Source organism: Conger conger, chromosome 15, assembly GCF_963514075.1.
Source record: "Conger conger chromosome 15, fConCon1.1, whole genome shotgun sequence".
NCBI classification, from domain to species: domain Eukaryota; kingdom Metazoa; phylum Chordata; class Actinopteri; order Anguilliformes; family Congridae; genus Conger; species Conger conger.
Window position 1 is genome coordinate 21,681,494 of NC_083774.1, and position 144,179 is coordinate 21,825,672.

The 144,179-nt window shown below is 42.4% G+C and overlaps 6 protein-coding genes across 16 annotated transcripts in view; 4 read left to right on the forward strand and 2 right to left on the reverse strand.

Moving 5' to 3' along the window:
• Positions 1-10,923: 10,923 nt before the first annotated feature.
• Positions 10,924-18,527, reverse strand: leo1 (LEO1 homolog, Paf1/RNA polymerase II complex component). Its single transcript, XM_061222108.1, has 12 exons — positions 18,407-18,527; positions 17,296-17,964; positions 16,543-16,647; positions 16,296-16,390; positions 15,896-16,044; positions 15,579-15,663; positions 15,372-15,466; positions 14,843-14,977; positions 14,109-14,244; positions 12,853-13,045; positions 12,314-12,411; positions 10,924-11,144 (listed from the first exon to the last, which is right to left on the reverse strand). The coding sequence occupies exons 1-12, from the start codon at positions 18,462-18,464 to the stop codon at positions 11,034-11,036; spliced, it is 1,929 nt and encodes a 642-aa protein (XP_061078092.1). The 5' UTR covers positions 18,465-18,527; the 3' UTR covers positions 10,924-11,033.
• A 752-nt stretch (positions 18,528-19,279) lies between these two features.
• ireb2 (iron-responsive element binding protein 2) lies at positions 19,280-33,853 on the forward strand. Its single transcript, XM_061221673.1, has 22 exons — positions 19,280-19,412; positions 22,731-22,826; positions 23,154-23,328; positions 24,786-24,923; positions 25,109-25,342; positions 25,836-25,905; positions 26,077-26,260; positions 26,813-26,952; positions 27,039-27,210; positions 27,432-27,532; positions 27,788-27,904; positions 28,533-28,692; positions 28,871-29,006; positions 29,180-29,264; positions 29,462-29,618; positions 29,736-29,860; positions 29,943-30,047; positions 30,287-30,429; positions 30,703-30,850; positions 30,952-31,074; positions 31,281-31,466; positions 31,582-33,853. Exons 1-22 carry the CDS (start codon positions 19,388-19,390, stop codon positions 31,699-31,701), a joined length of 2,940 nt encoding a protein of 979 aa, XP_061077657.1. The 5' UTR covers positions 19,280-19,387; the 3' UTR covers positions 31,702-33,853.
• Positions 33,854-39,016: 5,163 nt separating this feature from the next.
• On the forward strand, positions 39,017-46,384 carry psma4 (proteasome 20S subunit alpha 4). The gene is made up of 9 exons (XM_061222645.1): positions 39,017-39,101; positions 39,685-39,716; positions 39,900-39,942; positions 40,370-40,532; positions 40,718-40,795; positions 43,156-43,244; positions 44,576-44,706; positions 45,546-45,669; positions 46,121-46,384. The coding sequence occupies exons 2-9, from the start codon at positions 39,714-39,716 to the stop codon at positions 46,273-46,275; spliced, it is 786 nt and encodes a 261-aa protein (XP_061078629.1). The 5' UTR covers positions 39,017-39,101; positions 39,685-39,713; the 3' UTR covers positions 46,276-46,384.
• Positions 46,385-48,247: 1,863 nt separating this feature from the next.
• oaz2a (ornithine decarboxylase antizyme 2a) lies at positions 48,248-57,365 on the reverse strand. Its single transcript, XM_061222581.1, is given in 6 exon segments — positions 48,248-49,518; positions 49,808-49,893; positions 50,243-50,415; positions 51,869-51,949; positions 51,951-52,017; positions 57,090-57,365. Coding segments are annotated over 6 exon segments (651 nt in total). The 5' UTR covers positions 57,203-57,365; the 3' UTR covers positions 48,248-49,387.
• A 48,210-nt stretch (positions 57,366-105,575) lies between these two features.
• rbpms2a (RNA binding protein, mRNA processing factor 2a) lies at positions 105,576-122,190 on the forward strand. Of its 2 annotated transcripts, none has more exons than XM_061222598.1 (8): positions 105,576-106,016; positions 112,937-113,014; positions 114,945-114,983; positions 115,910-115,972; positions 116,737-116,887; positions 117,696-117,859; positions 120,867-120,940; positions 121,114-122,190. In XM_061222598.1, the coding sequence occupies exons 1-7, from the start codon at positions 105,963-105,965 to the stop codon at positions 120,930-120,932; spliced, it is 615 nt and encodes a 204-aa protein (XP_061078582.1). In that variant the 5' UTR covers positions 105,576-105,962; the 3' UTR covers positions 120,933-120,940; positions 121,114-122,190. The 2 variants fall into 2 exon arrangements, with proteins under 2 accessions (XP_061078582.1, XP_061078583.1); XM_061222599.1 differs by having other exon boundaries at positions 105,579-106,016; positions 117,696-117,844.
• Positions 122,191-132,952: 10,762 nt separating this feature from the next.
• The window catches only part of LOC133112023 (AP-3 complex subunit beta-2), a 49,597-nt gene continuing 38,370 nt past the window's right edge, over positions 132,953-144,179 (forward strand). For 5 of the 10 annotated variants that reach the window (XM_061222696.1, XM_061222698.1, XM_061222699.1 and 2 more), the window contains exon 1: positions 132,953-133,088. In XM_061222696.1, coding sequence (XP_061078680.1) covers positions 132,979-133,088 — 110 coding nt within the window. In that variant the 5' untranslated portion in view covers positions 132,953-132,978. Of the gene's footprint in view, positions 133,089-142,119; positions 142,353-144,179 lie in introns of those variants that run through there. The other 5 variants (XM_061222690.1, XM_061222693.1, XM_061222692.1 and 2 more) reach the window with 1 other exon arrangement.

Genomic DNA, 144,179 nt, shown 5'->3' on the forward strand with positions numbered 1-144,179 from the left:
GGGCCCTGGTGTCTCTCTCTCAGGAACCAGCATTGGGGCCCTGCTGTCTCTCTCTCAGGAACCAGCATTGGGGCCCTGCTGTCTCTCTCTCAGGAACCAGCATTGGGGCCCTGCTGTCTCTCTCAGGCACCAGTGTAGGGGCCCAGTTTATCGCTCGTCTCCGTTCCTGCAGCAGGGCACCCTCAGTTCACTGGCTGTGCCACAGCACAAGCACAATGTCACCTGATTTGCTGTTAGGCCTGTGTGTGTTGAGTCTGTGTGTACAGCAAAGTGCTCAATGAGTGCATTTCACACACACTCATATAAACTGTCCATTTAACATTTTGCTCTGCAGCGTTCTGTAAAAAAACTGACTGCTGCTTTTCAAATATGTCCATAATATGTTTGATTGAGGTTTTGTTTTCATCCTCAGAAACAAATTATTATGAAAACAATATTCAGTAGAAGGGATACCACCACATTATTTATTACAATTGAATAGCAGATTTCGATTTCACATATTTACGTTCAGATATTCCAGATATATCGCAAGACGCAATAAGCATCGACAGAGAGGTCATAATGTGGTGAGGCTGTAAACGTAAGTCATCCCATCTCTTACCTGAACTTCCTGCCATTAGCTCACTTGATAAGGACCACAGCTGCTCTTGCAAAACTAAATAAAGGGTCATTGACTTCAATTGAGAAGTAGATCATTGTTTTTTTACCCTTTACTCTTTGCTCATTCTGATTTGTAAATTCTCCCCAGAACAAATTATACAGCTCATATACTGGACATGTTATCCTCCTACATGCTGTCTACTTCCTGAAGCTGTTCAGGTTTAGTATCTTATTTGTTTAGTATCTTGCTCAAGCCCTGCAGTGCCCAGCTGGGGATTTGAACCTGCAGCTTCTCCGTGGATATACAGATTCATGTGTCTCTTGGATCAATGCTTATCCTAACCACAGATAAGTTGGCATGCTCTCTACAGGGGTTGACAGAATGTCATCATGAGACTATGGATCGTATAACTCTTACATGCCAGGTGCTTAACTCCCTGCACTCAAAAGCCATAAAAGCACAGAGTGCATTTTAAAGGGAAACCATTTGAAGGTTTTATTTTGAGGTTGTTCAAGGGGTCTAACTAAATAACAACAAAGCTCGAGGGGAGCACTATATAAAAAGGCTAGGATGCTTTTATTTTGTTAGATATTTGTATTTTTGCCCAATGTTTCAGGGATATGTAGGGCGGCCTGTAACATAGTGGTCGGTGGTTCTAATCCCGGTGTAGCCACAATAAGATCCGCACAGCCGTTGGGCCCTTGAGCAAGGCCCTTAATCCTGCATTGCTCCAGGGGAGGATTGTCTCCTGCTCAGTCTAATCAACTGTCCATTGCTCTGGAAAAGAGCGTCTGCCAAATACCATTAATGTTATCTAATCTAATGTAATATGTGTTGTGGATTTCAAGTTGCAAGATACAATATAATTGTACTTAAGCTAAATAAACATACTGTATATGAATAGATATTAATGGGCAATGACACTTGTGTAATAGTAGTTGCAGTGTCTCAGGTTTGTATTTTGTGTAAAAAATGTATTGGGCATGACCGTTTGGGAAAGGAGGCTTTTTTTGTAGAAATGATAAACCTCCTCATAGACCCCCCCCCCCCCCGAATCACATGTAAGGGGGCTTATGTTTTGGGGAGGTTGCCGTGGTGACAGGAGGAAGGACACGGGGGACAGGGGGTGAGTGAGTCTGAGTCCGGCTCCTCACCTGGAAGAGAGGGAGGGAGAGCGCTCCGGGGAGAGAGCAGAGCTGAGCCTGTTTACTGCAGGGAGTGTTTCTGCAGCTAGATCCGGAGAGATTTCCATCGCCCGCAAAAACAAACATCCGACTCCCAGGGACGTGCTTTGCATGAGCCTGGCTGTCAGTGATTAACTGGAGTTTGAGGTGCTGGGAAACAGGCAGGGATTAATAAGGCTGCCATAGTGAAAGACATCAGGAGGTGGGTACAAATGTTGAATGGTATCCGTGAACTACTTCATGCACTCAGGATTCAATTAAAATGTGTTCTCTTATTTCAATAAACATGTAAATGCTTCATAAAATTCCAAAGCAATTTGTGACTGAGCTCCCAAATGAGGAAAGCCTTATTTTTGTATTCTTGGACGGGATTGAGTATGAGGATTTATGAGTCCAGGCTCCCACATGACCGGGCCTGTAAGCTGCCCACCCAGATCAGGGCAGGTCACACAGCCACTCCACGTGGTGCAGAGTGTTCAGGGAGGGGTTTCAGGTACTGTGTTCGTCTCCCATATTCCCAGGAACCCTGAGAGAGCCATCTCTTCTCTCCACTTCCACTCCTGCTGACATCCCTCTGAACCTGGCTCTGTGCAGCTCTTCACGTGATGCTCAGAGAGGATTAGAGGAAGTCACATGGACTTCAGATGACCTGACAATAGCCTCCTCAGCTGTTACTGTACTGTTTTAATGTGTGGGTGTGTGCGTTTGTGTGGTGCGGGTGTGGTGGGGGTTTGAGTGTGCGTGTATGTGTGTGACGGGTGTGGTGTGGTGTGGTTGTGCTGTGTGGGTGTGGTGGGGGTTTGGGTGTGCATGCTTGTGTGTTTTCGTCATGGATTTTGCCTTTTTGTTTGAAATTTTGTTTGATTACCAAGTGCAATTTTATGAGTTGCTTTGGCTAAAAGTGCCTGCCAAACGAATACATTTTAATTGTAAATTCTGTGAGCACTCAGGAGTGTGCCTGGGACCAGTGTGATCCTAACATTGATGAAAACCACAAACCTCACAATTACACAACTCCTGACTGAATTAAGACCAAATTAAGCACACTACAAAAAGATGGAATCAAGCTGTAATATTTTGTCCAAGGAATGCTGTCTCTCTCCATAGCCGACTCTCGCATACATTGAACTCAACATCATACATGCATGTGTAAATGTACATACATGATTTATAATCACAGATTCCTTTATGGTTTAATTTAGCCTATTCTAGCTGAAGAGTTAGCCGGTGCATATTAGCATTATTCCTGGAAAAGTTATGCAGCTATGGATGCAGATATTGAAGTCTGTATAATATTGCAATGGACTCTTGCAATGAATATTGCCATTGCTATGATTGATGAACAAAATAAAATCTCATAGGAGCTACATACTATATTCATCTTATTCATCTGACTGTATGAAGATGAACAGTCACTCAGAATTTACATTGGCTTTATTTTCTGCACAGACCAGTTAGAGGTTGTTTGAAACTAAGCTAAACTGGAACACTCCTGTTATCTAGACTAAGTATAGTGTGTATGGTGAACCTTTACCCAGTGTGTATGGCAGTTATTTCTGAACAGCATTTCAGTATTTAAATAAGGGGAGCATTGAAGTGTGAGGGTTGTGTTAATTTGTGCAGTTTTTGCTTGGCACCAGATAAATCAATTGATTACAACAATCACCAATAAATGACAGTACAGCTGAGTCAACACGTTCACAGCTAATCATATAATTGAACATAAAATACACACACAAACCCACACAGTCACATCAGTATGCTTGGCCACACTGCAGGTCCACTGAGCTGATGTTTCTTTGACTGATTGCCCCATACTTCAGTGCCCTAACCTTTAATGAGGTGGAATACAGTGACCATCTCACCTAAATATTGTGTAAAACAAGCAGCAGGTGTTAAACAGCTGACAAGGATTTGAAAAGGGCAGCAAAGGTGTTCAGGCATTAACACACTACTGATGTATTTTGTTTCCCTCTAATAGACCCCATATGAATGCACTGAAAAATTCTTGCATTCCGCAAACAGTTAACAAACCAAAAAAAAATGGATGAAGCAACCTGCTCAGCAGTGCGTCATAGTTTAGAACAAATAACTGAGCTGTTAAGAAGTGTAAGACAGGATAAGTTCTGTGCCTGCAAAGACACACACACACACACACACAAAGTTCAAGAACGTGCGTCATAAATCATACTGCCAGTACACTGGGACAAAAGCCCTACAACACTGTTACAATGAGAAATCACAGTTGATACTTTAATCTTCACTTACAAGCCAATCAATATTTGAGCAAGAGTGCCGTTTCAGTAACTTCATTTCTAAGAACCAAAGTGAAGCGGGCTGCCATGCTGTTGTATTTATATCCACATGGCTTCATTTCAGCCTGCCCCTGTATGGTGGTAAAGTCGGGGGGGTGGGGGGGGGGGGGGGGTGGCTCAAATGAGATACCGCTGAGGGCAGCTGCAGTAACTGAATTGTCATTTAAGGGTGTAGGGAGCAAACCGGAATCCTTGGGGTATCTCCAGCTTCTCTCTGGAGCACTGAGTTTTGCCACCATGTGTGGACCCGCTGTACTCCGTCTGCTTAGAGACTGATTTACTGTATGAGCCCATTCACTTTTAATGAGGATTCACATACTTCTGTCCCAGAGAAAATGATCCTTGGTTGTAACATTATTTAGTGATGTACGGGCAACTGTCTGTGTGGAGAAACTATTTAATTTATTTTCATCAATATATAATGTAAACTAACTAGAACAGGAATGTTTGTTTTTTTTTAAATAAAGAAAGAAAAAAGAATGAACATTAAGATGTCACATTGGGTTCTAGCTGCAGCAATTTCACTGTGAAATATCCCACCTCTGTGTTTTCTGATTTATAATTCAACATAAATTAACTTAATCTCCATAAAACATTCACATTTTTTAAAAAGTAATATAATGCATAATTATTTGGTTAGTTATTTACAGTGCAGTCTGTAATTAGTTGGAAAGTGACATGCTTTTTTTTTTGTCAAACAGTTGAAATAAAATTTGAGTGCAGACTTTCAGCTTTAGCTCCTGCTATTTCTGTATACTTCGGCATTCATCCTGCTGCTGCTGCTGTCAGTAGTGACATCATCAATGAACCTTAGTGAGTCAGCACCTGTTGGGCTTGGGCAGTACCTTTTGGCCTCCACACATTCCTCTTTCCATCACTCTGGTGCAGGTTCATATTCGTCTCATCTGTCCATAACACTTTGTTCCAGAACTCTGCAGGTTTCTTAATGCATATTTTTACAAACTAACCTAGCCACTTTATTCTTGAGGCTTGCCAGGTGTATCGTGTGGTGAACCCTCTGAGGTTGTGCTGGCATAGTCTTCTCTTGATGGGCAAAATAATTCAAATAATTCTTATGTCATCCCTACACTGGTCTACCAGGTTGTTTGCCATTGCTGAGCTCACCAGTGTGTTCCTGTTATTAACAATGTACCAAACAGTTCATTTTGACACCTCATTTTTTGGCTTTGTCTCTGATTAGCTGTACTAGCATTAACACTTCTTTGGTCCTCATGTTGAGAGACAACAGACTCCAAACGGCACTCTTAGAATCACCACACCTGTCCAAGAAACATTTCAACAGCCAATTACTTTTTGTCCCCGAAAATTGGGGGGGGGGGGGGGGGGTCTATGTCTAACGATGGATACCAGAAAGCCCCATGGCTTTGTTAGTGTGCACCACCTTGTCCTGCCAGAAGCAGGAGACAACCATGCAGACAGGGGGAGCTGCAGATAAACACAGGCTTGGCAGATACAGGGGCTGTATGGCTATCCCAACCCTGCTCTTTATTTATTTATATTTCTTTTATTTATCCCAACCCTGCTCTGAATCCTGGGCGTAGAGTGAACGGTGAAGGTTTCTAGGACTGGTGAGGGTCATCTGTGAGGCGAGTCATCACAGTTGCTGACACATGACATCCACACTCCACGGACACATCTCCTCAAGATGTACATTCCCAGTGTGCTTTAGATCAGTTTGTCCCTACTTTTCTTTGGCGTAATAACAATAAGCCAAAGCCCCATATTTGTAGGAAGATTGCTGAAGACTCACCTATTATTATAAAACATCCATCCATCCATTATCTTAACCCTCTTATCCTGAACAGGGTCGCAGGGGGACTGGAGCCCATCCCAGCATACATTGGGCGAAAGGCAGGAATACACCCTGGACAGGTCGCCAGTCCATCGCAGGGCACACACACCATTCACTCACACACTCATACCTACGGGCCATTTTATACTCTCCAATCAGCCTAACCTGCATGTCTTTGGACTGTGGGAGGAAACCGGAGTACCCTGAGGAAACCCACGCGAACACGGGTAGAACATGCAAAGTCTGCACAGAGAGGCCCCGGCCGACAGGGATTCAAACCCAGGACCTCCTTGCTGTGAGGCGGCAGTACTATGCACTGCACCATCCGTGCTGCCACTATTATAAAACATTTCCCCATAATTATTCAAGTCAGATGGAAAGAGGGGTGTCTCGGTGGCGCAGCCTGTAGAGCACTGACCGCATGCCCATTGTGAGCCGGGACGTCGGTGGTTCATGTCTTCCCCTCACTCTCGCTCCCGTTCTTCCTGTCTCTCTATACTATATACTGTCCAATAAAGCTGAAAAAGGCCTAAAAAATATCTAAAAAAAAAAAAAAGTCAGATGGAAAGAGAGATGTTGCAATATTAGCATAGTGCATTTCAGTTTACCAGTAAGGCATGAAAGTAATTCATATTAGCCTTCTGTTTAAGCAGGAAGGCCTAGAAAGGAATGCAACAGGCTGATTATAAGATTGTCTTATTTAGGATTGTAGAGGAGTTGTAAAAGACCCTGGGATGATATTTGGGATGATATCTCCTGTAAAATGAGGCTCATTTCTCCTTGTAGTTTTTCCGTCTGAAGCAAGTTCCTCCGGAATGCAGTTATTTTTAACAATGATGTGGAGGTGTTCATGTTCCATCATTGCAGAGTCATGTACTGACTGCTGCAAATAACGCCTCTTCCAGTGAGTCAAACTGAGTGATTAGAGCCGATCATTTATCACTCTCACTGTGATCGAGAAGCTAGTGGACTTACATAAAAATATGTAATTTTTATATGTAAAATTTTGGTTTTCCAGTTTTTAGGCTGGCTCCCTTTAGAATGCATGGGATACATGCGCAATCTACACACTGCAAATGAGATGAGAAATGCTACAGCATTCCCAAGTGAGTCATAAGAAAGCTGGGGATGAACAGGGAACCGCAAACCGTTCTTTTTGGGCAGTGCTGCTGTCTCGATTAGCAATTGGTGTAAACACACTATTTTGGGTAAACACATTATTTTGGGAAATGTCAAGCTACTTCGACTGTACACATTGAAAAAGGAAACGTTTAGCTATTCAAGTTGCTATTAATGTCAGACAATAATCTTATTGCAGTTGTTTTTGAGCAGAAATTAATGACAGTCAAGAGCAGACGGAAAAGGTAAATGCCCACCCTTTCTCTGCAACCTCTATAACAAGCATTGAAAGCTTAATATCAGTGCAAAGTGTATCAAATGGGGCACTGGAATGCTTATCATTTATTTTGTACTAAACTTATCAAAGCTTTTATTCAGCAGAAGCTGCTGCTTATCTTCCGTGCTGCTATAACTGCAGTTTGAAACAGGAATGCCTGGGGGACCACTCCCACTGCTTTGTATGAGATATTAAAAACAGCAAACATACCATTGTGCATATTTCCCCTTGGATAACCCTGTGGAAGCTACTATGCCTAACCTAAACGATGTCAGCTGATGGGGGGGGGGGGAATCGCACACTGTGTGTTGTGCCACCTGGTGGTGGGCAGAGGGGATGCGCTGGTTTAGTTGTAGCTTTTTGGATCCGTTTGATAAGCTGTCTTTCCTCATTTGTTTTTTCACATATTGCACATGTACGAGTGCATGCACACATGTATAACTGCAGTATGTTATTTCTCCTTATTTATAAATATTTAAATTAGATAGACCATTATGGAGAGAAGTTGCCCCCTCCATCTTTATTGAACACATTTGAGTCCTAGTGAATGGTTTACACTGTACTATCAGATTAAATTGATTTGTTTTTGTGTTCTCCCTTGTCTGGGTTTAAGGACAATCTGAAGCTTTGAACTTGAGCCTCACAAGTTGTGCTCTGTTGGAGGACAATTTGAGGAAGAGTGTTTCCTGGAACTGAGCGACTGTGTGTAATTGGGAGTGGAGCACATGAACCGGGCCTGGACTGAAAAAACTTGGCAAGATGTCTCTGCCGTTTCCTTTGTGTTTTAAAAAAATAAATAAAATAAAATACATTTTTTACTTGTTTTGAGAAGCTCAAATCTCATGTTGAAAGCTAATCCTTAAAAAAAAAAATTGTTGAAGGTACCTCCTTTGTTTTGTACATCAAATATGTTCTGTTCAAGGAACAGTCTGACCTAATTTGAAGTACTTGATGAAACCAGAATGTATTATTTTTTTTAACCTGAGAGGTATTGTGGAGAGGACCGGTGCCTGTGAGGAGGGGGTTAGCACCCACGCCACAGAGCTGGAGCTGGAGTGCGAGTCTTCTGAGCGTTATTCACGGCCTCTTATGTAACCCGCCAAGCCGTCAGCAAAGGGCTCACCGAGCTTACGCAATGTTTCCACAAAACAGTACACTGCAAGCGCTCCGTCGTGTTCGGGACTCTGGGGACTGACGTGGATTGGAGACGGGGATTACACCAGGAAACCAGGAGAAAACATCCATTGTGCACTGCTGCTTTGTCTGTCAGGCATCAGCATGGATGCGCAGAGATTCTGGCTTGTGTATTTTTAGGCTCTGCCCCCAGTGTTTGGCCAAACTGTAGGGTTCCAGTATTAATTGGGCTGGCAGTTAAGCAGCATCCCTTACATCTCTCTTTATCCCCCACTTCTCTCATCCCTCACTTCTCATCCCTACTTCTCATCCCTCACTTCTCTCTTCATCCCCCACTTCTCTCTTCATCCCTCACTTCTCTTAATCCCCCACTTCTCTTCACTCACTTCTCTCTTCATCCCCCACTTCCCTCTTCATTTAGCTGCATATTTCATTTTTCACATTTTCTGTCACTGAGAAATGATGCACTGGTGGTAACATTCAATGCCTGCTTGAGATGGGCCCTGACCTCTGTGTTTTATAATAAAACTGGAGAGAATGTGCTTTGAGACCTCACCGAATGGACCTCGTATATTTAAAGAGTGGAGTTGTGAAGATGAGGGCACTGTGCTCACAGACAGATTCCCTCTGAGGCTCCATAGTGTCTGAAAGGCTTCAGAGTCAGAGAGGCTCTTAACCCCACCCGCCACCATTCAGGAGAGCCATCTAGATTGGACCCAAATGCGTAACAGCTGCCCTTCTGGACAGGAGCTACGTGACAGAAGAATATGAGTGAGGCTTATGAAACACAGAAGGCAGCTTACTCTACCAAGGCAGCTCCTACCGTTGTGGGGCTCATGAAACTTTACTCTCCCATTATACCCATGCACCCCTGCTCTTTGGGTGTACGGGATACAGCGGGTATCCATGAGGTGTCATTACAGAGGTGATCTCAGTAATATGAGTAGGTCAACAATGGAGGTCACACCAGTACAAAGCTCCACACATATCCCCACCCTATCTTCAATCAGTCCCTGATCGAGACTCTCGCTGACAGCTCGCAGCCATGTGAGATCTGGCCTCTGCTCCCCTGGTAACCAGTGACACGTTGCGTCAGTGTTGTAACAGACCAGCAGCCAGCACCAATCCCAACATCTGTTACCATGGAATCCCTGTCGCCCTCTCTTTCTCAGGTGGGAGCACTACAAAAGTCCCCTGGACACAACCTTGCAGTAGAGCCTACAGTAAGCGCACACAATTAGTGTATGCGCTTATTAAGAGTAGTAGTTTTATTCTCCTAAAATGGCAGACTGCTGGTGAGGAGAGGAGCAGGAGCGGTGATGGACGCGGTGATGAAGCCCCTGTTCCGCCCCTCTGCCAGCTGTCTGCTCGCTCTGGAGCACGGCACTCTTACATAACCACACCGCAGAGCCCGCAGCCTGTCCGAGATGCCCGAGAGCAGGCACCCCCAGCCCTCCTCCAGCCCGTGAGGGAACATGGCAACCCGATCAGAACCAGTGGCCTCCTTGGTGAGGACACCGTTTAATGGTGCAGTCTATTTTTACCCTTTTATGTGAATTTCCTTAAGTGGATGAGCAACATAAACAGGTTGGGGGGGGCTTGACATTTCACTGTCAGGTCCAATTCAACTCCCGCTGGAACAGGTACATGTATCTTTTTCTCTGGAAATAGCTGACTGTCACATTGCAAAGGGCTGTTTCATAGTCCAGCACAGGTCACCAAATGGCAGGTGTTGCCAGAGGGAGGGAACTGGCCTGCATCATGCTGCGTGTTCTACAAGGCCCTTAATTATTCCTTTATGACTCTGGACACACACGTCCATATAAACCAGTGAATGCAATGGCAGCCTCCCAGGTAGAGCTCTTGGCTTGTGTAACACGGTGTCCTCGGCCCCCCTGAGAGTGTGGGAGCCATAATCAGCGTCTCCAAAGCAGACCTTTCACTTGGGGCTCAGCAGAACGAGGCTGGAGTTCTGCAAAAGGCACCCTGTGTGGCCTAACGGAGGCTCTTGCCAAGAGCCGAGCAGTTCATGCAACGCACTTTAATTGCAAGGTTACCTTTGTTCATTTTTCTGTTTTGTTTACCACTCGTGCCTGCTTGGATGGATTTGGTTTGCTCTGGCTGTGACAGGCCTAGAAATTATGTAACCTGTAGTTCATGTCTCTGCTAAGAAAGAAAAATAAGCAAGAAGTAATTACATCTGACCAAGTGCAATGGTGTGTGAGGAAATTAAACTGTAACCAGGATCCTATTGAATGGGGTGAACTTTCAGTCATGTAGTACAAGACAGAAGCAGGTTGCTGGCCGTTATTCGTCAGCTCTGTATTTACACGCCTAGCCTAGTTAGTCTTTTTAGTGCTATTTATGGGCAGTATTCAACTAGCAAGAGCAGTTAAAACCTTTTTTTTCTAAACTAGCTTCTGTCTAGGTCCAGTATATACTATATATTTCCAAGCACTTTCAACATGAGGACAACCAGATTTGTTTACCATTTTATTTACCTGAGCTGTACAAAAAAATAATCATGAAACTACAAAATAAACAGACATTTTACCAAGCAATTTCCTGGTAACTTATCTTGAAAGGATTATCACTCATCATCATCTTCCTCTTCTTCATCACTGATCACATATTTCTTGGCCTTCTTCGTTGAGGTTTCCTCATCATCCTCTGCCTTCCTCTTTCCAGAGCCCTCTCCTTCCTGAAAGGGTCAAAAGGTCAATGAAGGTCACCAATTTCTCATGTGCTGACCCTTCCTCACCTCTGGTGTGACACGTGAAAGGCAGACTGCTGAGTCAGAGGTGCTTCTTAGTTTTGAAACGGTTTAAATCAAGTTTCAAATAGTTGAGCTACTGTCTGGGTGGGAACTCGGAGCCCCGTTTGACCCTTTGTATCAGACAGAATCTGGCACCATCTGTTGCTTGACTATATAAATACACCAGGTAAAACAAGGTAACCTCTGTACTTGAAGCTGGCTCTAGCATGACTGTAAATGTAAATATGATCCAGAGAGCTGAGATGTCATCTACAGACCCAGACTGGGTGTGAGACTGAATACGAACATTAGTATATTAATATTAAACAAGCATGATGATGAATAGCAGGCAGCCTACATGGCACGTTTTGGAACCAAGTATACTTAGCAATGCCACAGACCTTAGGCCATGAGCAGCCTATTTTCTTAAACAGAAGCCAACCTCATTAAATATATATCATTTCAGTAAATGTGCTTTTTCATTCATGCCACAATAAATGAAATTAAATGAGTCATTTGCTCATTGCTCTTTCTATTACAATATTCCACTTTCTGTCATTCATTTCCTCATTTATATTTTTTCTTAATGTACCAATAGTCATATACCCAACCTTTAGGGTTGCCAACAGTCTCTTATAGTACAGAATGTGTTCCTTAATGAATCAATATGGGACACTTGACATTTGTTCAACGTTTTCCAACAGGTTTTTCTTGTTTGGAGGTTGTTCTTGGCCATGTGCCTTGCTTCTGAATTTTCCTCAGAACAAAGTAGCTAGCCTGCCAACACTAATTTACAATGTCACATAAACGCTAGGTGGTGCTGCGGTCACCATTGTGTCATCAGAATGCAATCACACCATATGATGGTCTGCTCATATGACGACGCTGCAGATACAGTATGTATTATGGGGTGTCTCTACCATTGAGTAACCTTGACTGCTGACATAATTTTTCATATGTAATCTACATGCAGCCACTTTTTGCAGACTCAAAATGAGCATACTATGCACATGAAGCATACTACATTCTCAGTTTCTCACGGTTATAAGTCTGGATGGCATGTGGTTTTGAACACAGCCTCAAACTGAGGAACAGGTGTGACATGGCTCTCTTACCTCATCACTGTCCAGCTTCTTGGCCTTCATCAGCCTCTGCGCCCGGTCATCGTCTGATCCCTCGTCGCTGTCTGAGGAGTAAATTCGGGCCCGCTCCTCTGCAGAGGGACACGGTGCAGCCATTTTCAGTCAGTGACCACACCCTTTCACACTACAATGTCTTTTTCACATCACCTCCCTTCCAGCACTGACTCAAATGTCTGTGCTCACTCCTACAGGACTCCTGCCCGCACAAGTGGAAGAGAAAAGCAAGGCTGTTGCCTTCATTTAAATGAGTAGGCACTGCAGTAATCCTTGAGGTAGTGTTATTCTTGCACTCCAAGTCCACCCACTGCTGATGTAATCTGCAGAAAAACACGTGTGTGTGTGTGTGTGTGTGAGTGTGTGTGTGAGTGTGTGTGCCTGTACGTGTGTGTGCCTGTGTACCTGTACATGTGTGAGTGTGAGTGTGAGAGTGTGCGTGCCTGTACGTGTGTGTGCGTGTGTACCTGTACATGTGTGTGTGTGTGTGTGTGTGTGTGTGTGTGCGCAGAGCTCACCTCGCAGCCCCCCGCCGCCCTTGTACTTGCTCTTGATGGCGGCGAGGCTGATGGACTCTTCGCCCTCCTCCTCCTCGTCGTAGCGGTCGGGCTCCAGGTAGCCGGCGCTCAGGCCGCGCTGGTGCTGCTTCTCCCGCATGCGCCGCTGCTGGGACTCGCGCCGAATGGAGGCGCGAAGCCGCTCCTCCTCTTTCTGCAGGGAGCAGGGTCAGTCACGTTAGGTGCCGTTACATTATGTTACATGACATGACATTAGTCATTAGGCAGACGCTCTTATCCAGAGCGACATACAACAGAGTGCATACCTATAAACAGGGACAAATGCGCTGAAGACCCTGGAGGGAAGTATGGTACAGTGCCAAGACAAGGAGAATTTCCACTAGCCAGCCACTTCCAAATCATCACAACTCTGGCTTAAAGCACACCTCTTTCGTGGGGCTTCCCACCAATGACAGAGTAACTTTCAGAATGATGGACGCTAACTCTTTCCAAACATCAAGAGCATGAGCAAAATTTAAATCATTATCAGTAACATTCATTTCTCACTCATATTCTATGCTGCTGTAAAAGACTGCATGGATATCACTGCACAAAATGGCAGCAACTAGATTAAAGTGCAGCCAAGAGTGTAAATTATTTTAAAGCAAAGAAATTACAGTATTACAAATGCATATTTTTGCCTTATGAAGGGTTTCTCCTTGACAACGCTTAAAATCAGACAATAACAGTTGTGTGTAATTGTATTGCTTTTTAACTTATTTACCAAAATAATGGAGCAAGTCATAAGGTTACAGAGATCATGCATTTCAGACAACCTTCTAGTTTGAGAAACACCACCAACACAGATGGAACTTCAATATGAAATTCCATGAGAAGATAAATAGTCTTATAATCTGTTATATAATGTGCTTACATATTTATATAACTAATTTCTACTGGGTCTGTACTGCTGACATGGCTTTTCACTCTGACTTTAGTATGAAGACTGCACAAGTTCAGTGTTTTTACTGAGAGATACATTGTCAGGCACTGTGGGGGGGGGGGTTCTGCATTCAGAAAGCAATAGCTGCAGTATTAAATATATGTAATGTGCAACTTTCTGCCAAATGCCAATAATGTAATGTAATGTAACTTGAAGCATCTGCACTGCAACTAGGACTTGCATTACATGTGAGGCACAAAGCAAATTACTGTACAACAAGCCTTTTTCTAATCTGGCACAAGACTGGGCTGTGCCCGGGATCACGTGACCGTACCTTGATCATTTCGTTACGCTGAGACTCGGGGTCGCGCCCGGCCATGGGCAGGATGCGGATCTTCTGGGTCTTGGAGCAGCGATCGGCCAGAGAGAGCGTCATCTTCCTGTGGGTGGCGCTGTCTGTGGAGTGAGGCCTAGGAGAACAAAAACCACACTCCATTACCACAGCAATAAAAAAACCACCCCAACCAGGCCAGGGGGAATCAATACAGCACTTCATAGCCACTTCACACTTCCCGGTAAAGCACTTTAGAGATTAAAGGGGCTTTATAAATATGTGTCTGTTACCACTTATCATAATTGCATCACACATTGCTACTTGGCGGTTTGAACAGCTGAATGCAGTCTGAACAGATGAGCAGACTAAAATCTGAATTCCGTTGTCCGGACAGCTCCTTTTCACGCTGACTCACTCTCGAATATCCTGAGCTGAAATGTGTCAAGTCTACAAAGCAGCGTTTCACCATGCCAACCTTTCACATAAAAGCAATATGGAATAAACACATTGTGCTTTGTATGCTGGATCAACATTCCTGCTTGAACTGTGAGCCTTTTCTTCAATCACATTTCAGCCTGTGCCCTGAGAATAACAAACTGTCCGAAAGACAAAAAGTACCAGCGTGACGGCGCCGGGCTTAATCCCTTAATCACTGGAAACATGCCAAACAAGTGCTGTGGGGAGGGGCTTTATGCTTTAATTGCGATGGAGGTGACGTTATGAGTCGGACTAACCTGAAGGTAAGCTTGGTCTTGAACACGGCCTGCCCCTGTAGCCCAGTTCCCTGTCGGATGAACAGATGGTTGTGATCTCCCTGGAGGGGGGCCTTGTACACGTCAAACACCTCATTCCCCAGGTGCAGGGACATGCTGTGGAGAGGGAACAGGAGGCTGTTAGTGCTGTTCTCATGTCCCAACCGTTTCCAGGACATGGGAACAGTAAGCCGTGAGCGCTGTTCTCATCTCCTGACCATTTCCAGGACATGGGACCAGTTAGCACTGTTCTCATGTCCTGACCGTTTCCAGGACATGGGAACAGTAGGCCGTTAGCGCCGTTCTCATGTCCTGACCGTTTCCAGGACATGGGAACAGTAGGCCGTTACCGCCGTTCTCATGTCCTGACCGTTTCCAGGACATGGGAACAGCAGGCCGTTAGCGCCGTTCTCATGTCCTGACCGTTTCCAGGACATGGGAACAGTAGGCCGTTAGTGCTGTTCTCATGTCCTGACCGTTTCCAGGAAGCTGGAACTGGATGTGCGCTGACCTGCCGTCGGACCACTTGACGATGCGCGCGTTGCTCTCCCGTGTCTCGTTGCCCTCTTCATCCCGCCGTGCTTTCCATCGAATCGTGTTTTCAACCTGCGTGGCACAACCAATGCCTGTTGGATTTCACTGTGTGCATAATACAAAAATACCTAAAACCTACACCCTCAACCTTTGATTTTAACAGGCTTTTGATACCCAAAAATACCTTTAGCTTGAGCCTGGTCCGACCCTCTTCATCCAACATCTCTTCATCTTCAAATTCATCTTCATAGTACTGTGGATCAAATGGCCTGCAAAGCAAAGGAAAAGGTACCATCACAATGTTATTTTTATTTAAAGAAAATCAGATTGTGACCCCTACCCAGTCCACCTGGCTGGCTGAAATGGACAGCAATTAACCTAAGTAAAGAAACTACTGAGTTTACTAAGTACTAAGTTTCTCCTTCAGCTCTTATGCTTAAAATATAAAAAATAACCACAAATAACATTTTTGTAGAATATCACCAAATTACAGCAATTTACCTGGGCTCCACACTGAGAAAGTTTGGCAGCTTCACAAAATACAGGTCACTCCCAAGATCCGTACTGACTTTGGGAATTTCCACCTCTATCCTGGTCTCTGGAACTGGCTCCTCCTCCTGATGTTCTGTCTCCATCCCATCTTCATTGTCCTGTGGTCCACGGAACAACGCCATGTTACAGAAAGTATATCAAAAGGACAGATGTACTGCCAGGTTGCATATTCAAATGTAGCATGAAATATTATCAGCATGACATATTATCTCAATATTATCATCACAGCACTTGGGTGTGGATGTAGATGGCACTGGCACTAGCACTGGCACTGGCACTGGCACTGGCACAGGACTTCACATCAGGCCAGTGCACACGTGAACCACGTCTGTGACGTCATGACGCTCACCAGGGGCTGGCCTGGCGTGGGGGGCTTCTCCGCATCGCTGTCAGAGGAGATGTCGTCTGCCTCGCCAAACAGGTCATCAGCAGCTGGCTTCATCTCTAAAGAGAGGTAGGGTTTCAGATCAGGCCACACACGAATGTCACCTTTCTGTTCCATATGGCATCCAAGCAGAGCCATTCAGCCATATACGTTTTATTCACACACACACACCACAGGCAGCCATTCATATCACATCCGGATGAAAAGTCACCTTTCCGAGTTCCACTGTCGCTGTCCGAGTCTGAATCTGATCCAATTTTCTTCTTACGCTTCCGTTGAATAAAATCATCTTCACTGTCACTGGCTTTAGGAGACTCTAAAGAAAGAGGAGAAAATAAATTCAGTCATGCTATTGTGCATGTGAACTTTTTTTGAAAGTTAGAATACAAGCATCAATACTAGGTTTACAAATATAGCCTAATTAATGGTACAATAATAATAATAATGGTATGTAACAATGACTGAATTAAAGATAGATCTGCACATTATCTAATCTAAAAATAAAAAATATATGAAATCGTTATGTCTGGTGCATAAAAATTAATACGTACATTTGGGCTTACACAGCACTGACAAATAACCATGGTATGAGCTTAAATTTACATATGAAGTTACCATTGCATTTCAATTAATACAAATACATTGTCCACAGCTACATTACTTTGGCAAGTAATAATTGCCCTTCAGGGTGGTAAACAGCCCTCCGTGTAGCACCACACTTTCTGGCAATTATGACCCATCAATAGGGTGTTATCCCTTACATATAAAACACATAGATATGGACTGAGAAGACAAAATGGTCAAATCTCCGACAAATATCAGATTTGACCTGTAAGGAGTGACACCACTGATAATACACTTTCCACGAATTGTCATACTTCCCTCATGGCAGATCACTATAATCCAAGTTACTTTGAGATAAGACCATAAAACCATTACTTTAAGACTATAAACGCTGCCCAACCTGATTTTCGTCTTTCCTCGCCCTCGTCTTCTGAGCGCCCGCGCTCTTCATCCGAATGTCTTGGCTTTTCGTCGTCGTCTGATTGGTCGCTTTTGGCTCCTCCACCCCACTTCTCGTCGTCGGAGTGCGCTTCTTTCACCGACCCTTCTCCGTCCGTGTGTGGCGTGCCTGGCCCAGATCGCGGCGTACCAGGGTCTGAATGGGCGCTTCCAGCGTCAGAGCGGGGACTGGCTGCCTCTGAATGGGCACTGCCCGCCTCTGAATGGGCACTGCCCACATCTGATCTAGGACTGGGAGCGTCAGAGCGCGGACTGCATGGCTCAGACGGAAGGCTACGTGGCCCTTCGTGGTCCTCTTCCTCCCGGTGTCCTTCTGAGCCGCTGTGCTGCTCAGCGTCAGAATGTTCGTTGTCCTCTTGCTCAGAGTGCATGCTCGCCTCTGACGGGTTATCAGACCTCTCCGATCGGTTATCGCTTCCACTGTGCTGGCTACCACGGTCATCCTCGCTGTCATCACCGAACAGCTCCTTGTTGCTTGGGTTCCCGGCATCCCGACCATCCTCATCGTCGTCATCATCATGGTCCCGATCACTCTCGCTCCCTGAAGCATTACTTACTGACCTGGGTCTCTCCTGCTCAGAATCCGAACCGGACCCCGAAACCGACTCAACTGTTCAGAAAAGCCACAAGTAATGCATTACATTAGTTTTCTTAAGAGTATTCACGATATCTTAACTTATCACTTTGAGAGAACAACTGACAACAGTCACCGTTCCAGCTCCAAAGCTAGTGCTACACCGATTCCCATACTATTCACTGATTAACTAGGTACATTTCACTCATATTTTGCTCCTAAGATTTAACTACAGAATGCATGAGTTAGCTATATATTGACCAAGAAAACATCATTCTCTTTAGTATTGGTATTTGTAGCCCAGTTATGAATGCAAGTTACTGGCTTATCGCCCATGCATCGGTTGACAAAGTATGCTTGTTTCAACACGTACAGACTCGTGCATGAATATAAGTAATCCGGATACACAGCTTGCTGACTAATTGTGTGCTACATTATAAACTGTTTCTGTCAACAAGAAACTCTTATTTATTTTTACCTCGCCTTTCATTTTCACTGTCGCCATCACTCCCGAACAACTCATCCATATCCGCCATTTCTTCTTCTTCTCAGTGGTTCCTTAAAATCACAGGAAGTAAAAAAAAATCTCCGAGGTTTTGCTTCCTGTGCGTGCTTGAGCGTTCAGTGGCAATGCATTTATAAATCCACAGGGTGGCAATACAGAGCGCCATACTATTGAGTGGGTTGATGACTACCCTGGGCCACTTTAGGAGCATTTGCTCTTAAATATTGGTGTGTGCTTACTGGAAGAATAGTCCAGGAGCTGACGTGGCCTACTAATTTGGAGTACATTAGCCTGCTCCTTATTTTTTAATTGAGGAGTATACATATTTAGCGCCGATCTTTGCAGTTTCAACAAAGTTGACCTCCGACTAGGTGGCAGAATCCACGTTGAAACTTAGGACTTAAGGTTTAGACGAGAAAGAGAATACACGTGGAATTACTAATGCTCTCGTATTTACATTTTAGGGGTTTAACGGACGTACACGTACGCATTCTTGCTCACGTGTATATATGCCCGTCCGCTTCCATTAGTTATAGAAGTTCCATGATCAGAACTTATTTTAATGCCAAGACAACGGTTTTGACGAAGTACTGCAATTGTACCCATGACGAGTTTATACATATGGGTAGGCTACATGTAATAATTGCTCCAGATACTAAGCTAATACGGATAAGCAAACAAATCGCGCTCTCATAAAAACTAAAACTGTTAGATTTTTTCTCGCGAATTTGCATTTTATTTATTTATACTTATTTTTTGTGTGGCGTGTATTTAACATTAATTTGCCTATATGAGAAATATTAGAATCCGGGGACATGAAATAGCTAGCCAATGAGGGGTTAATATCTTTGGTGGGCGGGTGATGTTGTTCCAATCTAGTTCAAGGATTGGGCCACAAATGGGGAGGTGTTCCCTTGGTTGAGAGTGGCGATCGTGTCAATTTCAGAACCCATCATGGCGCTCGTTGCCGCATCAGAAGGTAAGAGTTGTCCAGATAAATTAAATAGTAGCGATAGCTAAATAAAATGGAACAGTTAGCTGACAGCAATTTAGAATACTATTGTGCATGCCATATGAATGTTACAGTATTTTATGATTCTTCTGAAGTATTGTTTTCTTTTATTTTATGGGAATACATCGGACTATTTTAGCTAACGTAGCTAGCTACCTCGCTACAATGACATTTGTGCCACTTTCATCTTCACAACATTGCTCTTTGCCGTATGCTAGTAGCTAGCCAGTTAACCAACCGGAAATAGCGCCTACGATTTTCACCCCCTGAACTCAGTGCTTGGTTGTCATTAAAATCAATTAAAGTTAACCGTAATATTGAATAACTTGAAGCAAGACCGTTGTGTTTCAGGCACTTCGAATCTCATCACTTGGGATGTTTCGTTCTTTTGCTTGCATTAAGAGTTAGCTAATATGGTTAGCAAACTAGGTGGCTACGGAGCTTGCAGAGATGAAAGGGATTTTAGAGGCCGGTGGTGTAACAAGCTAAATCTAGATGGTTCCGTGTGTCTGTCATTGACTACATACAAGTCTGGGCGCTTTAGCCTAGCTAAAAGTAATCTGACATAAGCAACACTAAGCTCTCTGTGTATAGTGCTACGTTAATCTATTCTGTGAAAACATTAATTTAGCTTTCCAACGCGTTAGCCAGCTAGTCTAGTTAGAACCTCAAATATACATTTTTTTTTAAAAAATCAATTGTGATGTGTGTACGTTGTTTTGAAACGACATTGCACCAGTCCGTGTCATACCCGTGGTGAATTATGTTCACGCACATAACTTAAAGATTAGGTGGCTAGTTAAATTCCAAAGTTATCTACCCGTGTCGACTGAGCTGCAGCATAGTGGTTAGGAATGATAAGGACGAGTTCCCTCCCAAAACACTCGCATACAACCTCACATATTACGAGCAGGAAATGCTCTTAATTATTTTACGACCAGTGATGCATTGCCGGTATCAAAATATTGATTAATATGACTGAATACTGACGAACTGAGCTCTTAGAAGTGGATAGTCGCTGAATCAGATGTTAGCCAGATATCTGTGAAAGCCAGCTTATTTAAGTGGCCCCAAAACTGAGAGGAGTAAATGTTTAAGCGAATAGCTTGAATTCCCCCAGATCTGTACAATACACAGAATATGGGTTGCATGCTGGTTTTCTTTCCAACTTTAATTTCTGTTCCTGCAGTATTCATTTTTTTGTGAATTTGAATGTCTTATGTGTGATGGATTAGATACAGCCATCTCTTATATCTTTAAACTTGCTTCATGTGTTGTAGCAAGTGGGTTCTTTGAAATGTATTCCTTTTCATAATGCTTACTTGACGGATCTGAATTCAGTGAACTCCTAATTGCTGAAAATGCTAACCCATTTGTGGAAAAAGAAGAACGAGAATGGAAAAAACAGTTGCTTACAAGCCAATCCTGCATTGCTAAAATCTGTTCTAATGGATTAAGAGATTGGTTGGAATGAAAGCATACACAGGGGTTTTTTCTCTCAAACTGGCTGCGAGTACCTGCGAGTGTAGACAATTTTACAAGGACGTTTTAACATTACAGCTTTGGTACTGGAACTAGCCTATACTTTCAGTCTATTGATGGTAATCTTTCCAGTCAACAAACCAGTTTCAGTTTCAGCCATTTTCTTTCTCTTCTTCCCCATGTCATGCAAAAGTGAAAAACTAAGGTTGGTAGTGGAGACAAATATTGTATTCAGGAAGCAATGTAGATGATAATTTGGCACTTTCAACTGTCAGCCTCCACTACAATATACACAGCACTTTCAGTTGAATTTTATGTTTTTAAGGTGCTATAGAAGTAAAGCTATTGTTACTATTATTATTATTTAGTAGTTTGAATATATCCATTGGAAACTCACTTATTAATGAGAACCTGGTTTACAAATCTAACCTTTGTTTTTCATGTTGGTTCTTGGGTGTTTCCAGCCACCAAGTTCACAAAATCTGTTTGATTTACTTACGCATATGTTTACACTAAACACAAACTCATGCTTGTAGCCCACGGGCCAAAAATTATAGTGAACATTACTGGCTTTGTTCCTGCTCTCCTGTTTGATACTGTGTGCTACATGTTCAAAGTAGTCTGGAGAAAATAAATATCTGTGTCAGAGGTAGCAGCTTGTAGGCCTAATTAGTTTTATTTAAAGTGCAGCCTCTGATTGAAATGCATTTCAAGCATTTCTTTATACCTTTGTACTACCCCATTTAATTTGCAACACACAACAATAATGCAATCACTCTACATCATTATGCTAATTATCATAAACTTCATTGCATAATGTTATATATGTATTCATAATGGCAGATTATCTGCTGGTTCACCATTGTTTTAGATTAGCTGCAGGGATGTTTTCTCGTTAGATTTAGGAGATTTAGCCAAGCTATTTGTTAAGGTGCCTGACTGGGACCCACAAGGTTGGTGGTTCGATCGCCAGTGTAGCCACGATAAGAGCCTGAGCAAGGCCCTTAACCCCACATTGTTCCAGGGGGATTGTCTCCTGCTTAGTCTAATCAACTGTAAATCGCTTTGTATAAAAGCGTCAGCTAAATAACATGTAGGCTAATGTAACGTTCTCTTCAAGGCTGTAAGCCATCTCAGAAGAATACATTCCTGGGATTCTTTTATTAAGTGGAATAATAGACGCCTGCAGTGTGCTGATTAAAAAGAGCTGACAGGAGTAATCTGTGGAAATATGCCCCTGCTCTCACTGAGCTCTGTGGATACATCTGAACATTGTGGCTGCAGTTCTCTCTTCACCTGGCCCTTTCAGTTTTTCAAAGAATGGAACTGCTATGTGGGGTCAGCACAGAGAAAATAGTTCAGAGGTGGAAATATAGTGCGTCACAGAGCCTGTCAACTGTACTTGTGTAAGGGATCAAGCATTTTGGACAGCCTTGACCCTGGTCACCGTTACACAACGTGAACGCTTTCTGGTGACACAGTTTTTTCGCCTGCTGTAAAAGTTGAGAAGGTGGAGCATGCTACTTTGCTCCCAGTGAGTCGCATGATACGTTCATAAAAAAAAAAAAGGAATGCGGAATAGTTACTGATTTTGAAGGTTTCCTTTATCAATAAAGCTGTAAAGGCATTCCAGAACATATTAGAGCACGGAAATAACTATGTTTTAAGGTCAAATTCTGGCATGGGAGATAAACTCCAGTTTTACACGTGCGTTGTACCAAACCTAGACCTTGGAATGTGAAAAATAAAATAAAATAATGAGATGAAGTGTTAATGCAAGGATATGTGTCCTTCTTTTCCCAGGGCACCCTTTCAGCGATTTGATTGACACTTTGAAGAGTGAAAAATATGGAGATAAAAAGTATTTTAGTCCACAGAAGCTTAACGACCAACGATATGGTGAGTAAAGTTGCCCGGATGCATGCTGACATGTAGCTGCTGTTACCATGCATCCTGCATTGTTCAATGAGAACTGGACAATACAGGGTCTCCATGGAGAGTGAAATATGCCCAACTAACTGGCTGTCCCCCGTTAGGCTGGTGCTTTTGCACTTCTAAGTCAGTGTGCCTTGACTTCATTTTCTCTTACCCCACTTCTTATTAGGAAAGTCATAAATTCTACTCCAGCACCATTTAGAACTGCCTGGGTGTCGTGCTTGGGAAGGCGATGTGAGGGTGGCCTGGGCGGGTAGGAGGATAGTTTCCCATCATGTTCCCTGTGAACAGATGCGCTGCCTCTGTCCATCCGCGTCCTGCTGGAGGCTGCCATCAGAAAGTGCGATGGCTTTTACGTGCGGAAGGAGGACGTGTACAGCATCCTGGACTGGCAGCAGCAGCAGCAGGAGCAGAGCCCCACAGAAATCCCCTTCTCCCCCGCTCGGGTTCTGCTGCAAGACTTCACGTGAGTCCCCTCCTGTCACCCCAGAGCAGCCAACCGCTGCAGATTTGATTGGCAGGCTTTCGGCAGCAATGCACGGCTACTCGTATTTCATGGGATAATTGGAACTGCTCACTGGTGTTCTGTGCCATCGGATTGTTCCCGGTGTGGTGTCAATTTTGTGCTGCAGAGAAGAGGTCAGTGAGCACAGTGAATTATGCTGGTCTCTATGTGTGTTCCTCTGACTGTGGATCTTGACTCGGTTGGTTGTTGGCCAGCCCGGTTGAACAGTACACAAGTCATCAAAAGCCAGTCTCAGTCAAGTCTCAAGTCTCAAGTCTCTGGGCTAGAGTCAGTCAAGTCTCAAGTCTCCAGAACGGTGCTGCCTAAACAACAGTATGACTATAGAAATTCATCACAATTGCTTTGCTAGTTGAACATATAGAAACCAGAAGTGGAGATGACATTTGGCATATGACATCACGTGTGTGACAACTGAAGAAACATTATTATCAGGGGCACACAAAAAAACAGCTTATTTCATTAATTTATTAATATATCAATGAACTACCACTACAGTGCTACAGTAAATGCCAACAACTTGGGTTGTACAGCTTTTAATGCTAACATTTATTAAAAACAAGCTAAAGTACATACAGTTCATATGGAATAACAATCAACCCAACTACTACATAACGCCACCTAACAGGACCTTCAAAATTACTCTCTGTCCTGCTTGCATATCAAGCTTAAACATCATAAGCAAGGGTTTTTAGAGTAGTGCAACCCCATGCTCCAGATCAAGATCCAGATAATGGTTCTCGAGCTAACTTGTCAATGCTATTTATACACCAATTGAAATGCAAGCCAACATCGCAACAACTTGACAGTCAACAAAATAAGAAATTGTGCACTTCTGTGATGCTGACAAAATGGTGCCACAAACATTATACTGAGTCTGAACCTCGTCAACACAACAGTTCAGATAACTAACGTTAGGCAACAGCGAAAAGCGGTGGCATAAGCTCCTGTGGTAGTAAACTGACTGGCCTTTCCGTATGAGTTTTCAAATGTCGGATCAAAATTGACGTGATTGCTCCCGCATCTTTTATTTTAATGCTGCATATTTAGCAGGTTGCAATCATTTTGTTTGGCTCAATGAGCCTGAATTCTTTAAAGGTCACAACATGTTTTCAACTGAAAAGCTCACGTTGTGGTGCGTAAAACCACGTTGGGTGCGTTTTAACCAAGGATCAGTTTTCATATAAATCATTGAAAAATAATGACTGGTTGTGACATTGTTCAAGATTGCATTTGGCAGACGCTTATTGTTCACAAGTCATTATTGATGAGTCAGAGTCGAGTCTCAGTCATTTGTATGTGGATGTGGATGTGGATGTGGATGAGGTCGAGTCTGGAGTCTATATGCGACTGCAGTTTGAGTCGCTGACTTGAGTCCCCCATCTCTGTTGTTGACACAGGGGCATCCCTGCCATGGTGGACCTGGCTGCCATGAGAGACGCTGTGGCTTCCCAAGGAGTCGACCCTAACCTGGTCAACCCTTCCTGTCCCACCGATCTTGTCGTGGACCACTCGCTACAGATCGACTTTAGTAAATGGTAACCTGCTCTTCCTGCAAAACATTTTTACTGTTATGCTAATGCTAATGCTAATACTAGGTACAGTATTTGGAGGACACATCTCAATGTCTCCATTAAAAATATCCCAGGGAAAGTGTGTGATAAAGGCCTTCAGCTTAGTGCCTGCTGAGTGTGAAGCATTGCGTTTGGTTGTCTTGTGGTAGTGCCATTCAGAATGCTCCAAACCCTGGAGGAGGGGAAGGCCACAGCACCCCCATTAAATCCCCCCCTGGCAGAGGAGCTCCGCACCGAGGCTCCCAGTGCGCTGGGGCAGGCCAGAGGGGCTGCAGCAAGGGCGCCTGCAACGAAGCCCCCGCTACCTCAGGGAGACCCACCGCCCCTGTCCAGATCGAGAACACGCCTCTCCTCTGCCCCTTCCACTTCAAGCCCGTCTCCGAGTACGCAAGACCGCCACTCACAGCCTCCCGTTCTCTCTCTGTACCACACAGTCCCACTCTCTCACTCTGTACCACACAGTCTCACTCTGTACCACACAGACCCACTCTCTCACTCTGTACCACAGTCCCACTCTCTCACTCTGTACCACACAGACCCACTCTCTCACTCTGTACCACACAGTCTCACTCTCTCACTCTGTACCACACAGACCCACTCTCTCAGTCTGTACCACACAGACCCACTCTGTACCACACAGTCCCACTCTCTCACTCTGTACCACACAGTCTCACTCTGTACCACACAGTCTCACTCTCTTACTCTGTACCACACAGACCCACTCTCTTACTCTGTACCACACAGTCTCACTCTGTACCACACTGTACCACACAGTCTCACTCTCTTACTCTGTACCACATAGTCCCACCCTCATAGTATTACCTTCCCCCTCGACATACTGTATTTAACTTTAAATTTGTTTTTTTTGGACAACAGGCCAGAAACAGCTCTCAAGAATCAAGAAATGGAAATGATAAGAAACAAAGAGAGGCTTCAGTTTTTCAAGGTGAGACTTCTGCTAGCACATGTTGTTGAATCCTCACACAAGTGGAAAATTTAGAATTTGCTGCTTGCCAGTAGTTTATTGTGCTAATCTTTAGCAATGTTAAGTTCACTGGTTTGGCATTTAGATTATTTTGCTGCAGTGCCTCATGCCGTGCCTCTCCTTCCCTCACAGTGGTGCTCTAAAGCCTTTAAGAATGTGAACGTGGTTCCCCCGGACTTTGGTGCCATACACCAGGTGAACCTGGAGTACCTGTCTCAGGTGGTGCAGGAGCGTGATGGCTTCGTCTGCCCTGACAGTGTGGTCGGCACAGACTCCCACACCACCATGATCAACGGCCTGGGAATCCTGGGCTGGGGTGAGCCCTTCCACATATCACCCAATACTCAATACTCAATACTTTGCTGAAAGGACCATTTTAGATGTTAACGACTGTTTATTACACATTTCTTGTGTTTCATATTGCTGCAATTTTCTTTTTTTTGTTTGTTTTTTTGTTTTACTAACAAAATTTGAACTCACTTCTTAACCCCAGCATGATTGTTACTGTAGCAGACAATGTGTAGTAAATTGGCTTTAACATCCAACATACCGGTATGGTCCTTTAAGAGTGCACATTAGGGATTTGAGCTCACACCCTCGAGTTATAATCACTGCTCCTTAACTACAATACTGGCTCAATGGTTGCAATATTGTGAAAACATATTGCCCTAGTTTTTCATTGCCACCAACTTGCCATAAACGTGCACCACATTACCTTCTGCAGTGTTCAAATGCAGTTTCTCAAAGAAACAATGATGCATTTACCAAGAGTTTGTTCTTCAACAGAACCTATTCTGTCCTCTTTATAGCTGAAGTAACTCTGTTAGTAATCCCAGTAAATGCATAATGAGAGCATGTGTCTTCTCAGGGGTTGGAGGTATCGAATCCGAGGCGGTGATGCTGGGCCAGCCCGTCTCTCTGACGCTGCCCCAGGTGGTGGGCTGCAAGCTGGTGGGCTCCATCAGCACACTGGCCACATCCATAGACATCGTCCTGGGGATCACCAAGGTACTGGAGCTGTGAGGGGCCAGGGTCTCTGTCTGTGGCACAGCCGCACGGCCTTATGGGTAACCTGCCTGTCTGCTCTGCCTCAGCACCTTCGACAGGCCGGGATCGCCGGGAAGTTTGTGGAGTTCTTTGGACCCGGCGTTCCCCAGCTGTCAGCCCCGGACAGAACCACCATCGCCAACATGTGCCCCGAATACAACGCCACCGTCAGCTTCTTCCCTGTAGATGATGTCACACTGAAGCACTTTAAGCAAACTAGTAAGGAAGGCATGCATATCTTTACAGTGTTGGTGTTGTGAGTCAAGAAATGGCTGATGAGAGAAACTTTCACTTTGATAAGGTAGAACTTGTGTGACATTTACAGTACTGATGAGTCATCCTCAGCATATTAATTACCATAACATGTCTTAGACAAATGGTAGTAGAGTCATTATTATCTCAAGAAAAATAGCATTTTGCTGTTTTGTTTCCCCCCCTAGACTTTAGTGAGGAGAAACTTGAATTATTGGAGAGGTATCTCAAGGCTGTGAAACTGTTTAGAACATATGAGGACCCATCGGAAGATCCACAGTATTCAGAGGTAAAGCTTGCTTTTTCATCTCACTGCTTCCGTCTGTTTTCATGATAACTATACAATGGTTATTGGTGCTCTGAAATTTTATTGAACTTATAATGTACTGTGTTGTTGCTGTTGTTGCTGTTTTTGTGCATTGCTGTTGGTCCGAATTGACAGTTGATCAGAATGCCATGTGTATTGTAAGGGTAAATGAGTAGTCCATAAAGTGGTTGAGAATGAAGAATTGAAGCTGGAATATGGTGTCTGGTTTGACTCCAGGTAATAGAAATCAACCTGGGCTCCATCGTTCCCCACGTCAGTGGCCCTAAGAGGCCCCAGGACCGGGTGGCTGTCTGCAGCATGAAGACGGACTTCCTGTCCTGCCTGAATGAGAAGGTACACTCGTACTTGCTGTACGTAGACAGGGAAAAGCGGGAGAGCTTCATTGTAAAGTCCTGATGCACATCATTTCAGTGAGTTTGGTGGAAGTGTGCTAGCATGGTAGCCGCTCACAGGTCCTACACTGAACAATTTAGCAGCCACCACAAATTTCTGTTTAGCAGGTCCTTTGTTATTTGTGTCCAACAGTTCCAGGGAAGATTAGACAATAGTAGGCATCGTACATTAATGCAGCGCTACTCAACTCCACGACCTGCGGGCCGCAGGGTCTGCAGGCATTTGCTTCGCCCGTTTTCACTAATGAGCTTTTTACCTGAACCAAACAGCTGAAATAATTTGTGAAATCAGGTGGTGTAGCGCACGTTAGGACCCTGGGGCCTGCAGGACGTGGAGTTCAGTAGCGCTACATTCATGTAAAGATTTAAATAATTTGAAATATTTGTACACCGTGTATTCATGTTGAGCTGTAAAGGGCAACCAGAAGGCAGATGTGGTTTTCGGGAAGCTGCACATCCTGTGTCACTGCATTTTTGTAGATGGCAGGTTGGTTCAGAGCCATTAAAGCTTTCCAAACCATAAAGCTGTCTTCAGTTCAGGGGTTTTATTTCTCGCTTTTGCTTCTCAGGTCGGCTTCAAAGGGTTCCATGTCCCTGCGGCGAAGCAGGCTACGCTGATGCCTTTCGTCCACGAGGGGCAGGAGTACAGGCTGGCACACGGCTCCGTAGTCATCGCGGCCGTCATCAGCTGCACAAACAACTGCAACCCCTCCGTCATGCTGGCTGCAGGTGAGACACGCAGAGCTAGTAATAACTGTTGACATGAACAGTTTCCAACACTAACAGTTACTGTATAACATGCGTATTACAGTAGTAACCGTAGTAAATGTCCCTGAACTGGTTTCAGTAAGGTTGTGAAAGAGGAGGCAGGTTTTGACTGGCTGCCTGTGCGGTTTGCATTGACAAGGTCTACTGGCGAAGAAGGCGGTAGCGGCTGGCTTGGCGGTACAGCCCTACATCAGAACCAGCCTGGCTCCAGGGAGCGGCATGGTGACGCATTACCTCAGTGCCAGCGGTGTGCTGCCTTCCCTCAGTCAGCTCGGGTGTGTACTGCACCTGCCTCCGTTTAACACCTCACCCACACACCAGACCCGTTCCTTCTGCCACAGGCTCCAAGCTGTCACTCTTCACTGTGTGTGGTACTGTGTGTGAGTCTCTTGCAGCCTGCAGTGCTCAGTCTTATTCTGATGTGCTTTTTGTTTGACTGATGATTCAGGTTTGAGGTGATTGGCTACGGATGTGCCACCTGTGTAGGGAACACTGCTCCCTTACCGGACCCTGTTGTTGATGCCATTAAACAGGTATTTCAAATATGATAATGTAATTTACATTATGTATTTGAATTTCTGAAACCAAGTTTTCATTTTTTTCTGTGTTCTTTCAGCTCATTTGAATGTATAGACACGTTACATTCATTAGGTTTCGTTAGTTTTTGTTTGGTTTCATGGTTTCAGTCACTGTGACGGGCTCTCACCCCTGTGCTCTGTTGTCTTGGCAGGGAGACTTGGTTGTGTGTGGAGTTTTGTCTGGGAACAGGCACTTTGAGGGGCGCTTGTGCGACTGTGTGCGTGCCAACTACCTGGCCTCCCCGCCCTTGGTGGTGGCCTACGCCATCGCCGGCACCGTAGACATCGACTTTGAGACAGAGCCCTTGGGTACGTGTCAGACGTCCTCTGGTTTTGGGATACTGACCCTGCTGTTGAAAGAGTGTATGGTTCAGTGTTGGAAGGACCCTCCACTCGTCTAATCTCAGAGTGTGTACATTGACCCAGGTGTGAATTCGGAGGGTAAGGAGGTGTACCTGCGAGAGGTGTGGCCCAGCAGAGAGGAGGTCCAGCACACAGAGCGCCACTGCGTCATCACCTCCATGTTCAAAGACCTCAGGCACAAAATGGAGGTGCGTTGCATGGCCTTGTCTGGAAACCCCCGAGGAGGTTAGTGTTGCACTAGTGTTCTGACTGTTTTCTTCCTGTTTTCAGAATGGGAACAAGTTGTGGAACAATCTGGAAGCCCCAGAGTCAGAGCTGTTCCCTTGGGACCCCAAATCCACATACATCCGGTGTCCTTCTTTCTTTAATAAACTTGTGAGTAAAGCTTCTCCTTTTCTCCTGAACTGTCAGTGCCTCCTGTTGGATTAATGCCATTTGAGCTGAAGTTTCATTAATGCCAATAGTATGAACACTTCAACATGCAGGTGACTTAAAAGGGTTTGTGTTGAGTTTCATTAAGGGATCCCTTCCATCCTGAATCCTTTTCAGCAGGGAGAAATCAACACTTGTAATTGAATTGTCGAGCTGATCAAAGGCTCTTCTCATGCTTACAGACAAAAGAGCCATCTGCCTCCCAGTCAATAGATAATGCCCACGCCTTGCTATTCCTGGGAGACGCGGTGACGACTGATCACATCTCCCCTGCTGGGAGTATAGCCCGTGTTAGCCCTGCTGCCAAGTACCTCCAGAGCAAGCGGTAAGAACTCCCGAACCTCACCCGCACCTGCTCCAGCTGCATTCTGAACTTTCACAGATGGTAAATTGTGGGATATGAAGTACAAATGTAGAGCCAGCACACAATGTATTTGTCAGCCACCCTTCAAAACAGTTTGAACCCATTCCAATTCTTGCATTAGATTTTAAGGTCGTAGCCTTAGCCGTTTTTGTCATGGGGCCAGGCACACGTTATCGTACCGCATGCACACACCGCATGCAGTTCTTTCAGCTGAATGCTTAACCGCTCTTTCAGCCTCACGCCTCGTGAGTTCAACTCCTATGGAGCCCGGAGGGGAAACGACGCAGTGATGACACGAGGGACGTTCGCCAGCATCAAGCTCCAGAACCGCTTTATTAGCAAGACCGGGCCCAAGACCGTACACATCCCATCGGGCCAGACCGTGAGTGACCATGCAGATGGGACTGCAGAATGAATGCAAGATTACCTTATGCTACCTTCCTGCTAGACATCGTAGATGAATGAGTATTTACTGTGTTATAGCTGGATGTGTTCGAGGCAGCCGAGCGATACCAGAGGGAGGGCATCCCCCTGGTCATCCTGGCAGGGAAGAAGTATGGCTCTGGAAACTCGCGTGACTGGGCTGCTAAAGGACCTTACCTGCTGGTAATGTTCCTCACCTCTCTGTTCTTTATACCCATCACTGGCTCAGTCTGTTTGCACCTGGTCTCGCTCTGTGGGACTTGACAGTTGGACTTGACAGTTGGACTTGACAGTTGGACTTGACAGTTGGACTTGACAGTTGGACTTGACAGTTGGGTGGGCTTGGTTCTGCAGGGCAGTCACTCTGCCTCCTGTCCTGTGTCCTGCAGGGTGTGAGGGCTGTGATTGCTGAGAGCTTTGAGAAGATTCACAGAAACCACCTGGTGGGCATGGGCATCGCACCCCTGCAGTTCCTGCCGGGGGAGAGCGCCGACTCACTGGAGCTCAGTGGGAAGGAGAAGTTCTCTGTGAGCTTCCCAGAAGATCTGTCCCCACGACAAGAGCTGACCGTCAGGGTAGGTCATCCAAATCAGTCTCACCACAGATTCAGCCAAAGAGCTGTCCACATGCAACCAGAGCTCTCCAAGTAAGTTTAATGATCAACTTTCTCATTTCTCCTTTTTGTTATAGGCTAGTTCTGGAAAGGCCTTCAAAGTGATTACCCTGTTTGAAAGCGAGATGGACATTGTGTTCTTTCGGCACGGCGGGATTCTGAGATTCGTCGCGCGAACATTGACTCGACGGTCTTGAGGTGTCCAAGGCCTTCCCTCCCCGACTCCTGACTGAGCGCGCTGGAGTCCCATAACACCCTCTCTTCTCCTCGCCATGGCAACAAGTCCAGCCCGTGTGATCAGAGGGAGTATGCCGCGGTGGCAGTTGGCTGTTCGTCGTCACGGCTGAATGTGCTCTGGCAGTTCTGTGCACACCATCTATAGCCCTTAATATGGAGAGAGAACATTTATACAATGCATTGCGCCTATGCACTGACAAACCAGTAGATGGATCAGTTACATGCGTGTGAGTTACTGGAGTCATTTGTCTACAATGGTACAGGGTTTCTGCTGTTAAAGGTCCAGCTTTGAGTTTGTTCTGCTAGTGATTAGGATGACCAGCTAATGTTAGTCCTTCACTGACCTCTACTCCAAATCCCTAGTCGAACATTCCTCAGGCTTCAATAAGCTCTATAGACCGTGTCCTGCAGAGTGTGGTCTGACCTGACTGCCGGGTGCCAGTGCCACCATACTATACAGGCAGGTGACGGTATTTGGGTGTCGTGTTGCACACAAACGCCACAGTCCACGTGTCATCCTCATTGTCCTCCTTATCCTCGGCCTCACCCAGCTTTGCCCTGTCTATGCTGAATTTCCCCATTTATGTTCAGATGGCTTGTTTCCACAGATGCCTCTTTTCTTGCACTTAATGAAAAAAAAAAAAAACGTCTGGTGTCCTTTTTACAGTATGTTGGCTAATGTGAAAACAATATGTTCTGTTTTTGTTGCTGTCTGTACAGTACACGTTGACCTTAATTTAATTTCTTTCCATGAGAGATTTACTGTCTCTTAACTTAGCTGCTGAGGTGAGCTGTTGTTGGCACGCTGTCTTGCCCCGCCACCCCAACCCCGGTGCTTCTACAGACCGTTTGTAAGCTCCATGTTTTTATTACAAACCTAAGACAAACTTGGACGCATGGTGCTTAATTGTTCACTCCATGTCTGAACAGCTCTCTAATACATACCTAGTAATTCTGTTAAATATAATATTAACAATAACCACTCTTGTTTTCCGTTTAGTATTTAGCTGAATGTGGTTTGAGATTTAATATGTTCACTGTCAGAAGTCATATGTGCCGTTTAATGTGATGTGAAAAAGGCCACACATAATGGGTAAATAAAGAACAAGTTGGTTATTGTTAATGTAATATTATTACTTTGGTGCTCTGTAGTGGTAAAACAATTTAAGGTGTTAATTTCCTTGATGAAGCAGTTTACGGATACGGAGTATGTCAAACCGCAGCTATGTACAGGAACTGGGGTAAAGACTGACTTTCACAAATAATACTGACTATATAACTGCAATCTGTACCTCAGGCTTTGCCATATAACCCCCCCCCCCATCATCAACCTCTTTTCAACTCGACTGATTAAGTCTTTGTCGCATTCAACTGCCAAAGCAAGACCTCCATAACCATAATCATTTAATGATATGAAGTAACACGTGCTGCAGGTATGCATCGGGAGTGTGAACATCTTTTGTCCTGAACTCATGAGATGAAAATTGGTGATTTCTGTTTACTTTGAGGCGGTATGTTTTGATACATTTTCTTCTGCACATCGTCTCAAGGCACCTGTTGCAAAGTGCTTCACGTGTGATTTTGTTTTTACCCTTTCCATTTATGTTTTTGGTCAGTGTGGCACAGGATGGAAGTGCGAATTGTCACCATCGCAGCTGTGTTTGTGTGTTTGGCAGGCTGTGGTTGGTTGAATGTCAGCAGCTCAAGACTACATGAAATGACGCTCCCGGTTTTTCAGTGATCGACTGCCTAGCATGTTTGTTCTACTGCTGTATGTCAGCACAGCACTGCCTTTAAAGTGTAGCGGATGGCTGCTCTTTGCAACTGTGCATTTAAACACAGTTCCCAAGTGGACTGAGGGTCGACAAACGGATATCAGTCTAGAACCTGTAGGTTGTACGGTGGTGCTTTATGTATTGCGCAGTGCTTTGTTTTGGCATAAAATGTTTTTACAATTTGGAATCTGAGGATATGCAATGTGAGAGCATATATAGCACAAGCCAACCGTCCATTCATCACAAAGGAAAAAATGTATTATGAGAAGTGTGGAATTCTGTAACAATTATTGCTCATATTGTAAATACTTTTTTCATAAAGAATTAAAAGATACAACTGTGTTTTCTTTAAATAGCAGTGGAATCAAGGCAATGCATTTTTAATGGTTATGAAATGAATTGAGGACATGCAAGTGGCTTGTACAGTGACCAATTATTCATTTTGTAGTATTTATTCACAATTATGAGCATAAATATATGTTTATGTTGTCAGTATAATGTATTTCCTTTAGCCCAGCGGTCTCAGTTTGCATACACCAGAGGAAATGGTTCCAAATTAACATGCAGCCAAACATTCTTTTGAAGACTAACTGGATAATCTACACACGTACGACCTCTGGAGGCATACTGTCACAGTACGCGCTACATTGGAGTTACTTACTGTGTATTATTCTCTTGCTTTAGACCACAAACCACCAAATGCTTTATACCTTCCAGGTAAAGCTGGCAGGTCATCAAAAACCTATTCATCTAAACAAACCTTCATCAAACATGAAAACTATCTGGGCCATTCAAAAATAAAATAATTGAAATGTAAAAATTTCAACAAGACATTTTGAGTGGTACTCCTTGGAAAGGGGGAGAGGACCTTTGTCACAATGACTGGAGCAGACGGAACAAAAGCAGCAGGAGCCAAGTACCTCACTCGGTCAAGCACCTTTTCACCTTTTTGTGTGCAATAAATTGATCATCTCTATACTCTACTCTCTATAATCTATAATCTGGAATTTCTGCTGATACCAAACAATGTTTTATAAACAAATTGAATAGCCAATCGTTTTTCCAGATACTGTAGGGAAAATTCACAGAACAAGAGATCTCCCTCCTAATCATGATAATCAATCGCCAGTCAAAATCAGACTCAAACTGTAATCAATATATCACATGTACGCTGCTCGTTATCAAATCAAATGAACCTAGAACATTAATTACAGCTGAGCTTATGAAAACGCAAGAAACCACAGTGTCAACTGTCGAAATGAGAGCAAATAATGCACCAGGCTAAAGAACTACATTTACTCACTAAGAGGATAATTTTAATCAAATGTTTAGTATGTCTGTATATTTTCAATGATTCACTGCTGATAAGTTTGTGTTAGAAGTGCATAAGTGACCCGTGTGTAACTTGAGTTGAATAAAATGATTTATATACTGTGGAAAGTACCAAAAAGCACCATGTATTGGAAAGTACAAAATTGCACCGTGTTTTGCATAATTCCTATTTTAATGGTTCCTTTTTTAAAAAAAACGGCTTACAAAGCAAGATGTCTTGTATGCCTGTTCAATGTAACAAAAGCATTTTTATTTTTTTTAAGTAAATGGGGTGATTTTCCACCATGGTGTTGGTACCGAGGAGTACAAAATCATTGTAGAGCAGCCAAGTCAGTTGATGTTTTTAGGAGTTGAAAAAGTGCATAAAATGGGTGTAAAACTGATATTCGAGGTTCGATTCTACAGAATTGAACCAGCTTTGTGCACTTGTACCAATAAAGTCAGATTTTTCTGAAGAGCTTACTGCCGTGGTATCTTTTCCCTCATGAAGTTATTTTTCTTCAAACTGGAGACTGGACTTTGAATTCTGTCGTTTCCTAGCCATGACATTTTGGGGGCTCGTCCGGGATACGAAAAAGGGATTGCTGAAGCTCCCGGCGCCTGGAGACGGAGGCAGAGGGTACTAGCCCCTTAAAAACTGCGCAGCTAAACAAAAGATGAGAGCATTTAAATACTTGTTTCGGATTGGGGCACTGTCCCCTCTGACCTCCTCTCCCTGACGCCGGAAGCGAAATCCTCTCGTATAACTAACCCGGCAACTAACACCGAAAATTGAAGAAGGCGGCAAGCTGTCCAGAAAACGTGCGCAGTGAACCGTGAGTGAATTGAGTGTGGTGTGACGTCATAAATTGTGTTGAAAAGTATTTGTTGAAGCAGAACTAATATTGAAAAATTAAGTCTGAAGGTACATTGTTACTGTTGACTGAAGGTATATTGTTGCTGCTGATGGTTTAAGCTGTTGATGTTGTAGAGGTGCCAGAGACTTGGGAGGAGAGAAACCCAAGAAGGGCAGCCTGCAAGAGCTCTGGAAAAAGCATGTTGGGTAAACACTGTCCTCTAAGGTGTGATTTAAGAGAAAAATTGTTGGTAAGAAAAATACTGTTAAGCTGTGCTGATGCTTAGATGCTTGTGCTTGAGCGGATATAACGTTGTATTGAGGCAACAGAGGTAAAAATTAATTATTAATTATTAATGTATGTGTACAACCATAAAAGAGAAGGGTGAAAAACAATAAACTAAATTAAGTTAAGAAACGCGAAATGTGTATAATGAATAAACGGGAGAAAATACAGGCCCCGGCAGAAAATAAAGGTTAAAAATATAATAATATAGATAATAAAAGTATTGAGATAATCGCGGGAGTATATCCTAAATGTAAACAGGAGATAGTTTCTATCTCAGATGAATGGACAAAAAGGACTAAGAGAATGGTGACAAAATGGCCTAAAGGTGGTACATTTGATAGAGAAATATGCGACCAGATGGGAGGAGCAATAGAAATTATAGATCAGAAGACAAAACACAAATAAGAAAACAAAAACGGGAACAGGAAAAGCGATCCTAGGGTGGTTCAGGTCCTTTTCCCTAGGAAAGGGTATAGGGGTGGGTAGAGATCACATCGAAATGATGACTCCTCCTCCGTATGCCCCGCAGTCGCCGGGACATGCAGAGGTAAAGGAGAGGGGCTTGTATCCAATATGCCCAGTAATATCTGAAGCGCCACTTGCAATGACGGTATGTCCAGTAGTGAAAGGGCAGGTTGAAATAAGCGGGTGGGTAGAACATGAGGGAGAGGAAGAACGTCTCGAGGAGAAAAAGGAGGAGATGGAACGGAGGATAACAGGCCTAAGGGAAGAATACGAAGAGGTGGAGGGGTTAGGAACCGTTGGAGAGGGCAGAGCCAAAAAGTACCAAGGAAACAGAGACCCGGGACGAGTATAAATCGAGTTCAGTAAAAAGCACTGCAAATAAAAGACAAATCCCTCGATCAGAATGTAACGAGGAAGAGGAGGAGTTCCTCCGAGTAGAAAAAAGTGAGGGAAGTGGCAGGGAGGCAAGTAGTAGCGACCAAGAAACAGAAGAGCATGGAGGAGGAGGACCACGGGAGGAGGCCAAGTCAGCATGGGTACTGGGAGACATAGGTGGGCGAGATAAAGAATAAGAAATAAACCCAAATGGTATGGCAGTAATGATGAAACCTCCAAAGTTGTAGCACCATTATTAATTAGGGAAGGTGCACCCCGATACATTCCCTGGTCCACCCAGGATATGCAAAATGTAATAACAAATCTCCCTGAGTTACAGAATGGAGCGAGCCACTGGATCAGGGTGCTGGAGGAGGAGACGACGGGCCGGATCTTGGCTGTAGGGGACCTGAAGGCTCTCCTGGGAAAGGTTGTGGGGATGGAAACAATGCTGGATATATTTGAGCGGGCTGGCTTTGTCAGAAACCAGGCACAAACTCCAGCAGTAGACGGTGGGCCATTTGATAATGTGCATGGGGCCATTTGGACTGCTCTGCGAGCCCTGTATCCCGCACGACCAGACATCACGACCTTAACGGGACCGCCTTTAAAAGACGATGAACCACCGGCAACATACATCCACACGCAGTTGCGCAGGTGGAGGCTGGAGACGTACAGACAGATCCTATAATGACTACCCTCTTCCGCAAAGCCATACGGGAGGGGATGTCACCAGAAGTTGGGTGCCGCCTCGATGAGGTGGTGGGAGTGAACACCATGACTCACACGTATGTGGATCATGTGCCCATCTAGTTGGGGGCTTGTCCAAAATGTCGTGGCTAGGAAACGACAAACTTCAAAGTCGACAGAATCGAACCTTGAATGTCAGTTTTACACTCATTTTATGCACTGTTCTTATCTCAACTCCTCCTAAAACATTCCAAAAAACATCAGCTGACTACAATGATTTAGTACTTCTCGGTACCAACACCATGGTGGAAAATCACCCCATTTACTTCTTTAAAAATAAATGCTTTTATTACATACATCTTGCTTTGTAAGCTGTTTTTTAACAACACTTGTCTGCTAAGTAACCTTAAACTCACATGAAATATGAAATAAAAGTTTTAAAATATTTCTACATTTTCACTGATTTTTTGAAGTTGCATGCACTGGCATTGTATTTTACTAATGTAAAGAACACCGTTCCATTCATTTCACAGATGTGCATATCCACGGCTATTTCAAAGAAAGAATAAAGGGAATCGATTGACTTGTGAAGAAGAGTGCCAAACCAATTTAAAATTCTCAGATGTGAGTGCACCATCAATAAAGCATGACATAAATTTAACTCAATACAAATCCTGCTTCTACAGCTAACATTCATATAAAATTATGAATTGCGCTCTAACAATCCTACATAAGAAAGGAGTGTTGGGAATAAGGGTGTGAATAAGAAAAGCCTAATGTTTACTTCTGCATCGGAAGATTTACAGTCTGCATTGGAAGATGGCCAGTGATTCTGCATCCTAACCTCCATGGGAAATTGATTCCAGTGGGGGAACAACCAGAGGCCCTGAGGCTCCAGTGGAGAGGCCTGGCTGGAATGTAAAGTTTATTCCAGGCTTAGAAATGTACATATTTATTTGTTTACCATGTGTTTACCAGATGTTTTTTCCCCCCACAATGTCATTTGTCCCTTCCTCTGAAATTAAACAGTAAATGCAAACAAAAAATGTTTGCATTTATATGTTGACATAGTTTCGAAACCATATTGCAGCAGGCAGTTATATAGCCTGACAGAATAGTTTCATTGCTTTATTATAGTTAATATTTGGACAGCACTTCTGTCTGGATTTATCTTTGGTTAGACACTTTTACATTTTTCAGAAAATAGTCACATCATTGGCTCATGTGGAATAAGCTGCCAGAAATCTGAACTGAATGCCAGGGTTTCTGGCCATTCAGTTCTATCTTTTATTTCTTTTTACTTGAGGCCACCCGATATGGTATTGATGGTCATAGAAGCACATACCAACGAATAGAGCCTCTGTATAAATTACATTTATCGCTAATTAGAGTAAACTCAGTGGTATGTTTCGCTTCAGTATTTAGCTTTCGATTTGCAATGTTTTTGTAATTTATCATCCTTGCCCCTAGTGGGCGGCATTCAAGATTTAGTACAGTATTTTGTAGGGAGCTCTCTTTCTCGGTTGGGTTTGACGTTAGTTCATTTACGCTCTGACAAGACGGGAATCGAAAGGGGGGTAACGTTAGCTAATTTTCTAGGTAAGATAAAACAATTATTTAGCTATAATTCACACAGAAATAGCATTTCATTAATGGATAAAAATAGCGTGTAATCTGGTGTTGCGTATGTCAATGGGAAATAATGTATTTCTGCCTAAATTGACATTATGGAAGCGTCTGGCCTACATGAATTGTACAGCTTGCTCGCAAAAGTTGCTGCTTCATGCTTGCCCATACAATGAGGTTAGCTAGCCAGATCATGAATTAACTAGCTAGCTACACAGTTGATACTGACCAAGTGTATTGTTTTAATTTTAGGCTACCCATATCTCACTTTAATTTTATTATTATAGTGAATAATTGTGTGTAACGACGTAAATGTTATTCTTAAAAGTACCTGGGTAAATGTTCTCGTAAGTGTACTTTCGGTTTTGATCGACGTTTCAGCTAAACTAGCCATTTTAACTAGCCTAGAATATTTTCCAGTTTTAGGTTTTAGTCTGTTTTCCGGTTGCGGTTGTTACATCTAACTGTGTAGATGTTTTTTTATATATGTATAAATCCCCACATTTGATTGCTTGCTGGGTGAACGATGTAACCTTTTGTTTATTTTTCTTTCCAGATTTGCTGTTTTGAGAGGTCGTTTTAATCATGGTTAGTATGCCTTTGATTTTCAACAAAATGTTGTTTGCCAGTCATCTTGGGCAGTAAATAATCTCCGCAAAGGTTATACCGTGAAGCATTATTGCGAGAAAGTTGAGGCAGTTGCTATGTACAGCACCTTATAATACAGTGTTGCAGAAGTGTTTAATTACTAATACCTTTTATCCATTCCAGTCTCGCAGATATGATTCCCGAACGACCATCTTCTCACCAGAAGGCAAGTAGTTGCTTTCCCTTGTAGCTATGTTATATTAAACGTCTAGTCTATAATATGTATACGGTCAGCCTCAGAACAACCAGGCACGTGGCCAGTAAATTCACTGACCGTAACAGTCGTTATCAGGATCTTTTCTGGAACTCGCCAGCAGCATCGAGGGCACACATCTTACACGGTGCTAAATTGGACTATTATTATTATTATTATTATTAATAATGACAGCCTGAAATGATAGCAGGTAGTCAAATGCACACAAAGTAATATTGGAGGGAAAATAATGTTTAAGACGTTATACTGTGTTAACAAATATAGTATTGTTAGCGCATTATAATTGGTCATTTACACAGACGAGTGGAAAGATGTTTCTATTTGAAGGTATGGGGGACATTCTCATTTACCTGGGGAACTTGTTCTTTACAATCAACAGGTCGTCTGTATCAGGTGGAATATGCCATGGAGGCCATTGGTCACGCTGGGACGTGCTTAGGGATTCTGGCCAATGACGGGGTGTTGCTGGCAGCGGAAAGGCGGAACATTCACAAGCTGCTTGATGAAGTCTTCTTCTCCGAGAAGATCTACAAGCTGAACGAGTGAGCACCAATTTCTGTCTGCTGTTCAGTTGAGACCAGCAGCATAACCCACTTACAAACCCCCCCCCCCCCCCCCCCCACTGTACTTATACCTCAACACTACATTGCCCCGTTGGGCTGACATAATCTTCAGACAGCCCTGTGGCAGAACTGTTTAATCCAGTGTTGGGGTTGTTGTGTTGCAGGGACATGGCCTGCAGTGTGGCAGGAATAACGTCAGACGCCAACGTGTTGACCAATGAGCTCAGGCTAATCGCACAGAGGTAAGCTAGCACACTGCTCAGACACTACAGAGAATGCACAAATTTACCACGGTCATCTAGATTGCTCTGCTTACATCATCATTTATTTGGCTTTCATAGTTTTCTTGATTGTTTTGATGATTCGGACTCATCATGACATGACTCTTATAAATCGTATTAGTTCTAATATGAAATAAGTCTATCACTGTATTATGTTTTGAGTTTTCTCCACTGATTATTATCTGATGTTGATTCATGATAGTTGTCAGAGAAATCTTGTCCCTGATGGCGATATATTTTACTTGAGTTATTTAATATACCAAGGGTAATCCTGAGTAATACTGATGGTGATGCTGCACAAACTAGCTCTTTCAGAAACTGAACTCTGTGAGACGTAATGTCCTACCCTAGTCATGCCCTAATCCGGTGTGTGTGTGTGGGGGGGTGGTATTCTAAATAAAGTACTAAGTAATACAGTCGATTTGATCACATAATGTCCTTTGTGTACAGTTTTACCTTTATGCTCGATCGCATGAACTTGACAATGAAAGAATACACCTTGGCCTGTGACTGCATTTGACCACACCCTTTTAAATGTCATAATAAGACGACACTGATGAGAAAATATCAGAACTCAGAACATGCCAACAAATTCTCTATATGTGCACTGGGATAAGGTTCTGCTTGATGAAGGGCTTATCACTGAGGTTCTAGTGTTGGTAGTGGAACCGGTGCAATTCGACAAAAGATCAGAGAGGTGTTGGGTGGCGTATCCTGCTATGGCATTGGTGCACAGTTAATGGCTCGCTCCATCATCTGTATTGATTTGTTACCATGCCTGTGCCAACTGTGGCCAGCAGTCCTGTAGGCACATACAGGTAGATGCATAAGTATTGGGAAAATCATGGCAAATTGGTTGTTTTTCTTCTTATTTTCATGTTTGCATTTCAGATCACACAATGGCAGACCAAAATTCTGAATTTACATTACATTACAAGGCATTTAGCAGATGCTCTTCTCCAGAGCAACAGTGCAGATCCAACACAGAATGACATTTGTTTGACTATTGAACTATATTACAACCATGCCATATTACCAAGTTCCCTATTTCAAGTCAATTTCAATTTAATGGTCAATTTTCTGCTGCAGATATTTGATGACGGCAAGTCTGCAAATTACGGACATCATTTGGCTCTTTTGCTATCTTGCTGCCAGTTTGTTTTAAGCTGTCATTACTGGTTACATAATCAATAAAGAGCATTGAAGCAGTGCCAGATTCTGCCATATAGGCCCTGTCTGTTTGACTGATGCAGAATGAGTCCAGAGTAGTGCCTCTTCCTCCACTTTCATCTTTCTGTCACTCTGGAAAAGGTTTATCTTTGTCCTGAAGACTTGTTTCCAGAACTCATCAGGCCTCATCCTTCTATTTATTTATTTATTTATTTATTTATTTATTCATTTATTTAAATTGCAGATCCTAATTTTGACTTTATATTCTTGGTGCTGATAAGACGAAGTGTAATTTTGTGTATTGTAAGTGTAACTGTAATTTTCCTGTCTTCTGTGTAGTGTCCTGAGATATCTTCACCACAATATATGGAGGTCATTAGCAATTACTCAAGCTGACAATTGAGGGTTTTTTTTTTCTCAGCTCTTACAGTCACCATGTCATCACTTTCTCATGACTTCTGCAGACAGCCTGAGTGCTGGTGATTGCTGAGTCCTCCAGTTAGTCTCTTAAGGACATTCCATACAGCTGACTTTGGAATATACAAACATTCTGCTCCCAATTGATTTTGTCTTTTATTTCCTCTACAATTGCTTGCTTGCATGTCGTTCTCTGGCCCTTGTCTGCAGTTTTCTGGCTTATACAGTAGATTCTACAAACATTTCCAAAGTATATGACCCATGCCCTGATATTCACTGCTTTCCATTTAGAAATTAGTAGTATTGTAATCCTCTGAAGTTTGAAGCCGCTGACGGTGATTTGTCCCAAAACTAATGCTGACTTGAAAGCGGGGGACCTGACTCAAAATGGATTAGTGCAGAGGAAAAAACAAGCAAATTAGACAGAACTGTCCCAATACTTTTGCATTTGACTGAACGTAACTCAAGTTGGTGAACTGCAAAGTGAAAAGAAAAGAGAGCTGAACTCCTGCAGCCGTGTTTGTCTGAGCTTTCCTGCATTGAACACAGGGTTTTGCATTGTTAAGACAGGCCTGTTGTCATCCTGCCTTCCAGATTGGGAGAAAATACAAGCTAAGAGGGAAGAAGCTGAAATGGCTTGCTCAGGGGACTGTTGATGGTTCTGATTTGTGTGAGTTTAAGATTTAAAATGCACTATAAGACTTAATGAAACTGCATGTTATTGTCTCACACAGGTACTTGCTCCAGTACCAGGAGCCAATCCCGTGCGAGCAGCTGGTGACTGCACTGTGTGACATCAAGCAGGCCTACACACAGTTTGGAGGTACAGCAAAGAAATAATTTGACTTAATATTTAAAATAATCATAATGATTTGTCATTTAAAGAGAGCTTCAACAGACAAACATTTTCAATGACTCTGTTATTGTTGGTACAACAATAGAACAATAGAACAGTTTTCAGTTGGGTCATTTTGATTTGCATTATGTACCATCAAGCAACTCATTGTAACTGCGTGTCAAAATATTCCTATTCCATCATGTCATAAAATGCAAAGCAAGGTGCTTGTTCGGCAAATTTGAATTACTGCATTGAGTACTGCATATCCTGCATGACTTTACCCTTGTGGTTAAAAACAACATTTGGCCTACACATTGCTCGCTGTATGGAAACATCTTTTATATTACTGAGACTCATTAATGTCTCAGCTGGAGAGGGACAGAGATTAAGGATGCTTATATACAGTATTAACCGTTTGACCGAGGCTGTGGAACCGCTTGCCACTAAACATCAAGTCTGCCCCTCCATCTCCATCCATTTTAAACCAGTTTTTCTTGTTTGCACATATGTATATATTTCACGAGCATATATTTTGTACAGCACTTTGGTGCAGCTATGGTTTTTAGATGGATGATTAGATTTATATAGCGCTTTTCTACATTAGACTCTCAAAATGCTTTACAGTGATGCCAGGTTTAGGAATTTGCCCAGGACACTGGCTCTTTGTGAAGAGTGTCATGGGATCTTTAATGACCACAGTGAGTCAGAGCTTCAGTTTAACATCTCACCTGAAAGATGGCGCCTCCTACAGCAGTGTCCCCATCATTGCATTGGGGCATTGGGGATATTGACCAGAGGGAAGATCGCCCCCCTACTGGCCCACCAACGCTACATCCAGCAGCAACTTAGTTTTCCCAGGAGGTCTCCCATACAAGTGCTAACCAAGTCCACACCTGCTTAGCTTCAGCCATGTGGCAGGAGCTGGGTGCATGATGATATGGCTGCTGGATACATTTTAAAACTGCTTTAAATACAATGCATGTACTTACTTACTTCCCTAGGCCTAGACTGTTGAAACTGTTTTTGTATATGTAGCACCCCATCTCAGTTTGAACATCTCATGCATCCAGGTATTTCCTTCACTGAGTTCACAGGGGTGTGAAGCAGTACCTAATGATCCTCAATTAGCCAGGGGTCAGGACTAGTCTAGTGTTACTGTTATTTTCCAGGGATAGCATTACTAAGAAGCTGAGCTGATCACCCCTTCTTTTATGCACTTGTCCACCGGGCCGCTATTGTTCGAGACGGTACTTCTGCATATTTATGAAATGGATTCTGTTTGCGGTCCCCCTTAATGTGAATGACTGTGTGTGCAGGGAAGAGGCCTTTCGGAGTGTCTCTGCTCTACATGGGCTGGGACAAGCACTACGGCTTTCAGCTGTACCAGAGTGACCCCAGTGGGAACTATGGCGGCTGGAAGGCCACCTGCATTGGCAACAACAGTGCTGTGAGTCTGAAGTGCCTTTCAAGTGTCCTTTCCTCTTTTCCTTCAGAGACATTGTTTTGAGTTCAGCCATCGGTAAAGCTATTTAGTTTGAATACAGGTCTTGGTCATTGATCCTGCAGTTTGTGATTGTGCATAATCGATTGTGGAAACTCACAAAATATTTTTTATATTATATATAAAAATATTTTGTGAGTTTCCACAATCGATTACGCCACAAACTGCAGGATCAATGACCAAGACCTGTATTCAAACTAAATTTTATTTTGTTCCCTCTCCACTAGTAAAGTGATTTTATTTATTGTGGCTGCAAATGTTCATCTTTAGAAATGTACTATTGTAAGAAATGTATCGCTCCAGTTATGAAGCATGTATCAATTCCTAATTAAGGCTGGTAAATAAAGAAACAGGAATTCGCAACTTGGATAGCAAGGACTCATCAAAGATGGAAGTCTTGCATAATATCTGGTGTTGCAATTGGAAAATAAAAGTAATACCAGGCTTGAGCACCAGAGGACACTGTTGTGCTATTAATAACCTCACTGTCTATGGATGACTGTTTTAAGTACAATTTTAGGAAAACGGTGTCTGAGCCCAAGAGAGCTGCACAATATGGAGTATTGATATCTCGTGATTTACATGTGGCTATTTTTGCCAGCCTGAAAGTTCGGCCTGTCTATATACTGTAGAGAGCCTGTTTTATCAAAGGACAGTTGCATGATGCAGATGCACAAGATCAAAGGCTTTGTGTGCATAAATTAGTGTAACATTTTCATATGAATTGAGTGGGTGAAGCAGTGTGTGCACGCTGGCTATAAGATGCTGTGTGTCTCTGCCCTCAGGCAGCTGTGTCCATGCTGAAGCAGGACTTCAAAGAGGGGGAGATGACGCTGTCATCCGCCCTGGCCCTGGCCGTCAAAGTGCTGAACAAGACCATGGATGTGAGCAAGCTGTCTGCTGAGAAAGGTGAGGTCCGAGGCGCGGAAGTGTCTTTGTGCTGCGGCAGGCCCTTAGTTAGTTATGAACAGATGGTCGGGTTTCTTGTGAAAATGTGCCTTACTGGACACATGAATGACCGTATGCCACTGAACGCATGGCTTAGCACATTTATACAATTCTAAAGATGTTCTTTGCCTTGACATCAGTGGAGCTGAGAAGGCAGCGGGTATTCCTAAAAGGGCAATTTCAAATACGAGCACCTGGGCTTTCCGACATTGTACACAACAAGCCCAGATCAATAATAATTGTAGTAATAATTATCAAAGCCCATGTGAACGACACTGTAGCACTGAAGCCCAGGCAGCTTCAGTGCGATGATGTCCTTCGTGGTGGAGACAAAGCCCGTTCTCAGACCCTGTACCCTGCCGTGAGCCGTGTGCTGTGACTGACGGCTTGCGTGTTGTTTTGGCTGACCCAGTGGAAATCGCCACGCTGACCAGAGAGAACGGAAAGACCCGGATTAAGGTGCTGAAACAGAAGGAGGTGGAGGAGCTGATTAAGAAGCACGAAGCCGAGGAGGCCAAAGCGGAGAAGGACAAGAAAGAGAAGGAGCAGAAAGACAAGGATAAATGAGCCTCCCTTCCGTGTCCCTCCGTCCCGCTGACATCCCTAGCATTTTCAGCACACCGCATCATCTGTATGTCTTTATTTCTTTCTTATTAAAAGTTTAACATATGTTGTCTCCCTGTGTGTCTCTACAATTTTTACTTTAATTTTTTGCTTTTACTATTTTTCATCCGCATTAAATAATTTTGAAGATGAATCGAGTGCAGTGATGGCAAACAGTTCCGACTGCCTTTCAGAGCTTACTAAAGAACCTGTCAGGACCTGTAATAATGCCCGTGTCATTAAAAATGATGCACTCTCAAAAATATGAGCTCCCTCCCACTGCAAGTCTTTCTCTATAAAATCTCCAGTCCAAGGGAGTGTCTGCTCTTCCAGAGCAGATAAGCAGTGAGATTAACAAAATAAATCAGGTTTTTGCACATTTTGGGATTAGTCAATAATCCCTGCTCTTTACCCAAACTGCCAATTTGGTGGAAACCAAACCAGTTAAGACTTCCCAGAAGTGCAGTGGGATTTCACTTGGTCATGGCCTCAGTTGAAAGTCTGTTACATAAGATTAAGTTAAAGATTAAGGGGCAAAGTAACTTGTCCTTTTACATTAGGTGTTTCAGGACAGCAAGGTATCCTGAAAGTTGCCTTTACTAGCCACAAAGTAAATGTATGTGTATCTGTAGATTGTGTGTGCAGATTTAAAAAAAAAACCCCAGTGTAGAACAGGTGTGACTGTGAACATGGAAATCACACCCATCACAGATCCTGTATGCATGTAAAATGGAAAGGTCTGCGTCACTGCCCTAAATGAACTGCAAATGCAGCCTGCTATTTTAAAGCGGGGGAAGGCTAAGTAGATGGGCTGTAAGGCATTTAGCACTCCGTGACACGGTCTCGCAGCACGACTCCTAACATAGAATGAGGAATCGTGCTGCTCCGTTGCCTTGGCAGGGGCCCAGAACAGCTGCTGTGCAATCATTGGCTGATCTGCCATGAGGGTCTGCCTGGAGATTAGAGCACTGTGACCGTTTGCCTCTGAGTTCAAGCCAAAGAGCGCAATTTTATCATTTCTGTCTAGTCGAACCACACCGTGTTCTCCCCTCAGCTGAGGAGATTTCTGCCGAGATTTATTTTAGCAGTAAAAACGTGGCATGTGGGTGGGTTTGGTATGATTCATACACCTTCCAACTGGCAAGCTACAATCGTCCAAAGCAGATCAGCTGGTTCCGTATAATGGAATTTTGTAACCATGGCTGAACTGCAAGTCATCATTATGTTGAGTTGTTTGCGGTTTTGGAATTTAAAAACAGGATTTGATTTAGTTAATGTATATACCACTTTTATTTTACCTCAAGCAATACAAAGACAAGATAAAGTAAAACATCACTTATTTTTCTAACATACAGAAAATCCCAAAGGACACAAGGATTGTCAAATTATGATTAATATCCGCACTTCCCTGTAAACAAAATCTAACGTGGAACAATGGAAAAGAACAAAAAAGGATGAATAAAAACAAAAAAATGATCACAGCTCTTTTCAAAGCTACGGAAACTGAAAGCAGGCCCTTAATGGCTGCCTGCGGTTGTACTGTGAATATGCAGAACAGGATTGCAAGTACTTTGCAGAACTTTTTATTGTCTCACTCTGCTGTGCTCGTCTGAGTTAAGGTTTCAAATAAGCAAGGAATGTATGTGCATTTAGTTTCCCTGACCTGGCCAGCCAGTCCTGAAGCTGGCCTCTACCAACAGGAGACACAGAAGAACCTGGGATTTCTCAAAGCTCTCCGCTCCTGTTCAGGTCATCCTGAAATCAGGCCTTAACTGCTATGGGGGAGATGGGCACAGGGGCGGGACCATTTCTTTGGCAATTCTGTCAATCAAACACTGCAAAAATAAAAGGGAGACCTGGACACGTTCTGAGTCCCTCTGTTCGGTTGTTGCACTCCTAAAGTGCTTGTCGCTTTCCCTGCTTTACCTCATCGTAAGTGCGTCTCTCAGCTTGTCGGAACCGGTCTTGGGATGTCAGGATCCTTTCACCATTTCCAGTGTGGTTTTCCCTTATGACTGAGGGGCAGGGCTACATACTTTGGTAGGCACAAAAGGCCCTTGTAATATTCACACCTCTAATGTTAAATCGAACGGGTGCACTGTGTTACCGAAGGGCTTTGGTTGCGAGCCACATGAACATGGGGAGACCATCGCTAAAGTGGGTCTTGATAAGATTACGTCAGTCACACTGTGCTAGTTATCTTTCTATTGTAGTGCCAGCTGGATTTTCCAAGTGCTCGTCAGCTCGTAAATCACCGCCGATTCGCTTTCCCAGCTGCCCCTTTCCCTGAAACTCTGGTGAACTACGCCCGATGCCTGCTTCTGGCAAGTTCAGAGTGTTTCCATCAAACACCTTCCTCCACATCCCCTCCACACCCCTGAGGAATGAAGTGGACTTTACACTAGGCAGTAGTGAGCTGCGACACCTGGAATGAAGGGATTGAGACGAGTTTCTGTGACAAACTGGAGGAGAAACTGCTAGCTTTGCCCCTGGCATAGGCCCCTTCCTCAGGAGATGATAAATGAAAACCAACCTGAGCTGAAAGACCACAGTGTCATTACAGAATGACTTGTGTAGAAAACATAACTCTTAATAAAACAAAGAGTATACTCTTGCATTACTATATACTACCTTAGAAGAAACATTGGGGAGATATTACATGGATTACAATCATTAACCAAAATGCACCCGATACAGGCAAATCCCAATACCCACCCCCTATGCATGCTTCCCGCTAGTGCCCCTGCCCTCTTCAGACGGGGCCTGCACATCGTAAGTATGATCTACAAAGAAAGTCAGACCTCTTGATATTAGTTGCAGGGGGTTTCAAAAGATATGAAGTACTTAAGCACCAAGTGACCTAGTAACAAGAGTCGAGGACTCCCAAGACGCATGGTAGGATGGAGAACAACCAGTGGGATTATCAGTCCAAGTCCCCAGTCCCCTCCAGTCATCCAGGAGGGTAGAGTTTAAATGTCCCGCAGAGATTAGCCTTGAGCTACTTCTATTAGCACAGTGGCAGGCTAGGCGAAGGCAGCAGCGAAAGAAGGGACTAGGGTGGACCAAGAGGGGCTCGTCATTCTTCATCGGAGCTTGTGTGATCCAGAGAGTAGACCATGAACAGGTGGTCTGCCCGGGCAGGTACCAGGGGATGGCCTGGCTTCACAATCTCAAAGCCCATGTAGTGGAAAGTTTTTGTAATGGACACTGCAAGACAGAGAACAGAAATTAGAACACTCAATGATCCTCAATCACTGCAAAAACCATTACATGTTGTGTGACGCATACCAAATATCTGTGGTCTCATTTTAAGAGAATGTGCCTTTAGGGTTGGCATCTATGTGCCATGCTTCAAACTTATTCTCACATCTGCCCAAAGCCAAAGGTACCAGGACACCGCCCCCTTGGTATTTATTTCTGATTCCTAGAAGTACCCAGGCACTGTACAAGGAGTAAAGGACAAATAAATCCCAACGGGAGGAGGGTGCTCTCTTACATCGATCGTCTCTGCTTTTCTTGAACCACAAGAAGATGTAGCTGGCTTTCAGCTTCTCTTCAGCAAACTCCAGCAGACTGGTGAGGCTGCAGCAGAGGGAGGAGGGAGGGAGAGATGACGCAATGACACCCAGCCAGCTTTACATAAATGTTATATAACAATGCAGAGGTGAACTGCAGCCTTCTCCTGAATTAGCCCCAAGCTTTGCACCTCTGAGGGGTGTTATTGGAACGCTGTGTGCAGTTTCAGTGCAATAACAAGGCAAATAATCCCATATCTATGCTGCTTTACTGACATTCTGTGGTATTCACCTGGTACACCTTATGCGAGGGAAGTCCAGAACTATGGTAATTCTTGTCTTTGTAGAAAATTGATGACATACGCTCCCTTTGTGCACTTTGTAAATGTTAGGCTCAGAGGCTGCTGTGCACCTACCTCTCTTTGCTGCCCTCTGGGAGTGAGCCCTCTGGGATCTCCAAGAAGAGGCTGTTGGAGGAGAACACCGTCTCCCAGCAGGCCGTGCGGCGCTCACTCAGCTGGTACTGGAAGTGCAGGACAGGGGGCGTGCCGTTCACAGGTGCGCTCTGTGTCACCGTCAGCCTGTTGTCCTGGGAGAGAGAGGATTAGCAGAGGATTTATGACTTGCAGCTTTCACAGTGACAGTGACCTTCACGTTGTCTGTTCTCTCACAGAGAACACAGATCTGCGCAGTGCCATTTCCTCCATCTTGCCCTGAAGCACAAAGCCTGTGAAAAACTAGATGGTATAGTGGGTCTACTGATTGTAAATTCTGTCCGGCCAACAAATTTACAATTAGTAGACCCACTATACAATTAGTAGGCCTACTGGGGTTCTTCCCCTTCTGAGGGAGCTGGTACACAATCAAGACCCGCATAACAGCATTCAACACATTCAAGACCCCAGGCAGGTTGTCCCTCAGACCTCTGGATGTCTACATCACTGAACGGCAGGTTCCTCTTGGCCACAGGTCACATGTCTGGGCCCATTCACTTGTAGGTATGAGGACTGTTTACCCTCAACCTCATGACCAGGTGCACTCAGAATGCAAAAAGCAAATGAGTCCAGACATCTTATATTCTGAGAGGGGCTGCTGAATGGATTCAGTGGCCAGTGAACTCTGGCTGGGCAAATGTTTGCTAAAAATAATAAGGCAATATTTGCACACTAGGCAATGACCTACATTTCTCTGTGTGATTGAAAACAGATAGTGCATTTGTTCCTCTGTAAAACAGTAATGAGCAGACTGCTTAACATGCACCAATTTCTGTGATGTTAATGATTTTATACGATCACAAATGTTCCATGATGCATTTTTTTACTACTGGTCCAGAAGAAATCGCCTCTTTTGCAGTATAGCAGTCAGGATTGTTGCCATTTAACTCATACCACTGTGTTCTGTGCCAGTTAAAAACTGTGCACTATTTAGAACAGATGAGAAATTGCAATGTATACAAATGCATTTGTACCATAAACAAGCTGTGTGAGCAAAGCAAGGTTATTTAGCAGAATTATTTACTTTTGCTCAAAGAGATTTCCAGTCTTTCTAAAACCACAACATGACGATCTGAAATTTACAACTGCAGTAACCGTTCCGGTCAGTAACTTACACTGTACAAGGTTCTCCTTCAGGTGGTCGTCCACTGACCCTTACATGTAGTGTAGTTTGTCAAGTCAGGTTATGGTTTATTAATGCATTTGTTTCACAGGGACAGTGCTCAATAAATATATTGTGCCAGATATATCTATAAGCTAATTTACATCTGTAGTCCCTTGGCAGGAGGCCACAGGTTAATATTAGGCATGTGGAGAGTTGGGGTTACGGTTAGACATGTGGAGGGTTAGGGGTAGTGTTAGACATGTGGAGGGTTAGGGGTAGTGTTAGACATGTGGAGGGTTAGGGGTAGTGTTAGACATGTGGAGGGTTAGGGGTAGTGTTAGACATGTGGAGGGTTAGGGGTTACTGTTAGGCATGTGGAGGGTTAGGGTTAGTGTTAGGCATGTGGAGGGTTAGGGGTATATATTTGGAGACAGCAGGCTCACCTTGTGTAGCAGTACGTTGAGAGAGTGATCCCTGCCAATCCCTCGCCCACCCGGGATCTTCAGTTGTGGGTGAGGGACATCAGGAGCACCACAGAGGCCCTGGGGCGCTGTGTCTGGAGCACTGGAGCTTGGAGCCCATTAACGAGGTACTGCAGGGGAGAGCACAGGGACAGCGTGAGAGAGCGCACTGGGACTTCCACACCAATGATGCAAACACACAGCCCACAACTGCGCCTTGTGCTTAAGTAAACGCCTACAGGAGCCTACAGGCTGGCTGCTGATGTCACTTGTGCTCGTCTCCAGTGGATACATTTTAGTTATGCCAAATTAATCAGGATTCATATAGCCACATTTTTCCTGTCCTGCTGTAAAGCAATGCGTCACGACAGCCACTTCCACGAACAGTAGCATAAGATATTGAAACCCAATCAACCAATACAATGATACTGTTGGATATGTATTGGGATTTTTACAATTGATTTCAGCCAACGGAAATGCACTAAAAGCACTGGCTGCAGTGAGGAGAATATTATTATGCAATCAGCTGCATGAAGCCCCAGCACAGGGAAGGTGAAGTTAAGGGTAAGACCTGAACTCTTCTGCTGCGTGTGACAGCATGATGACACTTCAGCCCTTAATCCCAGCTCCACAAATAGCCTCCTCCACTCTCCGCCTCTCCAGCAGCACCTCCGCTTCCAGAGGCCTGGCTCAGGCACACCTTTCAGCACAGAGCCCAGATCTGTTCAGCTCTTTAAACGGATAATGGTGCTGGGATTAGGGTCGGGAGGCTGACCCACCTAACCTTTTCATTCTTCCTGAAGAGTCCAGTGTCCATGAATGGCTGGGGCGTGTGGCTGGCAGAACTCATGATGCAGCACTCCACACTGAAGCTGCTCACTAATCAGCCTTTTTTAAATCATTTTTTATTCTACATCTGTCACAAGGTGACCGTTAGTCAACAGTCACCAAACTGGGTCTGAATGAACCCCCAATCACCTGTTAAGAGGCCAGCATGTGGCCCACTGCTGTCACTGAGTGGCACCTCATTCATCTCACCCAGACAGGGCACTGTGCCCTACAGCTCCACAGCCAGCTAAAGCCAGACCACATTAACCTTGGCATGCCGAGAACGCAAGACCAGACGAAAGCTAATAACTTGCGAAACTCTTAACATTAGAGGAGCACTTCGGAGGAATGGAACCATGTAACCAGTAGCAGAACACCTTAAAATGTTCTGCCGACTGCATTTCATTTTAAGTGCCAATTCTGATTAGTAATTGTGGTAGATGGTCCCTGAAATAAATACAAAATTAAAATGGGAAGGACTGAGAATCTGAAAGCTGGCTGGTGTTGGTATGAACCACAAACAAGCACATGATTCTCCCCTTTCTGTAAACACGTCTGCAAATAGCCTGGAGGCTGGGAACGTGTTCGCCTGGGTTTTCAGTTACAGTGCAATGTTTCAGACCAGTAATAACCGCCCCTCGAATTGGGTGTGCAAACACATTTGTTGTGTCTATTCAGAAGAATTCAAACTGCTGTTTGGCTCAGGCCAGTCTGCCAAGCTGCTTTGTATTTTTGACATTCTTGCATCAGGTTCAGCCACCTGCAATTAATGCAGGACTGCCAGCCATATGAGAATAGCTGCTGCATTTAGTGATGTACCTTGGACAGACAAAGGGTTTGGTTTTAACAATCATTTTAATAATTCCAGCTAGAATAGAAGGCCACAGTAACCAAATACCTAGCCATGCTAATCTCAGCTGCTTGGCAACAAATGCCAAAACCATGGAGATGTGTGAATGGCTGCAACAAACAATTACTGCTGTGCCTTGCCATAATTTGGCATGTTCCAACTTGCCGTCTCCCTGTCTGGTGCCATTCAATCTAGTAAATATGGGAGTATCCTTTTCACAATCGGCAGTGGTTTTGCATTCAGAAGCAAACTGCTTCAGGTGCACTTTTCCATTTGCATAGCATCCAAAAACAATCGCACAGTTCCTAGCCGGAGCATATTGAGGACATGGCGTGGACAAATTTAATCTAGAAGACTGAATCTAAATCTGTTACTCTTTAAACCAAGACAGAATCGCTGCCAGTCCTTTTACGTTTTCCCTGAGGTGGAAAGTAGGTCTGTTCATGACTGAAATGCTAGCTTGTTTTGAAAGGCAACACCATTGCCCTCTGACATTCAGCCATCCCCTGGTGTGCCTCATCTTGGAGGGAGATGCACAGCGCGTCTGTTTCATAGGTCATGGTCACACCAAGGTTCAAGCCCCAAAAAAAAAAGGAACAGGGTCCGGAATCTAGAGAGTAGCGGCGCCCGCATATGTCCATGAGGGTGATAGCTCGCTCAGGGCACATGCTTAAGCCATAGTAGGAAAAAACAAAAAAAACAAAAACAATTTGTTGACCCACTATACCATCTACTGTTTCAAGCTGCAATTCCACAGACCTATCAATAATGCCTAGATGCATCTGCTAACTAGAGAAAGAATGTATGCAATGCAATACTGGCCTTGCACTGCTCAAACTGCAGGTCCCACCTTTGACTTAACTAGGCCATTGCATGCAGTGGCTTTGTCTCGACAGGTCGGTTACATAACACGCAAGGGTCAGGAGGTGATCGTTTTATCTGATGGGGGAAGTATACATTGCCATGCCTGGGAGTCATAGACCACGGCAGACCTATGCATGCCAAGTGAATTAGGGTCAGGAACATTTATTAACTGTCGAATCAAATCAATATGTGCATTCAACCCGATTTTACTACAAGAGCATTAATGAGATGGATACTCCACTCAGTGCAGCAGTTAATAATGCAGTCAAGGTGACCTTGTGAACCTGATATCCCATACTTCACATATGGCAGACTCATGCATTCACTCGCGTCATCTTTCAGTGTTTTTTAAACTTTTATGACCCTATTAAACTGAGCAAAAGGTAATCAGGGCTGTACACACTTCACCAGTAACTGCATCCCATAGTCAACGTACGTAGACCAGACAATTTGGGCAAGACTAAGCAGAAATCCACTGGCATTAAAAAAAAAAAAATCTATTATTTCCGTCTCACTCAGCATCATTTGATGAAGCAGCTTTGCTCCAAAACATGTTGGCAGTTAGCTTCTGTGTAGCCTTTTTTTTCCCTTTTTGTAAAATAAACCAACGGACTTCTGTTCTGTGTGCTGGTACCTTTTATTCAATCTTGAGAAAGGATTACTTTCACATGCACGAAGACAGCAGCGTGTGGACCACTTTTTAAACCACTTTTTAGGTTCGTCAATATAGAACCTGGATAATCCTTTTGTACTATAATGAATGGAAAATATTTAGCCATTGAAGTGCATATTCAGCCGATATTTTCCATGTATTCGAAATATTTAGTCTTATTTTAAGGAGCACGTGCTCCGATATTGAAGATTAACAAGTAAATAAATCCTTATGCAAGCCTTAGGAAAATTCGACTTGTACTAATCGTGTGAGTCTTATCTAATGGTTGTTTGTTGGGAACAGCTGGCAGTACCTGCAAACACCCGGGACATGCAGGCGATGGGAACACAACCTGCATTGTGCGTGGAAAAGGTCTGACAGACCCAGAAGACCAATTCCTCTGTTTGAACAATCTTGTTCTTGTTCATGTTTTGGAAATACACTGGTATTTATGCGGTATTATTTGATGAGGCTATTGTCACAGAGGTTTACATGCATTTAGAACGAAGACAAATGTAAAAGCTCATCCATCTAAGGTATAAAGTTGTATTAACATTGGCTTGCAATATCAAAGCATCAATCATAATTTTACAGGGCGAGAGCTAGTTTGACAGCATTCTGACATTGTAAATTACAGTGAAGGTGTGATACGGAAGCATATTTGTGCTTTGTAAGTAAGCATAAACATGTTATCAGAGCGCATATTATTCAGGATATAGCTACAAATGGAGAATTACGCAACGATTGCATCAAGAGAATTCTCTCCTTCGTACCCTGTTGTGACAACAGAGCTTCCCCTTGAGAGCAACTTGTTGCAAAGCCGATTTTAAATTAATGCTAACGTTAGTTATTTAGTCTAGTCTGGCCAACTTGTCGATAATCACACTGTTATGCCATCATAACTAGCCATTTTAATGTATTGTTATGCGCTCGATCTGCTAAGCTGGTGTATATTTGCGGGAAGCTGGCGAGCTAGCTAGCAACTAGAACTATAGTAGCATAAGAATCGGAAATGTTTTCACACATTTGACACCCGCCGTGCGATTATCGTTAGCTAGCCAGCTAGATTAGCTGTGTCGATAGTATTACTAGTAAGTGTTAGTCCAAGGTAAATTAGCTAGTTTCCAATGAAGTTGAAGCTAAACACATAGCGAAAATACGAGTGACTGTTAACGGTCAAATTACTGGAGAATATCTAATGTAGACTGGTTGTATTGCCAATCAGAAAAATTACTTAAGACATATAAACTTGCTTTGTGGAAGTTTGTAACGTAGACTCAGTGTTCGGAAAACACCAAGTTACCTAACGATGTTCCGAACAGTGAAACGTTCATGAGGAATAAATAAGGAATCACTTCCAGATCGTGTGTTTGTAACGTTAGTTTCGTTTATGCATGTTAACGTTAACTGACTAACAGTTAGCCAACTTTTAATTCGCTAGCCTTTACCGTAGCTAAACACCGTAAAATCAGTTAGTTAGACAGGCAAATTTAGCCAGCTATCCAAAACTAAGAACAACAACCATCTCAAAAACTCAGCGTGTAAAACATGTCAACATTAGCTCGCGGATGTTGTGCCTTGTTGACACTGAGCTAGGCTAGCGCTAGTTAGCCAAGTTTACGTCTAAGTTGCTAGCTATAAATTACTCACTGTGTTGCCAAGTAGCTACGTTAAGGTTAGTGGACATGTGTGGCATCTTTTCGGTAAGCCAGGCAGCTAGTTTAAGAGTGACAATTTGTCCAATACTGCACACTACTAACGACGAGTAGCTAACGTTAGTTTCAGCTAGTTGCAAATTAGCGAACATAGTTGGTTAACGGGTTCGGGAACTCAAAGTTAAAGCAAAACCGGTTACGAGGCTGGAAGTAAGATTTTCAACGGAGTTGCCTTCAAACTCTAACTGATATGAAATTAAAGTAAAGAATCAGACTAACACATTAGACTAAATAGCAACTGAATGTCTTATTAGCTTCTGGTGAAGGTCTGCAAAAGAGAATGGCCATGCCTACCTTTCTTCGGTATTTAGCATGTTCAATTCTGGCAAATCAAAAAATGTATTGTATCCTCTCTGACAACCAAAGCAATGACTATTTAATAATAGCTCCACAGAACAGTTCACCATCCGTGGATGTCCAAAGTGGGAGAAAAAAATCACCGGGCTCTAGCTAGCTATATGTAGGTGCCAACTTGGAGAAGAAAAAAATCTTAGCTCTTGGTTTCGTTTCCACAGCCAGGCAAGGGTTCCAGTTTGCTGAAAAGCAAAGGTTATTTAAATACCTTGTCCAAAGACTCATGGGTAATATCTAAACAGGAAATCGCGTAACTGTGACGCATGTCAGGTATCAAAATAGTTTCTTATTATATATCTCATTTTTTCAGGAATTACGATCGCATTTCAAAGGCTAAAACAGGTATTTAATTTCTGAATTGTAATATTTGGACCTATTCATTTTATCTTTGGTGAAAGACTGAGTACACTCCCCTCCTTTCTGTACAAAACAAAAAACACGCCCATATATGCCTCTGGGAAATGTATTTTTTAGAGCGGGAGTTATGTCATGTGCCTTTTTGTTAATATGCATGTGGAATTGGTATAAAAATATCGATACATCCTGTGCCACAACATTAATTGAAACATGCTTTTCTGTCAATGTAGACGCAAGTAGTACGATTTTAGGATCATTTATATGGAACTGTATGTAATATATGCTTCGTAAATTATATGATTTACTCATTGAATCTGGTAAAATTATGTATTCTGAAAGTATTTTTCTTTGGATCATTTTGGAAACCTACAAAAGACTACAAGTGAATAATAATAAAAACTTATTGTGCACCTCCGAACCACATGTCATTTCTGGTCTTTAATACAGAGCAGATTATTTAAGAGGCTTGCCTTGGTTCCTTATTATGGTACCTAGCTTAAAAATGTCTTGGTGCTGGTCATTTTTAGTGTATGGTCCAGTTTAGAGCACGTTTATGTAAGCAAATGGATGGAAAACTGACTGCCAAGTGGATTAATAGATTCGTAATAAGACACCATGTTTTCCATTGATTCTGGTATCAAAGTGAGTGGAAATAATTTACCTGAGAACGGAAGCAGATCTAAACATTTCTTAATGCCTATCCTTTATCCAGTCCAGATGCACAACTGCTCTCCTTATATACATGCGTGACAACTTTTATGACAAACTATTCTAATCAAAATAAATGCAAATTCATCTTTGTTTGGTTTGCCAAATTTACCAGAGCCATTTCACTGCAAATTTGTTGAAAAGAGGCATGAAGAGTTATTATGGTCATATGGATACCTACAGTAAACGCATATGCTGTTTACTTGCTGAAATCAATTAAGCAAAATCAAATTTCTTATATCACTCATTAATGATTTAAAATACAGTAAGTGTTTTTACCATCACAAATGAAATGTATGAATGTATACAGTATGTGAAATAGAAAGTAATGAGAGAACGTTCTCTTTTACCGATAATCTTAACCATTTTTTTGTAAACATTTTTTCCAATAGACTTCCATATACGCAGCCTGTCAAAAGATTACCAGCAACAATGCAGTTCACATACAAGGGCATGATTCTGGTCATGGACTTGTGACTACAGCTTGCATGTGCCAGTTGCATAATTATCCCTGGCATGCAGTGTTCAGCTGGATGTTTGCAAAGTGAAAAGAAATGTAAGTTGGCTGCATACAAAGAGTATTTGTGCTAATGTCACACCCTCCGCTCCTTTGACCTTCTAGTGATGGGATAGGCCCACAATTATGGTGGTGAAAAGAACATTAGTATTACATAAAGTAAGGCCTATTGTTGGACTATTTTTATTCAGTGTTTTATGCTTTCAGGTTCTCACTTGGAAAAAAAATGATCTATGCACACATATATGAACACATTCTGTCTATTGATCAGAGCTTGAACCCCTGGATTAATTCTTAAAAAAACAAAACATCTCACTCACTACTAATCCTTTCTCTCTTCCATGATCTGAGACGGGTCTTTGCAGGCTCTATACTATTCAGTAGACATTTGTTGATGTGGAAACACATGCAAAGACCAACTTTATTTGGCAAGTTTTGACCATAACAGTCACTTGTGCTGTTGAACTCTGTGTCACCTTGTTCGATATGAACAGTGGAACGGTGTCTGTTCCATTGCTCAAGAAGTAAGGAGATAGCAAAAACAATGCAGGAGGTTTGGCCGTCTCCATGGGGATAAAATATTCAAGAGCACTGGGCAGAGAACAAAGCATGGAAAATTAGACTAAAGGAGGCTGCCTCCGATTACCAGACGGTGAGTGTAGATAAGAGAAAAACGCTAATCAGAGTTGCAGCATCCCGATGAAAGCTCTTCTCTCCCATGGGGGAGTGGAACTTGGGATAATTGATGGGAAACTCATACGATCTCTGCGTACAGTGCCCCCCCCCCCCCCCCCCCCGTGTATGTTTTCATGCTGTTAGCTGATACTGAGAGTGATTTGAAGCCAGGTTGTCTGAATTGGCCTCTTGGTGAGAGGCTTCACCTCTGGTTTATATTCTCTGGACCGGCTCCTTGATCTAATTAAAGGGTCCATTGTATCTGTTCCTTTCTGGCACCCTCTCTCATTCAGGAAGTGTGTATTTACTGTCAGGTAATTATAATAAACACACATGAGGATGGGCTTGTTGAAAATGTTCTGATTGTCTTGATTGTGTAGCCAGATGGCAAACAGTGGAGTGCAGAAGCGCAGCATAATGATTAGGGAACTGGGCTTGCAAGTCCATTTATCGGTTTAACTCCCGAGTGGGGCAGTCTTTTACCCTTTGGTGTGGTACTTAAACTGAACGGCTTCAGCGTATATCCAGCTGTATAAACGGATTATACTGTATGTAAGTATTTAATCTGTATAAGTCACTTTGGATAATGACTTAATGTAATGAAACCCAGTAGTGTGTGTGTTTAAGCCATGTTTTGCTATGTTAAGAGCTGGACTCAACCACCTGCTAATGTGTATGATGGTGAGGCCCAAACCTGTTAGAGTAACACAATTTATCAGCTGAAGAGTCTCAGAGATTTTAGCTTTGATTAGCCCTTTCCCTTTATGCATAATCTCACTTAATTCATTTTCCATCATATATATATATGTATATATATGTATATATATATATATATATATATATATATAGTTTGATTGATAGATAGATAGATGGATAGATACGTTATTCATCCTGAGGGAAATTTTAGGCATTCAGTAGCTTATACATACACATATATACACACATATCTCAGTTTGTATACACTAAGAAGGAATATAGAAGGCTGGTATAGAACAGCTTGCAATTGTTTTAGATTTTACTCCAAACACTGACCATCAAATATGAATGAATGTACTGGATCTCATATTCCTGTCTACTGCATGATGACATTGCCATTTCAGGAAAAAAAGTTTTTGTTTCTTTGAATCAATTTTCTTGCTAACTGCACCCCTGGCAAATAAAACAGACAACCAATATTATTCATCGGGAGGAGATGGCTTTGTGCTAAAGAGCATAATATACAATACAATCAGTCAAAGGGTCAAAGTTTCATTTTCTTTTGGAGTCTCGAAAAACGTTCCTTTTTTATGGCCGTCTAGTAGTACTGCGCTGGATGTGCTACTGCAGTGCAGCTCTGGTGCTACTCAACAAGCTTTGACGTCAGAGGGTGGTGTGAGGTGTAGGGTACTGTCATGAGACACGGCAGGGTTGAGAGCTGCAGGCTGGTGGCTCGCATGCCATTTCATCAATGGCATTTTGTGACGGAAGTGGCTCCTGAACTGTCCTGTCCTCACCGGAGCAAAATGTTCTGAATAAGCCGATTGTCTCAGTGTAATACCACAGCAGTCCTGTCCTGGAACATTAATGTAATGTATTAACATCAAGAATGAGTTAATAAATATACAATCTTCCTGGCCTCATTTTTGGGCAGGACAATTGACCTGAATTGCTGTGGCATCTATTACCAATGCCATATAAAAATGAGCTGTGAAAGATTGTCTGGAAATGTTTATCTGCTAAGGAATGAAAGCAATAAACTATTTAACCTGTGACTGCCAATATGACTGGGCATCTTCATTATTTATTTTTTTATATATTGAGCCTAATGATGAAGCTATCAAAAGCCCTGGTTTCTCATGAGAAAATATAATTTACTGTGTACCATAAAGGAAAACTCTGAGTCAATTTTATGAATATTAATACATTTTATTCATGATTGGACAGAAACTTTGCCCCTATTCGCCTTGTAAACCGTCCTTTTCTGGGTGTTGCTGGTGCTAAATGCATCTAAATCACATGGAAGGTGGAATGATGACTGTCCCAGTGCCTTTGCATATAGTTGGCCATAGCATCACCCAGGAAGGGAGAGCTTGAGTGTGATTTCTGCCTGGCTTATACAAAGCTGCATACAAAGCATAGTCCTACCATGCAGCCACTGCACATTTTTGAATCTCCTGCAATGACATTTTTCCCTTTTGAAATATGGTGATTTGGTGGCACAAGTTCTGTCATTGCTGAGCTGTGCTTACACAGTGACATGGCTCAGCGACATGGCTCAGGCAGTAAGAGCAGTCGTCTGGCAGTCGGAGGGTTGCCGGTTCGATCCCCCGCCCGGGCTGTGTCGAAGTGTCCCTGAGCATGACACCTAACCCCGAAATGCTCCTGACGAGCTGGTTGATGCCTTGTATGGCAGCCAATTGCCGTCGGTGTGTGAGTGTGTGTATGAATGGGTGAATGAGAACCATCAATTGTACAGCGCTTTGGATAAAGGCGCTAAATAAATGCCAACCATTTACACACATTCCCTGTGTCTTTGTTCAGGAAAGGCCCTTATTCGTAACACCAATACCACTCCATGGCTCTATGTTTCATAGCTTCACCCCCTGCCAACCACTGACTCCCCCACCCCTACTATTCCTCGATCAAAGACAGAAGTTTCAGTAAAAAGACTCTACACCTGATGGTATCAGGCATGAGGCCAAGCAAATTGCACCCTCTGTAATCTGTGCTATTGTCTTGGTGCTTCTATTGCACTTCAGGCAGTGCACTCTGGGAGATTTGAGGAATGCCTCATCAGTCACTGGTACCTGTTTGCAGTATCGTCTTACACTGGAGTTCACTGACACCCGGATCACTCTCAGCTACCCCACACCGCCTGCATATTGCTGATAGGGCCACCGCAGGTGTCACTGGACGCGTGGATCATTTGTGCAGGTAATTGCAGGATTAGTTCAGTGAACTGATACCTGGGACAAAGTGTTCTGTCTTGACAGGTGCAGTAAGCTTTGGCAGCAAGCACACCAAAAGAGATTATGCACCTCAGCTATGAGAGACCATAAAGAGTTGAAGAGCTCATGACCCTTTCCTTATCAGGTACCTGAAAGTGTACTCGGAATGATGACATGGGGAATACTCAGATGGAACATGTTTCACCCCAAGTGTGATCATGAAATTACAAATGGCTGATTTTAACTCTGCCTGGCAGAGTCCCAGGAGAGCTTTCCTACATGTTGTTTTCACTACAAAACTGAAGTAAATATATAAACACTATAATAATTTTTTAAAACCAGTGCAGTAATCTTAATGCCAATAGTAGTTACAGCTATAGATTTACTCATTGTAATACAAAGAAGTCATTCTCATCGATGCTGAAGCTCTAATATTTTTCTTATTTTTTCAGTAATGCAGTAATCAGTGAGTGTCTCCCAACGGTATCTTTTGAATGTGTTTGTGAGTCCTAAAGATAATGTTTTTTGTTCTTTGCGTTCTGACAAACATCATGCTCTGCGGTGGGGGGATAAATTACATTTCCTTCCTCCAATCACTCTGGCTCACCATCTGGAACTATCATGGACTCTTTTATTAACTCAAACTTCTGCCCGCCTTTGTCATCTAAACCTCTTGGAACCTGAGGCAAAAGAAACCAAGGTCACTTACTGCATTTTTTTATTCCAGACCATGTGAACTGAAGAATGACTGCCCTGAGACCTCAGAGTTCAACATTTCCCAGCGCAATCTGCAGATATTTACGTAGAGTTTATGGGGGAAAATACCAACACAATGACCATCTATCAAATAAGTCTCTAAAAATACAGAGGGACAACTTGAAAGCCGCTTGTTGCGATGTAGACTGTTTGTTTGTCCAGAATTAGCCCTCTGTGAATGGACTTTGGCAACATCCTGCTTTTGGTGAAGGCCACGTCCTCCTTGCTCTGCTGAGGTGGGGGAAGTGTAAGGGGTCATGGGAAGCAGTGCACTGTGGATGCAGCCCTGAGTGCTGGAGCAAGCCTAAAAAAAAAAAAACACACATCCCATGCTCAGCGGAAAGAGTGCGCGGAAGCAGCAGAACAATGTTGGGCTGAAAATGTCACACAGTCACAAACCGGCGCAGAGCGAGCTGCTGGTGGGACCCTGGCCCGTGCTTCTGCCAGGTCTGTGGTGCGTCGAATTCCATTGAAAAAGCCCCAGTTCCCAGTGGAGTGTAGCAGTATTTCCCACGATGCACGTCTGTCTATTTACATTTTGCCAAGCTTATTCATTTCCTCTGACTGGACAAAAGATAATGAAAATGCCATGTGGAATTATTTAGCATTTCTTCATGAATATACAATATCTTTTTCTAGGTCAGATTTTTATTGATCGGACCTGCCTCATCCATTTGAAGCCCTCTTTCATATCGATGTAATGGTTTTGGCATTGTTTTAATTGTGATATGATTCATAGCCATGCATTCAGTATTACCACGGCTCTTTGGCCAGTGATACAAAAGCTGTCTGAAATGGGAAATGGATGTCATATTATTGCCTTTCAAATACTGGCAAGGTGACTGACTGAGCTTTGAATTAAATTACAAAGTAGTACAATAACAAAATAAACCCCAGGGAAAGAATTTCTGTCGACATACCAGGGATTTATGGGTCAGTCATACAAAGGTCATTGACATGGGATGTGCTTGGCCTGTCCAAACAAACACTTTACCTTGTTTATTTCAAATATTGTCTTGAATGCTTTTCCATAACCCTCCATTTATATACAATGTTTTATATTATTTGTCAGGAAACTGATATTTCCCATGGTTCTTTAAATATGTATCAGTTTGTTGTTACTGGTTTCAGGGATTTGGAGAATATTTTTATCCACATACTGTGTCACTGATAGAATCTGTTTGAGCACTCATCCTTCAGCTGATCCCTGCTGAGACACCTTGAAACTGGGAAATAAACACTGCCACGTGTCCCAGAATCCTCAGCATCTATTCAGCAAAGTGCTTTGTTTATTTATTTATTTATTTTTTTGTTTGCCCTTTAATGAATTTATATCATACTTTGTGATGAAGATCATTTTGAGTAAAATAGTGAAATTTACATGGTATGTATGGTTACCATGAAACACATTTACTGCTCATTGCTTGCTTTCAGTGATGGTAATCATAGGTAGTGTGTGTAGGTAATAATGTTTCCCAAATGTAATAGATAATGGGAAATTAATTCATTTAATAGCAGTATGTTTGGCCAAAGGATACTAATATAACCAAGGCTTGTTCAGTCCTAGTTGGATTGGCTTGCTTAGCAAATTCTTGCTGTGTGAGAGAATGGAAATATTTGACTCTGCCAGAGAAACCTGCTTCTGCCTGGGAATAATATTCTCTCATAAGGGGGTCATTCTAGATGTTTTTGATCTCCCTAACTGCCCTCTATTTATCCTCTCTATTTTGAGTTTTGACATTTCACATCTTTAATACATAGTGCAATTGCTTTTGGAATGCTGTAGGATATAGCCAAAGTAATTAGATTCTGAATGGCCTTCCGTTCCTTTACATATTCTCTTTGTTTTCAGAGTTTCCCGTAATTCAACATGGTAAGCTTGTGACTGGTTGAACATTTTAGCAGTGTGTTGTTATTCCTCCTGTTGCCTTAATCTCTGTGGTTTTCTGACAATGCCCCCTCTGGAAGCTATGCCAGATATGTCCGGCATGGTGTGATCTTCCCAACAATGCCATGAGTTGTAGAATAACACTGTACTAGGGAATGAGGTGGGCGTAATCCAAATTGCCGTGGACTAAGTCAGAGTGCACAACAGGGGGTTTAGCCCAGTCCAGGCTTATGTCTACTCAGGGGAATTCTTTCCATGCTTGTACCAATTACTGCTGCACGCGTGAGTGCGCTCGTGCAAAACAGGGCCCAACTCCCGAGCTCCGCTCCCAACCAGCGTCCTGCCAGTCACCCCACAGAGCCCCATTCAAAATTTCAGGCACATTTAGGGCTTCCTGATTTTTACAAAACACATTTCTGTCCACCTGACTCCCTTTGGTGCTCCAATTTGATTTATCAAATCATTCTCTAAAGACTGGTCTGTGTCATTTATTATGTTTATTGCAGTAATGTATGCTAAATGTTAAATGTCAAAATATTTTGATTAATTTTCAATGGCTTTAAATTGAACATTTTATTGTTGGCTTGGCAAAACTGATTATATGACTCGTATTATAATTCCCACCATTAGTTTTAACAACAGTAAAAATACATCTTATTTTCATGTGAATTTTTCCTTTCAGGGCATTGAGTCAGGATTAATATGATTTCTTAAGATGAGGACTGGCCTTTAATTTGACTAAGGTCACTGCTGGTGTCATTCGTATGTGTGATTTCAGGTCAAATTTGAGTGGTTAAATTTAATTAGGTTAGTTATTGTGGCACCAGGAAGGGTATGTTGAGGTGCTGTCCAACAGGGGGCAGCACTGGCCCTACATACAAGTATGGCCACAGCAGTGATTGATTGTAATCACCATAGCTGTGGCCCGTTGTCTAATCATTGGACTGCATAAACGAGGCCTGGTTTTCAGGCTTAAAAAAAAGAAAAGAATGGCTTTTGGACTAACTGGATGGAGGTAGGGGTGTTCTATGCTGCTGCTGCTGCTGCTGCTACTACTACTACTACTACTACTGCTGCTGCTGCTGCTGCTGCTGCTACTACTGCTACTACTACTGCTGCTACTACTACTACTTGGTTTTTCAAACTTTTTCCTGCCTAAATGACAGTAAGCTAATCCTTATTTTGACTTCTTGTGTCTGTTCACCATGTGATGCCGAGCCCTTCTCCAGCCTGTTCAGTGGCTGGTCAGTGACACCTTATACAGTACATGTGCACTTGCTTAAAATACTCTGTCACAAGCTTAACATATGGCAAGGATACAAGTAATATAGATTTAGATTCTATTTATCAAGAATAGAGAAACAGCTCCACGCATATAAACAATGGCTACTGACAGTATATGCTCTCAGTGTACATTAAATGAATGGCAAGTAGTTTGGCACTATTTGCTTGTTTGCTTGTCTATCTGTTTGAGTATCAGTGGCACCTGCAGTGCTAAATCTAATGTCCTTCAACAATAACTGATTAATAATGAAATAATAAATTCGTAAATTGATGAGAATCCCTGTTCTCTATCCAAGGACTGTTCACATATGTCTTGCCTTTGATTGAGCACCCCACACCTCTGTACTATTCTTACAGCTGTGTGAATGTTATTGTGCGAACACCAACCTTCTGGGTCCCAGTCATGCGCCAATGCTACGGGCTGCTCTATTTTAGCAGTGCACTGTTACAAAAATGGAATGGGGAAAAAAGCACATAAAAGGAGTTGCATAACACTTGACCATTTCTAATAGGAGATGCAGGATGCGGAGGAGAGCAGCAATGCAGGGTGCATAAAAGGTTTATGAGAGTCAGGGCCACTCTGCTGTAGCTGGTATGGTGGACATTAGTGTTTCAGAAAGGGAGAAAAAAGTACAGGCAGATGGTGAGTGAGTATGTGTGCAAGTGAGTGCTGAACAGCATGTGCACCGGATGCCTCCTTCTGAAGGAAGCCTTTACAGTCACAGAACAGGGAGAGGTGAGAGAGGAGTACGTGACTTCCAGCCTCTTGCTGTAGTCATCTATTTCCTCCATTTCCCAAAGGCCCAGAGGTTATTTTTTTCAGTACGCCCTGTACACATGCAAATCATCTCACTCTGCCTTACTGACTAGCACACTTGCACTATGCACACTTTTACATAACTTAACTCCTGGTGTAAAACCCTATCAGCTCCCTTTGCTGAATGAAAGCAATGTTTGTGTTTATGGACATGTTATTGGTTCTGTTTCTGCTGCATGTCAAGGACATGCTGAAGTGAAATTGATAAGAATTGATTTTAAAAAAGAGCCAAGTTTCTGTTTCTTTCTGAACTCAAAAGAGGATGAGGAAGAGGTAAACCGAAAATAGACACACGGCTGCCACACCTCAAATAGAAACCAAGCTATTTAAATACTGCCTTGAGAATCCCCATCACCCACGCTTAAAATACTGCGTTGAATTCCTAAGGCCCTTCTAATTTTTATTTCAAAAGTTAGCCAGCCAATTTGGAGAGAAATGATTTTTGACTAGCATTCAGTCTCTCCCGGAGCAGTAGATGGGACCAGGGCTGAGCTGGTGATATTATTAGATTAGAGAGCACGTGTTATTTTAAATAAAATGGGCAACAGTGAAGTCATTGGGGATGTTTACAAGACCACAAATAATGTTCCACCGTAAGCTTTTGTGAGTCTTTTAATCAGCTGTTATGTAATTATTTAGAAAGACCAGTGGCAGCAGAATGTTCTGGCGGTAGCATCTGGTTGGTGTGTGACAGGTAACTCATTAAGCGTTCGTGTAATAAAGGAGCAAGTGCCCCAAAGCACGCTGACCAGAACACAGCAGGTTAGAGAGAGTATACTGAATGCACTGTACTGTGGGGCTGCCCATTTGTAAAGTCATAAATGGTGATTGACCCCTATTTGCGCACTAGCCACTAATGGGGTATGATGTAATGGTGTTTCAAGTATCCCTTCTTGCAGTAATTGCATAAGCTGTGACACTGATGTGCACAGAGGGCTGATAATGTAATTGACACAGATGCTCAGGCTGACGTTTGGCTCGATTTGAAGGAGAAAATATTTGCCTTTGGTTTGGTAAGAGATATGGAATCAGTTGGAGCTCAAAGCAATTTGCAAGTGATTTGTTTATGATAAGTAAACTTTATTTGATAAAAAGTAATGAGAAGTTGAACAAAGAAATAATGCTCTGTTCATAACATTGAAAGGATGTGCAGGGCTTACTGGTTGTTGCCATAGGGATTTGACCAGTTTCTCAGCAGCCCCTAGACATCAACTAAGACACATTACCCAATATCCAGTGCCACGGAGCTGATCATGTGCTTCCAGTGGCATATGAAAAATGTTACTTGTCACTTTCATGTAAAAGGCTAGGCTAAGTACATACTGTACCATGCTCACTATATATTGGTGTTACTTGGCACTTCGAATCAAAATGATCATTTTGAACTTCAATATCTCATTTCTAAATCAAAAAGCCAGTTCGCAGGTCTACTACAATGGCAATGGGCTCGCCAAAGACTGATTTTTGTATTTCTATGTTGTGCCATTTCTGTGTAATGGATACCCTTAAAAATGTGCATAAAACATTAAGACTTTTTTTGTTAAAAAATAACTCAATTTAAATCCAACGGATCCCAACACAAGACCACTCGTTCTGTGGCTAATTCTAAAATATACGTGCTTTTTCTCATTTCATGACTACATTTTATACATTTGAATTGGACCTAAAAATTCAAAATTTCTATGATGAATTGGCCATAGACTTAACATGGCGAGACGCAATGCTAAGATGAATGAGGCTAATCGAAAGTTGTGAACGAACATGACTGATGCCGTTATGTTAAGCAATGTTAGCATGCAGGTAGTATCTAGCTAGATGACAATACATAGCACACAGACAGCCAAAGCGGCAAGTTGTGAAAACGTGTCCATACAGTAAAGCGAGTGCAGGCAAATAGAGACCAGCTAGGTCCGCGTACATAAACAGAAAATGTGCAGCTAAATCGCCAGCTATGTTAGTTTATTAGGCTAGTCTTAAACGAAGTAAGTTCACTAGGCTAGCCAGCTAGCTCTAGCTGCATGGAAAAAGTGTCTATGCCAACTAATTGGCAAACTAGATATCCTACAGTTGCATACAACATTATGAAATGTATTCTATATGACTATATAGGACTATATGAATAAGATCATAGCAATATACACTTTATACAATACAGAACCTATCAATTAATCACACTAGTTTAAAAATTGTTTGCTATGCGCCGAAACAGTTTGTGGGCAAGCTATATTGAAAGAGCGATACAAGATATGTGGTTCCAAATGGGAGACATTGGAAGTAAAGCATGTTTTGGAAAAGTGCAAAATAAGTATATTGCCTCTAACTTTAATATGAAAAATTGCCAATACACTTTACAGTGCACTACTATAAGATTATGAATTCTTTGAGTGGTTTGAATCAATCATTTCCTGTCTTTTGAGGCTCTCAGAAAATGCCAACATTTCACTTAAAACATATTTGTTTGTGATTAATATAGTATTAGGGTTATCCAACGGTTATCAAACTGAGAATAAATGTGCAGGGTTTGCTTTGAACAATCATGATCACAATTTCTTAACTTAATTCAAATTTTAATGAGTTATTTTTGTGATACTTTTATCCAAAGTGACTTACAGTTGATTAGACTAAGCAGAGGACAATGCCCCCTGGAGCAATGCAGGGTTAAGGGCCTTGCTCGAGGGCCAACAGCTGTGTGGATGGTAAATGGTAAATCACCCATTCATACACACACTCACACACCAACGGCAATTGGCTGCCATGCAAGACACCAACCAGCTCGTCAGGAGCATTTGGGGGTTAGGTGTCTTGCTCAGAGACACTTCGACACAGCCCAGGCAGGGGATCGAACCAGCAACCCTCCGACTGCCGGACGACTGCTCTTACTGCCTGAGCCATGTCGCCCCAGGATCTTATCGTGATTACACTGGGGCTTGAACCACCAACCTTCCGAGTCCCAGTCATTTTATAGATAAATACAGAGACGATATAATTCAAAGGAAATTATTTTTTAAGAGCGTCTGTTTAATTAAAAGCTAATATCAAGAGCAATGCCAGATGTAAGGTCTACTTCATGAAATTGTCTTTGATAACATATTCAACACATAGTATTGTGTTGTATATCAGGTTTGGAAACAAACCACAAATTGGTTCAAAGGCAATTGCGGATTCTTTGCCACCATCACCAAGTGTTTGAAGGGTTACCTCACTATTAAAATGAATAATTTGCATTCAAAATGTGCATGCTTTATGGAAACTGGGATTACTGTATTAAGTATTATTTTGTAAATTGCACTCTTTTGTAAAGTGACCACTAACACACACGCATATACTCACACACGACTCTAATAGCTGTACTGATTAACATATTCATAATTCTAATTAAACAACACAATGCTCTATGCATACTGTAGAACATATGTATATTCATCTTTACCAGTGCTGGTGTTATATTGTTTGAAAATAATTCTGAAAATATGAGAACATAATCGGTTTATGGTGACTCGGCATGGTCTCATTTTTACGGGAACAATAGCACCACCTGCTGTATAATTTTGCTTTTGTCTTTTTTTCTTTTCGCAAAAACTAAAGGAAAGCAAATGTAAAACAATGATCATGCATTTACTAAAAGCAAGCCAAAAAATACAGACTAAGTCTGAGTTCCTCAGACAGGTCATTATAGCATCTAGGGGCCCTGATGGAAAAGGCCCTTAATTTTCCGCCTTTAGTCTTAAGACAAATGGTAAATGGCAGGCATTTATATAGCGCCTTTATCCAAAGCGCTGTACAATTGATGCTTCTCCATTCACCCATTCATACACACACTCGCACACCGACGGCGATTTGCTGCCATGCAAGGCCCCGACCAGCTCGTCAGGAGCATTTGGGGGTTAGGTGTCTTGCTCAGGGACACTTCGACACAGCCCGGGTGGGGGATCGAACCAGCAACCCTCCGACTGCCAGACGACTGCTCTTACTGCCTGAACCACGTCACCCCCAAGATGGCTACATCTCAGTATTGTTGCCTTTTGTGACAATATTTGTATGTTCAAACTCTGTCTCAAGGCAGTGTCATTCGATAAGGTCAGATGCCCACACAGTATGAAAGTTCCATAGGCTATTGCGGTAAAACATTGAATCAAGATGTTACGTAATAAGATCTAAAAACAGACATTCTGGGTTTAGTTACATTCATAATATTACTGCCATGAATTACAGCTGAAAAAGACAACTACTAATCCAGTATTTCAGTTGTGGTGAGAACCAACTCTGGTGGTTCTGTCCTAAATGATTTGGGATTGAAACTGCCGTGTATCGCACACATTGATATTTAAATAAAGCAAATAGAGCAGATGGGAGCATTACAGCATAGACCCTCTCACATATCATGTTCCGTGGATAGCCTCCCATCACGTATTCAATATGGCCAAAGGATTAGAGTTCATCTGGTCTGATTCCTCCCTCACATCTGCATGGAAGCAAACTGGGATTATTTTTCTGTGCTTTTCTGTGTCACCTGCTTGCGTGCAAAAAACTGCATTAGCGTGGGCTAAAATGGTCTTAATGAAGAGGATTTTATTACTGGTCCTGGGTCCAGCAATATCAGCTGAAGTGTATGCTTACCCTCCCCAGTCAGGTGGTCTCATTGTATGAAGGCACATTACTCATTCTCTACTTGCCACCTGGACAAGGCCATTGGCTGCTTCATGCTCCAGCACCACAGGGAAGGACTCCCCAACCGTCGTCCAGTAGAGATACAGGGTGTTATTCCTTTTCACTGTTAATCATCATTTAATTGATCGACTAAAGCGGTTTATCAAACCATTATCTCAGCTTGCCTGGTTTCTTAGGTTCGGACTGGTTGGGGATTAAAAGGTGAAAATGAAAACCAGATGACCATGTGACCCTCCAGGAACAGGGTTGGGGAGCCCTGCTATAGGGCATCTTCCTCTCACACCCACAGACGCATTTATTGTCCATGCAAACACATGCAAAACATTTTTTAAAGGGGAATAGACCAAATGAATAGTCCATGCCCCCTTTCCCCCACTAGATGTCACTGTTGCCCTCAAAGTTTGAGCACAGTCTCAGAAGCTCTGAATGCCTTGGTTTTTGTTCAGGTGCAAAAGCCCATTTTCAGTGCCAAATTTGGTAGAATTTACTGTTTCTGTTCTCTTACTGAGAACACTGAACACACTTTGCTATCTTTATCTTATGAATGATTTCCTACAGGTTCCTATGAGGGGGTTGGACTATAGGCAAAACAAATCACACTCTTATCTTTGTGATGTAATCATACAGCAATAATTTAAGCAGGTGTGGGCTTGCTTAGTGCTTGGATGGAAGACCTCCTGAGAAAACTATGTTGCTGCTTGAAGTGGTGTTGTTGAGCCAGGAGGGGGCAATCTTCCCTTTAGCCAAATTAACCCCAATGCCCCAGAGCAGTGATGGTGACACTGTGCTGTAAGAGCAACTGCCTTTTAGATGAGACGTTAAACTGAGGTCCTGTCTCACAGGATCCCAGGGCACTTATCACAAAGATTAGGGGTTCCCTGTTAAAATTCCCAAGCTAGCTCTGAACCTGCCACATAATCATCCCCCTGTTTAATTGGTTAAAATAGTTATCTCCCTCTCCACCTCAGCTGATGTGGTATGAGTGTCCTGGTGCTTTGAGTGTGAGAAAATCACTATATATGTAAATGAAAATCCATTGTTATTATTATTGAAATACTGGATCATAACTAAGCTTAACTATGCTAAAGGGTTAAATGTTTTTACCCTGTGGGGTGGAGGTGTGTCTTTGTAATTTTCAAAACCATGCTCTCCACTATAATTGTTTACTACAGATCTGCCAAGGGTCAATCCAGTGCTGGAAAAAAAAGAAAAAAAAGAAAGTTAAACTTCCAGCTGTATTATAGTCGACACTGAATCTTAAGTTGCAAGGTCTTAAGTCGTAAACTGTCAGATCAGACTGAATCAGCCTCTCCCTACGTGAACACCGGGGGCTATTAATCTTCCTACAGTGAGTGAGAGGGGGAGTTTTTTCTTGACACTGGAGACGGTGGAGTCGCCCTCCCTGCCCGTGGTGCCAGATGATCGCGCGGATTGGTGCTGTTTGCGTTAGCGGTGATGCATCTGAGGGGGGAGCGCAGTTTAATCTTCTGCAGTGTAAACACCGCTCTGGAAGGCACTGGAACGTCTCCACCGTCGGAGCTGTGTGGGGTCAGTGAGAGGCCGCGGCAGGTGGTGTATATCAGCGTGGAGTTGACGTGTTTCCACTAACTTATCCAAACAGGAGACGAGCCGTGCGCTGGAGAGGCTGGCGCGGCCGCAAGAGGAGGAGGATCCCTCTCTCCCTTTTGCTGTTCTTTCTCCTTTATCCCTAGTGAATAACAGCCTCCTGACAGTGAATCCCACGTCAGAAGTTACTGTTGCGTTTCCAGGCCCCTTGATCCCAACTCTTCGGCAGGGCAGCAAAGCCCTCTTCTCAAATCACTGGAGCGAGAGCGGTGAGGGTTCACATCTCCACGGATCCGACCAGACACGTGAGAATTAAATACGCATGCCAAACTAAGCATGCGCGCTCTCACTCATAGCGCCTCCAAGTGTGTGGCAACATAGAAAAGATCCCAACCTGTTGATCAGAACGGCCGCCTTTGTTCACGTCACCAAGGTAATGCGACAACAGATAAAATAAGTTGTCTGAATGCCAATATCTTCTCAAACTGAATGTACTGTCATGTAGTGAAGGTCAGAATGCCTCGAATGAAACCACATTTGTGACGAATACAGCGGTGGGTCCGCGTAAAGGGAGGATTCTGCTGTGCTTTGTATACAGAGTATCTTCAGAAAGAAAACGTATACATTATGAGTATGTAATATAGTCACAAAAAATCATAACATTTGTGACTTAAAGGGCTTTATAGCAATTTTAAGATGAATTGCCCTCTACAGCAATATAACAGTTATTTACTGTGCCATTTCCAATATTTAAAAACAATATGTGAGGAAGGCACATTTTTAATAATATCAATCCTTCAAATCCCTCAATTCAAGCTGTGTTACTTATTGCTTTGTAAGATTTCAAGTCGTAATGTAAACATTCCTCTTGCAAGCTTAAAGGGAAACATGGTTAAAAAGTCACTTAAATGTAATGACATAGCAACAATAGAGCAAATGACCATCTTGTTTCCAAGCACATTAAAAGTGAAATCACTTGGCTGGCTAAAGGTCTGTAGCTATAATATTAGTATAATAAGTACATCAATCATTTGGGAAAAAATGTGTTTCATTGTAACCAGATATAACCATCTGGCTACCTACCAATATGTGCACAGCTCCGTAGCAAACCGAATGCTGTTCCTTGACTTATAAGGAAACTGATCTGGACAAAAATCAGACAGAAAAAAATGAAAAGTTATGTGAACCACGTGTTATAAATAAACAGGCAACTCCCCCTGCACCTCCCACCAGTTTGTGCATGTCAATGTGGGAAAGTATCTGGAGGAAAACAGGACATTTAACATCCAGTTATAAACCAAAACCCAGGTGTGTCTGAGCCGTTTTCAAGGAAGATCTATCTCTGTCTCCATAGTCTTAACTGTGCTTGCTGACCACTTTAACCTTTTATACAGAGATTCACATTTATATTTGAAACTGTTGTTGATACTTTTTCTTCATTGGTTCCACTGTCCTTACTGCTTTTATGTATTTGCTTTGTGGGTATACTGTACTGAAGTTCATACTTTTTCAACTCCCTGCACTTGGTCAGCTGGGTGTTTACTGAAGCAGCCCAAGGTAATGGCCTTGCCCAGGAGTGCAAGCGTAGTGCATTGTGTTGGATACAATATCTCAGCTCTTACTCACAGTGCTCACAGTGTCATGAGCTAACATGGACACTCCTGTAACTCTCCACATCTATGATTGTGATTGTTTTTGAACAGAATTCAGACAAACATTAATGCTTCATATATGTGAAAAACAAACACATATGCAATTGCTGGCATGCAAATATCTTCACTCCTGGTTAGCCTTTTTCTTGTAACATCACAGACACACCCATGAATAATTTGGTGCACTTTCGGGATTTTAGAGACATTTCCCAAAATATCTCATGCTTATAATACTCATGAGTATATAAACAAAGAGCAGTCAGTAATTTACAAATGCAAATATTGGCTAATCCATGAAAAATTATTCATGATGTCTAACTCATAACCCTCCCACAGGCAAGGTCAGTGATCTTGTGTAACTTTTGAAAACATAAATCCATGATGTTTTCTTTATGTTATTAACCTGCGGTGAAGAATTGTTTTGAGTCATCATGCCAGTATTGGCTTGTATTCAGTTCCAGCAGGCATATTGCTATAATTTGTCTGTAGTGTTTTCAGGATTCTGTCTTTGGACATTAAGGGGCCTTGTCTTGAAAATTGAATAACATTGAACTGTTGCTTTCAAAAATGATAGAAATAGGATCTTCTGTTTTTCAATGATTTAAGAGCACATTCAAAACTACTGTATATGGAGTCATTGAAAAATATGAATTTCCTGAATCCAATCCATTTCTATGTGTGAAGTGGTAATATTAAACTAATCTGTAACCTGGCAAATGGCATATCTTTCATCCCAAACTCCCTGAAGTGAAAAGGTTTGTAGCATGAAATACATTTTCGTTCATACACTATATAAGTATATGCATAGAGTATATAGGGCTGAAAGAACACTTAATGTACTACTAGCCTAAATAGTTACAAAGAGCAGTAGGAACATTAGTTTATCAAGTTGAAAAGCTCATTTGGAAACATTGTTTAAACCTATTCTGTTAACAATGTGAGTTTAAATTGTTGACATTTTTGATATCATGGTGTGCAAGCAGTAGTCATCTTGCTGTAGTTGTCGACTGGTGTGTAAGCACTTGGACAGGAGCAGGTTGTAGGGCATGACTCCCTCTTTCACCCTCTATTCTCAGTGAGGGGAAGTGAGTGAGTTGGATGTACACAACCAAACCCAAAAGCACAAGCTAACAACTCTGTATCAACGGTATAAATATAAATAATACTCTGATTAAGAGTATTATGAAAGTTTCAGCATAAAACCCAGAGCACCCTTCAAAATAGAAATACAACATCTAAAGGACCCACCATTTTAAGGTACTACGAGCACGTATGTACTTCCATTCTGTGGAAGTCAAATTGAGACGATAGCTGCAACTGTTTGTTATTACATTGGTTAAAATGAAACTCAACATAGTTGTGCCAGTGGTCTTACTCAATAGATCACATGACCAGGCCCTTATGAAGTCTTTCCCCCATCCACAAAAACAGAAAACAAAGATGTTTCCAGTCAGGAAGGAGAGTTTGTTGACTTATGTGGAGCCTAATAGATTCAAGGTATCAGATAACGTTAGTCTATTAAGTTTCCAATGGAAGGCCCCATGAAGTGGCTGTTTTTGTTTCTCTCGTGATCCTCTTAGGACAGAAACTGTTCCCTACCCCCCTCCCCTCCTTGACCATGCTCTGACTTGCCCAGGGTCATGACCCCACTTTAGAAAACACACTTCAGCTCATTGGTCATTCATGACTGTAACATTGAAGAAATAGAAAACTTTGAACACTATAACCGCATCTCATTTCATGCTTCAATGGAAATTAAGAAGGTTAAGAAAAGTAAAACGTTTTGGTATTATTTTCCAAGGAATATGTTTGTTGCAATTTGTTATTGATTATGATTCCCACTCTGTCATTCCCATGTAAGCTGTTTTTTTGTAGTTTGTTTAGTTTAAATAACAAATCGGATTAGATGCATCATGAATGGCTTAAATCACGGTATCAGGGCCTCTTACCAAATTGGGCCTTGTTCTGGAGCAGAGCCAGATGCAGATGGTATCTGTGAAGATTCCTGGTGCTGAGCTCTAATGGCCCTCCACAGACTGCAGGCTGTGCAGTCAGCACTGCGCTGCCTGTTCCGATTCCCATTTTTGGATGGAGGATGCTTTGCCATGAAAATAACTTTATTTTCCTTGCCAACTCTAAAAAAGTTGTTTAATTCTCAATTATATGTTGATATTTGCATATGATACCCACATTTCTTTTGTTGATCATTTTCCTTTTTTTTATTTTTTGAATTTTTGTTTAGTTTTTCTGCATCGTCTGACATCCATGAGTGAATGGCCTTTAAAATTGTTATGTGAATACATTTGTCATACTGGCCTATTCATTATTACTTGTTCTAATTAGCATGTCTCAATTTTAATTTTAAGATTAAATGAAAAAAATTGAAAGTTTTTTAATCAATCTTCCATTTTTTTTAAATCTGCTCACTGGCTTATTGATGTGTGTTCAGTTTGTGGTGAAAACACATTTTAAAATGTCCTTATCAATGTATATTACACACATTGATACAACATACAATATATTGTTTACAATTTATAGTTGTAATTTTTGCTTCATTGTTCCTTTTTCTTAAAGTTGTTAATGTGCATGGGTGCAGTATACAGTATTTAAATTTTTTACTACTTTTTTACGACTGTTCTTTCAGTAGAAATTTAATGGGAGCTGTTCTCATGCATCACCTGACCTCCAAGTTTATAAACTGCTATATCGACTTTCCCCCAGCACAGTTTTCGGGTGATACGTATCCATAGACTTCTGACATTGCTGTGCTGTCACTGCCTATCGAACCAGACTGCTACTAATTCATAAACTGAATGAGCTTTGGCTTCATACTTTAAAACCTGAGACTTACCCACTTTTCTGTTTGGTCAATTTGACAATTTAACCAACCATGTGACACCCAGGTATTTCAAACCCTGATATATATATATATATATATATATATATATATATATATATATAACCAACTCTTCATGTAAAGACAGCTTTCATCTGAAAGCCCCCCTCCCCCCTTTATGGCTGCTCCAGCCACCCTACAGTCCCTAATCTATTGGCAGGTGACCCGACCGGGTGTTCTGCCTGTGGTTCCTGGACGGTGGGTACAGTAGAGGCTCCAGACAGTGCAGCATGGTCTGCAGGTCCACAGACCGACCTCATTCTCACTTTGCAGGCCACAAAAGTCTCCCACCCAGGCCCCCTGCCTGAGCTCCCTCCCTCCCTCCATTTTTGATTAGAGGAGGGACGTTTCAGAGTGGGAGGCACCTGAATTATGCAGGGGCGAGCGTCCTCTTAAGGGGGAGGGAGAGCGGGTCAGAGCTGTAAATACAAACGCGAAGCGACAGAGCTGCGCAATGGGAAGGCGGGTATGAAATATTCATCCTGCTAAGTAGGCCTCAGCAGCGCAGGGGCAGATTAGAGGTGATGGGCGGCCGTGTAATGCGCCGGCCCCCCTGGGACCCCGCCCCCCGTAATGCACTTCACTTTGACTCTGAGACATCCTGCTTCCTCCCCCGCCGTTACTTTAACCCTGCGCCTTCTGCGGCTTCGCCCCGGGGAAGCACGTTCTCCGCACTGCCCCTCCCAGGCTCAGGGAGGAGTGCACAACCGCCCCCACGCAGGGCGCCAGCCACCGCTGCTCTTCCACACATAACTGCTCGGTATTCCACTGCGATTGCTTTTCCTTTTGTGTACTGTTTGCGCATTATTTGGCTTGTTTGTTTGTGTAGGGGACAGGTTGTTGCTGCTTAGTGTAAACCATTGATACGCGGTATGAGCGTCTTTGGAGGTTTCAGCTGTTTAATTGGAAGGGACGGTGGGACACAGTTTGTTTTTATAGTCCCTTCTCCTTCCTCACTGGTGCTAAACAGTAGATGGGTTTTGTCTGACTTGGTCTGAGTGGGAGTCATCCATCCTGTCACCCTGGTTAACAGCAGAGGGCTCTTTGTAATCAGAGACTTCATTCGATCCTGAGAAAAGAGCACATATGACAGTTGTTGCATGGATATAATCCACTATATATTTTATTTCACTTCACTTCTCTGAAATTAATGTGCTCATATTCTTCCAATGCATAAGAGTGGTGATAAATAAATAACTTAAAATAATCCAATTTGAATTTTTTACTGACTCATTTCTAATTTATACTGCCTGCCAAAGTTTTGGAACCACTGGTCAATGATCAACTTAAGGAATTTTTGTCTAGATACTCCATGTTGAGTTCTTTTTGACCTGTCTTCGCACTTTACTGCTACCGCACTTGTTAAATTATATTGCGTCTGCATTGGATAACACAAAGCATTGCGTACATCAGTAAATGTACGTATAATTTTTTTACATATCAGTAAATGTACACCCTGAGGATTGCTCTTGGGGCCTGTCATGTTTATATCAATGATCGCCCAGTGTGTATGATAATGTGTATGCCCCGAGTTCTTGCTGATGCTGATGATACTGTTCAATACGGTTATGCTGACTACAGACAGTCAGCTGCCAAGAAGTGACAACATTCTTTGCTACTCATCAAGAACACCTTGTTAATCTTAAACGTGTTATGAACATAGCAAAAACACTAGAGCGAAGAGCGAAGAAAATGTTAGCAGTTTCCAGATTTATACTTTAGAAGGTAGGCTTGCTATTATTCAGGGTCTGCCACAGATATAAATACCTGGGCAGTTGCCTAGATGAGAAACTCAACTGAGTTCAAAACTAGGCTTAACACATAGAAATAAAGTATCTTGTGCTGTTTTTTTGCATAGAGTAATTGAAGCAGTCTTTCTCTCTGTTTTGGACTATGGAGACATTTTCAGGCATGCAGACACTACTACCCATAATCCTCTGGATGTCAGATACCACTCTGCTCTAAGATTCCTTGCTGGTGATGAATATGGCACTCACCAGTGTCTGCTTTTTGAAAAGGTCTTTGAGCCATGGCAGGCTGTCTCTCTCTCTCTTTTCTGGTTTGGTTGTTTTTTTCTTTTCCTTATGTTTGATTGGGCCAGGATGTGTGTGTGTACGTGCTGTGTGTGTATACGTGTGGCCAGGCTGTGTGTGTATACGTGTGGCCAGGCTGTGTGTGTAAATGTGAGAGATCATGTGATCAAAGTGTTAGGTTAAGGGGATGTAGGAGTTTGGCCTCTTTCTTTCTTTCTTTCTTTCTTTATTTATTTGCCTGTTTTTAGGTATTTGTAATAATTTGTTTTTATTAAAGAACATCAAAAAAGTCTCTCTTTCACTCTTTCTTTCTCTCTCTATTTCACTCTTTTGCTCACTGTTGAGACACACTGTCATCTATAAAGCCCTGGCCCTTGCATTTTACAACGTCTTCATTTTTGAACTGGAGTACTGGCAGCTATCACGCACACTCACAAGACTGGATCCCCAAAACAAAGTCCAATCTAGGACAGACTGCGTTGTACTTTTATGGTCGTCGTACTTGGAATGATTTCCAAGAAACCGTTAAACTACTCCTTGCTGCCTCTTTTCTTTTCTTATGTCATTATGTCATGTCATTGTTTATTTGTGCTTACATAGTGCTTTCCGAGGCACTAAGCAGAGCTACTGGTCACTGATATATTTACCAATAAACTTCTGAGATGACATCTTGTGCATGCCACCTCTCTATATTGATAAAGTATTTGGTCATTCATTCATTCTCAATTGTACCCTCAGACAATTTAGCATGCACCTCAAATGTAAAGAAACCATATCACTCCAGGGTGTGCCTTTTAGGAGGACTGGAATATGATGTGGGATAGGGTTTGGAAAATCAAACAAACAATAAAGGAATAACATAAATGCTGCAGGATTCGAGCGGTTCCTGGGAGTCTGGCCGCTGTTGCCGGGCGGAGTCTCAGAATCAGTCAGGGAGAATAGACGAGGCTGCTGCTTCTCTTGGCCCAAGCTGATCTGGCAGTGAGGAGGACTGATACCTAATGCGCATTTTCATTTATTTTATTAAAGAATTGCAGGATTAAGGGAGTCACTCAGAGGGTCCAGAATGAAACAATGAAAGGATAAATTGCACACATGGAACTAATGTATTAATGTTGCTAAACATAGCTCCTTCAACTCCAAAGTTAAATAAAATGAAAATCTTTTGAAAATCCAGGATTTAAACATACTGGCTTCTTCTACTATTGGCATGTTGGCATTTGCAGCACACTGTGTGACCCAGTGAATTGCTTTCCAGGCTATATCTCTCAAACTCTAATCTAAATTACCACTATTGTTTGTTTGGTTAAGGGATTTGCATGACTAATTTCAGAAGTTCCTTTTAGTCAGTTCACGTGAAATGTCACAATTCTGTAATGTTTTCTGACACCAAATACCAGTCATCTGGGTTGACCTCATCCTGATCAGAAAACTGCACATTTATTTCATCATATCACCATAGAACACCATGAGTTTTTCTTCAGTTCGGTTCTTTGGTGAATGGACGACCCAAACTCCCCATCCAGGCTTTGGTACAGAGGCTTAATGGGTACTTTTCAACATTCTTCTCTGGTCCTGCAGAATGACTGAAAGGCGTATGGCCCTCCAGACATAAAATACCTAACATTGGCTTTACCAGTGGAGAAGAACACCAAATTCTAACTTTTGGTATTCTCTCATGGAAAACAACTTACTTTCCCAAAGCTCAAGAGCTGACTTGGAGCTTTTCCCAAAGCTCAGAGATAAAAGCTCCCTGAAATAGAGAGTTCACAGATGCTGTAAACAGCTTTAATATGCTCTGGTCTTACAGTTTCATGGCTGGGCTTGTGGGGCCCATATTGCACGCACCCAATTATACAGTATGTTGAAAATAAGTGTGTTGATTCCTGTCTGTAATTCTTTAATTCTTTTCGTCTGATATAGCAATTCATTCTGAACAGTAATATTTGTTTGACAACAATGCAGTTATAAGTTATTTCAGTGTTGAATTGAGGTGGATTGTGCCAAGTGTAAAATAATCCCATTGGACAGTTGAGAGTGAAAATTGGAGCCTTTTATTCCATTCTTTCAAAAGCTAATTTTCCTTTTTCTCATGCTCTGTATTTCAGAATTTATTTCTACAGTTACCTGGCATGCCAAAAGGGTCTTTACTTTCATCTCCTTCAAACTTTAATGGGCTTATTAAATCATGGGGTTTTGGTGGGTGTGGCAGTAAGCTGGCAGATCACCATCGATTGTGAGGGAAAGAGAAGATGGCAGAGAGAAGAGAGAGGTGCTGAGGCTATGTGAGCATGTGCAGACTGAACAGGGCTCAATAATAAAACCACAAACGCATACTATCAGGACTGTCCCATGTAGCGCTCAAACAACAGATCCCTGCTCTCAGAAAGGCTGGGAAGCTCTCGCGTCCCTCAGCCACTGCCATTTATCCAAACAGGAAATGACATTGAGCTCATGTGGCATTTGACTTCGCGTCTCTGCAGAGCTCAGGGAGATGATGCGGACAACATGCATAAATGAACGTCTCCATGAATATATGAAAATGGCGGAGCGTGCTCCGCACCGCCCACGCAGGGCGTAGGCCCTGTCCCAGAGTGCAGGGCTGCTCTCCGCTCTCTCAGGCCCTGGAGATGCCCCGCAGAACTCTACCCACCGTGCTGGTCTCTCCACCAGTGTTTGCCGGAGCCCTGGGCCTTTAATTTTTTATGAGATTAGTGCCGCTGGCTGGTTCAGTAGCGCAGGTCCTGCCAAGCGTTTCTTTTCTGAGGCCCAAATGGAAATACTCTGGGTGACCCCCTCTGTGCCAGAGAGCAGTGGAGGCCCCATTGTTTACAGACCCCCCCCCCATTTCCCCCCTCCCCCTGCCCCAACAATATAACACAACCTTACACTCTGCCCCTCCTTTACCGCTTTTAAATCCAGTGGATAATCCACTTTGTTAGTGGAATTACACACGCATCCCCTGTATTTTAGTCATTTGTGTCGTCTTACACTGCCGTCATGGAGTGGGATGGGAGAGATCTGCCCCTGCCACCCACAATTTGCTCTTAGGGGAGAGACAGGTCAGTTTCCCAGGAAAGAAAATGTCCCCTAGGATGAACTCTGACCACAGAGCGTGGACTGGCTTCTGGGTCTCCTGATGGTCTCGGTTTGATTTTGGTTTCTTTAAAAGGTATATAGCACAGGACAATCTCCTTTAGTTAAATCTCTGTCATTAACAGCTTACTGCCGCAATCACTTTTAATGTTTTGACATGTGGCTTAAAATGGATGCTCCATCAGCCTGCAGTGATGGAGGGCTGAATATGTTGGATAACAGAACAGGCTTTTATAACCCTACTTGTACTGATACAAGCTGGTTGACAGAAACATAAAAAGGGCATAGGAAAATGGAAAAATGATTAAAGTCACTGATGAATATTCTTTAGTCTGCCATAGTTTTCATTAAAATGATAACCTTGGTCAAAGCAGGGCTCCTGACATTTTTCATTTTTCATTCTGTGTACACTCAAAGTTTACCATTAGATTTCTCCTATAATGATATCAGCCTGCCCTGATATATATAGTTTGGTGAAATGTGGTGTTGAAATGCTTTGGCTTAAAATATCACAATCCACTGGGTCTGCAATGAACAATTGGTCTGACAAAACAGTGGGTTGGGCACATAAGGCTGTATCTGAAAAGACAAACTTGGTCCAGTCTCCCACTCATGCATTTAAACTATTTGATATGACACCGTGATAATTTCCATCCTGTTACTTATCCATTTTTTTTTAACACAAGGGAGTTTACACTCCTCCCTCTAGTCTCACTTGGAGTAACAAGGGCCCAATTGCAGACTTGGGGCCAAGGTGCACAATGGAAACTTTTTTTTTCTCCTCAGAACAAAGATCTGCTTCCTCTGAGAGCGATGTGGGCCTGTGTCATGTCACCAGCAGGTTCATGGTATTTTCCAGCTGTCAGAGGCCCCGGCTGCACTCCACAGAGAGCCGGAGCGTGAGGGATCTAAATAGAGATGACGTGTTTGGATTTTAGCTCCCTGATAGATGGCCTGACGTGACGCTCCTGATAAATGGGGAATTCACAGGAGTACTCAGTGCTGCTCCAGAACACTCAGCAAGGCCCTGGAATGCTGTGTACTTGGAGAACAGGCAGGCGGCCTTGGAAGTTTTAAACTGCGGGCTAAACTGGGGCTTATAAAAATGATTAAAAACTTCATGTGGCATGTCGCAAGTATTAAAAAATATTTAATGGCCTAAAAGCTAGGCTAAACAAAGACAGGTCTGGGTGGTACACAAAGAGCCGGTAAGAGTGTGGAAGGCTATCAGATTATACTGGCCTCTCCATCAGGACCTTTTAGTCCAAGAGTTTACTCCAAATGTTTATAAGGACTCAGTGACGTGTTTACGAGCCACTTGGAAAACTACGCAAGTTAATGATTTTCCACTGTTTGCTCCTCCAGTTTAGTAGCAAATGCTGAAACCATTTTTTAAAAGTTATCACTAATAAATAATAGAGCAATGACTATTTAAACATTGATATTATTTGTCCTTATTTATTAGGCTAGTTTGCTGTTTTAAAATATAGTTGATTTCAGTAATATTGTGGACATTGCGAAGATACTGTCTGTGCTATATAATGAAATTAATGAAAATAAAATGACATCATCAAGTCAAAAAGTTATGAAGCAGAAAGCAAATCCCAGACATGAAAAAAGGATCAACAGAATAACTCACAGTCACAGTATATGCTCCAAGAAACTTAATTTGTGTAGGTGTTTGATCTATGGAGCAAAAAATAGCTTTGGGAGGCCTGGTAGCCATAGTGATCTGATAATGTATGCTCCTTATATGGTGTGAGAACTAGCCCTTCTCTGTCTGGCAGGGGCTTCACAAATTTTACTGATAAGATCTCTTGGTTCCTAATTCTCAGGAGGCTAGGAATAGCAAACAGTATGGTGCCAACATCAGCAGTCTCAGTCAAATTAGTAAGCACAGTTAGCCATGGCTGCTGTTGGGACTGTGGGTGACATGGCCTCCTTGTGTGCAGCCTGTCTTCTAAATGGCCCAATGCAGATGTCATTATGTCCAATTAAAGATAATGAATGAAAAGTACCCTGTGCTGACATCACATCAACAGAACCCAAGAGTAGAGTAATGCATGGTTATTGCATGTCCAGGGGACCGCCCCCAGGTAGTCTGAGCCAAGGAGCCATTTCTGTCTTCAAGGGCCCAGAATAGGGTGGCATTTTGTCACTTTCAATCCCTAGGAACTGTACTCTTTATGAAGGAGATCCGAACATTGGCTGGCCTGATCGTTATCTGGTGCACTTCCTGTCTTTGAAATTCCAGGGTGGGATTCCCGGACTGGGACTCAGTTTTTGTTATAATAGCCTCAGCCATTACAGTTGAATGTTTCCTGAGACCTTGAGATAAATGCAATGACACTGGACAACATGCACTGGACAATAGACAACGATCTGTTGCACTCAATTATAGTGGGCTCAAGGCTGCCCAAAGGATATTGTCCAACTGCCTTGTCTGCTGCATGGCCCTGGGTTACTGCATCTGTTTTAATGTACCTCTGTCAAGTGTGTATAAATATGGGCATAATTTCTCCATGTGACCAAGTGCTGTATTGGAAGCATGACTGCGTTACAATAACAAGAACAAGCCAGTGAAGCATTCCAGATCATTACGCCTTTGATTCATATCTGTGATTAGGGTATTATACACCATTGTACTCTTTTGAGAGCCCATATCAGAAGGTCTCTCAAACATGCCGTCAGCTACTATTACCTCCAACAGCTGGCCTGGTGCTGTTACTACAGCCACAGAACTGCACCACAGGGGCAGTGTGTGCAGGTACAGGTGGGTCACATGCGGTCACTGAGGTGGTGGATACCCTACTCCCTCCTGGGGACAGTTTGGTAAGTCATGGGAGTCCTGAGGTGGGCCACAGTCAGCACTGCTGTGGCTTGGGTTTGATATTTGCGGCATTAAGAGCAGGTGCATCAATAGGATACACCACTCAGGAGGCTGTGACATTAGCATGACTGTGTGATTGCAGAGCATGAATGTCAGACCCTTCTATAATTAATACTAAACATTATGTTGGAAGGCCATTCGTGTGTGTTTACATGACAACCCAAAGCGATCTGGGAAAATGAAATCCGCAGTGGAGGCCCAGTGAGGGCTGGCTGGATGCTCGCAGGGAGCTTGTTGTTGGTCACTCTTTCATGTGGACAGCTCGGGGTCCTGCCTCTGGGAAAAGATGGTCTTCAGTTGTCCCGAGATAAAGAGAAGCCATTTTACAGGCGCTGTCATGCTGCTTTTGTGAACAGGCCTCAATTAGTCATGAGAAGTGGAGTTTATTCATCCTCCATCCCCTACTAGATTCACACACTCCTATATTTAGCGTCCCCCATGGTACATGTGCTATGGTCATCAGCAGCTCAAGGGGGTCAGTCAGGTTGGTGCTATTTTAATCTCTACTGAGGGGAAAATTTGTTCAACTTTTGTTTGTTTTTTCACTGAACCCCGACTCCCTCTCGCTCCGTTCCCTGCTGAGACCTGATTGGTGGAAGTGGGGCTCTGTTTTTGAGAGCCACTGGTGTTCTCCCTCAGTCCCCTCCCCCGGCACTCTGTCCCACAGCTCAGGGGCCCCTGGCCTTGTGAAAAGAGTAGCTCAGTTAATCTGATTCCAGCTCTTCTCTCTGGGAATGTGTTGCCCTTTTGATTTCAGGGCGCAACCCATTTTGTCCACTGTCCACATCCAAACCGGATGTAGGAGTTTCAGCCACGCTGTTGTCAATATGAGACAGGATGTTGAAGGGTCTGGCTGCGTTTGTGTTTGTGCTGAGATCTACAGTTTTTGAGTGTTGTTGTTTATGGTAAAACCCCACACTTGACAGTCCCCAGGAGAGATGTGGTGTAATTCTGTACAAATCTCTGTCCTGCCTCCACCAGCTGGTTAAAGGTCTGTGAAAGTTTTTTATGAAGCCTCAACAATTATGGTTTCATTGGATTAGAAACTGAGAAAGTAAGCCTTCCATAAAAATGGCGCCCGCGTAATGACACCAACATAAAGGTCAATAATAATATCAAATAACATAATGTCTAAAATACACTAAATTGAAAAGAAAATGACAAAGAAATAACTTATATTATATAACTGTTTGTTATGAAATGCTGTGTGATTTCTGCTTACTTCTGTTTCCCAAAATACAGTACGTAACCATTTATAGTACGTAACTAGTTATAGTGTGTCACCACAGAAAAACACAGATGAAGGAAGAGTCTGGTGAAAGCAGATGGAATGAGCTGTTGAAAGGTTGCTCTGAAAGCCTCTGGCCCAGAACGGAGTGCTCAGCCTCAGGTCTGTGTAATGAGTGACACACCGTGTGGGAAAATCATGGAAAACCCCGGCATCACAGACTGTGGCATCTCTGGCAGCCGAGGTCCACCCCAAGTCTAAAACCGGGGGCGGGGGGGGGGGGGGTCTTGCTGGGAATAGGCCAGGCAGAGCCGAGCAGGAAATGAACGGGCCTGAATGCAGCCATTCGGACCGCCGCAAGGCCCAGTCCTTTTTCACTTAGTGCCTTTTGACGTCATGTGTGAATCGCTCCCCCTCTCAGCCAACCCAGGGGAAAGTTCGGCACCCCTGGAATTTCCTGTGTGTGTGGAGATGTCCCGTCTCAGCAGTGAGACCGCTGAATGCAACTGAGCTGCTTTCTCTAGAGAGAGGGAGAGACATAATGACAACAACAGGTTAAAATGTATTGTGTGGGCGTATACTCTATTCACTTATCACATCACTAGGATTGTTTAGATTGTTTGTCACAATTATTTTCCCTTTGACTTTGCAGTCTCTTGCTCAAAATGTGAAAATGATATAAGATTCTCAGCATATGTACATGAATATCTCAATGGCTTATTACTGTGTAAGAAAAAGGCTCATGTTCTGGTTTCGCTATCAAAATAAAGCGCAGGGAAGGTTTCTAAACCTGGCAACCATATGACATAAGACTGTGCTGTACAGGTGTGCAGCATAATATATTCTCAGTTGGAATGAAGTTCAGGGCTACACTGTATTCTCTGTTCCCTGATGTACTGAGCCCTTGATCCTACAGAGTAAGATTCTATTACGTTGTAGCTTCACGAGTAATTTACAGTCGTTGAATTTTTTCATCGCCTCTCACAGGTCAGCAAGGAGCTCCATAGGCCCAATGCACATTGAAACATAATGATTATTCTTCATACTTTAGCTCCTCAAACATTTCTCACTAAGCTCGAGTTGCGTTTTTTTCCCCCCGGCATGCTGAAGAATTCTCCCTCTTTTGGAGTGGAAAAGAGAAAGGAGAGCTCCGGAGAATGTCAACAAGATCTCACTCGGGACAGTCTGTTCTGCAGTGACGCTCGTTGTTCTGAACGTAATTCAGATTTATGAACTCAGAGTACAAATGAACCCTGCTCGAGTGGGGGTGGGGGGACAATCCAGAAAAGGCTGAGGTATTTTATCCACGCGTTGCTTCTGTGTGTCTTACAGTCCACCAGCTGAGCTGAGTATCAGAGCCCTACACTGCATTCTACAGTTGATACAGTAAGGTCTGGATTTGGAACCAGTGCATTTCACTGTACTGCCACCCAAGATGAGGAAATATTCAGAAATGTATTTTTCTTTTTTATACTTTGCCCTGCTTCAACAACACAGAATAAACTATCCAGTAAAAGCATGGTTTAGCTGTGATGAGAATCAGCTCCATAGGGAACCTCAGTTGAGATGAACAGGGAAATCCAGTCCTGCACTCCTTGCTTTGCTAGGCCTCTCCCACAGATGAATTACAGCGTGTTTCCTTAGCCAGATTTACCATTCATGGGAAGCCCCAGGGCTGTTCCTGTGAGAAAAAACAAATGAATCCAGGCTTCAAAGGTCACAGCCACACACCCAATCCGGTCGCCTGATGCAAATGAGGACAGCATGCTCATGTCGGGCATCTTTCTCATAGTAAGAGTCCTTTTGAATTTTTTTTGAAATTTTATAATGATATCTGAATATATAACTATCTGAATGCTTTGTTAGTGTCTGATAGAGTGCTGTGCAGTAAAAAAAAAAAAAACTTAAAGCCATCCTCTCAGTCCAAAACTTGCCAATTAGTGTCTTTATTATATCTTGAAGCCTACATTTAGTCTAAAACTGACATGCATTTGTAAAAAGCTTTAGCTTTAGTTGGGTGGCAAGTCCAGCTAGAGCCTGAGCCATTGATGTACTGTATTGCAACCCACAGCCCTCATTCAAATCCTGACCTTGGCTGTGCCAACTGTACGGGTTCACACAGGGTTATGCACGGTTGGCTGTAGTGTTTCCCTGGAAGGGAGGGTTACAGTCAGCAGGGTTTTCTGATCATGCATTAAAGACTTCTCAGGCCCATTGGAAGCCTGCAGGCTTCCCTGTGTCAAGTGTTTGTCAAGTGCAGTTGGTTGGTGCAATACTGATGGCAGGCTGTAGGCATTAAAGAGGACTTGCATTCTAGCTGTTGTTCGCTCTCTCAAATAGAGGGAGGAGGACTCCAATTTGTAAGAAAATGTGACAATATTAAAATATTGCTGCAGTAGCTAATTCTGAAACTGTACCAATTCCCAGAAATATCAGTTAAATGCTGAAACTTCAAGTGGAAAGATCATTGTTCATGGGGTTTTGGAAGTAGCATTGTTTCAGCTTATTTTTGTTTTATTCAGGTTAGTGTAATAATAAACATGCTCTTCTCTGGCACTTCTTCTGTTTTCTTTGGAAACATCATGCTTTCTGCGATTTAGAAGCTGTGGAGGCAATGAACTCTGAAGAATTCTTTTGTTTGTATGCGTTTCTGTTTCCTCAGATATGAATGGCCAGCACAGTGAAAAAGCATGTCAGTGTGTCTCCATGTAAGGGCGTGCTGTAATGTCTCAATCCATGAGAGCTCTTAAATCTGATACAGTAAGAACACACTGCACTGTTTCAGCTGGATGTTGTCCTGTAGAGGATGCAGGAGGCTGGTGACTGTGCTCTGACCTACCTATGATATCATACAGAACACGCACATTATTTAGGAGTCACATATTCTTACTTTTTAGTGCTTCACAGGCCTGTGTTCACACACTAGTGTATTTATGTACACTCTCTGCTCCAGATGTCTTTGGGCAAACAGTGAAACTGCTTTTCATGCAGCTTGCTTTGTTTTCTATATGTATACAAACACAGAAATCCACACTGAAACGAATAGATAGCAGAATTGATTAAAACCTGTCTCAGCATATCATTGGGTCATAGTTATATAAAAACAGAAGAAAAATCGGAAATGTAGCATTGCAATGTCGTGATGCCTTTGGTAAATGCAGACTTTTGTGAAGTTATGCTTGCTGCTTGCTGCGTGCTGCGTGACTTTAAACCAACAATAATGGTCTTTAAAATGTGTTGTGACATGAGTCACTGAAGAGCCCATTATTAGAATGAAATCCAAATGTACAAGCCATGTAGAACATGACTGTGTATACACTACAGCACGGTGGTGTGATATGGGTCAGGTTTATGTCATGTGAGGGGGCAGTTCTGTTTATTCTCAGGCTGTGACCCAGAGGGCAGCCATCACAGGCACACCACACAAACTGAGACGGATGAGGGGGTGCAGCCTGCAGGTGATTCTAATCTCTCTCACCCCATTAACAGCCCGAGCAGCTTCACCATAGTAAATTAAGCGTTGAAGAACACTGCTTTCATTGCAGTGACCTTTCTTTGTTCAATTCCACACCTTTTGTTTCAAAGAAAACACAAAAGAATACAAAAGAGATCTGGATGTGTTCGCAGGAATGGGACCTGTGGTGAAATAAAATGGTGCAGATTGACTTCCTGTTAGTGAGCTGTAGACTTGAAAGTTTTTCCTCAGACTTGAAAATGGATGTTTCACTCGGGTGCGGAGGACACGGGGAACATAAGCTAAGAGCTTTGGCGGCAGGGTGACGCTGATGCGATCGGACGGCTCCAGCAAGGCGTGCAGGCGGAAGAGAGCGGTGCGAGGTGGCCTTTGGGACAATGGGATCTGCTTTTCCCCCCAATAAAACATGAGGCTCACCAGGGGCTTTTCACTTGTCTGCTCAGGCCTTGTCAGGTGCTCAACACCTGCAAAGGGAAGGAAGAGGAGGAGGAGGAGGTGGTGCTGAGGAAGAGGCACAGGCTGATGTGAGAGTACTGCTTAGCGATTAAAATGGCAGCTTCAACAGGAAATTCTGTCTTTCTGTTGCTTTCCATTGTGGATTTGCTTATGCGTTCAGTACCATGGCTGTGTCATATTTTGAATTGCCCAAATATTTGTTCCTGTCATTGTCATTACTGGCTCAAATCATTGTTTTGTATGGAGCAGCAGTTTGTCTCTTGCTGTGGGAATTACTGGATGAACACAAGACAACACAGGTGTAATTCTTAGTATTTCAAATGGTAATGGTCGAATCACCAGGATCTTCTGAAGAACTTTAAGTCTCTCTGTCGCCTGGTTCCAGTTCAGCCAGTTAGCAAGAGAGAGCATTGTGCCAAAGACTCTAGTGCCAGGCTGAGTAGCCGGGTCTACTGCCCTGCCAACACTGCAGTGCAGAACAAAAGGGTGTGGGCCAGCTACTTAAGAGGGGTTTTAAGGGGACCTGCAATGTCTCTTGGTTGTAAGTATGAATAGGATGTTGTTTAGCATTGGATCATGCACTGACATCCTCTAATCATGTAACTGCCCTCGCCCTCCTCATTGGATGAGGTTCCAGTGAAGGCATTAGTGTGGGTTATTGGTCCTCTAACCATGTGACTGCCCTCGCCCTCCTCATTGGATGAGGTTCCAGTGAAGGCATTAGTGTGGGTTATTGGTCCTCTAACCATGTGACTGCACTCACCCTCCTCATTGGATGAGATGCAAGTGAAGGCATCAGTGCAGGTTATTGGCAGGTTGCAGACAGCATGCGTCTTCAGACCTGCAAGGCAATTCACACGTATTTTTCTGTGAAAGGGGAGGTCCTCTCCTCTCCTCTCCTGGGCATTGGTCTAAAATGGGTTGCCTGGGAGTGCTGGAGTCTGTCAATATACAAGAAGTGTTTTGGTAAGTTTGTCATTTCTAATAAAACAAACCATTTTACACTGGACTTCTTGGAATCCTTGTTTAAAAAAGAAGTTCTGCACAGGAATACATTGTTGACTCTTCTGCCGTTTACAGATCCAAGTAGTACCATGTTCATGTTATAGTGAGCTTTCATAAATGGCAGAAATCTTCAGCTCTCAGTTTCCTCATTTCTTAACATCTCATAATGCAAAATTGAAGCCATTCAAAATCAAGGAAGGTCCCACCACAGATTCTATACACCATAGACTGCCTTGTTCCTCTAATGGAATTGCCACGGTTTCATAAACAGAATCCATCAAGTCAATACACACTGGCTCCTGGTTTGGACCCATGGATCCAGTTATGAACCATTCAAGTGCCTTCAAGCTTCCATACAGATCCTCGCACTGTGCTGAGCTAATACAGAACCAAAACTGATTTGGCTGGCTCCAACACAGCAGGTGTAACACACCATATACATGTCATGGAAGCCCAGACTGGCTCAGGTAAAATAAAACTTTGTGGTGGATATAGGGGGTTATGGCATACCTAATCCATAAGGATTCATCTGCTGGCACCAGAGGCCATTTTCTGCGGTGGAGAACTCTGGAACCAAGGAACAGAAACAGGCCTGGTCCAGAAACAGAGCTCTCCCTCTTTCTCTCTCTTTCTCACTTCATGACAACTTTTTCAAAATGTATGCTACCCTTAAATGATTTAAGATGCTGATGTGATGAGAGCAGGGGCTTCAAGGCTCATCATTTATACAACCTCTGTGGGCTGCTGCAGCTCTCCACTTGAATAAGCTCAAGCGGGGAATGGGCATTAAAAAGAAATGGCGGTGCAGTACTTTTTTAAGAAAGCTTGTCAGCTGCAGTCTCCAGTGGGGTGGGCCAGGGCCAGCCAATGCCCTACACAGGGCCTGTTCGCCAGTGAGCCCCTGGCCCACCTACTTTAACGCTCAATAGTCAAGGGCAAAGCATCTGAATAATGCTGTCCCTGTACAGGGGACAAAAGTAGGAGCTGCCGGCAAAGTGGAACTAGATACCACCTTAGAATGGTGAAAAGGCAGCAGGAGCCAACCCTGAACCCTTTGGCAGAAACCTGAAGGCGGTCCATGCATCATATTTACAGTATGCCACCAGCCGTGAAGAAGGTGAGGCCCCACATTGAGAGTGAGCACATCACGTTCGTACTGCCCAAACTAACCCATTACTCCTGGTCTTTCAATCAGCACTTAGAAATACACACAGGCTCACGAAAGGGGACACCAAGTGGAACCTGCTTAAAGTCACAAGAGGAAGCTGTAATGATGTAACGCCTTTATTCTCTTCATTTCCATGACAGGGGCGGCACGGATGGTGCAGTGGGTAGCACTGCCGCCTCACAGCAAGGAGGTCCTGGGTTCGAATCCCCGTCGACCGGGGCCTCTCTGTGCGGAATTTGCATCTTCTCCCCGTGTCTGAGTGGGTTTCCTCCGGGTACTCCGGTTTCCTCTCACAGTCCAAAGATATGCAGGTTAGCCTGATTGGAGAGTCAAAATTGCCCGTAGGTATGAGTGTGTGAATGAATGGTGTGTGTGCCCTGCGATGGACTGGCGACCTGTCCAGGGTGTATTCCTGCCTTTCGCCCAATGTATGCTGGGATAGGCTCCAGCCCCCCTGCGACCCTGTTCAGGATAAGCGGGTTCAGATAATGGATGGACAGATGGATGGATTTCCATGACATTACGCGGCTGGATGCTGGACTTGCACATGGACGTGGCTGTGAGTCCTAGCCTTCATGATGACATCCTGCAGGAGAGCGGCGAGGATGCTCTGCAGGTGCTTCCAGGAGGAAATGATCCCAGCTAACCCGGGGCTCTCCTGCTGGAGGTCTGCCTAGCAGCAGCACGATCGCAAACAAACACAACTGTGGAAGAAGAGAGTGAAGACTGTGGAAGAAAGGTGAAATACGTTCTAAAGATTTGTTTAAAGGGTAATCAGACACTTACAATAATTTGCACAAGCGCAAATAAATAAATAAACCAGAATGAGCTGTCACCCTGTGTGTTGAAGGACTTCAGACTTATTCATTACTAAAGATTGTTGTTTTGATCTTCATGGCTTTAACCAGGGTTGTGCCAGATTTGTTTAAACAGGCATGTTTGTATGTTAGGTAGATGTGATTAACTGGACAGTTGTCATACTGTACATACAAAGGTGACAGTCAATACATAATTAAGACTAGATGCATATAAATGGACTGTATATTATGAAAAATATGAATATTCAAAAGGTAAATATAGTCTTAGTCAGAAAATGACTATGAATTTATATATAATCAAACTAACATAGGCTCTTTGAACCAAATACAAGGGCCATTAAGTGAAACCCAAAGTCATAATGAAGGAGAGTTGTTTGGGGTGACTCCTTTTTTTTTCACTCCGCGCAGAAGGTCCACTCTGGACTAAGCCACTTTGCCTGCTCTCTACCTCTCCTTCTCCCTGGCAGTCCTCTCTAATTCCTCCCTGCAAGCATTCCCACCACAAGCACCATTTATTTTTCATTTGTTCTCCCATTTATTTTTAATTTGTGTTCCATTTATTTCTGCTGCCTCGAGAAGTGGCCAAACATGCAAGGGGAAGTGCTTTTGAGCTCTGCAGGTGTAATGAAGCTGAAGAATCGACTGTGTGGAAGAAGGGCAGTGAGATGGAAGACGGACCCTGGGAGGACTGCTAAAAGCCTGCCTCCACTCTCTCCGCCACCCCCACCCCCCACCTCTCCAAAGTACAGGTCTGTGGCCCGATCTCCAGCTAGCATGGGTGGAATCATAACTGTATAAGTCATATTCCTGTCGAAGTTCTTCTCATCTTTGTTGATGTATTATGAGCCTCATAATGTATAATTTTTTTACTCTTATTCAGTAAATGCCTGTTTTTACAGAATGTTTGTTGTGTATTTTTTTATTTTTTTTATTTTTCACTTTGCTGCGGGATCATAGATTGACAACAGAATTTCCATGTGTGGGATCCTAAAAATCTTCCTGATTACACTGACAGTTTCTTTTTAGTTGATTGGTCATGGCATAGAGATGGCAGCTTTGGGATTTGACCCTGCTGTTTTGAAGGCCTGGGTTTTATCCACTAGGCCAGTCGTTCTCAGCAGGGGCCCAGGGCCCAGAAGGGGGCCTGGGGGAGCTGCCAGGGAGGGCCTTGAGATCATAGGAAATGATTGAAAGCTCCAATAAAAAAACATCAAGCTCTAAGCTGTTCAGCTAAATCAATAACACAAAGCAAGCGATTAATAGCTGAAGATGTCTTTCTGAAGGTATCACACTCATATTGCTATGAATGGGGAAAAGGAAATAAAGAAGAATCTTTGCTTTGTAAATATTTCTTATTTTTATTTGAGCATTTTATTTAAATCACATGCTTTTATAGGGTTGCTATTCCTATTAATATGAAGAAATTATGGATTGACAGTGATTTAACTTTAACTTTTTCTGTAATAAATTGCAGCTGTACATAACTCAGGCTAATGATACCTGTGCCAATACCAACTGATTTAACTGTCTATTCAAGTCAATACAAATGTATTAATCCCTAAAAGGGCTATTACATGACAGCACACAGCAACACCGAACATGTACAATACACATATAGTATACACCTATGTAAGTGTACTATATTCCATTTTATCTCTATTTGCTGGAATGATGGTTGGTGCACCACTAGCCACCATTTTCTGATGTTGAAAAACGCCACTGTCCTGCTTCAGGCTGTGTTTGTCTTCTGACTGTTTCCACAATATTAGATAGGTATTTTTCATTATCCCAGTCATTATTACTGAGAGTAGGTTACAACAAACCCTGGCAAAGCAGAAAGAAATGAAGCTGAGTCAGAATGAATAGCTCATTCCCTGTTACAGTACTACATTATTCATATTTCATTAATCTTTAAGTCCCTTTTAATTTGAGCATAGTAAATGTTCTGTGTGATTTGGAGGAGTGGGGGGTAGCAGCATAACTTTGTTCTGTGCATCAGTGATTTTGTGTATGCACTTACAGGCTCATTTCATGCAACCCCCTCAAAGATGTTGCCATGTTTTCATTACCCAAGTACAAAGGGCTGCACATGTCCACAGTTGGTAGCCCACACACGAAAAAAACCCTGGAGGGTAACTATATCATTTGCATTGAAGAGATGAACTGATTAATAAGTCTGGGCTGTCTGGAAACGTTGGTGCATGAAGTGAGGCAGTCAGTCTGAAGTTGCCATTACATTTCCCCCCATTTTGAAAAAGCACTGCCCTCTCTGCAGGGGTGGATGTGATTATCAAGAGAAGGTGGACCTACACATCTACTACATGGTATGCATGGTAAGGTCTGTTCCAGAGGCACAGCCCACCTTCCTCTCCACATATATTTGTCATGTTCTATGTCATGTGACATGAGTGTGTGGTGTCCTCTTGCATGCTGGGACAGTGACGTGTGACCTTTAACATACATGTTGGCCACAGCTCCTTCACCAGTTTGCCTTTTTGTGGGTCTGTGAGTGGGTATGTGAGTGGATCTGTGAGTGAGTCTGTGAGTGAGTCTGTGAGCGGGTCAGTGAGTGAGTCTGTGAATGGGTCAGTGAGTGGGTCTATGAGTGAGTGAGTCTGTGAGTGAGTGAGTGAGTCTGTGAGTGAGCGAGTGAGTGAGTGAGTGTGTGAGTGAGCGAGTGAGTGAGTGAGTGTGTGAGTGAGTCTGCGAGTGAGTGAGTGAGTGAGTGTCTGAGTGAGTCTGTGAGTGAGTGAGTGAGTGAGTGAGTGTGTGAGTGAGTGAGTGAGTGAGTGTCTGAGTGAGTCTGTGAGTGAGTGAGTGAGTGTGTGAATGAGCGAGTGAGTGAGTGAGTGTGTGAGTGAGTCTGCGAGTGAGTGAGTGAGTGAGTGTCTGAGTGAGTCTGTGAGTGAGTGAGTGAGTGTGTGAATGAGTCTGTGAGTGACTGAGTGAGTGAGTGAGTCTGTGAGCGGGTCAGTGAGTGAGTCTGTGAATGGGTCAGTGAGTGGGTCTATGAGTGAGTGAGTGAGTGTGTGAGTGAGTCTGAGTGAGTGAGTGAGTGAGTGTGTGAGTGGGTCTGTGAGTGGATCTGTGAGTGAATGAGTGAGTGAGTCTGTGAGCGGGTTAGTGAGTGAGTCTGTGAATGGGTCAGTGAGTGGGTCTATGAGTGAATGAGTGAGTGAGTGTGTGAGTGAGTGTGTGAGTGAGTGAGTGTGAGTGTGTGAGTGGGTCTGTGAGTGAATCTGAGTGAGTGTGTGAGTGAGTCTGTGAGTGAGTGAGTGAGTCTGTGAGCAGGTTAGTGAGTGAGTCTGTGAATGGGTCAGTGAATGGGTCTATGAGTGAGTGAGTGAGTGTGTGAGTGGGTCTGTGAGTGAGTGAGTGAGTGTGTGAGTGAGTCTGTGAGTGGATCTGTGAGTGAGTGAGTGTGTGAGTGGGTCTGTGAGTGAGTGAGTGTGTGAGTGGGTCTGTGAGTGAGTGAGTGTGTGAGTGGGTCTGTGAGTGGGTCAGTGAGTGGATCTGTGAGTGAGGCCCCTGGTCCTCCGGCTCTCCTGAAGCCAGAGATAAACCCAAAGTGACAGCCTGGCCCTTTTAAGGAAGAGAAAGGAAGGCAGTCGCTATCTTTTCTCTCCACACTGCCCCTCCAAAATCCCCTGTCTTTTCCTTTCTCTGTTCCACATCACAGCTATTCCTGGTCAGCAACCTTACTTTTTCCATGAGGTCAAAAGGAGTGAACTAAATATGTAAAGGAATTGCTTTTCTCCTTGATATAGAAACATAGCAGAGAGACCCGTTGTAATGAAGGCTGAATGGTTTACACTGGCAGGAAAAGCGGCTATAATAATTTCCATCAAAATGTTTGCGTCTGAACAATATTTTCTGGTCTGCTTATTGGTATGGATTTGGGAATGTTTTCTCCTTCATTAGTCCTGCTTGTTGCTATGGTTTGACTCAGCATCTACCCCACAAAAAATAATGTATTCTTGTACATTTTGTCACCTATGTCAGTGTTTTGGTAGGAATCAAAAAGTTCCCCTAAGATTCCTGTGGTGTTACATTTTGCTAAGTATTAAAGACTAAAATCATTATTTTCTGAATATTGACAGAATTCTTTCAAAAAATCAATCTTTTCAGTCTCAACAGACTAATGGCTTCTCAGAAACAAGGCAGGTTGTGCTGTCCTGAGAGTAAGCACTGTTGGAGAAATCCAACAGCTCTCTGGCTCTGACACTGGGGACATACGATAACACAAGATAAGTGCCGACATAAACCAAGCACCATCTGAACATCCTAAAAAACCTTTAAAAACAGAAAAATGAATGAAAACCGTGTTGCTGAGACTGACATCTCAAACGCTTTAGTAGTCCAAAGTGTGGGGGAGTCCTAGTGCATATGAGCTGAGAACATTTTATAGACACTGAATTCAACTATGGAAAGAAGACTATAGTAAACATCTGAATTGCCATTAGGAAATTATATTTTTCAGTTGAGTGTGGCACATTGAAAATCATTTCACGGGCAGACATTTTTAATGTGTTTTATCTGATTTTGTCTATTGGTTATGTTTGTTTTTGTTGCCTTTTAACTGTTTTGTTGGCATGCTCCCCTTTTCTGAAAGTCAAGCTTTGATGTGCATCCACTGTCCACTGATATCTCTCTCTCTCTCTCTCTCTCAGCTCATCAACTCATTATCAATATGTCTGAATGCAAAACAGGACATGGACAGCTGTGATGTAAGCAGTTTGCAAAGTGAAATTGGCTCACAAAGGAAGCACTTGGCTGCAGCATTTGTGAGTGCTTGATGAATAGATGAGATCTGATTGGGCTTTTCCCCCAGCGTCAGACCACCAGCGTATTTTTCCTCTCTTGGGATCACTTCAGTGTTGAGGGTCAGCAGAGCAGAGTACAATGGTTAGAGGTGATGGCTATGTTTGTAGGATTTGCTTGAATGTCACCAACCAGCTTTCTCCTTAGAAGGACTGAACAGCATAGTGGCTGAATCTCCCAAAATAGACTCCAGTATGCAGGTTGACAGGTTCCCAACCCCACAGTCCCTCAACGAATCTCATTTTATCATTTTATCTTTCTGTTTGTACCCCTTTTCCTTGGTTTCACATCTTTATTACGATCATAACTCTCCCATGAAAGAAAACAGAAAGGTACAGAACACATTTCCATAAACAGAAAATTACTAAGCTGCAGTGACCAAATGGCATTCTTCCCCTAATGCTTTGTAAAATAAACAACAATGCTGTTTTCATCTGCGCAGGCAGAGGCCATACAAGGCCTTAATTGATGTTGTGTGTGTGCATGTGTGTCTACGTGTATGTGTGTGTGTGTGTGTGTGCGTGTGTGTGTGTGTGTGCATCATGAATTGTTCTCTGAGAATGTGATGCATTTCCTTGAGCAGCTGCACAACTCATGGACCCTCACACACAAACATGCTGCTCTTACAAAGTACTCCCCCTGCACACCAGCTGTATGAAAAAAAGGAAATGAGAACTTTGTTACGGAAAAACAAACAAATTACTCTTCACTCTAATGGTTTGTGTGACTGCATGATCAATTTATGCATCTAACTGGAGTATGGTAGGTGAAACAGATACTGCAATGTCAAAGGCCTGATCTTGCAGAACTGTGAGTCACCAGGAAGGAGTTAATATGTTCAGGACTGTTGGTGTGCAAAGTGACTCCTGAACTATTCTCAGTAGGTTCAAGTGGACACAGAGTAAGCTGTGGAACATCTCAGTAGCAGGCATACAAGTTAGTGAACCTGGCCCATTGTATGCCTGGCAGAGGGAGCCTGCAGAGAACCAGAGAAATTACCTTAAAAGGACCTGCCATTGTTGCTTTATTATAAACCGCAGTTAAGGCACCTACATTCCCCTCGGCAGGCCTCCTCTGAAAAACAGCTCACCGGGACAGTCTTTCCCACCAGTGATGTTGACAATAGTAAATGAGATGACTGGCTGCTGACATAAAGGACTTCCAGTAAGTTTTAATTATGTCTCCATGTCTCCTCCACCCACTGTGAATGCCATATTGTAAAATCACTGAGGTGTCACTGTCCGTTAATGAAATGACCAGATCTCCCCGTAAGCTTACATGAGTTTGTATGATAAAATGAAACTCTAAATTCGAAAGCTATTCTTAAGATATTATGACTGGGAAAATTTGGTTTATAATAACCTGAAGCGTGGGCACCAATTCAAAGATAAACTGAAAATCTTTTATTGTATTTTTGACACAAACATGGATAGAAACCCCATCATCCATCCACCCCACAAACCTGTAAGATTAATTTGAGTCTTTTACCCAGAAACTTTCCTTAGTGTTCCTTCCATTTCATTTGCTATATGACAAGTCAGTGAATATCAAAGTTGACTGAAGATGAGAAAGTTGTGTAGAATTCCCTGAAAAAATGACATAAAAAATTAAATATAGAAGTAGGTTTTTATGCTTATTTTCAAGTCAGTATAGATTATGGAAGAAGTAAATGTGCCCAAATAAAATATTTAAAATATTTACGTCAATGCTTTTATCGAGACACAGAATTGCTATAAAAATTCTTTAATATTTCATTTCTGATGAAAAAAGAAGAAGTATCTGGAAGACTGTAAACTAAAAGAAAAGACATAAAACCCAGTGCTAGTGGGTCTAGAGTAAAAAGCCTTGGCATTTTTAATTCATATTAAAGTTAGTGAAAAGTCTTGCATTATATAAAGTTATTTTTGAGAGTTCGATATTGAGAGATACAGAAGGTATGTACATCTGTACATTTTGCATTAAAAACCCTGCTCTAAGGAAAGTATTAGATTAAATGGATAAAGTGTTAGTCACATTGCCATATTTTGAAATGGATATTGCTATAGTTACAGTACACATTGTCAGCAAGTACCTGTTAACTGGATAGTATCAATGGATAAAGCATTGGTAAACCTTTGTTCAATGGGAACAAAACTTGGTAGGATCGATTGGCGGACAGACCTTTTTTAAATGACCTTAAGAATCTTAATTAGTGACGCTGTTGTTTTTACTGGCAATGAAGATTTAACTCTAGCACTGTTTTTCATGCTGTTTATGCAACGGTAACAACAGAGAAGTTCTCACTGTGAGAAACATTATGGGCACAGGCCTGTTAATGGGTAATGTATTAAGAATTTATTTAAGGGCATTGTCAAAACAACTGGGGCAGGTCTCTGGCTGCTTATATTTCATGCTAATTCAGCCGTGACTGCACCATACAGAAACAGGCAACTAAAATGGCAAATAAAATGTTGTAATATTTGTTTAATTGTTATTATTTTATATTTACATTTTTATTATGTTTGACAACATAAACAAAATGTATATAGGACTCTGGAATAATATTAAGATAATCTACCAAAAATTTGAATGGTTATTGATAGAGGATATGGAGGATATTTTGGTTTTTAGTCTATGAAATGTTGGCCTGACTATAGTTATGCCTTCACTGCTTTACCACTGTCTTTTCATGTCATTGTAATAGTGCTTTTGTCACAGACCCACACCCACCAAAAAACAAAAACAAAACAAACAAAAAACACCAAGCATATCATTTCATATCAATAATCTTTCCACAAGAAAACATATATTTATTATAATTCTACTAACCACAAAAATTGTGTCAGAATGCTGTGAAAAAGATAAACTTGTCCCCCCTCCACGCTCCAGCAGACGGGGGCTGGAGACACCGTGTTCTCCCTCTCCCCTCACCTCCCCTCTCCAGCTGGAGTTCTGGCTCAGTCCCTTTCTGCCTTATCTCTGTCAGAACAAGGGTGCTGGGGAATGTGGAGGGTGAAACTCTTATTTATAAACTCTGAGAGGCTGATAAAGGATTGGTGCTGGAGGCACACACAGCTCTCCGCTTGGGTCTGTCCGTCCCACCACCTGCAGGACCGCAGCTTGGCCTGCACAGTGAAACACCAGATTTAAAAACAAACCCTTCAAAGATGACAGACAACTGACAGAATCCCAAAGACATTTTCTTTAATTAGATAGATGTGGCATTGAATGTATTTTCACACACAGTCGCTTATAAGCAATTAATTCATTGTATTTAATTAATAGAAACATAAGAATTATGATCAACCATCTGCTGTGTGTATGAATAGGCTTTGTGTGAATACAGTCAATTCTTTCTACTGCATCTGAAAACATGTCAATGCCTCATTAATGAGGTCAACAACCATGCAAACAACATGAATGTAGAAATAAACAAAGCAAGCTAAGCAAACTGTGATAATCTTTCTTATTCTCTTTCCTTTTTTCTCTCCCTTTGTTTCTTGCCCCACTCCTCCTTTCTGTTTGTTCCTCTCTGTTTCTCTTCTCTTCTGGCTTCCTCTGTCTCCCTGGCTGGGTGCTCTCATCCCCCTCTTCACTGGGTCTTGGGTAACTTAGGCTTGTGTGTGTGCATGTGTGTGTGTGTGTGTGTGTGTGTGATGGGGGGGTGACAGAAATCAGACATAGCACCCAGCAGGACTATGGCACTGGAAACAACTATCTCTGGGGAAAAGGTCACTCTTCCACTCAATATTGACTCTTGTGTGCTCGATTAGACAAGATGGAAGTGTGTGCTTTTGCCATAGCGCACAAATATAACCACAGATATGTCCATTTAAGTCTGCTTCCTTACCTCAGTCATTTCCACATTGTGAAGAGGCATTCATAATTGTTGTTCCTGACTGCAACCAATAATTTATGCAAAAAAATGTATGGAAAAATTTCAAGAAGCAGGGATTTACTAATACTGTTGAAATTTACTGTCTATTTGTACAATTGATGTGAAGCTATGGCATGGCATTACAGATTTTCATGAAAAAAATTCCTTCTATGCAGTAGAAAAAAAGTAAAATTCTGTATTTTCTGAGCCAAAAAAATGTTTGATTGATGAAATCAGATATGTTTTATTTTATTATCAGCCAGCGTGCACAGCACAAATTAAACAGTATAAACCACATCCATAAATTGGAAAGCTGTTTATGAAGATGTAATGAGTCATTGTTATAGCATGTTTAACCTGTAGCCCTGCGTCATGTACAGTATCCAACAGCAGCCCTGCTGTTTCCATCCAAGTCTGTTAAGTTTTCACTGCGAAGAAAAAAAAAGAAATACAGCAGTAGGGTGTTAAGAGTTCTCTGCCAAAACTATGACATAAAGTTTGGAAGAAAAAAAAATTGGCCCCAGCGCCTATTTTTAGAAGTACTGTAAGGAACGGCATCGGGTCAATGATTACAAAAGAGGCAAACATTTCCAGAGACTCCCACTCCTCAAGCTCCAGCCCTTTTTGATTGTATTCCCACACAAAGTCAGGAAAAAGGCCTGCTCTTTGAACACAGGTTACATCTGAGCACCTGGGAGGAGGCGCGCTGCTGTTTCCCCCAGCCCTGCAGACCTGCAACACTCAAAACAAAGTTCACATGATGCACTCCATCTCGCTCATTTTTCTCCAAACCCTTCTGTAGCACCGCACCTCGTTGTTCCCAGTGGCATGCTTGCCTAACGGAAGAGCTCAGGTGACTCTTGTTGTGAGTCACAGATTGAAGATGTGTCACAGCAATGCGCAGTAATCATTTACACTGTGAGCGCCCTTTATGGGATGCACACATGGAGATGTGGGAGGCTGTAATATTTCACTGTTTTGGCTCTAATCTGACTCAGATGGTGAAGTGTCAGCCTGTCTTGGTTTAAAAGAGAGACGTGCACGTACAGTGGCTGTTGTTTTAATAAGTCTCCAGGGCACCAGGGGGGTGGGATTTTCTCATTCCAGTGCTGGATCCTCCCATCGCTTCATTAGCAGCTCATTTTCCAGTGTGAGGTATACAGCCCATAAGCTGATTAAGTACAAGTACAAAAAAAGACGTAATCGCAGAAATGACAGGAAGTCTCATTGCAAATGTAGAAAGACAACCTGGGGGGTCTGCAAAAAAAGCAGCATTTTCACACATTTTAAAGTAAAAGTTCAAGACAAAATCATTTAAAAACTATTAAATAATTGTCTTTTTTAAATTTATTAAGTTTGGTGGATCTATAATGCATAATCTGTGAATTTCTGTTGTTGCTATTATTATTATCATTATTATTATTATTATTATTATTATTATTATTATTATTATTATTATTATTATTACTTAAAACAGAATTTATTTAAATTGTCTTCATTATATTTGGTTTGTATAAGGATACAAATGTTCTTTATTTTATATTAAAATTGTATTATAGAAATAATAAATAGATATTGAACAAATATCATTAGTAGTTACATTGTTAATTATTTTTCCTTATTTTTACAATTTGGTTAACCATTTTAATAAATTACCAGTAAGTAATAAAAATGTATTTTTCTGAATCAAGCTTAATTTCAAACACTATGCATGACAGTAGGAATGAAGGCTGTATACTAAAATATATCTAGGAATGAAAAATATTGTATTTTCCTTAGAATTCTGTATAACACAAATTAACAAATACAATAGCATTATCCTGCTTATGATGCCCTTCTAACCAGACACCCAAACATCATGCGTTACATATATGCATTTATTGTGTGCTTACTGGCTTATGTAATGGTACTTGAATTATTTTACCAAGAACAAAATTGTTCTGTTCTCTTAGTGACACAGTAAAGCTACCTGCATGTTCCTATATGTTCAGCATTCTTTTTCTCTCTTTATGAGTTCACCGGCATTGGACTGAAGGTCAGTGAATACAATGGATTCCCTTAAAACTCTGTCAAACATTAGCAGCCTTGTGAAAGGAAATAAAAAGACCTCTGTTCAAGACCACATATTTCCAGGTACACCATACCATTTTGTGACACAGACATTTCTAAATTACAGCAACATGCTAAATTATAGTATGCTGCATTGTGGACCTGAGGGGGAGAAAAAAACAAATCATTTAAATTCAGCAAAGGCTAAACTGATCACGATGAGAATACAGCTTAAGAAACACGAAGCTATTGCATTCGTGGTACGGGGACATTACAAGACAGCTGAATAAATGGTTAAATTAGCCTAGATATGTTAATTATACCGTAGTGCTTATTAAAGACATTACATTACGGTATTTATACAACTCCCGTACTAGTGCAGATATATAATACCAAATTATGAATTATGAAGTTTAAGATGAAAAGCGGCTTAGTAAACAAAACTTTATTTATATGATATGCCAAATAGGTTTTCCGGACCAAATGTTTGTCGATTTGGGATTGGCTGTCCTGTAAAACAATTCCGTTAGAACATGTCTTCAGGTGAGCCGGTTCTCCTGAGTTGAACAATAAAAAAAACGATAAAAGAAATCGGACTGAGAGAGCTTATAATTTAACAGAGTAACGTTAGCAAACTTAAGTGAAGCCACAATAAAACGAAGGGGTAAAACTTTGGAAAATATTTTCGATTGGCCCAGAGGTTTCCCATAGAGACGATGATGCAGTAGTAAAGGGGCCGGGCTTTCTCCCAGCTGAGACTCATCTCAGAAATGAATGCCACTCACTCTCTTTGGCTTGTAATATAATTGATCATCAAATTAGAGAGCAGAAGAGACTCGACCTCAGCGTAGTGCCCCCTTTAAATTGTAGGTAATTCACACTTTTTTCTTTCTTAATTGAATTTTAACCCAAACAAGCTTGATGTGAGCAAGGGGAATAAGATTACTTATTTTTTCCCTTCTCTCACCTTCACAGTGCACCTATCCACCAAATCACCTTTAGTTTTTTTATATTTAATTTTTTCTCTGGTACCTCCTTGGATACTTCGGCAAAAGCACGGCATCACTCGGGCACCCTTTTTCGGAAGTCTCACGAAACGGCACCAAGATTTCTTCTGCAACTTTAACGCACTTGAGGGAAACCCACCCAAACCACAAACGGGGAAAACGACTTTTTCTCTTGTTCAAAGAGGCGTTAAAGTTGCACAATGAGTCTCAAAAATGATTCTGAGCCGAACAACAACGTATCTATAGAAGAGGAGGTAAGGAACATTTTTGTTTCCTTAAAGTTTGCTTTGGACGGCAGTTGATCATTTAAAGTTTGTCAGTTATGAACGTGAACACGAACTTGCCAAATCTCCTCCAAAACGTGAATAAAGTGACGTATATGGAGTTGAGGCTGTATTATCGACGAGTATTAAATGCAGGTGTTTTATTTTCGCAACGTGTCTGTAGGAAGGAAGTTTATTTAAATGCAAAAAGGTAATCCGTCTCCAGAAGTTCACACAACTGGTTGGTTAGTGGCTATAGAAAACGAGTGAATTCTTTATACGTGATGTAATTAAATAAAAATTTAGTGGGATTGAAAAAAGTTAAGACTTTCTTTATCTGTGTGCTTGATGACGAACATTATCTTTTCGTGTTGAATAAGCGTAGAATGAAGCAATTTTGCTACACGTTGGAATGCTTCCTTCCATCGACGTGGTTGTACACTTTTTTATTTTTATTTTTTCTCGGTAATCTAAATGAGTGGATAGGGCCTTGAGCCTCTAATTCTTAAACCTGTTAGTTTAAATTCCCCCCCTTATCTTTCTCATTTTCAGTTGTCAAATTTTTCAGAAACTGCGAAATTAGATTTTTAAAAATATATACTTTTTTTTTTTTTTTTACTTGATTGGATTTCAGGTGTGACGCCAAGTTTGAACTGAGGATTCTATGAACCATTTCCAATTTGTTTTGAAATTAAGGTTTTAAAAAGGTGACCCACCACACAGGCTTCTGAGCCTAGAAACCGCTCTGTACCCTATAAATAATTTTGTGGTATAACTAGTTATTTAAAATGTAGATTTTTAACTTGTTCATATGGAATTATTTCAGCTTTACATCCATGGCTGTCTGGTCTTCCTGTATGTATTTGGGGATGTGGCTCTAATATAGCTCAGTCCATGTTTGTAAATATCTCTCTTGGCTGGTTAAAATGGATGAAAGTTGTCTTAGCTTTTTTTTTTGTTGTTGTTGCTGGGTTCTTTACAAATTATCCCCTCCTTGAAATACTGCAGTTCTGTCATCTCTTATGAAATGAAGCAGAACATGAGCAGTTTGTATTGGAAAAGTGCAATTTCCAGTCTGTATTTGCCTGGGCATTCTCAATATTAGCTGGGTTAACCTATTAAAACCTCACTAGTGGACTGGTATGGCGAGTGGTTGTGTCTTGTGATCTGTTCGTAGTGTAAACCTGCAGTGCTGTCATTCCCATTGGAAGTGAATGCTGTGGGGCAAGTGCAGTATTGCCTGGGCATCGCTTGTCGGCACCCCCAGCTGAGAACTGAGGGAGACGTAAAGGGCTTAAACCTGTGGGTCACTGCTGTGTTGGAGAGGTGCTGTTCAGAACGGTCTTTGAAAAGCAGATTAAAGTTCACTAGCTAGTCGTTCCACCTGAAATGGAAGCTTCTACCCCTGTATACAACAATATTGCCCAACCAGGACTTTTTCTCTTTTTGGAGAGTTATTTGGTTTAAGTGCTTGTGATGCTGTTTATGCGGATTGTCCAAAGGTTTCAGTCTCGTGCTACAATTGGTATTTGGTTGTGTGTTTAGTGGTGGTCCAGTTCTGTTAATCTACATCTTCTGTACTGGCTAAATTGCCTGCCTTGTATGTTATTGCACAGGAGATGGGACTTGATTTCCTGCGTGGTTGGTTTTATTTTGTCTGTTTCATAACTTTGCTTACTCAGTTTGTCTCTGTGCCACAGAATGTGAAGCTACTGTCGTGGCTTGCACTTTTGTGCCCATTACTCAAACTGTTTGCGCTTTTCCCTTTATTTTTTTTAAATGTCTGATATTGGACAAAATGATGCATGCTGAATATTAAGAACCGGCATGAATATCAATAACACTACAGACATTCCTGACAAATGTGTGGTTTTCATGGCACATGGTCAAACCTACCAACATGAGTTTAGCACATCTGGTTGGCTAATGGCTATGGTGGAGATGCAAAAGTCTTTGCTAAAATGAAATGTAGGCTTATCTTAGCATTGCATTGTACAACTTCATCATGGCTGAATTTCTGTGGTGTCACAATCTGACCAATGGCAGTGGTCAATAGTCCTTGTTAAATTGCAGGCTGTCAAAGTGTTCACCTTTTGACTGGCTACACCACTCAATTTTGCAATGATGTGGACATAATCTTAACCAGCTATTCAATTGGCATAAGACGGTCTGTTCTAGATTGTTCCGTAGCATGGTATAGTTAATCGGTTGGTATCATTATTAGTGTTGCTTGTTAGTCATATTTACATATGATCCATGTTAAACTCCTTTTGCCATGTTGAATAGTGTCCATATCACAAGTGTTGGTATGCCTGTTTTTTATTGCAACGTCATTGACAGTGGTGGTATGTTGGCGCAATAACACTGAAGAGGACAAGCACTCACCACCTGTACTACACAACTTGGTTTGATGGTTTCCTACAAGCAAGGCATAGTTTTGAAACGGTGATCCTTTGGGGCAAGGTGTTGCTGTGCTGCGCTGTTTAGAACTGCTAATTTCTCACCACAACTGGTCCAGGTGTGGACTAGTCCCAGGTGTGGCTTTGAGGCTACCCTGCTTATTGCCGGTGCATATCTAACCCAAGTGAGGTTTCACTGGCCGGTCACTTCATCTCCTCATTTCTGATCGTGTGTGTGTGGCTCTGGGCCAATGGGATGGCATGTTTGTGACTGGGCCACAGACGGCCTATTGTTTTGTGGAACCTCCCACTGAGAGCAAACTAATGGAGCCTTTCTCTGCCTGTTTATTTCTGTGGTTGTAGGGGATTCCAATGGACAAATATGTTGCTTTCATGTTAGTGTGCAATTAAGTGCATAACCAATTACTATACACATTAATATTCATGCTTTGAGAGGGCTTCCTTTTAAATGTATTGCACATGGGAAATTTTACTAGAGGAATTGAATGCTGATGAAAGTTCACCCCTAAAATACACCAAATTACTGTTACATGAATGTAACCAATGCTTCAGTTAAGATCTTGTGTCCATAATTTGCCTGCAAATTGAATCTACTCTAGGCACTAGAATTATACGCCTACACCTTGGGACCAGTTGTATTCTTAATTTAGTGCCCTTTCATAAAGTAGGCATGTTTTTTGGTATTCACTGTAATGCTGGGGAGTGATTCTGTGACCACTGAAGGAGGCTGGCAGGTTTAATGCAACGCCAGAATGCTGGCATTGTGCTTGAACAGTTTGGGCTGCTGAGCCAGCGCCCAACTTTGGTTGTTTTGTGTTCTGGTGAATGTAGGGTGGTGGTCTCGAACCTGATGACTTCATTGCCCGAGCATTCGGGGGAGGGCAGTGGGAAGGCTGCGATGGTGGCTTGCCTTGGCATTCATTGTCTTAATTTGGTTTGGCTCATATGATGAAAGGGAAGCTTGTTGGTCAGAGCTGGGCCCCCTTTGCTCATCCCAGCTCAGTAACGGTTGTGAAGGACACGTTGTGAATTGGAAGGTGTACTGGCTGTTGTGATGGTGAGCCAAAGGTCCTCAAGGGGGGGGGGGGGGGGCAGGGAGGGAATGGAAAGGGGTAAATGTAAGTCTTTGCTTTTGCGCTCACATGAAATTTTCAAACGCTACATTAAATGTACTTTTGACCTTTTTGAGAATAAAATTGGCATCAATTGATGGCTGCCTCACCTTTTTATTTTCAGTTAATTTCAACCCCCCCTCCCCCACCCCCATAGAAAGTAAATCTGTTCGTCACAGCATTTCATTGAGTATTTGCACTTGAGTAATTAAATGCATAGTCATCTTGCTCTACAATTTAAGTACACTCCTACAAAGTTTCAGTTCTTCAGTTGCACTTGTTTGCCAAATGTAAAGTGGTGAGGATTTTCATGTGCTCTTGCATATGAGCACATCAAAGCCATTTTCTGGGCCCTGTCCATGTGAGATGTATTGGTAGTTTATGGTCTGACCGATCCACAAGTTAATCCTGCAGAATATTTTCTCAAATGAATGGCAGCAGAAGAAAAGGGAATTCAAGCCAGCATTTCTGAGAAAGTGGTTTCCACGTACCGAGTCAAATGTTTCAAAAGTATTAAAGGGATGTAATTTTGGAAACAATACGTCTACATTCGTCTTTTTATTTGTGAAAAGGTTTTCCTTTTCAGATGGCTACTTCAGTCAACCGTAGTTTTATAAATTAAACAGGATGGGGGAAATGGCTGCACCACTGCTCAGCTGTGCTGCATTGTCTGTAATGCATATGGGCCGTTCCATGGCAACTCCCAAGAGCTTGCACCACAGTGCCAAATCTACAATTTTTTTTTTTTTTTGGTTAGATAAACCTTTAGAATTTTGCTGGGTGTTGAGGTTAAAAAATAAATGAATCAAACGGCAAGAAATTCTGAATTTGTATTTCGAGCCAATTTTGTATGTAGAATTAATTTATCTGGTGTCAAACATGCATCTACTTATGTTTGAGATTCGTTCCTGGGAACAATTTTTTCATTGAGTTGATTAGTGTCGTCTGAAATGTGTAACTAATTACATTAACTGAGATTACCCATGGAAAATCCAATTGGACAGATTGACACCATAAGACCTGCTCTGAAACCATGTCCATAAAGAGCTTTGGTGCACAGTGGGTTTTGTTTATACAAGACCTCCAACTATCATAACTTTATGCGTCTTTACATGCGTGTAATGCCCCTATAATCTAAAATGGAAAAGTCTGATTGCTGGTGCCAGTACAGCCACTGAACTTCCACTTTTTAAACTGATTTTAATGCATTATTCCTTGAGTGAATATTTACAGTACACGCAAGTATCCAAATTACATTCTCAAAGTTTTTTGTATGCTTGAGGTGCATGCCTGCTTTTGCATAATCAATTGCATGTGAAATTGAGATGATGGTAGTTGACCAACTTTGATATTGGTAGATGTTATCGTTGTATAATAACAACATTGACCAATCCTAGTTACTTGGGCCCCAACTGCTGTTGCAGATCTTGTGGCTGTGCAGAGCCTGAACCACCAACCATCCAGGTTCCAGTCATGAACCTTAGCCACTACACTAAAGGCTGCCCCCCAAAAAGCATAGCCACAAGTATCCGCATCCATTCATTTTTTTGATGAGGGTTTAAAAAATGGCTTTCACTTCCACTGTTTGAGCTTCTGTAACTTTTAATATTGAATGTAATTCTGACTCTGAAAACAAACCTCCAACGGTTTGAAGAGATCAGGATTATGCCTGTAGTTTATTTTGGCCATGTTATTTTCAAGCTTGTGCTAAGAAATGGGCAGGACTTAAACCTGCGTTATGACCTGTGGTAGGTCATAATGCAAACACAAGTTTTCCTGTGTGCCATTACGTTCCCCTTCCCGGCATTCCTACTGAAATGGCTTTCAGTCATCCCAAATAAACATCCAGAACCAACATCCAGAACCATTCTCAGTTTCTAGACATTCATTCTAGAGGTGTGCTGTGTATGCCTTATGTCGGGAAAGTTAGATGTACATTGTTCATCTAACTTTTGAATACAATGCACAATTCTGCAAGACTGGATCATTGCCCTGAAATGTGCATAGGGTGGAGGGGATCCCAAATGTGCTTGAACGGACATTTGACAATATTGGGATGTGTCACATGTGCTAATATGCCCATCAAATGAATGGCTCTGTGTTGGGGAAGCGAATTTGAAAGTTTCTCTTGAATAAAGAATTGTGGAGGAATGTTTTCATTGCCCTGTGAAAGAATGAGTGGCGTGCTTTGGATTGTCCAGTGGTGGTAATCAATGTTTAAGGAAATGAAGGATGTGATGACTCATTTCCTCAGTTCAGTGCTGGTGGAAATGTCACACGCATGGAAAGGGGAAGCTTGAAACTTGAGCATAAAATTCGATTTGGTCATCGCTGGGCCTTATTTCTGAATGGGAGGGAACTGAGAATGGATCTTTATACTTTCCTGTCACAATGACTTTCTGAATTCCACTACCACTTGGCTAATCTATAGGAAAATGTCTTTGGAAACCAGGCGTTGTATAATAAGCATACCACATACTGTAGACCCTCGCAATTGCATCATTGAACATTCATACTTTTTCAAATTTTTCCTGCAAAGCCTTAATTGAGGGATGGAATATTTCTCACCACCTCTGATTAGTGTTTGACTACATCAGTTCTACTGCTTTTGGCTCAGAATTCTGCTCTGAAGTGAAGGTTTTGACCCTCTTCACTTTGGGAATTCAAATGCCTTTCAAGAGAATGCGTTTCCGCATGGCTGCATTGTCCATGGGTTTGTTTTGCAGTGTCTTATGTGATATTGACTTCTGCTTAATCCTTTTTGTCTGTAATGCATTTGGGGCAATTTGGCATCTCGCTCAATACTGAGGGGAATTTCAGTGAAGTGTTTTGTAGTCTGAGGTTTCCCTGGGAATCGTGGGAGATATTTTTCGGGACTGCAGCTTTTCACTAAGTAGATGAACTGAATGTCAGATTTGAGAGCCATGCATTATGGGTGCTTGAGTCCTTTTGTAGATAAAATGTTTTTTGTTTTTTGTGTATGGAATTGGCACATTATCTAAGCCTTTAAAGATTGGCTTGAATTATCTATAGTAAGTTTAATGTACAGTAACTTGGATCTACATTTTGATAGCTTTGTTTTTGTGCAGCATTGGTACTATTGTGACCCTAGAATTGTTATGCAAGTTCCTCCAATATTTACAAAATGGCTGCCCCCCCCCCCCCCCCCCCCCTTCCCAAAGAACCATGGCCAGTTTTATAATTTAGAAGTAGTTATTTTTGATCTCATCTAAAATGTCTGTACCACTCATGTTTTCTTTGAAGTCTTCCAAATTTAAATGTGCTGAATGAGATGGTTAACCGCTTTGTCTAGCAGTACTTGTAGTGATTTGTGTGATGTGGACCTCACTGAAGTCAACATGATTCTTTGACTTTCTAGGTACGAACACTCTTTGTCAGCGGCCTTCCAGTTGACATCAAACCTCGTGAGCTCTACCTGCTATTCAGACCATTCAAGGTAAGCCCATTCAATGATTTCAGAAATGTGCCTCCTCTGAGCAGTTTTGCAACACCTTGGACATTGGTTAAGGTCTGTCTTGTTCCTTGGCATGTTTACATTGTTTTGTGAATAAGCGTGCGATCGTGTCCCCAGTTTACAATTCTTCCAATCCCCCCCCCCCAACTCACACACTCCCCCCTTCCCCACATGGCAAACAAAAACTGAAGCAGTTTCTTTACACAGGGATGGAGTGCTGGAATGTGTAAATAAAAGGCACTGCCAGACCACAGGAAGAGGAAGTGGGGATGGGGGGGGTGGTTTCTTTGCAATTTATGCCTGCCTCTGGATGAGACTAGAACTCTCCAGTTTTCCCCTAACAGTGTGCTGAACAGTCGAGACTTGAAATATTGCTGCATGAAATTTCCACGTCGTGGATCCTGGGTCCTGTAATCACTGGTTTAGGCCCCGATTGCATCGCAGCTTGGATGGGAGTGTACTTCAGCTGCAGTGATTCTGCCGTGCAGGGTAGACAGCCGTGGTTCTTCTATGAAGCGCTTGATGTCGCATGTCTTCACATACAGGGACTCAAAATTCAACCCGGTTTAGGGGTTTACAGGCTTGTTTCCAATTTTACAAAGACCGTTACATGTCCATGTCCACAAATTGGTTCTAAACGCCTCTCCATGAAATGAAGTGTCTAGGCTGAAAAAGAATGTTCACATGGGACCTCTGAGGTTGTTTCACCAACATGCATTTATAACTTATTTTGAGTAGATTAATAAATTATTTGGTTGGTTGTTTTGTAATCTTACAAAAAGGAAGATTATTGAATGTTATTCTGAAACTATTTGGCACCTGGAGCTCTAGCTTCAGTTTTAGTCTTAGTCAATGGGTGGGTTAGGCGTATGTGTATTAAACATTAAGGGATTCTGAGGTACAGGCCCAACAGCCTGGTGCAACCCTTGTCCAGGAGATCTGCAGGCTCTGCTGGCTTTCTGTGTTACTCTGCACTAATCCTAAAAGGGCTTTTGGCTTTGGTTGAGAATTTGGTAGGATTTTAATAGGGGCTCAAAACCATGGTGTATCAGTAATTTTGATTGGCTGAAAAGGTATAGGGTTAAGTGCTATATGATACTTCGGACTGAACGTTAATCAGTTGGAGCGGTTGATTGAATGGTTAATACCTGGTTACTTTTGTGTGTTTGCCATAATCACTCAATCCAGACCCATTTCTTTATGCCATTTGTGTAATTGTATGCCTTAAATTACTGGCTGGGTGCTTCTGTCCTGGTGCTTATTGGTTTAATACTGGTGAGAATGCTGGTGAGGCATATTTAATTTGAGAGGGTTGTCTTGTGGTTTAGTAGAGATGCTATGCATGTGCATGCTAATGTTTGGGTAATTTAACATTGATCACTAAGTTGTAATGTATAATCGCCTGAATGTGCCTGTCTGTTAAACTTGTTAATGGTTTACCCTCCCTTGTGCTTGTTGAGAGGGGGTGCTTTGGTGATTCCCTCATGCTTGGAATTTCTTCTGGCTTAATGGAGCAGGAAGGCACCTTTTGATAAAGAGCAGAATTACCCCATTTTGGATGGCTGGTCTAGCATGGTCATAATCGCCTCGTAGTACACCCTATAAGTGTCTCTGCTCCAGACCGTTAATTCCCTTTGGCTTCTTTCAGGTCTTGAGATTCCTTGCCTGCATTATGATAAATCGGACTACCCTTTTAATGCGAAGGGCCTTATATTGCACAGACATGAGTGTGAGCAGTAACTTTTAATAGACTCTCCTGCAAGATCGCCTTGATGTCCACATAGTGGAGTACACATCTCCCCACAACCATGAGCTGTATTATAAAGATTTTCTTCTGTGGGGGTGGTGGGGAATTTTGTGGGTAGGTGCATGTGACCGCATCACTATTAATTGGATTTATTTTCCTTTACAGGGTTATGAAGGTTCACTGATTAAATTGACATCAAAGCAGGTGAGCCCCCCCCCCCTTCTCCTGTTACCAGTCCAGTGGTCAAGTGCTACACCTAAGCTCTGCCTGTTGGTGTGCTTTTTGGCATAGGTCATGGTGGACATGTCCTTCCTGCCTTGGAAAACCAATGCTGTGTTTGTGCACACCAACATGCAGTTCAGCCTTGCTAGCAGTGCTGACTGGCCTTGCCACATTACTTCACCTAGCTTCCAATAGATTTTCACAGATTTGCTCTGCTTAAAATTGGCACTTCAGATATCATCTGTGCAGGGGTGTCGTTTTGTGATTTCACTTGCAAATGGGAATTGATGCCAGACATGTAGGGAAGTGTTTCTTCACCATTGGTTTCAGTTTTGTCTTCTCCATGCCACCTTCTACAAGCACAATGTTTGCACAAAGAAAATTAAGCCCATTGCCTTTGGACAAAACTATAAAACTATGTCAGTGCTGTAACAACAATTCTGACCCCACCCCCAGCTACAGTGAGCTTGCACAAGCTGTACAGGAAGTGCACTCAGTGACTTCAGGCCCAGAGAATGGGGTACAGGGTGAAAATAACAGTGGCTGTTTTGTAAAATGTATGCTTATTTGAACTCCTGAATTGGCAAGGACGGTAATTAGTTGACCTTGAATGCAATACAATACAATTGTGATCATCTGTGAGAAAATTGGAGGGCAGGGTGGGGTGGAGAATTTAAGATCTAATATTCTTAAATCATAAAATTAAATTGCATTCCAGTAATTGTAACGTAAAATATCCCCAATGGTGTGTAATAACTAAGTGTTTGTTTTATTTTTGTGAAATTGTGAAACTCCCCAAAGACTTCTCACTTTTAGATTTGTGTGCATGGATATTTTCCCTTGGCAAATGTTGCACCTTCTGATTTCTTAAGTCCACATGTTTGATTGCTTTTTCTTTCCTCTTCCAGCCTGTTGGCTTTGTTACCTTTGACAGCCGGTCTGGCGCTGAAGCGGCAAAAAATGCATTAAATGTAAGCACCCAGCCATCAGTAACAGGATTTGAAGGTAGCTCTAAATTATTGAGCGGTCTGCATCCTTCAGGAGGAGGCCCACGGTGGTATTTGTCTTGTGCATGTTGGAATCTTTCTGCAGTTTCGATGGATGCCTAAGCCACGTCCAGTAGCCCTCATGGCAAATGCTATAAACTGCAGCCCTAAACCCCCCCCCCCCCCCCCCCCCCCCTTCCACTGGGCTTCCTCATTTACCCTTTAAGGTGGCTCCTTGGTGAATTCCTAAGTTGTGACTTGGATACAGGGCATTTTTTGGGCCCTGTCAAATGGAAGGCCTCTGGCTAATGTTGCTTTAGGGGGAGGTCCTAAATCCTCTTCCCTGAGCCAGATATGTGACTTTGTAGTTTCTGGGGGAGAGGATTGCTTATCTAATTATCTGGTAGCCTTTTTTTCCTTCTTCCCCTACAATATCCTATTGGAAAAGAATCCCTGTAACTCCGTAAACTTTATGAAGGTGATCTCTGGAAGGAGTTGAGTGATGCAGCAAGAACCCAGTATCCGGTCTAGGTTTTTATTTGCATTTTATTTTTAACATGGCCAGTTGAAGTAATCACTCCTTTCCAGACACTGCTGCATAGCCAAACCGCCCCGGTCACAAAGCGAAAGTACCTGCATGTGGGGCACAAAATGAGGGCACCAATCACTCAATTTATGGGTCTGTCAGGCTGGCCCTCCCCTCACCTCCCTCATTGTGTCCCCCTACTCCCCTCCCCATTTCTCCCCAGGGGATTCGCTTTGACCCAGAAAGCCCACAGACCCTGCGGTTAGAGTTCGCTAAAGCCAACACGAAGATGGCCAAGAGTAAGCTGCTGGCCACACCGAACCCCACAAATATCCACCCAGCTCTAGGAGCACACTTCATTGCACGGGACCCATGTAAGTGTACGGCTGCACCTAGAACTCCCACTCGCACTGCACTGAGACCAAACCCCCCTGACCCTGCAGTCCCTCCCTTGGCAAGTAACCAGGTCAAAACATACAGTTAACAGACCCAACTAATTCACTTTCACGTGCATGCTTCATGCCCACAGGAGGCCTAGCTGCAACTTATTTTTATTCAAACACGCGTCTCAGTAGCTGGTTAGGGTGTAGTGGCTCATGCCTATAGCTTCTGCTGCCTTTGCGCTTGCTTGCTTCCTGACTATTCTGGGAGGGTGAGGGACATGTGAAAAGTACAGATGTACCCCCTACAGAGACGCAACAATCTCACCTTTCACACAGAATTTAGTTCCTGTTTATACTGGAGCAAATTACACTGGTGTTCATAACTGGCCATTTTCTGTACCACAGATTAAATGTTAAACATGATTTGTTCTACAGCAACTGGTCATAAAACGGCAGGCCATTGGTATATCCTGCTTCCCTGTCCAGTTACTGGATGTTCAGATTCTGTCTTGCATCCAAAAAACCGAATGTCTGAGCATTGAGTTATCAAATCACCCCTCAGAAACCAAGCGGAGTACAGTTTGCACACCACACTTTTCGAAGTTCTCGCATTTGGGCATTGTGTTGCTTTTAGCACATGAGGCAGCCCATCATGCTGAAGGTGAAAGGTGGAGATGCCACATTTAAGGACTCTCCTTGCAGCCACACCTCCACTGCTGATTTGATTTGGGTGTCTGAACTGTAGAGGGGTGTTTTGTGTCTCTTGTGGGGGCGGCGCTCCCTGCGCGTGGGTGTCTAGATGACCTGACTGGAGCGGCACTGATCCCTGCTTCCCCCGAGGCCTGGGCCCCTTACCCACTGTACACCACAGAGCTGACCCCCGGCCTGCCCCACGCTGCCTTCACCTACCCTGCAGCGGCCGCTGCGGCTGCGGCCCTCCACGCCCAGGTGAGGGACCAACCGGTGTGTTTCCTCATCTTTTACCCCCCTTTAACTACACATCCCCCTGCATGCTCACCACGGTCTCAGTGTTGACCAGAGGGAAGGATGGGATTGTAGAATGGCCAATTGTCAGAATGGCCAATCGCTGCTGCGGTCTGACCTGGCATTTTGCATTTAAGGGACAATGGCATTAAGACAATGGGGCAAATTTGCTTTGATGGGATTATGGTTAATGGTAAATGGCAGGCATTTATATAGCACCTTTATCCAAAGCGCTGTACAATTGATGCTTCTCCATTTTCTCTCTCTCTCACACACACACACACACACACACACACACACACACACACACACACACACACACACACACACACACACACACACACACACACACACACACACACACACACACACACACACACACACACAGCGATCGGCCCCGACCAGCTAGTCAGGAGCATTTGGGGGGTTAGGTGTCTTGCTCAGGGACACTTCGACACAGCCCGGGCAGGGGAATCGAACCGGCAACTCTCCGACTGCCAGATGACTGTTCTTACTGCCTGAGCCACGTCACCCCGGATTATGCATTTGTTGTGGATTCAGATCTGTTAATGCCTCTGCCTGAAACATTATCCCAGATTTTATTTCTGTCAAACTTAATTTAGTTCTAGAGCCTTCAGTTGTGAAGGTGCATATTGTAAGTATGCAAACCCAAGGAGTTATTTTATGCACAGTCTGGATTGAGATGACTGGAGTCAACTGCTGACCGGCTAATAATGTGTCGTGACTCATTCAGTGACTAAATCAGGGCTGCATAAATTTTTAATGCCGTTTGCTCTAAAGAGTTGATCAGAAGTGACTGGTTCTGGAGGAGCAGGCTACCAAGAGCAGTGGAGAGATCGATTGGGCTGCTGGGGCTTTTGTCTGCTGTTGCTGTGGCAATGACCTATTATAAGCTAAAGGTCAAAGATGAAAAGGCTTGACCAAGCATTGCTTTTCTGAACATCTTTGTCAGACTGCTGAGGTGGGTCAGACTGCCTATTCCACCCTTTTCAGTGCGTGAGGGTGTTTGTGAACTAGCTGCTAGTTAGCTGCCTCAAGAGATTTGAGGTGGCATTGAACAGCTTTGCCCTGTTCAGCTGTCTCGCTTCGCAGACCGATTTTAATATTAGTCCTAGACTAAATTATTATTGGTACTTATTCCCAGAATAAGCTTAATCCGGGCCTGTGAAACCAAAATCTTCTGATTTAGTGTATGGTACACGGGTGCTCTGGTTATCCGTTTTCATCTTTCTTGGGAGCTTTGAAGCCTGTATTCCTATCCTTTTTAGTGCAAACCTTTACTCAAACCAGTTGCAGCAAAATTTGTATCCTGTAGTCATGCTGCCTCACACCACGCACTTAAGCCTGCCTCTGGAGATTCACACTTGGTAAAGCCCAAACTGGCTGGAGCCAAACAAGATGAGTGTCAAGGTCACTCTGACAGACTGCCTTTCTCTAAGGACCTGTATGGACACAGCCCCAGGAAGGTCAGGTTGTGGGCCTTTGCTCCTTCTGTAACAGCATTAAATACTGATGTCATGTTCAACTGCTGGAGTAGTAGTTTTCCTCAAGGAAATTCCAGGGCATGGATTGCTTAGACGGTAGCTGCGAAAATGCATTTCCTGTGATTTAACAATTCATTAGCTCGGTTTTTCTAAAGAAGCAAGACATCCACTTGTTCTAAGACCTCAGTGGCAGACTAAGGGAAAGTGACGGCTTAATTTCCAGAGCACAGCACTCGCAGGCATGAGCACCAGCTCCCTCTGCAGCTCCCTGGCCCCTGGCTGAAATGCAGTGCCTTTCTGCAGCAGCAGAGGGTAGAATGCTAATTGTAATCTGGTGAAAGATTGATAAACTGGAATGAATGGCTTTCCTGTCCAGCTCCCCTCCTGTTGGACTGCCTGTCAGCTCGGCTTACCTGAACATATTTTGCCAGTGGACGATTCGCAAGAGACACACATACCAATAAACGGGCAATTATTGTGCATTGTCTCCCATAGTTAGAAACGAGGTCAAACAATCACTCCTGTAGAACCAAGGGCTGAGAATCAAATTGACACCCCCTTCATGGTCTAAAACCCTGCAAAGTCAGCCAGTACTTGCACAAATTTGGGACCTCTAAGTGTGTCCATATTGTGCGTCATGCTTGTCCCCATCTTAATGATGGCTAACATCTGATGTTAATTCTCCCAATGGTACGAATTGCAACTGTAATGGCCTTCACCACAATGCAAAAATGATTTGGACAATCAGAATTGCCAGTGGTATTGGTGTTGAATCCATAATTTGAGATTTTCTAAATTCCAAACGGCCATTTTCCAGATGGATTGTCGTGTTCGGCACTCCGCTCACAGGAAAATCTGCAGATGGCGAGTCTGAAATTGAGGTTGAACCTTTCCGTTCGTCACTTGATAAATCATGGGAGCGGTTCATGCCTTCAGCGTGAGCTCAGATTTATGCACATGATGCCTTCTGATAAATGGACTTCTGGGTGGGGAGGGTGAAGGGCCCGTTTAGCTTGTGATTCCCAGCTTTGCTGTGGCACTCTGATGGGAGTTGATGTTCATGGGAGGGCCTCTGCTCACATTCCCACCTGCTGCTTAAGGGTCAGATGTCATGCATGTCATACCGTTGTTCATGTTGATAAATGTTAGCGAAACCTTGTACCTAGAATATAGCTGGTCAACTTCCAGTATGACTGCAACTCACAAGTGGTCCTATACATTACACACTTGACATGTGCCTCTGAACCACTGTATCCACCAGGCAAATGCTCTGCTGTTGTCCCATGTCATCACATTGTACTTGACATGTCTGTTTTGGCAAAGTATTCAGATTTGATGCATTGACTAACAGAATTCAACTGTACATGGTGTGAAATGATGGAATGCTTCAATGTCATGTCCATCTGGCTAAAGTTTCATTTCTCATTTGCATTGGAAATGGTCACTAGATCACCAACCAACTATTTTAATTTATTTTAAAGATGCGTTGGTACCCTTCTCCATCTGAAGCTTCCCAGCCAGGATGGAAATCCCGTCAGTTTTGTTAAAGTATTTAGTAAGTATCCACCCTCGTTAAGCAAAAGCGCATGCAATTTGTACTGTAAATACAGGTAGTTTTGAATTGATACTTTAACCCACATGCAATTCTTTGCCTTCAAATTGTCACTTGTACACTGGCTTGTCTATAATCAAATGTGTATAACCTGACTGTTTCTCTCCTTCCTACAGATGCCATTCAGTACCTGAAGGTTTTTTGTTTGTTTTGTTTTTTCCTCCTAGTGGAGTGAGGTGTACTGAGCTCTACTTTAATTTAATCAGGTGTATTTAATGGACAACGGTGCATTATGGACATTTTCTTTTCCCTTTGGGGACTTTCTCTGAAGGACTTGGAGCTGAAAACATCTTGTAGACTAAACTGAAGCTGAGGACGTTCTGGCGAACCATTACGGTACATTCCTTGCACCTCAAAACCCTGTGCAAGGAAAGTTCTACAGAAATGGACAGGTTTTTGCTGATAATGATATAGCTGCTCTTGAAGAGGTGGGGCTTGGAGGCCTGGGTAAGGGGAGGGGGGAGGGGGTTGAGACAATCATTGTGCATGTTGAAGTATTTGGCATGAATTAGAATGCAAAGTTCTGTGTATCCTTGTTTTGTAGTGCTTGCGTTGCCTTGGCAACGGGTCTGGGACTAGTCAATTGACCCTTTGCTTCCTGTATCTTAGTCTTGCTTCTGTAAAGATTTCTGGCTTGGGTTATTTGACATTACATGCAAGGCAGAGGCCCACTTTGTTACTTTGAAGTTTTGCTTTTTTTGTTCAGAATGGACAGGTTTTATGCACTGGGTTTCTCATCAGCGTGACCTCTGCAGTGAAACTGTCCAGGGCGGGGCAAGCAGTTTCAGTGACCCAGCTTCTGCAGACCTTTTGAACGCATCCTCAACTGACAACCTGGTCTTGCCAAAATGTCTGTTTAGAGTATATTGAACAAAACGAGTACAAGTATTTTTGTACTTTTGTGTAATGAATATTTATGCATTTTTGTGCAATTAAATGAGTAATCTGTATAAGTTGATGTTTAGTCTTCCTTTTGTGTTTTTGGTGTTTTGATAGATGCTGATTCTATCTATATCCTGTTTGAAGTAGTTTAAGTGCAATTTATTTTTTGCTTGGTGTTAAATGCTGAACTATCCTGACAGTGGCTGAACTGCTAGTTTAAATGGACTGCTGACATGAGATTGCTGTATAAAAAATTAAAAAAAAATGTTCTTTCAGAATGTGAAACTGGATAATAAATAGATGAACTTAAAGTTGTTGCCTTTTCAGAATGATTTGGAAGCATGATAACCATTTTAAGGAGAAGGTCGGATAACTCCAGTTATGGCTGCAGGTAATTTGTGAAAATGGATTCATAATAAATCCGAATTGAATTTGATTTTGTATGTTTAGTATTTGGTGTGTGCGTGTCCATCAATGCAGCCCTCTACAACTTTCCTCTTAAATGGCAAGGTTTGAATGTCCACCGGACAATCCTGTTGCTAAAGAACCTAACCATTGCCGTAAAAGGGAAGTTGGATTCCAAAATTGATTTCAGTGTTATGAGTGATCATCCTATTGCAGTAATTGTATTAACTTGTTCAGTCGGGATCCTTATATGGAGAGTTTTGCATGGCATGTGCTTTCCACATAACCCTTTAAAACTGCTGGGTGTTTGCTGAAGCTCCTTGCTTGGGCATAATATTGGTCCAGTCCGGTTAATCACCATCCCACTCAGTTCTGGAGGTTTTGTTCTGTGACTTGCTTAAATGAGCTTCCTGTTTAAAGTGTGTTCAGAAACGGACTGGATTCCCGGAAGTGACGTTGAATGTTGACCGATGTAATCTACATTTTAAATGCTGGACAGCCCTGTTGTCACATTCATTTAAGTGTTACAGATTGTGGGATATGGGTGAGGGAAAGGGATTTGCATTGCAATGAACTTCACTCTTGGTCCTTTCCACATTCCAGCTAAAATGACCTCCTGGGCCAATGGAACATGAGGCATTCACTAATTTAATGACATTGCTGTACCTGCAAAACAGTACAGCCATATCTAGGCTGGTGCTGTGTGCATGGAGGAGTATTTGGATGTTGTGATTCAGTACACTGAAAGGAATAACAAAGCTGGGAAAACATTTGCAAGGCTGTACATTGGCATTCTACAGTGTTCAATACCCCTGAGACCAGCCATGTCCTGTGTGGTTTTTGTTTTTATTTTTATATAAATAAAAACGAATTAAAAGGCATCTAATGCTTTTCTCTGGAAGGTTTGGCTTTCACTATAAATGTAACTTTTTTTTTATTATTATTTTTTTATTTTATTTTTTATCCTCATACATACATTTGGTGTCCTATGGCATGATAACATTTACATGCATTTCTTTTCATGGGAGGGGTTGTGAACATTACACATCTGAAAGGGCCCTATTCATCTTTTTTTGGAAAGATGCCTTTACGTTTGCACAGGTGTGGACGCATATGTCTTTCAGTGGGTCTGGCTCCAATTACCATGTAGTGAGGAATTGTAACTGCCTGGCCTTGGCTTCAGCAATCCTTATACCCCTAATACAAGTCTACTTCAAATTAAAATTGGTGAGGGGGCCCATAGATGAAGTCACATCAGGGGCCCAAAGTATGAAGCTTTTGAATCCCATTGAGAACAGCCCTTTATCACATGGCTGTGTCAATGACTGCAAATTTTTATAGAAAATGCAGTTACTAATTTCTTCCATAACGGCTGGAGTGTCTTCGATGGTGCATTTGAATCTCAGGCAAAATTTGTCTCAAAAACAAAAGGACATCTGATACCAAAATGTGCAAGCTCTCCATTTCTGCCTAGGAAATGCAGTCATTTCAACAACTGAGACCTCAAGGCTATTCTGTGTTTTGCATTAAGTTGATCTTTCACAAAAGGGCTGGCCGATATATTGGCGCAACAATGATTCTAACATTTCTAAACGTAGCCGCAATCTCCCATGTGGATAATGGCCTTTTTATTTTTAATTCTCTGATGTGGTAGTGAACATTGAGATCTATACGTACTGGAGACTGCTTACACTTCCTAGTTCCATGGATTCCTAATGGGATCTGCTCAGTGGTGCAGGAAGGCCGTCATGTTTGACTGTGGTGCTTCTTTGGCGCCGGAGCATTCACAGTGGGTACCTGAACGTGAAGGGATGAATAGGAATTTGTGTGCGATTAAGAAAGCAATTGTCCCAGAAGAGTAATTACTTCAGTGTGACAAAATTGTAGATTTTAAAATAGCTGTCCAAAATTATATAATTTCCCCATGGTAAATTCATAATCTTGAATGGCATTCAATAGGGAAATTAGCTTTTTGGCACCAGAGGCTTAAACTGCAATGCTTCCAGTGACCACTGGAGTTATTTTTGAAAAGTGACATCTGGTCAGTTGTACATCTCTTCAAATAGTATATGTCCTTTGAATCTAGGAACTGTAATTCAAAAGGAATTGAACAGTGATTAATTCAATTCCTAAAACTGATACTATTTTTATCACAAACATATACAATCCCTGATTTTCCACCCCTTCATATTAATCGCCTTATTGACAGGATGTCAAACAAATTAATTTGTAACTGTCTTATTAAAGAACTGTACCTGCTCACTCCAAATAGAAACCATGTCGTATCTGTATATAATCACTACAACACCCAAAAAATATATAAATGTTAAATGGTTGGCATTTATATAGCGCCTTTATCCAAAGCACTGTCCAATTGATGCTTCTCATTCACCCATTCACACAAGTTTTAAAGGATTGTAAAGTTACAAGGGTTTTAAAGTTTCCCATACCACCATAAGTTTAAGTGCTCTACTTTAAAATGATGAATGGTATTCAGATTAAGGTTCAACTTTTAACAAAATTATTTTGCCTTCTGTCTAGATGAAGTAGAGGCCACAGACCACTGTTTTAAACATATTTACAGCAAAGCTGCATGGGATGATTTGACGGATTGGCTACAATGATACCTGTCTTGGACCTTGCTATTGAAAAACATTTGGTTTGTACCAGAAGAGAGACATTGGGGGCAGCACGCTGGCGCAGTGTGTAGCACTGATGCCTCCCAACAAGAAGGTCCTGGGTTTGAGCCCTGCCCAGTCCTTTCTGTGTGGAGTCTGCATTCTCTCCCCGTGTCTGTGTGGAGTCTGCATGTTCTCCCCGTGTCTGTGTGGAGTCTGCATGTTCTCCCCGTGTCTGTGTGGGTTTGAGCCCTGCCCAGGCCCTTCTGTGTGGAGTCTGCATGTTCTCCCTGTGTCTGTGTGGGTTTCCTCCCACAGTCCAAAGACATGCAGGTTAGGGACTACAGTTGAAAATTGTCTTATTAGCTAACTTGCATTTATATAATGGCACATTTACATTGATGTGGAAACTGAAAATGTTGATTCATGTGCACTGTCCCTGATAAATAAATAAAAATTGAGTTCTTGTTAAATAATACATTATTTTAGTGAGTAAATTCTTGATTCATAAAGCAAAGTACCTTAAGACGACTCCAAGCTTTTTCATTTTTCGAAAGTTCCGACTCCACTCTTTTCACTCACTGGAGCATATGAATCCAAGAATGCAGGGACACTCTTAAAACAAAATTGGCAACAGTCTGGAATTTGATGAGGAACCCCTAGATTAAGGAATTGGGTGGATAATTGGGTATTGTTATGTATTATTCCTATTTTCATGTAGATATGCTCTGTTCTACAATTAATCTATTCATACTGTTTCATGTATGCCTGCTGTTTTCTACAGTTGTGCAACTGTGAATAAAGAAGAGCATTTAAAGAGAAAAAAAAAACATTAGATGCTTCCAGAGAGAAACCTCACTGCTAATATCTACTGGGCGTTAAAAAGAGAAATGCAAAGTCATGCCGCTTCCATGTCATCATGTGATGGGCTTTCGTCAATCAAATGGAAGCTGCAAGGCTTTACTGCCGATTGGCTGTCTTAACACCTAATAGATACCTGTAAGTGGTGATGTTTTCACCGAGGTACTTCCCCCGGCGAAGCCTCAACGGCAGAAGCATTTAGAACTAGAAAACTTGTTTGCAAACGAGCTAGCTCAGTAACATAGATACCGATAGATTTTATAAAAATATATTAAAGAAAACCTGCATGCGAAGTAGTGTTTACACATCATCTGTGGTTGGCTGAGCTGAACCTTCTGCCTTCCATTCGTCACTGAGTGAAGGAGCGTACCTTGGGCTGTTTTCTCGATGTGTTTCTCTCCGGAAGCATTTCACGTTGCCTGGCTTTTTGGATGTCTACTAAAGCAAAGACGGGTGAAATATACCGCATCAAGGCGATAATTGGTCAATACATTTCGTTGTGGCATAACGCCCATCTTCACTCCGTACCTTACAAGAATACATCGTCCGCAAAAGATGTGGCCAACTATTTCTGCCACGGTGCAGTTGGAGGAGTTCAATCTGCATAAGATGGTTAAGGTTCGTACTGTCTGTGATCGCTCATTCCACCACCAGGGTCAGAACGGCCAGAACAGACAGGAAGTGACCTGGAAGTGCACAATGTAGGGGGAGAGGCCAGTTACCCAGAGGAGAAAGAAGATATATGAACTATGAAGATATAATGGAGCTGTCCTTTTAGCTGTCTGATATCCTGGGAGATGATCGGCACCTGGAGTAAGAGCTGGGTTGAATGGGTGGTAAGGAAGAGATTGATTCTCCAGATGCTGTGCATGTCACCATGATGTTTTTGGAGAGGGATGATGTGTTGTCCAGTACCACTTTGAGATTCCTAGCAGATGAAGTCCACACCTGGTGCCATCCGGGGTGAGTGAAAGGTTAAGTGGGGGAATTCTTCTCTGGGAACTGTAGCAGTATGCTTTATCAGTTTGACTAACCTTCAGAGACGCAAGAAGCCCACGCAAGAAGCCCAGACATAGTCTGGAATGGTGACACTTTTAACAGTAATGGTGACATCACTCTCCACCAGTCAACTGCAATGAATCATTCTGTTACTGTATAGTTGCAAGTTGGAGAATTAGTATAAAAACTAATCTCCTCCCAGACACCCTTTTCCTCACATGTATTTTAAGCAAAAATGTCTTTCAGTGCATTAAGCCTAATCTCGCATTTAATTAGTAGCAATGGTAAGTGTCCTCTCTTGTATTTTAAGATATCAAATGTGGTTAATATACCATTACTGTAAACTGAATTTGTAACCACATTCATCTCATCCATTTCATTAACCACCTTGGCCTACACTATGTATACGTATATTGTTTGTTTCTATTTAACAAAATTAAACAACTGCGGAGTAGAGACATTGCTGCTGAATGTCTCGCTATGTTACTAATTCTTTCCAGTTCCCAGATTAAAGATTAAATCTGGAATTGTTAATCATACATTGACATCATTAGTGCCAAAGTGGCTCTCGGTGTTAACAGTTGGGCTGACCAGTTCGCCATGGCCTCTGAGGCTCTGAAACATTCCTGTTCAGCCAGGCGCGAAACCCATTCAGCAGACAGACTTCTTAAAGTGTCCATTTTCAATGAGACCAGCTGCCTAATTAAAGAGTCTGATAAAGTATGTGGTGGTTTTCTGTGAGCTGTCAGACCCGGTTAAATCACTGGAGCCTAATTGAAGTCACTGGCCTGCAGACAAGAGACTGGAGCGGCCTATAGTGGAGTGCCCTTTAATTTATACACACTATTGTGTGTGTGTGTGTGTGTGTGTGTGTGTGTGTGTGTGTGTGTGTGTGTGTGTGTGTGTGTGTGTGTGTGTTTGGGGGAAGCTCACTATGGTGACAAACCAAAAGCTGACACCAACAAAGGGAAAACACCTACATTTAATACTGCCAAAGCACAAGTCTGAAAAAGCAATGCTGGCTTAACAGGGTGCAAAATGAAGTGAAGTTTTGTGGTGTCAAGACTGGCTTTTTAAATTTTGTTTTATAGATTTTAAAATTGTATGGTAATTGTTTTCCTCAATTACTAAGGCCTTAGAAATGCTTCAAGTTCAAACAGTACTGGAGGTATTTATTTTTATTTATTTATTTATCAGGGATAATGCACATTAATCAACATTTTCAGTTTCCACATCAATCTAAATGCACCAGAGTTAGCCAATGAGATATTCACACATGATGAAACATTGCTTGGCTGAGGTAGCGTCTTTGGAAGTGTAATTTCTGTCATTATTGTGCTATACTGTAAAACTAATAATACAAATAACACACTATCAATTATTTTTTTATAGCCATAATATTTTCTTTTTTGTTTTCACATTTAGGACACTTGTACCGAAAGAATATACTATCCATCAATTCAAATAAATATATTGTGGCATCAGTAGCCTAATACATGGATTTTAGTTTATACACCAAATGTCCAACAGCTGTATTTTTTCCAAAACATTTCTGTTTGTTTAATGAAAAGTTGCTTTACTGTTTATTTCAGCATGCTTCTAAAAATGAGCAAGATGTAAATCACTCAATTTTCTCATGTCATCACCTTTTTGCCTCAGTTCTTTTTACCAAAGCACTGCCAACATGTCTAAAGCAGGGAGGTTTCCACCCAGTACAGATGGTCTCAAGGGCAGCCTTCTTCAAACTCCCGGACAGGGTTTCTGGCCTTTTTCTCATTAGAGTGTATTCTGTTGACAACCAGGGGTTGTATTCACAAAACATCTTCAGGCTAAAAGTATCTCTCATCTCTAGGCACTTTATAATAATGGCTGTGTCAAAGAATTTTAGCATTACATTCATGAAAAGTTAGGGGTAGTCAAGAGGACACCCAAGTCATAGAGGCCAAATCTACCTTGTAGTCCCATCAATGTTTTTGAAACATTGAATAACATCGAGCTTTTAATATATTGCCTTTTGAAGTGATCCTGGCTCCAAATATCCCTGTAATAATGATCTTCCTTTCAATAATCAGTTAAGCAAGAAGTAAAAGCTGTTCTTGTGTCAAGTTTGGATTTCATTATTGTGTACAGGGTAATGTAGCAAAAACGCTTTTTGCCGTCAGCAAAATTCAAGCCTAATTAAAAGCCTGTTTAAATGCACATGGACCAGACATATGACAATTAGCTGAATATACGCTCAGTGAGCACTCTATTAGGTAGACCTGTACACCAGCTTGTTAATGCAAATATTTAATCAGCCAGTCATGTTTCAGCAAAATCACTGTCAATTCATGAATCACCGTTGACAACAAGGTTAACCCCACCCTTTCTCTTAGCTGAAGAGTTCTCTACGTAGCCTGTTGAATCCTGCTTTAAATTGGGAGAAAGCCATTTCACATCATTCAAAGCAAAACAAAAATCGATAAAACCAAGCATGTAATAACCATTTACATGTGTTCATATGGTTTATTAAACTTTTCAGTTTCCTTTTTTTACCTACAGTACAGTGCATTTATGTCAGTAGTTTCCAAACTTGACCATGGGGACCAACTGTGTATACCTGGCTTTTCCAGCCAACCTCTCAATCAATTAAGTTTGATGAAACCATGTGTTTCAAGTTCCAAGTTCGACCATCATTTTTTGAACCAATGTATTGCAGGTTTGGCCTGTTACTATCTTTTTTGCAATTGGTCAAATTGTTGAACAGGTGTCCAGACCGCGCTGATTTAAATTACTCGTCTGTCATCAGGCAGACTTAACTGCCATCGCTGCCTGGCCGTCTACTCACCACCAGTAACCTGGGGAGCATGGATCCCCTCCCCACCACAGAGTTCCCTGCAGATGCTTCAGTCATTGTTTGACGCTCAAGTGTCTCCATCCCACTGAGCTAAGAACTTTTCTGTGAGCCAGGATTGCCAGGTGGGATTCTCAGGACACATTGTGGCAGCCACTGACAGCAGCACCTTCTCCCTTTTACAGCATCAGGAGAGCCTGCACTTTCCCCACCCAAGAGGCCACTGCAGCTGGCCCAGAGTGCTACTGCTCACCTACATTCACATCACACTGGCTTCTGGTGACCACCTGCATCCAAATGAACTCATACTAGAGAACTAAGCTATGAGAGGTACAGCTTATCCGATATTCAGACAATGATTATATCATACATTTCAAATAGATCGCTAATCTTGGCCTTGTCTTGCCAGCTGGCTGTTTCATCTACACAGCCACTGGGCAGCAGGTCCATACGAATTTGCTCTTTGCTTCTTCCCCAATGGTGGACAGATCAGGAAGGCAGATTTGTAGTTTTTGTGGTTTTCTGCAAACTTCTGAAAACTCACTTTTCAAACTACACTCCTTTGAAAAATAGCAATGCTGATTTTATAACCATTTCTGGCTCTAGTGGTGGTTTCCTCACCATGTTAAAATATTGCAAGAAAAATATTTTAAATATAAAAAAATATATATATAGTAAAAACATCATCCTACCTTTAAGAAGAAAAGAATGTTTTTAAGAGTATGTATTTGTATTGTGATGTCCTCTATTTTGTTAATTTCATGAATTTAAGAGAGAGTACAAATTGACAAGATTGTGTTATTCTGGGAACGAGGTCCGCAACACTATACTATAAATGGTTGTTGGATAATAAGGATGGTCTTTATAAAATGTATACTTGACATTTAACAGGAATGTATCAGGCCAAGCCATATTTGTCCATTTATCCCAGGGAGGTACTGTAGTAAAATGGCACGCTGTCTTTCTTTGAAGTGATTAATGAGTAGAGACGGGCAGAACAATTATCTCCTGAATACATCATGATGGAGTAACATTGAGCATTCAACTCACAGAACGGTAGACATTCACATTTTCTGTGGAATACTTGCGCCATCTTTTGGCGATAAATAGAATCGTTGTGTTGTGTGTCGCGTTCTTCTATGATCTCAGTTTGTGCAAGGTCCCCACAGAAGCAAAACCAATTAACTTGGGACAAGTTTAATGCGAGGAAAAGATATACTCCGAGATCAAGGACACCTTTGATCAATTGTCTTATAGTGTACAGCTGAAATAGAAAACTCCCAATGGAAAAATATATAGTTACTTTAATATTAAGAATAACTTGTGAGCAAAGATGACTGTTCCAAGAACAATATGCAGGGTGTAAGTGTTTTTTTTTTAAATATCCCCATCCATAAAATACTTTTTGTGCCATATTTACATGGTATAACCCTGTTGTGAAAATGTATTATTTGCTTGATGTACCTAAGCTTATATAATACAATTAGTTTACTGTCAGTTCATTTGATTTGGTGATTTGATGTCAGAATGGGTTCAGTGTTTTGTTATTTCAATAAACATGGGAGGTGGAGTTAAATAATAATAACTAAATAATTTTCCCTGTTTGATTGTTTGACGTATGTCTCCACTTTTTTCTGAAATCTTGGAAAAGACACAAAACAAAATGACATGAAGGAGTGGACTGTGGCCTCCCATTGGTTCCAGTTTCACTCGGGTATAAAAATGAGGCTGCATGCATGTATGAACTGTGCCATTCATGGGAAACTAAATAAGACAAATAAGCATGGCCACCTGTGTGGCCAAGAAAGTTGAAAGTTTGAATCCTGAAAGAGTCTGAATGGCCAAAGGTCCCTCGGGATGGTTCATAAGACACTATACACAGTGGCTCAGTTGTGTTTTCCTTGCAAAGGGAGGGTGAACAAGGTGGTAAAATAGATGTGTAGATATTTGTGACTCATTATTTTTGGAAAAACATATAATATTAGAAAGGTGTTATTTTGGCTGATACTATTGGTTCAATATTAAAATAGAATAGTAGCCCGGTACATGATAACATTTCCAGTGTTAATTTTAACTCAGAGCACATTTGAGTCCCATTTGGACCATTTGTATTATATAACAGTTCATTTAACACTGAACAATTTCAAATTTCAAATATATGCTCACAAATTGTAGGGTTTGTAATTGTACAGTATATTATTCACATATAATAATTATGCCTGAATAATCAAAACAGACATCGCATGTACTTTTCAGCACTTCAGTCTCATATTGCAGGGAGACAAAACATTATTTGGCTTTAATTGCTGTCTGGATAAAATGGCTGAATAAAAGAACCTATATTTTGATCGCTTATCGTAATGTATTACAGTAGCAATAAGTATAGACAAATATTAAAGTGAGGGACAGTGTAAACCTATAATGCAGCCATCCAACAGATACACTGCATTCTAGATAAGGAAGAGTGAAACCAGGGAACATAATTATTATGAAGATCATAAAGTGTGTATGTTTTATATGAAGGCACTTTTGTTGTTTTGACTCTGTACTCCAGCACATTGGATTTGAAAAGATACAATGAATACAAGGTTAAATTCCTGACTTTCAGCTTTCATTTAAGGGCATATCCATATCCTGGGATCCATGGTGGAAATACAGCCTTGTTTACACAGTCCCCCATTTTGAGGGACATAAAGTAATTGGACAAATGAACATAGGCTTCAATAAAGCCATCAAATTTAGTACTTTGTTGGGGAATATTTTCCATTCAATGGCTGCCTGAAGTCTGCAAGCCACATATCTTCCCTGGGGGAGCTCTGCCAGTCCTATAGGGCCTATATAATGGACCACTGCCATTAGCCATTACACCCTTGAATAAGGCATTCACATCCACATGCAAGAATGATATGTTGAAATGAAAGCCATGTACGCTATGTGATATATTATGCGCCCTGCATATGGGGGTCAACTTGGCAATATAATAATATTAACAGAATGCCTGACCTTGGCACTATACTAACTATAGATTATGTAACCATTTTAAAATATACATTTATTTTATATTTTCGTTTTCTGCTTCATACATTAATATTAGGTGAGTGGCAGTAGCTAATAATTATAAAGGTTGCTCACCCCCTCCCCACAGACAACAAGATGAAATGCGTTGAGAAGAAACAAAAGTAGTGTCCCTAAAAACACCCTATGCTGTCAGCTCTTGCAAACAGCCTTACGGGCGCCATTTAACACCACGTGACTTTTGCATCACCAAGGAGTGGTGTCAGTGTATCCCAGTTGCAGTGAAATAGATGTCAGTGCACCTTTAAGAAGAGCCCCCAATATCCCTACTAAATCTCCATCGCTGAACTCCATGAAAAGCTGTGGTAATGTCGGCTAGCTCTGCTTACGATGAAAAAGGGGGGTCCTCGAGTGTTGGGGAGCCGGAGTATGGTCACGATCCAGCCAGCGGGGGAATCTTTTCCTCCGATTACAAAAGGTATGGACAAACGGTCATATTTGGTGTTATATAGTGTCATTTTAAAGATGAAAGAAAGCTGATGGGGGAGGTGCAAGGGCCATGCAATTTCCTCCCAGAGAAGGTGGAGAGGAAGCGATAGTGTAATCCCTTCATTGGTGGTGCCTTGGAATAAAAATAAGGGTTGTATATTATATTTTAAAGTTGATCATAGTGGCCGTGATGGTCGTGTTCCAACTGTTTATGTTCGAGATTTTTTGCCTGCCATCATAGTAAACAGGCCGTGTTTCTCAGTCATGTTAGCACTGGGGTACATGCTGGGCCGAAACTCTTCATCACGCCGTTGTTTGATTTACTGAAATAATCACAATATCTAAGCTGTGGCACTATGGTGCTCGCCAATTCTACGTCTTAACATTCATGTTATCGCTTTCTTTGATTTCTGAATGTGTAATTGTTTAAGGCAAACACCACGCAACCACCGTATTTGTTGCAATTCTTAGCTGAACATTAGCCTATACAAATGGCAGTTATTTAACAATTTAATGAAATTGCTGTTGCTTGATCAAACTTAGCCTAATTGGAAGCTCACTATGCAGAAGGCTTGATTCGCGTGTATTTAGCGTAATTCTGAGGTTGAAATGTCAGTCTCGTTTCCGGCAGAGAAAGTGTTTTCAGAACTGCCGGTTGGACAGCGCTGTGGTGCTGTGCGCAGCCGAGGTTGCGCGGCGGAACTTGCTTGTGCACAGATGGTACTCCAGTCTGGCCGTCTTAATAGCACTCTCGTGTATTCTCTGCTTGATCGATAAATCTTTTTCTGAAAGGAAGGCATTCTCTGTTTTCTAGCTAACATTCAAGTCAAATGAACAATCAACGCTGATATTCAGCATGCAAATGCAATGTTATTTAAAAGGGAGCGCTAATACAGACCAAAGTATAACGTTACTCGAGGCAGCACGGCCAGGGTGTTCATCAAGCATATTTTTATGATAATATCCATATTTTTGTGTATAGAACTACCTAATCTTCAAAATGCATGCAGGGGAAAATGCAGCAAACTTTTTTTAAACGACATATTTGGGAGAAATTATGTTGACAAACACTGAATAACAAACCTTTAGACGTGTGGCTGTTGGATGTAGCTTTGGCGTATGCTAACATTTATGCTGTAATGGAAGGCATGTATAATTCCTTACAGAGTAGAATCAATACAAGTGTGCCATTAGTCTTCCTGTGAATATAGTTAAGATTTCACTCTTCACTCTTACATATTAACCTCAATACCACAGAGGAATGCTAGAATAAGGAACAGCGATGAGAGCCTAATTCTGTGAACTGAATTAGAGTTGAAATGGCATTTATGATCTCAATTGATTCTGGCAGGACTATACATGTCTGTCCTTTGTACCAAGGCATTGTGTGTAAGATGGACTCAAGGATAGAATATCAACCTCATCAAAATATTCGCAGTACCCCAGGAAATTAAGTTGATAAATACAAATGCCTAGCAAGGCTAGGCATATCAATTGTGAGGGTACCCCAAAATATGAGAGAAAATGGGTTGGACATTGTTTGTGAATGTGTTACTTTTGCACCAAATCTTTTTTGGGATGTGACCCCCCTCCATAAAGTCACAATGTGTTGCTGTGTCATGGTAGTGGTTTGGTGGTAAAGCCATCTTGCAGGAGCAGCCAGGTGTCTGTTTTAAAGAGGCTCTGCATTATGCATGGATCAGGCATCCTGGGGGGCACCTATCTTGGCCCTTACTTTAACACTGACTCTGGAGCAGGAAAGAAGACAAAATTGTCATTGTTGGAATGTCATATTTAAGCTGTTTAAGCTGTTATGAAGCTGAATCCTACTCACAATCAATCTTTAGCAATTCAGTGTATTTTCCGTTTGTTATGGTTAATAAATGGGTTGGTGTTGCATTCAAACTTTTGGGTAGGGACAGGTGTTGTTCTGTGTACCTCACTGTAGGAATCACTGCCCCTTTTATAAATAAGTCCCTCCCATTTTAGGGGACCAAAAATAATTTGACAAATTAACATAATTAAATTAAATTGTTATATTTAGTATTTGGTTGCAAATCCTCTGCGTTCAGTGACTGCCTGAAGTCTGTGACCCATAGACATTACCAGACAGTGGGTATCTTCCCCTCTGCCAGCCTGAGCTGTAGTGCAGCCATCTTCACTTCCTGCTTCTGGGGGATTTTTACCTTCAGTCCTGCCTTCAGCAAGTGAAATATATGTTCAACTGGGTTCACGTCTGGTAATTGACTTAGCAATGTGTTTGGGGTCATTGTCCTGCTGCAAGGTGAACCGTCCTATTAGTTTTGAGGCATTTAGTTGGTTCTGACTTTTTAAATTGACTTTTTAGCTAATTATAACCTGGTTATTCATTTCTTAAAATTTGCCAGTGCTTCACATCTTGCAGAGAACCCCCTGAGGTTAAGTTTTTATTTTAGTCTTTGACTAAAGGGGAAGTGTTCTTGATCTGTTCAACACTTGACGTGTTTTTTCTTCACAATTGAAAGTACTCTTCAGTCATCCGCAACAGTGTTCTCCAGTGGTCCACCAGGTTGCTCACCCATGCATTCTTGCTTCTTAACAATGATTTTGACGTACCCAGTGTATTGGCTATGTCTCTGCAAATTCCACATTTAGTATCAACTCTTTCTTGTGCATGAACTAATGTATTGTAGGTATCTGAAATATCTGCTATTGCACTGTGTCTAAATTGTTTACTTCATTATTAAATGAAGTCCATTCTGCTCAGCAGCCAGCCCATACTCAGTAGGACTGTGTGCAGTGTGCAGAAGGAGACCGTGTGTTCCTCTTAGTGAATGTAAACAGCTGCGTTTGTGTTATTGTGATGGACCACACCCTGTCCTGCAGAGTGGAACATCTAACGCCTTCGTTTCCGGTGCAGTGCTATTTATAGAAGCTCCCCTGTGTGGATCAGAGTGAAAATAGCTTGAAACATATTAATAATGCATGAGATGATTCTCTGGGCTGCAGCCTCTGGCCTTCAGACAAAATGCCTTCAATCTCAGCCTTTCATTTCCTGCTTACAGTATCTTCTTCTGTTTAGATTTCCCGAGGCTTTGGATTGATTTATATCCTCAAGTCTGAGTTACAGCTGAAGCATTTTGCACTCAGCATTTATGTTTGGCAGCCAAAGGCACAAAGTGAGACATTCTGCTTTTCACTCAGGCCGAGATTTCTGTGTCATTTGTTCATGTGTGTGGCCTTGTGTCTCATCTTCCAGAGATGTGTTTCATCAGTGCGTATATTTATGCTCTGTCATTTCACAGCTAGTTTTAATATAGGTGTCACACGTACTGACTGACTATGTATAATGTTCAATGGGATGACGTGCACCGCACTGCAAAAAAAGTGTTTGTGAAAATGATTGTGATTGGAACCAACACATTATGCATAATTAGATATGATCGCTCTATGCAAATGGCAAGAAAATGCTGTTCTTTATTTAAAGAAAGAGCTTTAAAGCATTACAGACACCAGCCCTCTTTCAAGCATTCAAATATTTAGGTCAGAAAATTATACTGGTTGATTTATTGGTGCACAGAAACAAGGTCCTGGGAATAGCGGGACAAACTGTTGTAGTACTTGCTTAGAGCCAGAAGAGGGCGCTCACTATCAAGCTGTAAAGACTGCAGAACTGTGCCCTGTGCTCGGTGTTCTTATCTAAATGGGCAGACTGGTATTTTCTAAACTATATACAGTACATGCATATTTAAACAATGCTACAATATCTTAATATATAAACTTCAATTAAAAGTTAGTGTTGCATTATTTTTGCCTACTATTTTACAGTATGTAAATGTTTTTTTCAAAGCTCAGAACACTTTCAACCGTGTACAATAGTGTTTTATACTGTGCTTTGATGTACAGTTCAGTATGAAACAGCTCCCTTCAGGCTGTTAGAAATAACGCACTGGGAAGCTGTTCAAATGTAACTGTCAAATCGCATGTGGAAAAATGAGGGGGTATGCTGCAATAAAGCAAATAGGGTAATGAAGCCAATACAGATTTATTTCAGAGAGAGAGACCATTGCTTACATTATTGAAATGTGTTATTTAGTATGTGGAATGACTTGGGGATTTCACTGCTGTGTAGTGTGTGGGGGGAACAATAAACACAGCTTTCAATAGGTCCTCCTGTGTCACATGACTATACCTCAGCATTTAAGGGAGCCTCACTGTACTTCATTTTATAAAGGAAGTAATTACAGTCATTGGATTAGCGTTGATTATCATTAGCTTGCAGGCAGTTCCACATCCCTGGTCTTAATTCATGAATGAATTCTTGGTCTTCACGATAAGAATACAATGGGTGTGGCGTCATGCCTACAGCATGTTTGGACCTGTTCTCAGTCTTTCATTGGTTCTTCCCCCCCTTCTCCCTCTCCTTCAGCAAGCATTTCCTCCACCCGGCTTTTTCTACCGGTACATCGTCTCCGGCATGTTGACTTTAAGGTAGACTGGGTTTAGGAGGAACAATAGAAGGGTTTCAGTGGCAGGGTAGTGTCTGCTTCATTACACAAGAGTGACTCCTCTGGTTGATTAGGCACATAAAGTCTGTCTGCACCAGCTGTGAAATGTGCCCCTGATAAAAAAAGGGTCGTCATACTGCCATTTGCAGTGGTGCTGTCTGTCTGCACAGACTGCCATCTGCAATGTTTGAGCCTGTCCATGCACGTGCCTGGTGCAGTGTGAAACTGTTTATAGTGCTTCTTATTGTCGTAGCTGTGCAGATGATTTTGTATTGTGTGATTGTTGCCTAGGTAACAGTAGCCGACCTCATTAAAGGATATATATAAATACTGATGTATATATATATAAATGACTGATATATAAACACTGAATTCACGCTTGCAGCATAGGCAAAATGGTGCACATTTGGCAGATATGTGCTCCATTATGGCCTGCCTTTTTGAGAAAGGCAGGATTTGTCCCCTTTAATAATCGATGAATCCCTGAGTCTAATGTCATCTTTCCTAAAAATTAAATCCTCCTTGTTAAGAAATGCTTGCTCCAGTGTTGAGGCCCCACTACATGAGTGCTCATCTTCATTCAGATGCAAAAATGCAGTCAAAGCAAGTAGTTAGGATTGATACGATAATACTGAAAATAACGGTCTTTTTTTTTGGTCAGTGCGGTTGTCCTTAACAATAGCATTCCCACCCCAATTCAGTCAGTGTTTCCCAGTAGCATTGCAGGTACAGCAGGCAGCATCCCGCTGTTGTGAGTGAGAGTAGTTTCCAGCAGCGTTGGTGAGTTGGAAAGCTGATGGCCCAGCACTGAAATATTATATTTAAATGAAAACAAATAAATGTGTTAATATGTGAGTTCATGTGCCAAAATTATGAAAAGCCAATCGATTGATATTCCAGGCTGCACTACAAGCTTGCCAACTGCAACAACAGCAAGTAATAGCAAACTAGTCTCTTGTGAACGGTATATATTAACCAATGACAAACTATACTGTGACAGGATGTAAGAATTATTTAATTACATTTTGTCAGAAAGCAACTGTGTTGTTATCACATAGAACATAATCAAGCTTTTCTCATTCAGTTTCTTTTAGTCTACAAAGACCATACTAATTTAATTGTTATATTCAGAGCTCACAAACTACACCGGAAAGTCTATTTTTATTAAGTTATTTATAAATCATGTATTTATTGAACCCTACACCAAAAATCAGCATTTGCTTTCGCTGTCAGGTACACATAGTGAATGTTTTTTCAGGAGATCCCTGATGGAAGCCTTATTATTTTTAACTATTAATTTACTGTAAGCTGTCAGAGCATCAGAAACCACAACTCCAGTTTACTGTAATTATGCAAAAATAGTAATCATTCAAATTAAGACATTTTATTAGTTATTTATTTTATATTTCCATGCTCTGGGCCATGGTAACATAGTAACATAGGCATGTGTTTACATTTCCTGTACATTAACCCAGGCTTGCATTTAACCTCAACGGACTCAGTGTCATATGTCTTCTCTTCTTTTGTTGTGAAACCATAGTAATAGAGTCAAACTGCAGCTCGATGATGGTGTTAGTTTAGGCTTGTTGGGGGAAGAAATTTGGAGATGCAGTTTTACCAAAATAACATTTTACGGTTCTGTCATTCAGACAGTTCAACTATGCACTGTGAAGATGTGATAGGCTACATTTTCTCCTTTATTAAACACAATGGACTATTACATGACGAAATACAGCCGTGGAACTACTACAAAGCACAGCAACTGCTCTAGCATCTCACAATGAGAGGCTGAAGATTTTACCTAACTGTGATAATGTATAGGCCTGTCTTAGTTTAGCTCGTAACTAACAAAAAGTCTTGGGACTTATGTACGTAATTAGCATAATTTGGTACCCACATTTACTGATAGCTGCATACATATTATCTGGTTCTTTCACAGACAATTTAGAGTGAGGCGTTTTGTTTTTAAAAAAAAACCTTAATTTGGATAATGGAAATGAAGTGGCGACTTGGTCACTCTGGGCCATCGGACCATGCTTAAATATTATGAGCTTGACACACTGCTCCTTCAGGGCACCGTCTGATGCTTTCTGGAGGCTCAGCCAACTGTGCTGTTGATGATGTCTGAAGGTCTCACTTGTGTAACCCACAATATCCAAAAGCATCCTTCATCATTACAGTAGTTTTCTCCAGCATTCACTCCATCCTGTGAAGAACTATCAAACAGAAAATGTTGTTTTGAAAAGTTGGCACATCAAACAAAGTGTGCTGTGAAACAATGCAGGTGTCAGGGAGTGGAGGGACTAGCTGGGGCAGAGGATCCTGGGAGATCCTGGGGTGTATGTGTGGGGATCATGCAGGAAGGGGATCTTTACCAAAGAATACAACATTCAGTTACAATGATGAGGGTGTGGGGGAATTGTTTCACTCAAATCTCAAGGCTAAATATGTATTATATATTTATTATGTTATTATATATTTGTCCATATATATTATATAATCCACCGGGAGTGTATGCCACATCTGACCTGCCTTCCTCTCTCCTTGGCACACAACTTGGGTACTCTGATTTATCTGTGTAAAATGGCACCCACCAAACTTCTTTTCATGTCAGGGCCATTACTGGAAGCACTGTTGGCAGCTCAGTCTCCTCCTTGCTGCAAACAAATAAATAGTTTACAAATGAATAAAACTCTACTGCTTGTGGAGCACTGATTGTTTTTTGGATGAGGAGTAAAATTTTGCTGCATGAAAATTGAGAGAATCTTCCATGTTGTAAAATGGGTGATTGGTTAAATAGAGTTTGGCTGCTGGTGTGACTCTGGGTCTGCTGTTGTAAATGAGTGAATATATCCTTGATATAGAGGGCCGGAGATAATGGGATAAATATTTCAGTGATTATTGAATTGAACTTTCCCAACAAATTGGTTTCCCTTAAACTGGAATTAAAGCCCTGTACGTTTGCCAAACATTGAGAGATGGATCGTGCTCACCTGACTCATGAGGGCGGTTTGGAGAGGCAGTGAGCCTGCACGACTACTGGGTGTGTGGAGGCGTGGAAGTGGCGCATGATGTCATCGTTAGAAGCATACTGGTGAGAAATGGTGAAGGAGAGGCATTCATTGAGGATGACAGAACTACCACTGTCTGTTAACCTAATCAGACCAGAGAGGTCTTCATTATGGGAGTGCGGTGTTATTACAGCAGCAGAATGTTCCGGTGAAAAAAGGGTGTAACAGAAGGAGTGGACATGGTATTTGGCACTGACAGAAGTCTCTGTGTGAGAGAGCCATGGACACAGAAGCAGTACTCCCCCACCACACCACCCTACCACACACACAAACACACACGCACACACACACACATTCACACACACACACACACACACAACCACACACACATACACCTTGCAGACACACACTCACACACACACACACACACACACACACATAAACACACACACACATAGGCACACACACACCTCACAGACACACACTCTCACACACACACACACACTCACCTCACACGCACACACTCCCTCGCAGGACCCTGCCCACGAGGTGTGTAATTTAGTGCCTCAGCCTCTGTGCTTGTCACACATCAGTCACTCTATCCCCTCGGCAATGCCGCAGGTCAAAAGTCAAGAACACTGAAGCTTGCAATAATCTGTGAATGAGCCCCGCTCTGGAGTGGGCAACGGGAGCTGTCCACCTGGCCTCCTCTCCCTACCTGATCCCAGGGAACCACCAAGACGTGAGGTAGCCACCTGGCTCCGGGCTCCCGGAATCCTATCCTGCTGGATCGGGTTTCTGCGGGCAGGTGCAGCGCGTCCACAACAGAGACCCAGAGAGAGATCCCCTCCGCTTCTCACTGTTTATTGGAATAGGGGAAGCCAGCCAGGGTGGCGTTTGTGAAAGCTGAGTCATATCAGGAAAAACTGCACAGGGAGAGAGCGAGAGAGAGAGAGAGAGAGAGAGAGAGAGCGAGATGAGAGAAGGGTGAGCGAAGAGGAGAGCGAGCGCGAGAGAGCGAGGGAGAGGGAGGGAGGGAGACTGAAGCGCGGAGGGGAGGGGGTTTGCTAACGTGGCTGAGGGAGAGGGCTGCGTCTCTGCACAATAAAGAGGAGCAGAGGAGCGCAGGGTGAGGCGCAGGAAGACGGAGCGTGGGGTGAGGTGCACAGCCAGCTCCCAGGGAAGCGGCCATCGAGGACCAGAAGGAGCCGTGCGCTGAGGAGCCGCTGCCTCCAACCGCCGAGGAGGAGGGGGGGAGGGGCAGCCCTACGCACGACGCCCCGCCTCGGATCCGCTCCGCCAATCAGAGCCCGGAGCCCGCCGCGTCTCCATTGGCCTCCCCGCATCGGTCCGTCTGCGTGCCACATGGGCCCGTGCGTCCGCTGTGTGTTCGCTCTGCAGGTGTCTCCCGCGCCCGTGCACCCTCCTGGACTTACACCCCGGCGACTGTGAGCCCCTTTCATCTATCCGCGGTCTAGAGGGGTGCGTCTGAGAACGCCATCTCCGCCGGCTCGTGGGGAAAATGACGACCATGCAGAGGCTCCTGCAGCTCCCGGTGAACGCGGTGAATCTGGTGAAAACGGCACAGGCTCAGGAGGAGGCCAAGAGCCCTGTGCTGACCCCCGACGGAGGGCAGCAGACCTGGTACAACGCGGTCAGGCCGGACGAGCTGAGGCACCTCCGGTCCGGCGGTGACCAGGAGGAGCGCCCCACGCTGGAGGAGGGCATTACCAGCGCCCAAACACAGCCTCTGCGGTAGGCCAACACTTATCCTACACCATAACTTAGTGCAGCATCATACTACTGACACACTCTACACACTTATCTCACTGAGACACATCTCCATCACTGAGACACTACACATCTGCACCACTGACACACTCAACATACTTGTGTCAGTGACACACACACGCTACATACCTACTGACTCTACATTAACACCACAGACATATTCTACTTCCTAATCTCACTGACAGCCTCAACACAACTGTATTATTAACAGACTTTCCGCTCCCTGTATCACTAACACCTGAGCAGTAGATCACTGACACTTCAGCCCTGTATTACTGATGCACACAACACGGCTCCATCACAGACACGACATCCCTGTGTTACTGGCACACCTTTCTGACTCATTACAGAGCCTATGCTGTTTGCCTTCTATCGCTGATCTCTGATCTAAAGCCGTGCTTTTCAGCAGTTAAACCTTTTAAATATCAGCGCTGCTGTTTGTTTGACAGTGTAAGAACTCTGTGAGGTGCTGAAATAGGAGTCTTATGTGGAGTTTGCTCAAGACTCTACAGGTGTGTCCATCGTGTGCGCTGGAAGCAGATGAGATGATTGGCTCTGTGCTTTGGTGTATTAATGTTACCATGCATCTTTGATGCATTTTCATTGCCTTTTAATGTGGATGTGGGTCTTCATAAGGTTACTTTTGAGGTTAGGTTACAACCTCTAAGGTTATGACTTGTGCAATTATTTCTGGTTTATGCTTTTTCGGATTTGTGATTTTACTGTTGGGTTATAAACAAAATATATCATAATTGTGTGTTTCTGTTCTCCTTGAAATGTAAAGAAACCATTTCCCCCTTGTCTTTGTAATCATTTGCATGTTTTCATATTTATAACATTTCTGAACCATGCCTTGGGCTGACATATCCCTAAAGCAGAAAGTATTAAAGGGATCAATTAGATAAGCTGATGTTTAATTATGCCCTGAATTGTATAGCCTACATTAATGATGTCAGCTTTAGGGAGCACATAACTGAAAGATAATTACACAACAAATGAGTTTATTGAGAAGCCAATATCACACAGGATACATAACAAGAACTTCCTTCATATTCCTCCCTTCTTGCTATTCACAGGAGCATGTGCAGGTGTGCCACATTCTCAGACAAGCAAGTGGAATTGTGGAATATGAAAGGAGTGAAATAAAGATTTAAACTTGTAACCGATGCCTCCCCACATCAGCACTATCTGCTGCTAATGCAACCGCAGCAACAGGTCTACTTAAATGAAATAAATCATGTGAACATTAGCTTAAATCACACATGGTTCATTTAATGTTAAACATTTCTCTGATGAGACTAAATATGTGCTGTTGCTGTAAATTCTTTGAACAGTAGGCCTACATGGTTTAATGGATGTTCAACTGGTAAAGCCTACATGCTATAACAGCAGGAGGAAAGGGGTTCTCTGTTCTTGCGATCATCAATAGTGTGGAAAATCAAGTGTGTTGAATATGCATTACCACATACTTAAATGCCAGGGCATGTTTGGTGCCACCTTTTAACAGCAGGACAGTAGTCCATTTGTGTTCAAACCTAGTGATTTCAGGCATACACGGTCTGAGTTGAAGTGATTTGGAAACGGTTCCGTATCGTTGAACTTCTCTGACCATACCATGAACCTCTGTGACCATACCATGACTATACAAGGAATGCTGACTTCACACCATGATTTGTGGAGCCGTCATGGGCTTTTTATTTATTCATGGCTCACAAAATGTGGACTAAGAGGGCTGAGTAACACACAGTAAAACTGAAATGCAACAAACGGTATTGATATTGAGTTCCCTCT

Coding starts and splice junctions, on each gene's coding strand:
- ireb2 (XM_061221673.1), top strand. CDS start 19,388: ATGGCGCTCGTTGCCGCATCAGAAG. Junction 22,827..23,153: donor GCTTAACGACCAACGATATG/GTGAGTAAAGTT, acceptor CCCTGTGAACAG/ATGCGCTGCCTCTGTCCATC. Junction 30,430..30,702: donor AAGTACCTCCAGAGCAAGCG/GTAAGAACTCCC, acceptor CCGCTCTTTCAG/CCTCACGCCTCGTGAGTTCA.
- psma4 (XM_061222645.1), top strand. Junction 40,796..43,155: donor CTCAGGCTAATCGCACAGAG/GTAAGCTAGCAC, acceptor TGTCTCACACAG/GTACTTGCTCCAGTACCAGG. Junction 45,670..46,120: donor CAAGCTGTCTGCTGAGAAAG/GTGAGGTCCGAG, acceptor TGGCTGACCCAG/TGGAAATCGCCACGCTGACC.
- leo1 (XM_061222108.1), bottom strand. CDS start 18,464: ATGGCGGATATGGATGAGTTGTTCGGGAGTGATGGCGACAGTGAAAAT. Junction 15,664..15,895: donor TTTCTCAGTGTGGAGCCCAG/GTAAATTGCTGT, acceptor TTTGCTTTGCAG/GCCATTTGATCCACAGTACT. Junction 12,412..12,852: donor GGGCGGCGGGGGGCTGCGAG/GTGAGCTCTGCG, acceptor GTCCCTCTGCAG/AGGAGCGGGCCCGAATTTAC.
- rbpms2a (XM_061222598.1), top strand. CDS start 105,963: ATGAGTCTCAAAAATGATTCTGAGCCGAACAACAACGTATCTATAGAA. Junction 113,015..114,944: donor TGCTATTCAGACCATTCAAG/GTAAGCCCATTC, acceptor TTTCCTTTACAG/GGTTATGAAGGTTCACTGAT. Junction 117,860..120,866: donor CCCAGGTGAGGGACCAACCG/GTGTGTTTCCTC, acceptor TTTATTTTAAAG/ATGCGTTGGTACCCTTCTCC.